The sequence below is a fragment of the Euleptes europaea genome, chromosome 2 (assembly GCF_029931775.1).
Source record: "Euleptes europaea isolate rEulEur1 chromosome 2, rEulEur1.hap1, whole genome shotgun sequence".
NCBI lineage: Eukaryota > Metazoa > Chordata > Lepidosauria > Squamata > Sphaerodactylidae > Euleptes > Euleptes europaea.
This window is the reverse complement of record NC_079313.1, coordinates 84,567,873-84,712,051: the sequence shown is the minus strand read 5'-3', so window position 1 is coordinate 84,712,051 and position 144,179 is coordinate 84,567,873.

Genomic DNA, 144,179 nt, shown 5'->3' with positions numbered 1-144,179 from the left:
GTACCTTAAGGCTTGGTACCTTTCAGCACTGGTTTGTGTGGAGGCAAAGATAAACAAGGCATGATGGAGATACTGACTGTGTTGAGAGCCTGATTGGGGTTGTCAGCTGGTAGCTATCAAAGGCAGCCCATCAAATATCCATACTAAAGGGGAGGGGAAGTAATTAAGCAGATTATCCAGTAATAAAACCTAGTTTAACCCATATATGCTGCTGTTTCATGTCGTCATTCCAGGCTATGTGAGCAAATAAGTGTGTACACGTGAATGCACTTCCAGCAAAACACTTCTGAGAGACCCTAGAAAGCTTTCACCTGTTTGGGGTGAATAACCCCTGTCAGTAACTTCTCAAAAGTCTTTGCAGAGTTGTCACAAATTTACTTTCATTCACTGGAAGTGCACTTGTTGGTGACAAAGAGAGCAAATGAAGACTGCTTTGAGTGGTCTTCTGTGCTGATTTAAATTAAACATACACTCCTTAGTTTTGGCAGTCAAGGATTTCAGTACGATTTACATTTCTAATAAGAAATTGTCTACAGGAAGCAAAAGTGTGAATATGCCCTCTCACCTTTGAGGCAACTTCTGGTGGGTCTTTTATATCAGCTAAGTTCTTAATAACAACTTTTCTTCATCTCCATTACTTCAACATTTTCCTTGCATGGCTCAAAATCAAATTTGTAATGAATTTATAAAAACAAATATGAGTTCCTATTATTAAATATGTGATTAGGCAATTAGAAAAGGCTTTAATTTTTGATCATTTTAGATGATAGGGTTTTTATATTATTTGAATGTACATCCTCATTAATTTAGGATGTTGGGTGTTTTTTTTCCTTAGCTTGTTCTGTTGAGCCTGTCAAATACGTGGTGAGACTTTCTGTCACAAGTGTAAAGTGTTGTGTTTTATTTTGTATTTACCAGTGGATTCAGCTTTGATTAGCAATTCTATCACTAATTCAAGAGGTAATTAGTACTGCATATATTAAACAATGTCATATCTAGCATTGCACAATATTTCCTAAGCCACAAATGATTCTTCTCTGTTTTCAGTTGATGGTCTTTGATGTCTTAGTGCCATTTAAATAAGAAAGATATAATCTAGGATGCCAATCATGAGATTTTTATCTGCTCCTTTATCTGTTCTGTAGTCTCTTGCCATGAAAACCCCAAAAAGGGGTCGTCATAAGTCGGCTGCGACTTTAAACACACACACCATGTATAACACCTCATAATATTGCCAGGCTTCTATGAACATACCTCAATAGCCACAATCACTCATGAGCCAAATTTCTTTGCCTCACTGCCATCTGACTTGAACAGTGTGCTGAACAAGCTGTGCCTTTGTGCAATAACCGCATTGGTGGAGTTTCATTTCCTCCTCCCTTGCAGACACAATTGCATCTACACAGTTCACAGTAGATGGAAGTGATTCTTCCCCATAATCATGGAGATTAGGTTAAGTATTTAATGATAAGCGGGGGGGGACTATGGCGACCATAAGGCTGAGAGAAAATGGGCATGCACCAACATGCACATAGATCAACATGAACACCAAATGGCAACTTTAAAAAATATTTATAAATGACTGACTGTTTTGCTCACTTTTTATTTAAATAATAGGCTGTGGAGTGGTATCCAGCAATGAGGCATCTGGTAGCAGTCTAAGGCTCTCACTGTGTTGCATTCCCCTGTTGAAGTGCATGGATCCTCAGTTTCTTTTTAGCCCACTACCCTCTCTGTCTGGCCTTTCTCATCCCCAACTTCCTTACACTCTAAATAATCCAGTTCCTAGGCCACGAAAAACGTTTTCTCCCAGCTCCTTCAATTCACAGCTCATTCCTGCCCCACTCATCTCTCCCTCCGTCCTTTGTCTCCTCCATTCATCCATTCCTCGTGTTCCTCTTTCTCATCTCATGAATACTGAACCCTTTATTTTAACTATGAAATGAAAACAATTCTGGGCAGGAACTTGAAACAGTTGAACAAAAATGTTGTTATTCAATAAGTGTGAATGGCCAAACAGACTCTTCGAGTAAACAGGAAACTTAGATTCATGAATCCCTTGCAAAATGCTAACTATTTATAGATTTTAGACCTTAATAACAATCTTCATTTGCTCTCATGCAAGTCATTTAGTTCTGGAGTTCCTTGAAAACTAAAGTGGTAATATTTATGACGGATGTCATGGAAACCAGCTTTTGTTTTCATAAAGAATAGTTTAGCTGCTGGGCCTTCAAAGGCAAACATGGAAGCATGGCAACAATGTGTCTTCCTCAAGAACAAATAAATTGGCAACTCCTTGCCATCCTTATTTCTCCAAACTCTTTCCTTCACATCACAATCTGTTCAAATATGAGAGTCGTAGAATTTGGCCATCTTTACTCCACTTGGTCTTAGTCAAAAGTCTGAGAAGCGATGGCCATCTTTCCAAAAATGGAAGCTATCATTTCAGGACAAATGCTCAACATCATTCCCCTTAGGAACTCCATGTACTCCAGAACTGAGCCATGAAACAGATCCTGTTAATAGGTGATCCTTTAGAAAGGCCTCAGAAGCGTTTAGAAACAAGGGGAGTGGGAGCAATTGACTTTAATCACACACAAAAAGCATATTCATTTTCACAGCAGGATGGCAAGCTGCCTGGTCCAAAAAGCAAAATACTACTGGGGATGCCTGCATTTTCACAGTTATGGTTATAGCATAGCCAAGTGAAAAGCAAAACCCACCCTTTCCCCTGCTTGTGATTTCTTAATTTCATTTGGAATATTTTATCACCCCTGACTCTCATCCACTTTTATTTGCCTCTCTCTTCCCATTCTTTTTTGCTTGCCAATTAAATTATGCACCCAACCCCGTTGTTTTCACTAGTATCAGGTCCACCTTCTGGTATGTGCAGTTTTCCACATGACTCCCTTGCTATTTCTAAAAACAATATAATGTAATACAGCAACATTCAGTGTACCTTGGATCACTGCGCACAGAACTTGCAGGGAGAACCAGATGCTTTTTTCTTATATCTACTGCTGCCTGGATAAAAGAACTAACCTGTTTTTGCAGGAAGAAGAAAACGTAGTTCTCCCATTTACTGATTGGCTTTAGTGTGTTGCTATGGAACTGCCTGTTTATCTTTACAATGAGCCTTTCACAATCACACAGTTCTTCATGATATTTTGACACATTCACATACCTCTGGTATGTGGACCCTAGATTTTAATATTTCTATAATTTTTGCCAGCCCAATACACTAACTTCGAAGCCTTACGGGCACCAATGCCAACAGAAAAATATCAGACTACCACAGAGTTTGCTAATCTCTTTCCCCAGATGTTTTAGCATCACTGGAGCAGGTAGCACAGACTGTAACAGAATAGCTCTGCTCCTTTCCAGAGGACATTGATGTGGGGTGCGCATGACTAGCTTATCACAGCTGTGTGGGCTCCTTCTGGCAAGGTGTATTCACCAACCAACCTCTATCAATGACTCCTTTCCATCAATGAAAATGAAGCTGAAAACAACTGACTTTGTTACAATCGAAGGTAGTTCAATCAGTCCAGAACTCAGAAATCTCTGCCATGTTCCAACCAAAATTAAGCCCTGTTCAGAGGCAGAATGCTGATTTTTATAACATGCTGGATACAGCATAATGTATAAGCAAATTTCAAATCTGACGTGAATTTATGATGAAGACATAGAGCCATGCAAGTCACGGTTACAGCATGAAAATCAGAACTTTTTTCTGCGCTATATCTTCTGGATGATTGCTAAGGGCTATATCTGCAGAAAGACAATATGAATTCAAACAGCTTTTACAGTAGTGAAAAAGGGATATTTGTCTACCAAAGATGCTATGCTGGGGTTCATGGGAGTTGCTTGGACAAAAAAAACCATGTGTAACAGGAGCCAGAGTAAGTTGGGGAACTAGATGAGACTGCATGAAAAAGTTAGCTGAAGCCAACCCTGTGTGATCTAGATAAGCATCAATCCATAGGAGAAAGGTAAGCACATGCACTGATTAAAGATCTAGATACTGATTGAATAAAAGTAAATGTGTATGTGTGTTAAATACCATCAAACTGTTTCTGATTTATGGTGAAGAAGAAGAGTTGGTTTTTATATGCCGACTTTCTCTACCACTTAAGGAAGAATAAATCAATCAAATGTATTCATGTTGTGGTCACAGACCTTAACAATCCAACTAAAGTAAAGGTCCCCTGTGCAAGCACCGCGTCATTCCTGACCCATGGGGTGACGTCACATCCCAACATTTACTAGGCAGGCGCAAGCTGGGTACTCATTTTACCAACCTCAGAAGGATGGAAGGCTGAGTCAACCTTGAGCCTGAAACCAACTTCCGTCGCGATCGAACTCAGGTTGTGAGCAGAGCTTTTGACTGCAGTACTGCAGCTTACCACTCTGGGCCATGGGGCTCGAGTTATTATTACTGTAAAAAAAAAAGTCCTAATATCCAGCTGGTATCTTTCTTCCCATAATTTATACACATTATACACTTTATTTATTCACATTATCCGCTCATCTGAACAGGACCTTCTGCAGGCACCTATCTGCAAATGGGCAAAATCAACAACTGCCCATATATGTGCCTTCTCTGTGGTGACCCCAACCTTGTGAAATGGTCTGCCTAAGGAGGCCAGGAAGGCTTCCACTCTCCTGGCTTTCCACATACTATGCAAAACTGAATAATTCAAGAGGGCTTTTCTATGTAGGCAATAGGGTAGCACTGTACTAAATGGTTCCAAAATTACTTGGAAAAATTATTAGGGACTGTGGTCTATACTATTGTGTATAGTTTACTGTAAATTGGATCCTACTATGTAACCTCGCATCATTTAATGTGTCATATTAACAATGATGCTTTGCTTCAATTCTGTTTTTTAGTTTTCTGGTTGCTTCTACAACCGAAATCCTATTTCATTTTTATTGAATGTTCTATCCTGTTGATTGTTTTGACTCACTCTGTGTGATCTGCCTTGAGTCTCAGTGAGAAAGGTGCACTATAAATAACGTAAATAAATAGATAAATAAACCCTGTTCACATTCTTTATAAGTGCTGCAGAACCATGCCCAGGAAAACTTACATTTCTTATAAATGAGCTGTGGGTGGGGAAATGGATATGCAAGCAGTGTTGACCATGACAGCAAGGAATGTTCACCAGTGGATCTATTTGGAATGCCATCTGCAAGCGTTTCATCTGACATAAATTAACCCATTTGTATTAAAGCCTGCGCCCTGGAAACCATTGGGTTCACGTTTTATTGGTCTGTCACCAGAATATATCGCATGTCCCATGTTAACTGGTACTATACACACAGGCAAAGACGGCTCTTGTTAACAATCACCTCCTGTTATTAATAAAAGTGTGCAGTAAATCTAGGATCATAGAGAACCATTATGTAGACTGAGGATTTGTTGCTGTTATAGGCTATACTAGGGCAACTCCCTTGCTGTTTAATGCCCCATTAGCAGCATCTTTCTGCTTTAACGTATATAATTGTAAACAAAATTAGTGCCATTTAAGTGAGCCAGGTAGCAACCTCATCTTGCTCCATGTTGTTTGTGTTCACACTTGTCATAAGAATTGTTTGGTGGTCTCCCATCCAAAAATTAACCATAGCCAACCCTGCTTAGCTTCTGAGATCTGTGCATCTGACAGATCGAGTATTTTTCCATTGAGATAGACTCTTGCAAAAAGACCTCTCCAAAGCTTTCTTGCCCGCACACTTTATTGATACCCCTGCTAAGCACAGTGCTTAACATGTGAGTCAAGTCATCAAGCCTTGTACGGATTTGCCTAAGGGCTGGCCTTCTCTGATCTTTATTCTCAAGGCCCCTTCTGACACTAGTCAAACTGTTTAGATGTATTTCCTGCCTCTGTAATTCTCTTTCCTTCTCTCTTTCTCTCTCTCTCTCTCTTTCCCTTGTGCATGCTTTTGTTTATTTGTGTGTTGATGTATCTATTGATTTATTGATTGCCACCAGCTGTGCTTCATTCCTGGTTCTGCTTGCTCGGCTCAGCTTTGACTGCAAAAAGCAAAGCCGATTCAACCAGCCGTGACCTCACCCGGTGTTTAAAGAGACCTGCTCAATAGCATGCAGCTCCTCATGGAACCGGCAAAGATGCATGGAGAGTTAGTCTGATCCAGCAGCTATTTGCAGAAGAAAATGGTGCAGAATGCCCAGAGCAGACTGAACCTTCCTATTAACTATTTGCACATTTTATTTGCATGTGGAATGCTACTGGGGAAAGGCTTAGCATGCCAGGTTCTGTCTGTAAGTGGTAGAGTTTTAAAAGGTAAAGGTCCCCTGTGCAAGCACCGGGTCATTCCTGACCCATGGGGTGACGTCACATCCCGACGTTTACTAAGCAGACTTTGTTTACGGGGTGGTTTGCCAGTGCCTTCCCCAGTCATCTTCCCTTTACCCCCAGCAAGCTGGGTACTCATTTTACCGACCTCGGAAGGATGGTGTGAGAGATCCCCCTCTCTGAGTTTGCTTCTCCAAATCAGTTGCTCAGACGTTGATACAGAAACAATAGATTTATTGAAGCCTTCAGGAGATGAGACAGGCACAGGTAGAAAGTTGCAAGTGAGGGGCTATACGGGTTTACAGAATATATTGACTCCAGGGCACTGGGGCACTGGGGTTCACACTTATTGTTATGGGAAGTTACAAGCTTGGCATAATACAAAACATCAGACGGATCCCAGGAAGTCTGGTGCGGCTATCACACTTCCAAGGCCGCACCGGCCTGAGGGAGTACTGGCAGGAAGAACAGCGGGGGGGAAGATACATGGGCCATCAGGCCTGGCGCCTGAGACCAGAAGGTGTGAACTGCTTTTACGAGTTCACTGATAACACCGCAGGTGATGGAAAGCAGAGACACAAAGACAGAGACCCTCACATTCTGCCCCCCTTAAGGCCCCCCTCCGAGAGGACGAGGCTTATCGGGATAAGCGAGGTGGAATTCTCGGACCAAGCGAGGAGCTGCCATGTGGGGTGCGGCCACCCATTCGTCATGAGCGGAGCCAAGGTTTTTCCAGCGAACAAAGTAAAACAGTTTCCCTTTCTTCCATTTGGAATCTAAAACCTTGGATATTTCCAAATGGGTATCCCCTCCTACTACGGTAGGAATCTCATGAGCGGGAGGGGGGTGGAACTGGGGAGCTGCTACATAAGGTTTGAGGAGGCTTATATGGAAGACTGGATGAACTCCCTTGAGAGTCTTAGGGAGACTCAGTTCCACGGTAACCTCGTTGATTACTCTGGTAATGGGGAAAGGTCCTACATAACGGTCGCTCAGTTTTTTGCAGGGGCGAAGAGAGCGGAGGTTTTTGGTGGACAGATAGACTTGCTCCCCCACCTTGAGTTCCCACCCCGGAGACCGGTGTTTGTCTGCTTGTTCCTTGTACTTGCTTTTTGCCCTTTCCAGATTTTTGAGCAACCATGGCCAGGTGGATTTAACCACCTGAATCCACTCCTGAAGATCAGGGGTAGACTGGAGCTCTGGCGAGACGGGGGCAGAACCGAAAGGGCCAAAATCCGTCCCGTATATAACTTGGAAGGGACTAAAGCCGGTAGAGGAATGAGGCGCATTGTTGTACGCATATTCGGCAAATGGCAGCAGGTCGACCCAGTCGTCCTGGTGGAAATTTACATAGCAACGCAAATAACATTCTACTACCGCATTTACTCGTTCCGTTTGACCATCCGTTTGGGGGTGATAGGCGGAAGAAAGGCCCTGTTCCTCCACTCCCATTAACTTTAGGAAAGCCCGCCAGAATTTGGCAACAAACTGGACCCCCCGGTCGGAGAGGACCTTCCTCGGGATCGAGTGTAGCCTGAGGACGTGCGTGATGAACAGTTTAGCTAAGCCCTGGGCTGAAGGAAGACCTGCACATGGAACGAAATGAACCTGTTTGGAAAAGAGGTCTGTGATAACCCAGAGAACCGTTTTCCCCCGACTTGGAGGTAGGTCGGTGATAAAATCCATGGCGATGACTTCCCAGGGACGGGAGGGGTTCTCAAGCGGTTTGAGAAGCCCCGGGGGTTTTCCCATCCGTTTCTTGGCTGTGGCGCAGGTGGGGCAGCTGCGCACATACAACTCTACATCAGATCTCATACCGGGCCACCAGAATTGCCTTCGAACCAGGTGAAGCGTTTTTATGAAACCAAAATGACCCGCTAGCCTGGCCCCATGTACAAGTCCCAATACTTCTTTGCGAAGGGAAGATGGGACATATAGTTTCCCCCCTTGCACCCACCAAGTGTTGGTTCGTTCCAAGCCAGTGGGGAGGAGATGGTGCTCCTCCTCCTGTAAGGAGGCGTCTCGGAGTCGCTGTTGGAATGCTTCCGGGATACCTTTGAGCGTAGGGGGGGTCTCCGGTTGGCGGGCTTGGGATCGGGTGGTGACGGCCAAGCCAGGGACTTCCCCTCGCTGTTCGGGAGTGAACAGGGAGTCGACGGGGCGATCGAAATCGTTGCGATACTGGGGAAGTCGTGACAAAGCATCAGCTAGGGCATTTTCTTTGCCAGGGACATGTTTGAGGGTGAACCGGAATTTTGCAAAAAATTGGGCCCACCGAATTTGTTTGGCATTGAGTTTTCTAGCTCCCTTGAGAGCCTCAAGATTCTTGTGATCTGTGCACACTTCGAACGGCAGCTCGGCCCCCTCTAAGAAGTGTCTCCATATGGTAAGGGCATGTTTGACCGCTGCTGCCTCCTTCTCCCAAATGGCCCAGTTGATTTCGGACTGGGAAAACTTCTTGGAGAAGTAGGCGCATGGCCTCAACCGTCCCCCCTCATCCCTCTGCAATAGGGCCCCGCCCATGGCTACATCCGAGGCATCCACCTGCACCACGAAGGGCTTGGTGCAATCCGGGTGAGCCAAAACGGGTTCGGATGAAAAAAGTAGCTTTAAACGTTCAAAAGCTTGCTGGCACTGGGGAGACCATTGCAGACGGGCTGAGGGGAGTGCGGCGCTAGCCCCCCTGTCCTTGGTACGCAACAGGGCAGTGAGGGGAAGCGCAACTTGGGCAAAGTTGGGAATGAAATTCCGGTAAAAGTTGGCAAACCCCAAAAACTGTTGAAGTTGGCGGCGGGTAGTGGGGGTTTCCCAGTCCCGCACCGCCTGGACCTTGGCGGGGTCCATTTCCAACCCTTGGTGGGAAATCACATACCCCAGAAATGTAATAGAAGGTTGGTGGAATTCACACTTGGACACCTTAGCATACAGTTTGTGCTCCCGCAGCCGCTGGAGCACTTCTCGCACTAGGCGCACATGTTCTTCCATGGTTTCAGAGTAAATAAGAATGTCATCGAGAAATACCACCACCCCCCGAAACAGTAAATCATGCAAAACTTCATTAATTAATTGCATAAAGACACTCGGAGCCCCCGAAAGTCCGAACGGCATGACCAGGTACTCAAACATCCCAAAACAACTGGAAAAGGCCGTTTTGGGTTCGTCTCCTTCTTTGATGCGAATGCGGTGGTAGGCTTCTACCAAGTCCAGTTTGGTGAAGATTCGGCCCTCCTTTAATTGTGCTAGAAGGTCAGGAATAAGAGGGAGGGGGTAAGCATTAGACTGGGTGACTGCGTTCAGTCTGCGAAAGTCAATACACAGTCTTAAATCTCCCGTCTTTTTCTTTACAAAGAAAGCTGGGGCTGAATAAGGAGCCTTGGAGGGGCGTATGAAACCCCTCGCCAGATTGACATCCAGATAGTCTCGCAATACAGTCTTTTCACTAGGGCTCATGGGGTAAACCTTTCCCTTAGACAGTTTGCCTTCCCCTACAATCTCGATGGCACAGTCCGTTTCTCTGTGGGGAGGCAGTTCGTCGCACTCTCTAACATCGAAAACATCAGTAAACTGCGAGTACTCAGAGGGTAATTGAGGAGAGACTGGGGCGGGGGACCCTACCAGTGCGGCGGCTGGAGTTCTGAGTACCCGTTCCTTGTCATGCAATCCACAGGGGTTTTCGGGGAAGGAAAGCACCCGTTTAACCCAATCAATGGAGGGATTGTGTCCCCTTAACCAGTTCATCCCTAACACCACAGGGGTTACAATAGGGGCGATGGTGAAATACAACCGTTCCCAATGTTCCCCCACGGACATAATCACGGCTGCAGTTCTGTGGGTCACAGGGCCCCGTTTAAAGTCACTCCCGTCCATTTGGGAAAAACGGAGGGGTCCCGGAAGCCGCTTGCGCCGGACACCCAACTTCTTGGCAGTTTCCTCATTTATCATGGTGCGGGCACACCCCGAGTCGACCAACGCGGGGACCTCTAACGGGGGACCCCCTTTGGGTAGGGACAGATGAACACGCACAAATACATTGTCCTCTTGGGCGCTTACAATCGGTGGAGCTCCTTGCACAACGATAGGGACGGTCTGCTGCGGAGCCCCCTCTACAGCAGACCGACGGCGTTTTTTGCCGGCTGTTCCCACTCTTCCTCCTCGCTGGAAGAGGGGGACGGGGTGGTGGCTTCCGGGGAGCCGTCCGAATCAAAGACGGTATTTGTAATCCGGGACCCCGATGGGACCGTAGAGTCGGATGCCCCATCCTGGGGGCGCGCGTGGAGAGCGGAGGGTGCGCCGGAGCGCCGGCTCAGTGGTCCACTTCTGCGGCGAGGCTGGCTGTCGGCGGCCGGTTTCGTCGGCTCGGCCTGGGTTTGGCGGGGGGGGGTCGGACGGCCTGAGCGAGAGGGGCATTGCGATGCAAAGTGACCCTTTCCCCCGCAGATCAGGCAGACGCCGGCCTCGAACCGCTTGCGGCGTTCCGCGGCCGAGAGACCCCCGCCACCCCCTTGCCGGAGTTCCCGGCCACGGTCACCTCGGGGCCTGGGGTCTCGCCCAAGCCGTTGCTTGGACAAGTTCAGGAGTTGTTTGCGATTCTCGATGTCAGCAGCATGGCGAACCCAACCTTCCACATCCGGGGGGTTCCCTTGCATGAAGACCCAATGTTGGAGGTCTGGGTCGAGACCCTCCCTGAAACATTGTACCAAGGTAGCTTCACTCCAGTCCAGAATTCGGCTAGCCAGTGACTGGAACTCACTTGCATACTGCGCCACCGACTTAGTCCCTTGGCGCAGTTGCATCAGGGAGGCTTTAGCCCGCTCACCCAGAGTCGGGTCCTCAAAACGGTTTCGGAGTGCTACCATGAACTCGTCCAGGGTTCGCAGCACCGGCGAGCGGAGTTCATACTGCAACACCATCCAGGCAGCCGCCTCCCCTTGCAGTAAGGAAGCCACGTACTGCACCCGGGACTCCTCAGAAACGAAGGTTCGGCCTTGTTCCCGCATAAAAATGTCTACTTGGACCATAAAAAAGGTCAACTGGTCTCCCGACCCGTCATACGTGACTTTCAGGTCCCGACGGGCCGGGGGGGCAGGGGTTGCGGGCGGAACTACCGGCGCCCCGTCCGGGGGAGCACCGGCTGGAGGTTGCAACTTCAGCGCATCTAGGGTCGTGGCCATCTCACCCATTACGCGTTGCATGATCTCCATCTGCTCCTGCATAGCCCGGCGGTCTTCCTGCCACTGCTTTCGTTCTTCCTCCATGAGGGCCTCTTTGCGGGCCGGGTCCCCTTCGAGTCCCGTGCTGGGGAAGGCCAACCGGCGATCCTTCGCCGCAGTCCGCGAGAGCGACCAGCCCTTGGGAGAGTCCAGCCAATAAGTAAGCCCCCGGGGACGTCCGTCCCGATCTTGGTCGGGGGCGCGATCCTTCGGTTTCTTTGGCTTGGCTCCCTCCTCCTTCGGGTCCGGCTTCTCCGGCTCGTCCGGTTCCTTGGGGGCATCGGGGTTAGGGGTGGTGTCCTCGTCGGCTGACATTCTGTCCAAAGCGGTACAGCTGCAGTCCGAGAGGCAAGGGACTTGCAACTTAATGTGAGAGATCCCCCTCTCTGAGTTTGCTTCTCCAAATCAGTTGCTCAGACGTTGATACAGAAACAATAGATTTATTGAAGCCTTCAGGAGATGAGACAGGCACAGGTAGAAAGTTGCAAGTGAGGGGCTATACGGGTTTACAGAATATATTGACTCCAGGGCACTGGGGCACTGGGGTTCACACTTATTGTTATGGGAAGTTACAAGCTTGGCATAATACAAAACATCAGACGGATCCCAGGAAGTCTGGTGCGGCTATCACACTTCCAAGGCCGCACCGGCCTGAGGGAGTACTGGCAGGAAGAACAGCGGGGGGGAAGATACATGGGCCATCAGGCCTGGCGCCTGAGACCAGAAGGTGTGAACTGCTTTTACGAGTTCACTGATAACACCGCAGGTGATGGAAAGCAGAGACACAAAGACAGAGACCCTCACAGATGGAAGGCTGAGTCAACCTTGAGCCAGCTACCTGAAACCAACTTCTGTCGGGTCATGAGCAGAGCTTGGGCGGCAGTACTGCAGCTTACCACTCTGCGTCACAGGGCGCCCTGCAAATGGGCCAAATCAACAACTGCCTGTACGCCTGCATTCTCTATTGTGGCCCCTGCCTTGTGAAATGACCTGCCTGAGGAGATTAGGAAGGCTCCCATACTTTTGTCGTTTCATTAATTATGTAAAACTGAATTGTTCGGGATTGCAGTTTTATAAAGATATTAAGGCTATATTATAATGAAATGGTTCAGCAAAGTGCTTTTATAAAGGGAACAAGAATGTAAACTACAGCCCTGAGCTTACTGTGTATTGTCTATTTGTTGCACGTATTATCCTGCTCTCATTGCATTATTTTATTCTTATGTAATGCCACTTTCTGCATTGTGTAACATATCATGTCTACTACTTTATGTTTTGTTTCAGATTTTTGTACTCCTATCCTTACTGTGTTGCTTATTAGATGTCTCATCCAGTTGACAGTTGATTGCATTGAGTCTCAGGGAGAAAGGCAGACTATAAATAAATATATAAATAAGGCTAAAGACAGGTGATAGCATTTTTTCTTTTTTCTCAGAGCACTGAAAGTGATGAGAATAAGGAATTCTACAGATGAAGTTTTTTTCCTGCCACTGTATGTGTGTGCTTCACCTGATGAATTCTTGCTCTCAAAGATACAGGGACCCTGCCAGAAAATAATCAGTAATACTAAGACTCTTCTGTTGAAATTGTGATTTGATTGTAAATTGCAAGCAGCATCCTTGAACACTCAAAAAAAACAAAGATCTTCTTTCTATCAAATGCTTGAAATGGTTCCAATTGGATAGGAAATATGCATGTGTATTCTTGCAGTGCTTTCCCATTTGTGTCCACCTCTCTCTTCGTCATCCACTCAATTTGACAGAAAACAAAGTATTAACTAACAATTATTAATGACTGAAAAATATCAACTAACTCTTTTTAATTGAGACAGCTGGGTGGGAGAGGAAGCTATATGACACACCTTTTATGTTCCAGCCTTGCACTTTTTGCTTGAAAAAACCAAGTCTGTTGATGCTACCTGGGTATGGTAAACTGGATCACAACTACTTCTGGCATTTTCACACGGCCACTTGGGAATGGTAGTTCAATCTGGTAAATTCTGACTATGTATCCATGTGATTAATACAGATGACTGGTCAATGCTGTCTGCTACAGATTCACTTGAAATATAGCTGATTTAAAATGTTTCACAGCCTGCCCACAATGACCCTAGGGTTATGTAATCCAAATAACCCATCAAATTATGAGTGGGCACAAATAGCAGGTACCTGGCTACTGCAGCAGTACCAAGTGTAAAGAAGGAACAGTACATACAGTACCACTCATTTTAAGCTGTAACCAAATTATCAACGCAATTGAATGTGATGCTTGCCTAAGGAGCAAATAGGCATTGCAAGCAAGGTAGGTCTTATTTTCAAATATTCAGTCTGCAAAAATGGAGTTATCTCTAAAAATAATGTTGCTGTCCTATCACATTTTTCTTCTTCGCACAATCAGGCTTATCCTATAATTTCACTGTGTCCAAGTCTCCTGCTTCCCTGCCTCATATGCTCAGAGCTCTACCAGCAACAGACTTCCCATGGCCCATGGCAGCGTGATTTAATAGAGATGAGCTTGCATTTGCATAAATGTTATTAAGAAGTTGCCAGGACCCATTCGTCTTTGTAAACTTCAGCCATCCGCATCGTGTTTGTCAACAGACAATTTCATAATTCTTGCAGTCTATTTCTAATTCCAGAAATAGATTTCAGGTATAATTCTGAGCGTCACTGAAATCTACCTAGTGACATTTAAATATCTGGTACTGTTACTGAGGCCTAAGATACAGAAGAAAACCTGTCTCACTTGCTGATGGAAAATGGTTTTGAGATGTTCAGGGAATGCAGGGGATAGGCAGAATTATAGAAAAAACAAACACTTCTCCTGTGTTGCTTTCATGTCCTTGATCCAGTAAAGACAGACAAGCAAGACAAGGCTACCTCTTCTTGCAGAAAATGTTTACTTTCTGACTTTTCAAGAAAAGCCTCTGTAACAGAGGATGAAGTTGATTAATATTGTTGGTGTGCTTCACAATTCATTTGGTATTCAAATTGCTCATTTGATTTTTCTGGGTTCATGGCAATCTCCCACTGGAGATATTCATTAGCTTCAGGTTAATCTTCAAGTCCAAGAGAATAGAATCTCTATTGATTGGACTAACGGACCTTACTTTTAAACTCTTTGATATTCACTTGGAAGTAAGCATTGATCCACATTTTTAGCAGTCGTAGGATACTGTCATTTCTGGACTGTACCACTTCAGGTGACAGGTGAGAGAGACACATTTTTTTCAGTCTGACTCCACATTAACTCTCTCATTATAGAGCTCTAACATGGCATGAAAAGTGGGGGAGGAGGTCTCTATGGTCTTTTATGCACGGCTGTTTCACTTGCGGTCACCCCTCCGACAACCTCGGTTCTTTGTGCTGATTATGCATGCTGTTTCCGACCATCAGAGGTTGCCTCACTCTCCCCCTGCATTTCCTCACGTTTTCAAATTTGAGATAAACAAGTTTCTGAAAATGCGAGAGAGCGAGGCGACCTCTGACGGTTGAAAACAGCATGCATAATCAACACAAAGGGGAGACCGTGAGTGAAACAGCCGTGCATAAAAGACATGTATCATTGCCACTCCCTTCAACAATATGCACAGCCTGGCATGGACATATTCACATTTATACTTACTAGTGTTGCACATGATGATCTTGGTGATACAGATAACTCACCACCACACTTAAATTATTTCATGGTACAGGCAGCAAGTAGACAAATTCTTACTTTTAAACAGCTCTGCTTTGCACTGACCTAATGAAGAAGTATCTTACAGAGCTTTCTGGAAGATAGGTTTCTACCTTCATGAAACAGTCTGCTTCCTTCCAAGCTAGAAAAAAATTAAAACAGTCAGTAAGGGGGCCATCACTGGACATTCCTCAGTCCCCACCTGTAATTCAAGAAGTGATGAAAGGGATCAGTTTAAGTGCTAAGGTGATCTTTGAGTGGCATTTGGTTGGTATTTGAGGACAGGAAATTACCTGGAGTTTGCTAGGGAGCAATAAAGATGATCTCTTCTCTTTTCCTCCCACACATTACAAGCAGAGTTTCAACGGGTAACTCAGCAACTGTTAACAAAGTACACTTTGCCACTGTTTCTTGAAATGCCTGCTTCAAGTGGGATGGAGGGGGGGTCAGAAAGGTCACATTGTTTGCTGCTGAGGCACACTAGCAGCTGTGCACAAACAGTTCTCATGAAACAGCTGGGTTACCATGAAAGAGCTAATATCCATGATGGTTAAAAAAAATCTTCTGTAGCATCCTAATTCATCAGCTGAACCCCAGAAGCAAGCCTTCACAACAGTTATTGGTGGTGGTGGGAAGTGCCATCAAGTCGCAACCAACTCATGGCGACCCTTCATGGGGATTTCAAGGCAAGAGGTGAGCGGAGGTAATTTTGCCATTCCCTGGACTTCCTTGTTGGTCTGCCATCCAAACACTAACCAGGGCTGACTCTGCTAAGCTTCTGGGATCTGACAAGATTGGGCTAGTCTGGGCCATCCAGGTCAGAGTACAATGCTTAACACTGGATATTAAATAATCACAAAAGTAAGCTAAGTAGATTTGAAGTTGTCCTCCCCCCACCCCAAATAAAATCATGCAGTTCCAAAGGACTTCCTTAATTACATTTCTAAATGGGCAAAGAACTTATAGTTTCTGCCTGACTTATGGTTGTTTGTTCTCTAATGCTTTGATCCTATGTGCCAATGCACAAGGACCTATGCGTTTGTGCAACACCGAAAATGATGGATGTTAGACATTACAATTTTGCCATACATCCGCACTTGATGCATGGTTATATTTTTTATTGTTTTATTTCAAAGAAATAAAATACTATAAGGACAACAACAACATAAGGAGAGATAAAAACACCTTACTTAACAAAATGACATTAGCTTTAGCATTACGAGCTTACAAATCGACTCGGTCTGCTGCAAATCTTTCCCATTCCTTAAATCAGACAATTTTATCGGTTGATAAATCTCCAGACATTTTTGTGTCCATTCTTAAATTGATGGGCCTTTTTCTCACTTCCAATGTCTTGCAAACACAATTCTAGCTTCTGTGATGAGGTGCAGAGCGTAGGGGTTTAGGAACCTTTGGCACATAATTAAGCAACAAGGCCTCAATTGACAGAGAGAAACTTACCCAAAACTAGCTTTCATTATATCAGTCCACCACATATGATGAAAATTTGCTCTCAATGATTTACAACACCAACATTTCTCCAGTAAATTACCATACATTTTAGCTAGTTTATGTGGCATAAGTTACCACAGGAATGGTTATTTCTATTGTATTGCCGCACTGGTTCCCCTAAGATATTGCATTAGTATAGCAGTGTTGGTTAACAAAACAACACCCCTCTGCCAGATGTGACATGAAATCCTAAGAAGGGAAAGGCAGATGATGATGAAGAAGAAGAAAAAGAAGGAGGAGGAAGGTTGGTTTTTATATACCAACTTTCTCTACCACTTAAGGAAGAATCAAAGTGGCTTACAATCACCTTCCCTTCCCCTCCCCACAACATATACCCTGTGAAGTGGGTGGGGCTGAGAGAGTGTGACTAACCCAAGATCACTCAGGTGGCTTCGTGTGTAGGAGTGGGGAAACCAACCCAGTTCGCCAGATTAGCGTCCGCTGCTCATGTGGAGGAGTAGGGAATCAAACTTGGTTCTCCAGATTAGAGTCCACCACTCCAAACTACCTCTCTTAATAGGGTTGCCAACCTCCAGGTCCTGGCTGGAGATCTCCTGCTATTACAACTGATCTCCAGCCAATAGAGATCAGTTTACCTGGAGAAAGAAAATGGCCACTTTGGCAATTGGTCTCCCTCCCCTCCCCAAACTCTTCCCTCTACAGGCTCCACCCCAAAATCTCCTGCCAGTGGCGAAGAGGATCCTGGCAACCCTAGCTCTTAACCACTACACCACGCTGGCTCTCATGTGTCAAACGACATGGAATAGCTCACTTCCACACTATGTGAACTACTTCTAAAAATATTATATAAGGCTATTACTGAATTTCATGAATTTACATGATTCAAGTTTGAAAATAAAATTTCTGCCATGGTTTCACACACCAACGCACACAGTATAAAACTGCACTCATCTTTATTCCTGACCACACCAATGAAATTCAGTAAGAGCACTGCTTGCATGGTCTAGCTTTCCAGTATCAGACTAGGATCCTGGAGACCCAGGATCAAATCCCCACTCTGCTATGGAAGCTCTCTGGGTGAACTTGGTCCAGGCACACACCCTCAGAGGAGAATGGTGTAAGCTACTTTGGAACTTCATTGGGGAGAAAGTAGGGGTAGAAATGAAGTAAATAAAGAAATCACATTGATGTCTGTTTTGGGTCTCAGAGTTAGCATGGTGTAGTGGTTAAAGTGTCGGATTAGGATCTGCCAAACCCAGGTTCAAATCACCAGTCTGCTGTGGAAGTTTGGTGGGTGACCTTAGGCCAATCTCAGCCTAATTTTTCTCATTTTTCTTAGGCTTTCTCTCAGCCTAATTTACCTCATAGAGCTGTTGTGAGGATAAAATGGAAGAGGGCAGAATGATGTAGCAAGCCACTTTGGGGCTCCACTGAGGAGAGAAAAGGAGTATAACTATCTAAATAAATAAATGGCGTAAAATGGTATATACATGTGATAAAAGAAACAGATTAATTGGGAACACCAGCACTGAAAAATGGGTGAAAATTAAGGATACACAATGACAACACACAAAAATGAACAAAAACTGAATGAGGGCACATTTATTAATGTAGGCTATTTCTATGCTGTCTCTTCAGAGTCCTGCTTGAAGGGGCTTACAAGTAAAATGTGTACTTTGTTGCTATTAAGAAAGCAGCCACAGCTCCACATGCCCGAGATAACCCCCCAGGGCCGAATTTTTTTGGGAAACCCGGAAATAAGCCGAATGCCCATATTTACCGGTATGGGTATTTGGCTTATATCAGGTTTCCCCCCAAAAAATCTGGCCCAATAAACCCGAACCCGAAATTTAACAAATTATATATTTTTTTGCATAGCCCTAGTGTGCACTGGAATTTAAACTGAGAGGGCAGCTCCACTTTCCTTGAGCTGTATGCCAGTATAGCAACTGCATCCAGACAAACTCTCCACTCTACCAGTAACAGCAACACAGATCTATAGGAAACATTACATGGTACCAGGGGTGCAGTTGCGGTACTTGGAAGTACTTAATATCATTACCTTCATTTAAAACAGAATGAAATTGATTAGTGCGGTTTGAGTAATCATGCTAACAATACCAGTAAAACAAAACGACCTAAAAATTCAACAGAATAAAACAAACCCCAAAGAGCCTTCATTACTCTCATTCTGGGGCTCCTACCTATTCTCTCTAGTATCAGAGGAGCATGCCTATTATCTTGGGTGCGGTGGAACACAGGCAGGATGGTGCTGCCGCAGTCATCTTGTTTGTGGCTTCCTAGAGGCACCTGGTTGGCCACTGTGAGAACAGACTGCTGGACTTGATGGGCCTTGGTCTGATCCAGCAGGGCCTTTCTTATGTTCTTATGAAAATGGTGAATCAGAGCAATGCCCTTCCTTAGTCAGCAAATCAATCCCGGGACAGCTTCCTCAGTTAATACTCTTGTATTTGATATAGGTAGGAATGGCTGGGGGGAGAAAGATCATAGAAGCAAATACCAGTATTTTGAACTCCTTTATTACAGTTCATATTATAATAATGTAAATGAGCGACAATTGGGGAGACTATTTATAGATCTCTCCTTCATTTATTTTACCCAAGAATGGCAACAATGTTAACGGAGTACTGAGAATCATTGTACACCCCAGTGAAATATAATAAATTCTTAGGGCTTTTTCGATGAGTTATTTTGATATATTGTTTTAATTTTGTCACCATCCATAAAAAGTAAGTTATGGGGTAGGACTGGAAGAACAAAGAACTTTGTTATAGGCAAATCTTGTAACGAAAGAGATGTCTGATGTTAATTCTGCGCTTGGAGGCACATATGTCTCCATCCACGGATTCCCAAGTCCTTGAGTTTATCTGGTAGATAAACCAGACACTCACACCCAGGCACAACGCAAATCATTCTGAGGGCCACTTCTATGCTTTTTCTAACTCAAGAGGGCTGCGTTGCTACATTCAATGTGCCAAAGCATTTTTTGTTACAATTTTAACTCTGGCTTTTCTTTTTAACTCCTTTTCTGTTATTGGTTTTCTCATGCATACTGAACACCATACTGTTCTGTTTTTTCTCTCTCACAGGTCACTCTGCAGCCCTACTTGGGTTACCCTCATTTATTTCTGTTTCACTGCCCACAGGTTTCTGCAGCCCATTTTTAGCTATCCTCTCTTTTTCTTTTTGCTCTGCTACAGTCCTTTATCTCTGTCCTCTCTCCCTTCCCCTTTTTTCTTTTCCCTCTATCTCTCAATTCTTTTTCCTACTTCAGTCTATTTCCCCCTCTGTTTTAGTTCTCCTTCTGTTTTCTGTACATGGAGGAAGACAATGGCAAACCTTTGCTGATCTCTTGCCTTGAACATCCCATGCTTGAGGTCGGCATGAGTTGGTTGTGCCTCAACAGCATCTTCTCCTTCTCCCTCTCCTTCTCCTCCTCCTTTCACCTTCTCCCTGGTCCCTATCACTATCACCATGTTCAGTAGCAACAGCACATAAAGCTTTCAGCCTCCCAGAAATTCATACCAGCGAAGGTGTTTCAAACACATCTGGGCCATGGAATATGGCTGGCTGGCTGCAACAGGCTAGGAAAATTGACACCAGCTCCACCATCAGCCTCTGGATGCTACTCCAGTGAAAATGGATTCATTTCAAATTATTTGCAAAAAGAACCAAACTTATCTTAGACAATCCATTCAGGCTATTCAACCTATAAAAAAATCTAGGAAAAAATTATTCAGGCTAACATTTCCAAAATGTTGACATAAAGATGGCAACCTCTTTAATGCTATTTAGCACTGAACTTTGACAAATACATCAAGAACTGTCACATGAACCAACGTAGCACATTTGTTACTTTTCACTTTCAGTAATCATAGCTTTCTAGTGACACAAAAATATGTAATTTGGCTAATAACTGCCAAAAATGTAACAAAAAACGTGCTCAGTGATGCTAGGAATAATGGGCCAGTTAAAAGAGTAATTGTTATTTATGGCCTTTGTCATAAAAATCTGTACATATTTGAAAATAGCTATGTTTCTAAAGATTTTTCATTAAGGAAATGTAAAAGTATGCGTTTCCTTCTTTTGGTTGAACTAAAATTAATATTATATGTCAGCATGAGAAACAGCTAGAAAATTAGAACAGCTGAAACAACAGCAATCTGCACATACCACTGAACACAGCTGCATTGCCTGGTTTTACAACTTTTCCTGTGAAATATGCTCCTATGTGTGTACAATCTCTGGAGATGTAGACACCAATCTATTGTTATAGGTTGTGGTCTATTTTCTGCTGGTATCTTCCATCATCTTCCGCATACAAACCATCTATATGTCTGATCCACAGTGCAATCCTAAGCATCCTTCTAAGCCTACTACAGGCAATGAGCTGTGCCACCTCCAGAGCGGCTTGGTGCCTGCACTGCAAGTTGAAAAAAGAATTAAAAAGCACTTTTCTGGGGGGGGGGGGAACCCATGGAACTCCCCGTAGAGTTCCACGGGGCTATGCCACAATTTTGCAGGCACATTCCTGGCCCAATGGGTGTAGGAAGCTGCCTAAAGGCAGTTCCACCCCCTGGAATACCCAGGGAGTGCCCCCCTGGACACCAGCATGGGGAGATACGCTGGAAATATGCCATCGGGAGGCAGTGCCCAAGCCCCACGCTGCTGGTGGTGTCCAGAGGGACCGACATAAGTTGCCCTATACCAGCATCTGTGCAAGTTTGCACAGCGCAAGTAGCACTGATGCTTGTGTAGGGCTCACGCTGGCTCCTATGCGGCTCAACCCCCCTTCAGGAATGGGCTGCCCATCACAGTAAATGTCACAATCAGGTCTGTCCCTTTGAATATGTACTAAAAAACTTTTTTTTCATTGACTTTAATATTTTCTTCCCAAAGCCCTTTACTATATCAGCATTGACACGTGGACCCAGGGTCACTTCATTTGCTATGTTTTAGAGAGATGCAACATTACTGAACATGTTCCTTTCCTCAAAAGAATCATAGATAATTTCAGTATCTTTCTCCTCTTTTTGTGCCCTGACGTTGAGCTTACCCCTTGTTTGATACTTTAATTCTGTTGATTCCTACAGAGCACTGTCTGGATCCACATAAGTCAGGAACTCCTCCTGCTCCTACTTATAAGACTTCCAGTACTTCCACATGCTTTATCAATACTTGTTCATATGCAAGATCTGAAACGGATCCTTTCTGCCCAATGCACATATGCCCTGAAAGCAATATGATATCCAAATAAAAATAAACCAGATACTTCTAAATACTTTCTTTTTCAGTATATTTGCAGATTGTATATGTTGCATAATTTTGTGTGCAAGATTATGACCTTCTGCTGCAAAGTAAGGGAGCATGTGTTGCATCTATTGTAAATGAAGACTCGAGTTTCTCGTTTCTTCCACTGTAAGAAATTAATGTAAAACAGCCACCATTACAGAAGCTAAAGTTACGTTGTGCGAGAATAATTCATGTAATGTCTGTACCATAGGGCTACTTTTTAAAAAGGTTTTAATATTTTAAAAGATGATTTCTCTGTTTCAGCACATTGCTGTAACACCTCCAGAAGTTATTAACTAAACTATGCACTCTTTATTCATTGGGAAACTAGATTATTGAAAACGAATATTAGCAAATGTGTCTTGTTGGGTTTGGTCCGGCCTCTAATGTTCCTACAAAGATGGGCCACGAACAATAGAATAGAAAGGGCCACAAACAATAGATATTTGTAATTCACCCAGGAGAATAGGACACAGAGAAGCTGCAACCAAATGCAAGCCTTAGGTGGTGCAGGCCTAGAATATGCACACAAATCTTTAAGATATCTGGCCCTTACAACTTCTATGGCACATAATCCAGGATAGACCCTAATGTGTATCAAACTACTATCAGTAGGGTTGCCAGCTGCGGATTGGGAAATACCAGGAGATTTTTGGGGTGGAGCTGGAGTTGCCAACCTTCAGGAACTAGCTGGAGATCTCCTGCTATTACAACTGATCTCCAGCCAATAGAGATCAATTCTACTGGAGAAAAGGGCCACTTTGGCAACTGGACTCTATGACATTGAAGTCCTGCCCCTCCCAAACCCCACCCTCTTCAGGCTCTGCCCCAAAAAACCCCCATCAGTGCCAAAGAGGAATCTAGCAACCCTAGGTGATGCCTGAGTAGGGTGGGCTTTGTGGAGGGGAGGGACTTCAATGCCATAGAATCCAATGGCCAAAGTGGCCATTTTCTCCAGGTGAATTGATCTCTATCAGCTGGAGATCAGTTGTAATAGCAGGAGATCTCCAGGTAGTACCTGGAGATTGGTAACCCTAATTTTCAGTGTTCTAGTCCCATACTTTCCAAAGAATAGGAATCTCAGACAAGGCTCTTAGCTGACTTAAACAGAGAGCTTGTTCCAAATTTTAGCTGCAGCTAGACCTGGATGGCCCAGGCTAGCCTGATCTCGTCAGATCTCAGAAGCTAAGCAGGGTCAGCCCTGGTTAGTATTTGGATGGGAGACCACCAAGGAAGTCCAGGGTTGCTGTGCAGAGGAAGGCACTGGCAAACCACCTCTGCTAGTCTCTTGCCATGAAAACCCCAAAAAGGGGTCGCCATAAGTCGGCTGCGACTTGACGGCACTTTACACACACACACACACACACACACAAAAAGCTAACCAATGGATGTGTTGTTCGGGGAATTAATTAGGTAAAGGCAGGTGAATTCTAGATTTCAATGGAGAGTAGTTTATCCATCCAACATGAAGGTACTAAAGGTTAATGGATCTTGCAGTTAGCACATTGATTGTCATTCAGGACAGCCTACATATAAGTGAGTTGCTTGTTAGAATGGGACAAATGATTAGGGTTGTTCTCTCAGTAACACAGTATTGAACACAGCATATTCCTCACCTTTTGTCACTGCAGTCTTATGAAACAATTTGAATGACAGCAGAAAAGGGAGGCTCTGTATGCAGCCTGCTAATGGCTTGATTTTGTTTCCTGATTCTGAAATATATGCAAGATTTTTCTAGTTTAGGCAATACAACATAATAAACATAAAAAGAATTCTTGTTGGACTTTGAACAGTAATAGACTGTTACTCTTTTTGAGGATGTTTGTGGTGTTTCTTCTAGTTGCTGAACATACAGAACTGAACTTGAATGTGAACCAAATGAGAGAGAGAGAGAGAGATGCTTCCTTAAAAACCCAGGATAGACGAAAGAGGGGGGAAAGCCTCTCTGATGAAAATACATTTCCTCCTCTCCTTCCCTCCCCGTCTCACTATGTCGCTGGCTTCTAAAAAAACGACGATTCCCTTCTTGTTTCTTTCAGCCAGCTGAGCTCAAAATGAGTTTCTGATGCTCAAATAACTGAAACAGTCTTTGGTGGGTTTTTTTGTTTTTTTGTTTTTTTTTGCTATCACAGCAATGCCATAAGTTCCCATGGCAATGAAGGAACACTTTCACTCCCCTACACACACCCTATATTTAAGCTGAAAAGACTTGGATCAGTTCCAAGTGAGAGAAAGCCAAAAAAGCGCGCAGGTTTTACAGCAACTTAGCACAACGTTAGCTAAAGCTGTTAAGAGTTTGTGGAGATTTTAGATAGGGGAGAATATGGCAAGTAGTTAATTTTAGAACCGTCTGTTGGGAAAGTGTGACTTCCTAGCCTAAAGAAAGCATTGTGAACTGGGAGAGGAGACAGTTTGAGTTGGTCAGTGGCTCTGTGCTGCAGGATAAAATTTTAGAAGGAGACAGGGAGATGCATCTCTTACTTTGCAGGCTGAGAGATACCATTAGCTTTACTTTCTCCCATACACCCCCCCACAAAAAAAAAACCCGTTCTGGGACCTAGAAACAGTGTCCAAAATCCAGGAATTGAATCCCAGAATCTTCTATTAAATGTCTAAGGATTTTAGAACTCATCTTTGGGACTGTAAAGTGCAGGAGCTCAGGTGGCAAAGTGCCTATGGCCAGCTCCAATGGCTTGCTACCAGCAGCATCCTCAGCTTTACTATGGCTGATGGTGGTCATCCACTAAACCCAAGGATTTGAAAATCAGTGGCTTGGCAAAAGTGCGCTAGTTTGCTGAGATTTGCTTCTGATTTCAGGAAAAAAAACATTGACCTTTAGAATAAAAGCAGGCCTCTTAACCAAGTTGTTATATGGGCTCTTATGTTGTTATGGGTCGATTCTAAGAGCATAGGCACTGAAATGCACTGACCCGTGACAAAGTAAATAAAATATAAGTGGGCACAATAAATATATCAGTATCTTTAAATCCACTCCTGTTTCCAGACTCAGCAGCAGCATTGGAGAAGTTATTAGATGTTCACAAGCACAGCAGAATTCTGCAACATGCAAAGATTTGACAAGTCACCCTAACCTTAATATTCAGTTCCAAGTCTTTACAGCACTTCAGTTTTCTACATACATAAAATAAAGTACCAATACAAAGCAACCTCAATATTTTCTCCACTTCTGGTTTCAAGAGCCAACATACTGCAAGAAACTGCAATAAAGAGCACAGTGCAGGAATGACAGTGGAGGGGGACAGTTAAGTGAGAGTTATTGAGTATAATCATACAGGCTGAGGATGTTCAGTCTATTTATTGATGCAACTCAGACATATGAACCTTCTGGCAAAGCATTGGTCCATCTACCTCAGCATTGTCTACTCAGACTGGCAACAGGTCACAAGTAGGGTTGCCAACCTCCAGGTAAAAGCTGGAGATCTCCTGCTCTTACAACTGATCTCCAGCCGATAGAGATCAGCTCCCCTGGAGAAAACGGCCGCTTTGGCAATTGGACTGTATGGCATTGAAGTCCCTCTCCTCCCCAGACCCCGCCCTCCTCGGGCTCTTCCCCCAAATCTCCCACCGGTGGCGAAGAGGGACCTGGCAACCCTAGTCTCAAGAGTGCCAGGAAAAGAAAGGTCTGCTATCTGGGATCCTTTAATGATGCCAGGAATTGAACCTGAGTCTTTCTGTATGCAAAGCAGTTGCTCTCCCACTGAGCCATAGCACCTTTCCCCAACAAATTGGCAGATTTAGCAAGGCCCAAACTTTCTTTTTGTGGCAATACAGAATAGTTTTGAAGCCATCCATCTATGCGAAATGGTCCAGGGACATTTAGAACAAATCTTCTTTGCATTTAAGACCAGATTTGTATCAGGTAAGCATTTTCATTGATTGTCACTGATGAGTATGCATACCTTTGAAGACAGATTTGCATGTTACTTCTTTCATATACCAGATGGCTCTTAAAATTTATTCCCATTCCTGAGAAATGAAGCAAACACTGGGGCTAGGAGCATGATGCTAAACACATGCTTTGCATGTCAATTTCAAGCTCAAACCATGGTATTCCAGAAATGACTGGAAGAAGCCACAGCCTGAAATTTAGGCAGTCATTGCCAAACAGAACGGACTGCACTGGAGATAATCAAGTCTAGATAAGGCTTAATCCTTGAGTAATATTTATCATTCATTTCATGACCCAAAATATTTCCATTCACAAACATATACATATTTAGCCAAACACACTGCATGCCAAGGGTGTGTTTCTGTCAAGGAAACGAAAAGAAAGAATCCAAAATATGCCTTGGTACCCATTATTTGTATCCAGACCTATTTGAGATGTTTTGAGCAAAGGTTTTCCTTCAGGGGAGAAGACATGAGAATAACCACTGAAAAGGGCTTGTAGTTGGAGAGAGCTGGTGTTTGTATGGTCCCTAAGGAAAAGTGTAACATGTTAATCAGCCCTAAGAGAGTTCTGAAAGGAAGAGTTTATATATCTCTGTGCTGTGAAAGGAACTGCTTGGACTTAGGGGTGGACAGTTGAAGTGGTGATGATAGGTTGAAGCAAATGACTTTTCAGTGTAAGATGCTGCCAGAGGAAGATCTCCCCCTTCTTCCCCTTCCCCCGCCAGTTCCTTCCACCTCCAGGAAAGTTGATTCGCTGGAGTGCAGGACCCACATCAACTAACAGACATGCAAACTGTAAGGATGCTCGGAGGAGAGGGCAAGGAGCAAAATTGCCCTCTCTTTCCTCTTTCATCAGTGCAGCTCTGATGATAGAAGATGTATGAGGGGCAATTTCCCCTCCTTCCCTCTCCTCAGTAAAATCCCTCAAGCTGCATATGTCCCATGACCCTGGGAATCAACTTTCCTGGGGTCAGAAAGGACTCCTCTAGGGAGGAGAACAAGGAAGATTTGCAATCCTTGCACTCCTAGATCACTGGATCCAAACCTGTAGGATACTGGCATGCTCTGCTAGATGGTGTTGCATTTTTATAATACCTGCTCAACCTGTACACTTGTAAACTAATATTACTACTAATCCACCATATGGTGAACTATATCTCTTCCCAAGAAACTGTAGAAAATCAGAATTTACCACTTCTTGGGGGACGAGGAATGCAAAGCTTCCTTTTCAATTTATAATTTTGGCTCCAAAGAGAAATAAATGGTCTTGACTTCTAATTTTCCTGTAGGACTCATTTCCTATCAAGGAAGCCAGGTTTGCAGAAAAACTCAGCCTCTGGCAGTTTCCATATGACACTGAATTTCTTGCCTGAAGAAGGGCTCAGCATTTGAAAAATCAGCCCCAGAGCTCTTTTGAAAATCTGTTTGAGAAGCTGCAAGTTCTAAAATTCACAACCACAGCCCAAGAATACAGCTGGAGGGAATAGTTGCCTCTAATTGTTACAGAAGTTTAGAAAACAAGAAACAACAAAGAAGTAAAAAACCGAAGATAATTAAGTACATCATTGTAAACACACAACTCCTTAATTAAGCTTTTCCTCTTTAAACCTGACAGAATCTGCTTACAAGGTGATAGCGCAAGGGGAGTTTAGCATATGGCAAGCCATCTGCAGAGTGAACACTCCTATGGCAGTGAAGGAAAACATGCACACGCGGGCATGCGCATACAACTTGCCAGTTCACTAAAGCACCCATTCCTTAAACTGGCACTGTGATTTGTCTTCATTTCCTAAATGGGACTGATTTGATGCAACGTCAGCCAGCTAAAAGGATGTTAGAAGGTGCACCGCTGCATTTTATGATCCTCTCACAGACTCAACTCCATTGAGGATTGTGTCTGCAATCTAATGTCATCCATCTATACTATGGGAGTAGCAGATGCTTTCCCTCACACCTTTTATGTCACAGCAAAGGGGACATACAGGTGGCAAGTTCAAAAGTTGTCACCACAATTCACTTCCCCTCCACATATTTTTAGACATGTTCATGACTTGACAGTGTAGAGGCAGCCAAAAATGAAGAAAAGTTTCTTTATTTTGACATTCCAAAAAAAAAAAAAGTGAAGGAAAGATGAGTCAACCTTGTGTGGGCAAATTATGTGCATATCATCTATGCCACATAGACCATTTTTTTCCATGTATCTTGTTTTATCTGGCCAAGGGCCGCAAATAAACAATCTATCTATCATCTATGCCACATCAATGTACATGTGGAATAAGATGCACAGACATTCCCATTTCCTCTCAATGTGTAGAACATCCCAGTGAACCAGCTCTTACAGTTGTCCAGATATTTATTTAGTATTCAGCTCAGATCTGTGTCAGTGAAGATAAGTCTTACTTCCCGCTGTCTGTTCTTTGGCCCTCACCTGTTGTAGGTATTTCTGAATAAGCCTGTTACAGGTAGAAGAAATGGGGCTTTGGAAGACTTGTTCCTGGGGTGGATGGAATAGCTTGCTACAGCTCACCTGATGAATGACAGGGTTATCATAAATGTGCAGCAATAATCTGTATACTTTCTTATTTAGAGCATGGTCTGTATCTATATAGTTATGCCATCCTATATCCCAGATACCCTTGTCTTGCAGACTTAGCTCACTTCCCCTGAGACTGAAGGTTTCTGTGAGACAAATAGTGCTTCAGATTTAAGGTGATGGATGCTCTGAATGTGAGTGAGAAGCGGGGGTGGAAGCGCTATTTATGACCCAGAAATGCTCCAAAGAGTTATAGAAACCCTATTTTTAGCTAAGGAATGTGACCTTTTCTGTATGTTCCATGCTCCAATTCAAGACTATCAAGACTCAGAAAGGGTACAAAAGGAAGAAGACGAACAAGGAAAAGAATAAGTAGTGATAGCCCTGCAGCGAGAAACTTCTAAAGGAAAAGTGAATGCAGACTTTTATCTTCAGCACCTCTGGAATTTGGGGCACAAAAAAATAGAAAGGCAAATTGCTTGGTCTTTGCAATACATTTCTGGGGGATAATCATATTTATAAGGATCACATAAAGTGATTCAACTAATTTTTCTTTGTAAGGTAACTCAAAAAGATGTGAAAAATGGCAAGGCTGAGAGCCACAGAGTGGCTTCATTGAAGGTTATAAAACAAGAAGCATAAAACGGCATTCAACCAAAGCCAAGTGCTTTTCAAGTCCCATTCATTTCAATGACAGTTAAGTATATGCATTGTAATGAAAGGGACTTTAAAGCTGCAGTCTGGCTCATCAAACGGACGTTTAGAACAGGGATGATCCAAAAAAATCTTAATCTGAAATGATATCCACTGATTTATTTACACAAGTGTTTTAGACCACTTGTTCTCCCTAGTGGAGACCCAAAGGGGCTCACAAAATACAGAAATAAAAAAAAAAAAAAACCCAAAAAAAAAATCAGTACATTATATTACATAGTACAGGGGTGGGGAACCTTTTTTCCACCAAGGGCCATTTGGATATTTATAACATCATTCACGGGCCATACAAAAGTATCAACTTAAAAATTAGTTGACCAAGCCCCAAGCAGGCAGCTGCCCCAGATGACACCCCCCTGCATGGGCAAGCAGGCAGGCATCCAACCGGTGGTGCACTCGCCCACCTGGTGGCTGTCTGCGGGAGGGGGGGATCACCAGTCTTAGATCCTTCTGAGCTAGAGATCTGCCAGGACCCACAAAGGGCCAGACCAAATGATTTTGCGGGCCTTAAACAGCCCCCAGGCCTGACGTTCCCCACAGCTGACATAGTATAATTGATTTTTGTATCCGATTACAGGAGCTTTGACTGTTAAAAGGTTATACCCCCAAAATCTCGTTGGTCTCCGAGGTGCTCCTGGACTCGAATCTAGACATTTTACTGAAGACAAACACAGCCACTCTCTGAAACTACCTCCTTGTGTGTTTCCAATAACACCAAAAACATCAACTCTGTTAGCATTCAGATACAAAAATTTTGCCCAGATCAATTTAAACCAGATTTTCAGAATCTGACTGGCATTGATTCTTTCCTTTTTGGGGAGGTCACATTAAATATCTGCAGTAAATAAAGACTTCATAAAGCTGATATATGTTTGTAACTACTCTGTATTGTTGTGACTTCAGGACCACAAAGATGATGAAGCACCATTCCTGAACTTTTCACCGAGGAAAAGAAAAGCTTCCCCCACAAGTGATCACAAATAGAATGCAAGGGGAATTCTTTTGCCATCTACTTATACTCCTGGTAAATCACAGAAAGCCTTCTTGGATTTGTTACAAATGATTGATGATACCTTTAACAGCAATAAAAAGAACCTCTTTCTACAAACACTGCCTTCCATTAACCAGGCAGGCTGGCATTTCTTATACAGATGCCTCTCTTTTCCCCTTAGCGGGGCTCAAAGCAGCCAAGGGAAAGGAAGCCAAGAGAAGCATTCTTGATCATGGAACTAATGCAGGGACATAGTTAGATGTGCTCTTCCCCAGAACCACAACATTAATCAACAACCTGTGAGTGTTTTTGCAAGCTAAACCATGCAATTGGGGGTTCATGGATCCCCAGCATCATGTGTAGTTTGGTCCTAAGAGCCTGTAATAATTATAACTCCGGCGACCATTTATAACCCCAGGCACTAGCATGGTAGGAAGTCATATAACATCATAGCCATATGGCAGGAAAAGGAGGAGCCAACGTTTCTGAACCTGCCTATGCTAAAAAAGTATCCTCTCTACCACTGAGTAATGTTGCCTCATTGTCCTGCTGCTCCTCTCAACATGGGTAAAGGTGCATGGCATCCTTGCTCTCCAAGCATGCCTACTAGAAGCAAATCCTTCCAAAATGCAGCAAAAAATGGCAGCTCTATAAGGGTTCATGATCCAGCAGATGAGGTTCTATGACCCACCTTATGAATGAATACCACTGATATCACCATTCTGGAGAATAAAAGAAGATTTACCAACTCCATCCAGGCAGAAGTGCATATCAGTTTTCAGGAGGGGTAACATTTTGCAAAGTCTAGAGGACAGTTAAATTCCAGCCTAAATTGTGAACAAACAAAATGCTATAAGCATTTCTGCAGACCCAAAAGGTATACAAAGATGTTATTCACTTAGGAAACTCTAAGTGTCCTACCATGAACTCTTCCGTTTGGACTGTCATTGATGCTTTCTTCTCTGTATGAATAATAAAAGCTCTTATTATCCTCTAAACCATATCTGAGAACTCAAACCTGGGACAGGGAAAAGGTGGTATTTTGGACAGATAGAACACAAAAGAGAGGAAGAAGGACTAGGGGCAGCTGTTGCCTCTAACTTTAGCATCAACTTAGGTGTGGGTCCCTGAGAAATGATTCCAAGAGTCAGCTCAGCAGCAGAGAAAAAGTTTGCCCACTCCAACACTGGATAAGAAGAAGAGTTGGTTTTTATATGCCGACTCTGGGTGAAAATGCGTGGTCGCTTTAGCCTCCTTTATTCCCTGTTTCAGCTAGGATCGAATGCATGTGTTTCGCCAAACGTGCGTTCGATCCTGGCTAAATCCTAGCTGAAACAGGGAATAAAGGGGGCTAAAGCAACCATGCGTTTTCACCCTTTTTCTACCTTTTAAGGAGAATCAAACCAGCTTACAATCTCTTTCCCTTCCTCTCCCCACAACAGACACCTTATGAGGTAGGTGGGTCTGAGAGAGTTCAGAGAACTGTGACCAGCCCACGGTCACCCAGCTGGCTTCATGTGTAGGAGTGGGGAAACCAACATGGTTCACCAGATCAGAGTCCGTCGCTCATGTGGAGGAGTGGAGAATCAAACCCAGGTCGGCAGATTAGAGTCCACTACTCTTAACCACTACACCATGCTGGTTCCCCAGAACGAGTACACAAAGAGAGGTTTAGACTTTGGCAGAAAGTTAGGAAGCTCCAGAAATTTTCCCCCCTAGTTAGTATCCCTTTGTTCTTTCCTTCCTATGCTGACCTCTTTCTAACTTTGGATCCCTAATCTGACTTCTAAATTGAATTTTCTGAATCGCTAGTGTTTGGGCAATGAAGGTGTGCATATGAGTTAACATCGAGAATGACTTTGAATTCCTCAGTTGGACCCAATGTGCTGAAGTAGAATGGATCCTCCAAAGTCACTTCATAGAAACAGAACAAAGGCTACTCTTGGAATAGTGGTAAGACACGTTGTTCTCTCAGATTCACTACTATTTATTTATCATCATATTAACAAAGAAAGAAACAAGAAAGAGAACTATCCAGCATAGTGAAAGGTAGCTTAATGCTGGGATAGATCCAAGACTGATGAATACCAGGGAAGTGCTCCACAAGAGAACTGGAACAACCAAGTTAAGCAGCTTATATGTTGAATGGACAGTTTTTAGGTAGCAAATGTTGAGTTTCATTGTAGTCCAGACAACTCCACTCTTTCTGGTGCATCAGTACAGGCCATAAACCTGGAAGTAATTATGTTAACAATTGTCTTTTGGAGCTGAACTTGGAAAACAGAGATGTCATACTCTTCCATCTAAGAATAGCCTCTGTCCAAGATCACAATTTCACTATTTGTGGGGTTCATAGAGGGCTTAAGGAGTGTCTGGTAGTATGGAAGGTGCCTAGGCATGAGTCAAAGGATTCACCTCACTGTTCTGGGGTTTCAGCAGGACAAAATGTCCTCCACAGTCACAGTTTTAGAATCCCCACTAGAAGATGTCATGTTGTCCTAGGCACAGGATGTACCAGAATCTGTAGTGGGCTCAGCTTCTTGAGGAGATTTCTTCAAGCTCAGGGAGCTGACTGATCTTAACAGATGGTGAGTTTAAGGCAATACTGTGATTGTCTGGTGTGCTGGTGCCTTCAGATGTCAACTGGAAGGCCATTATGTGTGTTTTTATGTAATGCTGAATGCAAATATCTTCCAAAACACTACCATGCTTTTGCAGCCTTGGTTCCATGGTTTGTCTCCCTGGCATTATTCCTCCTGATAATTTCTTGTGGAAGAAAAATGTTGTTAGTTGTAGACAGCACAAAAGATGATGGGATAGAAATGTTACCTAAATGAATGAGAACCAGAATGGAGATTTTGACTTGGCCTGGAGAAACTTGGATTCAAACTGCAGCTCATTGATGAAGTTTACTGGTGACTAGGGCTGTCGATTCGGTTTGTCCCGAACCAAAAAATCACCGAATTTCCCCCAATTCGGCGGTTTCCGGTTCAGGACGAACCAAATTTAAAAAGTGGGAAACGGGGGGAGCCGAATTCCCCGACTTTGGGGTGTTTGGCAAATAAATTCGGCAAATTCGGGGTTTGGTTCTCCCCCCCCCCAAACGCGCCTTCACTGGGCTTCGCTGAAGGCGCTCGGGAGACCCTTTAAACAGATCTGCGCCTCCCAGTTGGAAGGCGCAGATCTGTTTAAAGAGCCCCCCGCGCGCCTTCATGGAAGCCCCGTGAAGGCCCGCGGGGGGTGAATTTTCCCCCAAACTCCGGATCACGCCCGAATTTCGGGGATCTGAAGCGGGGGAGTTCGGACTTCGGCACCGCCCAAATTTAAAAGGGCCGAATTTTGCCAAAGCTGAACTGTACCGATTTTTTTTTTCAACAGCCCTACTGGTGACATTGACCCTATCATTACCTCTCAGGGCTTTCATCATGATAAAAAGCAATAACAGCCCTAATGGATGTCACTGTTAATTTTTATGAATACATATATTAATATGCAACACTGTATCTGAGAGAAAAATACCAGCCACAAGGTCATCAGAATGAGAGGAAGTGGGAGGCAGAAACTTCTACACCATGCCTGGATCCAGACCTTCCTGAGGGCTACCTTCCAAGGGCCACTGCTATCTCAGGGAGGGGAGGCAGTGATCAGGCACCCTTATATCACACATCTTGCCAAGAACACCTTCCTGGTCTGCATTTGGTAAGTGATTGTTATGCTAGATTCTTTTTTGTGAGCTACTTTGGGAGCCAGTGTTTTGCTGGAAAGGAAGATAAAGATACAATGAGTGATGCTCCCTAATCTATGTTTTGAGTGGAGCCCTCTTTCCATTTGTACCCTTTAACTCTGGAGAATCCATCCCACATAGGTAGTGCTGGGCCGTCTTCAAATGCAACAGAAGATTCCACAGCTAGTAATTTCCCTTCCACTGCTAACATCTTGCACTCCCACTATAGCTGCTAATAAAAATCAAATGGGACTGTGTTTGCTCTTTGCCGCTGACAGTTTTGTGCTCTTGGCTTATCGGGCTTATTTGCTTTATGTTTATTGACTTGATCAGGTGCTTCTCTTTCCTTCTTTAGGCTCAGGACTCCAAACAGCAGCTCTAATCTCTGAAGAGCCATCATCATTCTTGGTGCACCGACTCGTCCCTTGGTTCAAGATGCAGCTGTAAAAGGAACCTATCCTGAGAATCCCAATGGAGAGCTCTGCTGCTGAATTATAGTTTTTAGAACTTGCTATAGACAGCAGTTTGTCTCAGAAATAAAATGGTTATAATTATATCTTTTATTCATGGCCAGCTATGTGTATCCCCCCAATCTTATCATTCTGCATAAACACAGAGACTGGGGTGGGGTGTACAATTCAATGACTAGAGAATCTCGGTGTTGTTGTTTTTCCTAAATGAAACTTTTTTAAAAAATCTGCAAAATGAAAATTGACAAGATTAACAAAAAAAGCAACAGGAGGACAGAAAAAAGAATGCTACCGTTTGTATGAACACCTATCAAAATGTTTAGAAAACCAGACATCTTCAGGCATACAGCATGGTCATTTCCATGCACTGCAGAACTTATCACCAATGTAAATCCAACTCAGAAGATGGCAGAACTTTCCCTTGGTCCCCTCCCCCAGTCCTTTGTGACCCCCAGGAAAGTTGGTTCCCAGAGTCCTGGGAGTCAGGTATACAGACAGAGGGGATTCTTTTGTGGAAACTTTGGTTTCTTTTTTAAGCAAGCTTTTTAAAACTCTGAAATCTGTGAAGACAGACTTGACAAAGTGTGCCTATTACGGGGTGGGGGGGTCACATATTTATTTACTTCACAGTCTGCCTTTCTTACAGAGACTCAAGCCATGAATGGAGCATTAGCAAGATTTTTCATGGCCAGGAGGTACAACATCTCTGCCTACTCTTTGACCTGCCCATGATTAGCAAAGAAAAATAAACAAACATATGAAACTGTTTAATTTGTTTAACTCATACAAGTTGCAGAGTTCATCCCTTACTGGCACAGGATTATGATTTTTTAAAGTACCTAATACATTACCACTTTATTTAACCAGATTCTCTCATTTTTGCAAGTTCCAACACCAACAGAAGGTAGGCCAATTAAAATCTAATATTACCTTTCCGTAGTTTTTAGAGTGGAAAAATGCACCTAGTTCAGCCTCAGCCATGGTGCAAAGGAAGACTGTTAAGCTTGCCAAGACTCTTGAAATACACCTCTAAGCTCCTATTTCTCCTCATCTCTGCCTATATGGCTGTTCTTGACTGTTTACAATGCTTCAACCTACAGCCTATAGAGACTGATGGGGCCACAATTTTAGCAGCTCCTGCTGCTTCATGCTGCTGAGCCAATGTGGTGTAGTAGTTAAGAGCAGTGGTATGGAGCGGTGGATTCCGATCTGGAGAACCGGATTTGATTTCCCAGTCCTCCACTTGAGGAGGAGGCTAATCTGGTGAAGTGGATTTGTTTCCCCACTCCTACACACAAAGGCAGCTGGGTGACCTTGGGCCAGTCACACTCTCTCAGCCCCATCCACCTCACAGGGTGTCTGTTGTGGGGAAGGGAAGGTGATTGTAAGCCAGTTTGAGTCTCCCATAAGTAGTAGAGAAAGTCAGCATATAAAAACCAAATCTTCTTCTTCTACTGCTGCTAGAGCTAAGTCAATTCAATTTATTATGGCCATTGACCAGGAAAAAGATAAAGGTAAAGGTCCCCTGTGCAAGCACCGGGTCATTCCTGACCCAAGGGGGCGACGTCACATCCCGACGTTTTCTAGGCAGACTTTGTTTTGCGGGGTGATTTGCCAGTGCCTTCCCCAGTCATCTTCCCTTTACCCCCAGCGAGCTGGGTACTCATTTTACCGACCTCGGAAGGATGGAGTCAACCTTGAGCCGGCTACCTGAAACCAACTTCCGCTGGGATCGAACTCAGGTCGTGAGCAGAGCTTCGACTGCAGTACTGCAGCTTTACCACTCTGCGCCACGGGGCAGGAAAGCAGATATATAAAGGGATTAACATTGATTTAAAAGATTTTAAAAGTTAGGGTTGCCAGGTTCTTCTTCTCTACCAGTGGGAGGTTTTTTGGGTGGAGCCTGAGGAGGGCAGGGTTTGGGGAGGGACTTCAATGCCATAGAGTCCAGTTACCAAAGCGGACATTTTCTCCAGGTGAACTGATCTCTATCAGCTGGAGATCAGTTGTAAGAGCAGGAGATCTCCAGCTAGTAGGTTGGCAACCCTAAGTCAAATGAAGTAGGGATATTAAATCAAAAAATTTACTTAGTACAAAACCCTTCACCCAATATCAGTGATTATTTTGGGGATCAACAAAACAGCAAAAATGCTGTCACATGTAGAGTGAGAGCAGTAATTATAGGACTCACTCTGATTTGACTTTGTAGTGTTATCATAGCCAGTTCTGACTGACTACATGACACCTTGATGTGGTCACACTAAATATAGGGTCCTTTCACAAAATTATGGTGGCACAGAATATCCTATTACGTTCTTCAGGAGGAAGCTACACTCCATTGAGAAATTTTATCCTTCAATAGTGGAGAAGGAAGCTCTGAACATTGGGGCCCTTCATTACTATTCTCACAGTCTCTTTACACTGTTTATAGATCATCCTCTCAAGTTCCTAGGTGGCATATGTCACTCTTACTTTTTAGCTTGATGGAACAAACACCAGAGTGGTACAACCAATGGAAATAGATCATGATGGGTAGCCGTGTTTGTCTGTACCAGTAGAAAAGAGCAAGAGTCTAGTAGCACCTTAAAGACTAACAAAATTTCTGGCAGGGTATTAGCTTTTGTGAGTCACAGCTCACTTCTTCAGATCGTGGAAACCTAGGGTTGCCAACTGCCAGGTAGTAGGAGATCTCCTGCTAATTCAACTGATCTCCAGCAGACAGAGATCAGATCACCTGGAGAAAAATGGCCACTTCAGCAATTGAACTCTATGGCATTGAAGTCCCTCCTCTCCCCAAACCCTGCCCTCCTCAGGCTCCACCCCCAAAATCTCCCCCCGGTGGCAAAGAGGGACCTGGCAACCCTATGGAAGCCCATGAAACTTCAGACTACTTTTCCAGGTTATACAAAGACAAGGATCCTATCAAGGTTCAAAGAGAGTGTTCCTTTGCTACCCGCAAATGCTGATTTGCCCATATGGGTAGACACAGTGCAGGGAAGATTGGAAAATTAGCCATGCGTGAGGCAAGTCCTGATGTTCTTGGTGTTCTCATCACAACCCAAGTGGAATCTTTGTCCAGGGGCCCATAGGGGCTCTCAGCAGCCCGGGACAGCCCTTCAGATGCCCCTGCTATTATTTTTCCAAAAGTGCAGGGCACAGCAAAGTGGGGAGGGGGAAGTCAAAGGAGACAATTTTGAGATGCACCAAGCTGTCTCTTTGCTCCCTCTTAGGCCAATGAATGCCGGTGTGTGTGTTTTATTTTCTGTTTCCTTCTTTTCTCTCTTTTCCTTCTTCAGCCTCTTGACATTCTGGTAAGATGCTTCAAAAGGAGAAAATGGACAGCTGTTAGAGAACAGGAAACTGCCACAACTGCAACATCACTTCACACATTGCTCCCCTCATCAGACTAAGGTTTTTATTACTGTCTTGTTTGTGGGCTTCCTAGAGGCACCTGGTTGGCCACTGTGTGAACAGACTGCTGGACTTGATGGGCCTTGGTCTGATCCAGCATGGATTTTCTTCTGCTCTTAATGTTCTTAATAATTTCTCTAGCACTTCTGTATTTTACAAGATGTTTCATGGTAAGTATCTCCATTCGTATTCGCAATCCCTCAATTTCTTACATTCCCACAGGACAGATGAGGAACTGAGAAATAGTGACTTGATCAAGGCACTGTGAGTTCCTTGGTGAAGGATTCCAACCCAAGGCATCCATGCCCCAATCTACTAGAGTGCACTTTCAGTCAGACTAGCCCATTGTTTTTAATGTACAAAAAAAGTCATTTAGGCCGGCTGCCAACTAACATCATTGGTAACCCCCTGATTTATGCTGGGAGTCTGCCACCTGGGCGGACAGTTTTGCCAGATTGGAAACAGAAATCATTATTCTTCTCCATGCTGCTGAGGCAGTCGGTGAGACATGAGCCAATATTTGTCCACTGCCACTAAACGGGCTCTGTCAGTACTAGATGGTTATGTGGCTGCTGACTGCCCAGCTATATCCTGAGCAGCATACTGAGTGTCCTGGTCCTACCCAGGGCTCCACTGATAAGAAGGCTGCTACGTACCTGCCCAGTGCCAGCAGAGTCACATGGGTCCCAGCTGCTGCCTCCCAGTTCCCTCAGATAAAAAGGAGTCTCCTCTTAGCATAGGGTTGCCAGGTCCCTCTTCGCCACCGACGGGAGGTTTATGGGGCAGAGCCTGAGGAGGGTGGGGTTTGGGGAGGGGAGGGACTTCAATGCCATGGAGTCCGATTGCCAAAGTGGCCATTTTCTCTAGGTGAACTGATTTATATCGGCTGGAGATCAGTTGTAATAGCAGGAGATCTCCAGCTACTACCTGGAAGTTGGCAAACATATCTGAGCAGCATGAGGGGTAGAGTACTGCCTCACTAGATGCAACATTGGCTTAAAGGGGGAAACTAGTCTGCAGCAACCCTGTGAGAAGGCCTGTGAGAATTAATAAGAATTGTGCATATTAGCACTTCCTGGGTGAGCCGACTATAACAGAGAGTAGGCAAGATTTTCAAAGCCAGCTAGAGATGTAAAAGTGCCAGTTTGGATTTACAAGAGATTTTTGAAATTGCAAATGTACAGTATAGCATAGCAGCTTTCATCAAGATATGATTTAGAAAGTATGTTTGTCACTTTTAAGAGAAAGAAGCTCACATATACCAAAAGTGGGAGCTAGAAGAGGAAAGAACAGGCAATTGCAAGCTGGTTTTTAAGGCTGTGCAGCTTGTTGTTCAGTAAAGTTATGCTTGTTGTTCAGTAAAGTTATGCTCAACGTGCTAACAGCACCCTCTAAAAGCAATGGGAAATTGTTCTCAAAGCTATTCAATATAAACTTCCTTTCCCAAGAAGCAACACAAGACATTTACCACTGCTTCCCCCACTGACCCCTGCCTCTGTATTCTATATATGCTGGAACAGAGAGGCTGGGAGCTTTGTTTCCTAAATAGCTCCCTCTTCTTCAGAAAAAAATCTCTGGCTTTGACCTACAGTGTACCCACTTTGAGGGCTACTCTCTCTAAAATATTGTGCACCATAACTTTGCAGCACAGCTTAAAGTCATTTACCAATCATTCCACCCCCACCCCAGGTAGCCTTGAACACTGTAGTCCTACAAAGAGGGCTAAGGGACAGGCTTGGATCGTCATCATATGAAACCATGATTGTGGTTTGAGCAATAGGGTTGCCAAAGTCCAGGTGGTGGATGGAGATCTCCTGCTATTACAACTGATCCACAGCCTTTAGAGACCAGTTCACCTGGGGGAAAGGGCCGCTTTGGCAATTGGACTCTATGGCAATGAAGTCTCTTCCCTCTCCAAACCCTGACCTCCTCAGGCTCTGCCCCCAAAATCTCCAGTTATTTCCCAACCCGGAGCTGGCAACCCTATTGGGCAATCATCTGAACAGAGAATACTCCATTAACTATGGGCGGAAACGCATGGTCGCTTTAGCCTCCTTTATTCCCTGTTTCAGCTAGGATTCAGCCAGGATTGAACGCATGCTTCGCTGAACGTACGTTCGATCCTGGCTAAATCCTGGCTGAAACAGGGAATAAAGGAGGCTAAAGTGACCATGTGTTTTCGCCCTAAGATTAGTTAGGATCTAAAAAGTTCTGAAAGTTATTTATTATCGTTGGTAGCCTTAACAATGAATTTGCATGGTGTACTAATGCAGTCATCCTGGACTAATCCTGGCTGGTTCCCCAGCACTGCCCTCGCCACAATGCAGTGCAGGCAGAGGAAGGAGCAAATGCAAAGAAAACAACCTTTGTCAAGGCAAACCAGGAATTGCATGATTTCTACAAGCCAGATCCTGGTTTCATGAACACATAATAATTCAAATCAACCTTGGTTTCTAATTATATCTGAAACAATCCAATGATTAATGTCCTCATTGAACTACAATGCTCGGGATTTTTTAGAGTAAACTATGGCTAAGTGACATAAAACCAATATTTTTTTCAAGTGTAGATATGCTAGCACTGTGATAACAAATCATTGTCATGTGAGGGTTTTTGCACCTTTCAGAGTTGCACAGAATACAGAAATTCATCAGTTTGTTTCAAGCTTTCTTCTATCATGCTACAGTGATAGGAGAAACATTGTTCTCAAAGGTAAAGGTGCTCTCTCAGGACCTGGACAAGGGGAATGTGGGAGCATAGGAAGTGCCATCAGGCAACGGCGTGACTTCTAGGGCAAACCATAGAATTTCCAGCGATTCCTAGAGCAGACTGGCATCACTTCCAGATTTCCCCCAGGAGTGCAGTTAAGCCATTGCCCGATGTTGATTTCTCTTCTCCTGCCAGCAGGAAACAAGAGCCAGGGGATGGGCCTGATAACCCTGATCTGAACCTGCTACTGCTCTCAAAGAGCTACCATTAATTCCCTGTTCAGTCTTTCAAAAATGTGTGCATGAATGAATAAATCACTTCACCTCTCACTTCTTTGCTTTCTCTTCCCACTCAATACTCCACTCTGCTCCTCCAGCCCTCCCGAGGCAAGCAGGAATCCACCCCACCACCTGCATTTAAATTAGTAACAATTAGCACTTGTTTTCCTTCTCTTGCCCTGGCCTCTGCTGAAGCTTGTCAGGATTCCTGGGTTGCTCCATCTATAACAGAGCACCACCAGTCTCTATACTCGCCACTCCCTTCCCCAAGGTGTTGTGTGCATTTTCAGTAGTTGCATTGGGCCTGATTTTCAGCAGTTGCAACACGGTAAATCTGCAGAGGCAGACTGCTTTCTGTTTCCCCCAGCTTGCTACAACCCTCTGCATTAGTCAAAAAGTGTGCTACTCTCCAAAACAAGCTTAAAGATATTAGTTCTCTTTAGACATTCTAAGTTTTGCTTGAATCTTATGGATAGCTTTCTTCGATTAATAAATATTTTGCAGTTAAGTACAAATAATGTCTACTGCTATGCTGTTCTCACAACAAAATACCACCTACGCCTGCTGTAATTGTCTCTCTCCAGCCTCCTTTTCTTTACTCCTACAGAGTTTTTACTCATCCTGCCTCTCCTATAACTCCTCCATCATTCTCTTTTTCTTTTCTGCCTCTCTCCCATTTAACTTTAAAAAATATAATTTCTTGTGTATTAACACAACACATAACTTTTCTGGAACTCACTGCCACAAGATGTAGGGATGGTTATCACTTAAGATGGCTTTAAAAGAGGATTAGACAAATTCATGGAGGGGGTAGGTCCCTCAACGGCTATTTGTCATTATGGCTGAGGAGAATTTCCATGCTCAGAGGTGGTATTCCTCTGAATACGAGTTGCTGGAGGGCAGTAATGGGGGAGGGGGGTTCTTGGGTTTCAGTACACCTGCATTTGGGCTTTCTGAGCCTCTGGTTGGCCACTGTGTAAAATGGGGTTGAGGTACATTTATTGCAAATATTACAATAGAATAGTGTACTTTCCATCTGATATTTGACTGAGTTAGTTTAGTCTCATGGAGTGCAGTCCCTTAGAGTTGCCAACTCCTGGTTAGGAAATACCTGGAGATTTGGAGGTGGAACCTGAGAAGGGCAAGGTTTTGGGGAGGTGAGGGACCTCAGCAGGGTACAATGCCATAGAGTCCACCCTCCAAAACAGCTATTTGCTCCAGGAAAACTGACTTCTGTAGTCAGGAGATCAGTTGCAATTCACGGAGCTCTCCAGGCCCCAGGCTGGCAACTGTAGCTTAGTTAGTTTTGTTTGTTAACTAGAAGAATAGACTGCATGAGCTCCCTTGTTCTGAAACCAGTTGCTCACGTCCCTGTATCGCCTCGTTAATAAACAGGAGTTGTTTTGAGCTCACCCATCTTTACTGTATGAACCTGAGAGCAGGATCCTAAGTGAGTACCCTAATCCTGACCTACAGACAAAAGGGAACATTACAAGGATGCTCAGTAGATGAAAACTGGTCTGATCCATAAGGGCTCTTGTTAAGATCTTATGTTCCCTTTTATCATTCTTCTCCCCATCCTCAACCTGATGCCTCTCCACATCCACCAGACTTCCCCCACTGATCAATGTCTTATTTTTCCTCTTTTCCTCTGTCATACTATTCATAGCCATCTTTTCTCAGTCTAGCACCATACAGTAACATTCAGTAACATTCTTGGGTGTACGTGAAATTCCAAATCATTTGGCTTCTCCCTTAGCAACCCATAGAGCCCCCTGCACTCAACCAACATGTTATTTAGTGCATTGATGATATGGGGGGGGGTGCTGAAAGTAGGAGGAAAAATTCTGATTTTTATATTAAAATTATAGGCATAACCCTATTAAAAATATGATTCAGAGTTTATGAACACATTATTTATATTGATTTATCCCTGGAGCCATCAAGACTTCTCAAAAATAATTAGAGTTGACATACCCAATGCTGGAATTAAATGTTGATATCATATAATGAAAATTACATGCTTTGGATTTGCTGTGCTGTAGCAAAGCCTTAAAACAAATACCAACATCTGAATAGTGTGCCCTGCTTGGCCTATTAATTAGATAGTGCAACCAATCAAGCCTTTTATGACAGAACTAGGAAGGGCATGGCTGATCTGTGAGGAAGAGAATGGCTGAAGAAAGACTGATAATATACAGTGTCTTAAAAGACAGGTGAGATGGTTAGCACTTAAAACATGGGCAAGGTCTTCATATTACTTTTTCATAGGTATATAGCCCAAGAATTTTTGTGATCCACACTTTGCTTTCTAATCACATCTCCTGGAATATATTTTCAGGGTCTTGTTCATGCAGTCACTCTCATCCAAAAGAGAGATCCTTACATGCAGCTGATCTAGATACAATGGAATCATCTGTTAATTCAGAAAGGGATATGTAACCCTCTCTGGGGCTACTAGCTAAGTTTGGTAAGTAGAAGCAGATGTGAATGAGGGGCGATATGTTTTTATTGCAATCAGTTCAAACTGTTTGTATAGTTATCAAGAGATGAGTGTGATAAAAGAAGTCCAGAATAAGAGGCTTTTGCTCTCTTCTTATGATCTGTCACTATATAATGTGGGGCATTATCATAGGGTGGTACAGAGTTCATTTACAAGCATACATTGACTAGAATGCCAGGATGTATATGCAGAAGCTGTTGATTCATGATAGCATTTTCTAAAGTAGCAACATATGCTATAGCTACAACTAGTGCTCCAAGTAAACAATCAGTTCAAGCATAACACAAAAAGCATGATTAATTAAACTGTATTTAGGCTGTAAAACTAGTATTCACATATGTTCATTCAAATCCCAGGGCTTTTCTTAATTTCCTTGCTTTTAGATTCCTGATGCCATGGGTTTTTGTTTCAATTGTGCATGTGTTTTGCTCCCTCTAGTGGTCGATTCAACATAAAGCTGCTTTAAATGCAGCGTATAGCTAAGCAGGGTTGGCCCTGGTTAGAATTTGGATGGGCAACCTCCAAGGATTATCGGGGTTGTGATGCAGAGGCAGGCAATGGCAAACCACCTCTGAATGTCTCTTGTTTTGAAAACCCTATGGAGTCACCATAAGTCAGCTGTGACTTGATGGCGTGCACATACACACATACACACACACATCATCCAGCAGGTTTAAACTGCAGGGTTTTATGATGCATTTAAAACTGCTTTATTTAGAATCAGCCACTAGAGGGAGCAAAACATGTGCATGACTGGAAAAAACCTGTAGAAACAGGAATGAAGAAGCAAGGACATTGATAATGCAGAAAAGCTCCTAGTTTGCTTCATAAAATGCGGGTTTCCTTGCCTTGCATAGGACACCATTGCTGCAGAACAAACCAAGATTAAGCCAAGATATCTGTGTTCATAGCTCACATGAAGCGAGAGGTGGTAAGCAATCCTTCCCTGGAGGTTTTTAAGCAAAGACTAGATGGCAGCAATGCTGGTTTTATCTTAAATTACAGTTAGATATGCAGAGGTCTGCAAAGTTGGAGATGATGGGTTATATTAAGCAATGGCATTTTGAGCTAGGGAATAAGCCCTCCAATGTTTTAGCTGGATTAGTGAAAAGTAAACAAAAGAGGAATAGTATAACAAAAATATCAGTAAAGAATCAGCAATTTATTAGATCAGAAGATATTGCTCAATATTTTAAGATATATTACAATAATGTGTAAGCTTTATATGCTCCAAATGAGTTAGATATACAAGATTTTATGTCTAAAATTAATGTGCCTAAAATTTCTATAGATGAAGACGAAATTGGAAGCCACTTTTCAGGAGCTTTATTTATCAATAATCATTACATGCACCAGAATATAGAAAGAATGTTTAGCTTCCTACATTATACTAAATAATAATAATAACAACAACAACAACAACAGACAGAGAAAGCATTCGATAGAGTAGAATGGAAATTTATTAAGGCAGTATTGGATCAATGTAATTTAAGATCCTAATATCCTAAGATTCAGTTATTTAATGTCCAGTTATTGGATCTCTCTGATGTATAATAATCCTAGAGCTAGAATCAGTGTAAACAGAATTTTTCTGATGAGATAGATAGAGCGGAAGAAAAAAGGAGGGGAATAAAACCCAACCTAAAAACAAAAGCTGGGTACCCAAGGATGGGTGAAAGGAAAATATATATAAGTCCATGTATAAATACTGAAAGTATAATTTATTAGAAGCGCTATATAAAAGTTAAAATTATTTAAAAGCATTAAAATAGCACAATGGCATTTCCTGAGGTTGATAACTATAACCACATACCAAACGCGTTTCGGCCTATGGGGCCTTCATCAGTGGTTAATTAAAACCCTTTGTAAACCTGCACACATTTACAGAAATACATTAATGAATACAAATACAAATACAAACAGTTCAAACCCAACCAGGCATGTGTATATGTTGTAAATTCTATTCTCAATTACTCAAACACCTGGTATAATAGGTTCTTGTTGTAATACTGGTTAGTATAAGTCTCTCAAATACTATGTGTGCAGGTATCAACTGGTTGATACCTGCACACATAGTATTTGAGAGTCTTATACTAACCAGTATTACAACAAGAACCTATTATACCAGATGTTTGAGTAATTGAGAATAGAATTTACAACATATACACATGCCTGGTTGGGTTTGAACTATTTGTATTTGTATTTGTATTCATTAATGTATTTCTGTAAATGTGTGCAGGTTTACAAAGGGTTTTAATTAACCACTGATGAAGGCCCCATAGGCCGAAATGCGTTTGGTATGTGGTTATAGTTATCAACCTCAGGAAATGCCATTGTGCTATTTTAATGCTTTTAAATAATTTTAACTTTTATATAGCGCTTCTAATAAATTATACTTTCAGTATTTATACATAGACTTATATATATTTTCCTTTCACCCAACCTTGGGTACCCAGAGATAGATAGAGCTCCATAGAGGTACTAGGTAAGGTTGTCCCTTATCTCTTTTGTCATTTGTTTTAATGTTACAGACAATTGCAATTACAGAGACATACAAGGGATTCATGGAGTTCAGAAAGGACACGATAATTTTAAATTATCACTTTTTTCTGATGGTTGAGCTCTTATGGTTACACATACTTTTGAATTTCTACCTATTCTGTTAAGAATATTGTATTCCTTTGGTAAGATTTCAGGATACAAGATATTTTTTAAAAAAAAAATCAAACTGGATAACCACTAATATTTTTTAATCACAAAAAAGGATTTAGCTAATCATGGGAGTTTTGCCCCATTAGATACCTCATGCCTGGAGATATGTGTTCAAGAAAATCTGGGGAAGATAATGGAGTTCAATCATAGGAAACATTTCCAAGAAATAGAAACTCAATTATAGCACTGGAAAACACTCCCTATATCCTGGGTGGGGAAGACAGCCACTATTAAAAAGTTTGTATTGCCCAAATATGGTTCTTATTTATGAATATTCCTATGATAGTCAGTTCTTAGCTATAAAGAACTGGTGAAAGCAAATCCTACAGTTTGTATGGCAAGATAAATCCCTGAAAGTTTCTGCAGAAATCCTCTATCAGAAATCTTTTAATGTTGGACTGGGGGTCCCCAATATAAATTTTGACTACGAAGCTGTGAAGTTAAATACTATGCTAAAATGGTTTAAGCCAGACAAAAAATCTAAATGCTGTTGAAAACATGAATCTAAGTTGGTCTGGTTTTCAGAGCATAAGAAGAGGGATGTTACCCTGCGCCCTTCCTGTACTGAATAAGAGCCTAGTGCCCTGGCTTTCTTGCCCTGCTGCTAACTCACACCGATGCTTAACTCACTTGGTACTCCTGCAGGGCACACAGATCTACTCTGCCCTGATAACAGGACTCTTTCCCCACCGTATAGGGTCCCCAGGCCCAATCCCCAGGCTAAGAGCCACAGGGCAAGAGCCCTTGTTCCCTTGCGCCCTCGCCCTTCAGCTCGTGCCAAAGGCTTCCACCCTTGCAAGTAGGAGCATTTGCATTTTAAATGCTTACAGCCCCCACCTCTCACGCACAAGCTCCACCCAGCATCAATCAAAACCCTCTTTAGAAGGCTACAATCAGGCTACAAGCACCCACTCTCCCTCAAATATAGTCCTCTCACAGCAACCTCAGTTAATGCTCCCCAGCAGTTTTAGGAAAGGCAAAAATCAGCACTCTCACCTTGCCAGCAGTTCTCTCTCCATCTCCCAGGCCTGCCCAGCTGATTTACATTCAGCCCCCCATTTCCAGTGTTGTCCGCTTAGGGCTGCCCCTTCAGACATCTGAAGGGTGTCTCTGATTCAGGGATGGCTATGCTGAGATCACTGTCATTGATCTTTCAGTGCCGCTGAATTTGTTTTGTTCAGTTGCAAACAGTGCTGGTTGCTGCATGTATTTTGCACAGGAAATGGACTGATGGGTGGTCCAAGGTTTTTTTTGGCAGCTCTGGCATGTAGGGGGACTGCCGCTGGGTCCCAGACTCCCCCACAGCACATGGCACCCAGGGTGGATACAAGGGACCCAGGGTGCATACAAGGGAGCTGCTGCCATGAGTGCAGAATAGAAGTGTTGTGGGGACCCTGTCCAAATGGTTGATCCCTGGGGTGGATCAGTTGGGCCATGATCAGTTGGGCTGTCCTGTCCCCCCTTTTGTGGTTTGCAGTGGCAAAACACCCGCTCTGAGGCTTTTGTTTGCTTCTCACTTCTCCCCATGTGGGGAATGAACCAGAAACTCTGGCCATGCTATCCCAGTGCATTGCCACTGAGCCATTCTTTTCTGTGCCATGGTCTCTGCCTGGCTCCATTTGGCTGGTGGTGATGTCAGGGCTGCCGAGGAGAACGTAATGCCTGCTGGGATGCCTCCTTTTTTTAAAAAAAAAAATTTGTCCCAGTGAGTGGAATGCCGGTATCGTCTGTGGGAGCTGTGGATTCATGCCCAGCCTCTGCCTTTTCTTGTCTTTCTATTTTTACTTTTGCAGGAGAAGGGAGTGTGAGGATTGGAGCAAGGATGGCTGCATTTGGGCAGCACTTTTGCTGATAGTTGGGCCCTTGCCGGGGAAGGGGAACACTTCCCCTATGGGCTGGGGGGAGAATGCTTGGCCCACATGCCTCTGTTGGGATTGTGCTCTTTCTGAGTCTTTCCTCCCTGTCCACTGGCTGTCCTTGAGGGGGGCATCAAGGGGCAGTGGCCAGATCCACAGGTAGGGTTGCTTCACCACCGGTGGGAGATTTTTGGGCAGAGCCTGAGGATGGGAGGGTTTGGGGAGGGGAGGGACTTCAATGCCCTAGAGTCCAATTGCCAAAGCAGCCATTTTCTCCAGGTGAGCTGATCTCTATTGGCTGGAGATCAGTTGTAATAGAAGGAGATCTCCAGCTAGTACCTGGAGGTGTGTGCAGGGGTATCATCAGGGGCTCTTCTGATTGGTGGGTGTTGCCAGGGTTGCTAAGATTCCAGCATGCTTGCTGTGCTGTCCATGTCTTGCAGAGCCACCTCCACTATGGCACTCTCAGCCCATCTGGAAAGAAAATGCACCTGCTTCTGTTTACTTTATTCCTCCTGCCAGCTAATTGCACGGGTAGTTACCTGGTTCTTATAACAGCTAAGCAAATAAATTCACTTTTCCTCATTTACTCCCTACCACATATGGTAACCCATCATTTCTTACTCCAGTTTAAAGCGATGCATTCAAATCAATTTGATTCCTAGTATCCTTGTCCACTATCATCTTTAATCTGTAGAAGTATCCTCCTTATAAACAAATGGTTTCAGCCTCACCTGCTCCTTTATAAATCTTCAGTAGAGCAATAATATCTCCTTTTTAGTTTAATTGTTTTATTAAATTTTCCTTTATTACATGCAAAATGTATTACATGTGAAATGTATTAGAGAGTGGAAAGGTACCTTGTAGGATAGCCTGGAGGCAGGAATATGAAGCACAAGATACCGCAGCAGATTTATCCCATGTGCTCTCCCTATTAGGACTGTGTTGACTTGATTGAATGTTGGATGTTTCTCCTTGGGGAACATTAATCTTAGAGATCTATGGAGAGGAGCCATAATAATATTAACTGCCATGTAACACAGAGGATGTGTCATGCAGAGATGCTAAGTTGCTCATTGATAAAGCCCCAATCTGTTATTTTGGATACACAAGAAGATTGCTATCTCTGCAATATTAATGCCTTGCCTATCATCTTAGCTCCCAGTAACCATCTTCCATTAGCATAACTCAGCTATTCAATCTATGATGCATTTCTTAGTGGAGATTATACCACCACAAAGCTCTGTTTGCTGTTCAGTGCAGCAGGCTGTATCTGGATGGGGGTACTTTGAAATGATTTAACACATAGATGGTGTTATCTGTCCTCGATGCTTTATGTGTGCAGAGCTTCAAAGGTCTTTCAGTATCCTAGGATCTTAATTCTGTATCATTTTTAAAAAAATATATATATATTAAAAACCTATCCTACAAATGTTCAAGGGTGGTTAGGGCACATTAACATATCATATTTCTACATAAAATCATTTAGTACTGTGATGTTAATCTGACATCTACCAAAATGACAAGCAAGAGCCTTACAGCAAAAAAAAAAAATGTATATCTTTGAAACCAGAAATCCTATTGTGTGGTGTTTCACATGACCAGCATTCATACCAAGCTAATGCCCTTTGACAGACATAATCAATGAAGGGAAATGAGAGGAGAGGCTCTACTTAAAGTTGGAATGAGCTGAACTGAAGTCTTTTCTGTAAACAGCTGGGGTTTCCCTGTGTCCCATCTCCTACAGGGAAAGAAGGAGGCACATTCAAAGCCAAGCTTTACCTGGTCGAGCATGACACAGCCGCTTGATTTGGAGAGGAAGCCATGGTTGTATCATGGCTGGAGTGAATAGTTCAGATCAGGAAGGCTTCAGCAGGCCTGGAGATTACTGTGATCAATCTGCAGCCTAGGAAACAGATTATCCAGTGACTTCTGCTTCCAGTGTCCATTGACGGAGGTCTTCTGAAAATCTGACTGGAGAGAATATTCAGAATTCTAATGAAATCCTTCTCCCTTTCATGGCACTGGTGGCAGCCTAAAACAAAGCTTCTTGGAAACCTGCTCCTAGATTTAGATATGCAGAACTTGGAATAAACCTGTCTTGGGACCAGGGATCCTTGATCACTGGCTGTTTTCAGTCTCCATCCTCGCCTCAGGTAGCAATCCTTGGTGCTGAATGTTTGACCCCCTGGTGCTACTATTATCCAGAAATTCTGAGACATGGCCGATCCTGCAGTCTTGGGGTGAAAACTCATGGGGGTGAAAACGCATGGTCACTTTAGCCTCCTTTATTCCCTGTTTCAGCCAGGATTCAGCCAGGATCAAATGCACGGGGGTGAAAATGCATGCGTTCGATCCTGGCTGAAGCCTGGCTGAAACAGGGAATAAAGGAGGCTAAAGCGACCATGCGTTTTCACCCTTAATCTTCCATATGAGTACAGATCAGCCAAACACCTAAAAGACCTATGGGAAGATGAAGAGTAATACATTGAAAATTCCAGTTCAGATATTACAAGGATAATGACATAACAAGTAAGATATTCAGAAATTCAATTAGGCTGAATGTAGTGTTCAAGTCATACTGTATTGGGATTGATTTTGTAATGGGGGAAAGAAGCTTGATTAGACAGTGAAACATCAGATCAACTCATTCTGAAAGTATAAGAAGGCCTTTTCCCGCTCTGGGATGCACACCTTAATGTGGTAAGGGGGTTTGTGTGTGTAAGTGAAGCTGAGAGTGATATTGCAAGGGGACCCCACAGATATGGGAAGTCCATGGAAAACAGCCAGAACCTATATACAGGTAGTCTAATGTGCTTGAACCCTGACCTAGATGGCCCAAGCTAGCCCGATCTCATCAGATCTTGGAAGCTAAGTGGGGTCAGCTCTAGTTAGTGTTTGGATGGGAGACCACCAAGGAATACCAGGGTTGCTATGCAGAGGAAGGCAATGGCCAACTACCTCTGTTAGTCTCTTGCCTTGAAAATCCATAAAGGGTGGCCATAAGTTGGCTGCAACTTGATGGCACATTACACACACAATGTGCTTTAAAGGATATTTCTATTGTATTAAATATGAACAAGCAAACATATTCCAATGCATTCACTAGGCGGGAGAACATTGGAAAGTGGGTGGAGGTTTAATTCCTACTGTACTGGTGAGTAGAATACTACTATGGTGGTTTTCCATACTGCCTCCACAAATCAAAAAGGCTAAAGAATTTTTATTATAGTTAAAAATTCAGGGAAAGAACCTGGAATATTGGTGCCAGGCCCCACACAGACACCCTTTTGACTGTGGCCCTGGCCTCATTATTCTGGTTTAAGTAACAGAAACATTAAAGCAACCCAGGCCAGCTAATCTCTTTCAAACACCTGGTAGGCTGTGGGTACGCAAACCCATGCCAGGTTGCATGTCATACAAAAGGTATTTGAGGGACTTAGGATTTCACAGTTCAGGTTTGCAAGATAACTGCAGAGGAATGAAAGCTGCTCTTCTGGTCCCCTACCTCTGTGAAAAGATCCTTCAACACAATCCCCTTGATGGAGTGCACAGATAAACTATCTGAATTGTAAGGAGAGATAGGGAGAGAGGCTGTAAGGTAAAGGTAAAGCTTTCTTGATATATAAATAAATCAAGAGGCTACCTTTGATCTTCCCCATGTAAACCTGCAGTGGAAAAGATAGCAGCAGAGCAGGATCTGGCCAAGTTATTCTCAACTCATACAGCAAATGCTTAATAGGAAAGATATCCCTGTTCTCCGTGTGTAGCACTTTTATTTTCCCTTCTCTATCCTTCTGTATTTCTTCTGTCTCCCTTATCATCCTGCCCTCTGCAAAACTGGAAGAATAGTAATCCAGTTTGCATAACAATTATTGAAGCAAGCACAATCATGAGCATAGAACACACTGTAAATCTTAAAAAGCAATAATAGGACTGTGGGTACAAGAACCAACGACTGCAAATCAGAAGACATGTTTAATTATTACCTATCTAGACTAGTTACACACATATCCTGTCCTTCCTCTAAAAAGCTCAGGGTGCCAGACTTCGCTCTCACCTTCTCTATTTTATCTCACATCAGCTTGTGACATAAGTTTAGCTGAGAGTGTAACTGGCCTAAGTGAGCTTTGTATGGCTGAGGGGAGATCTGAATCCCAGTCTTCCAATTCCGAGTTCCAGGACTGGATCTACATTTTTTTGAAGGGGGGCAAAAGTACAAAACGATGCCCTCAACAAATATAAAATACATATATAATCCACAACTCTTTTAAATGATAGAATAAATTTTGTTGACCTCCATGAATTGTTAATGAATAATTACACTTTTACATTATCTTATCCATCTATTATGTATGAATAATTACACTTTTGACCCTGCCTTGTCAAAAGTGTAAACTGATAGGGCTCATAGAGGAGAAGGTTCATAGCCTCGGGGATCAGATTTCTACCACTAATGAAATCAAGGATGTAGAGAATTTCATTAGCGGCAGCCGTGAGGCCCTGTCCATTCAGTAGGAGCTCATGATGTGGTTGTCAAACTAATATCTGAGAGACTCAGATTCGAATCCCCAATCTGCCACAGAAGCTTACTGGTTGCCCTTGGGCAAGTCACACACTCTTAGCCTAACCTACCTCACAGGGTTGTTCTGAGGATAAAATGGAGGAGAGGAGACTGATATAAGCTGCCTTGGGTCCCCATGGGGAGAAAGATGGCATATAAATAAAGTAAATAAGTAAAGGGTGCTAAGTACGCAGCTAACCCAAATACGAGGGAGGTAGCCATGCTGGTAGAGTCTCAAATCACTGGTGCAGCCCCCTGGAAGCACTGTATTCTGCTGAGCATGCATGCATGGAGGATTTGTCTCAGCAGGGCAAATACTGGCTCTTGGGATTATTTCAGGTCAGGAAAACAACACAGCTAGGGAAGGCTGGAGCCTCTCCCTGTGTACCATAGCCCCAAGTGGGCCCTTGGGTGCCATTCAAGACAGAGATGCTAAAATCTGATCTTGTGTCCTAGGAGCTCAAAAAGAAACAACACAGATGCTTGCCAACCACGTGTGGTATTTGCTCATTTTCTAACATGGAACTGTCTTGTATTTGGATAAATTTTAGCTGCTCTAAAGCTGTAACGGAAGAGCATATTAGGGTTGCCAACTTCCTTGGGAGGAAAAACAATCCCATCTTTTTAATAGGCTAATCGGAAGAGTCAGTGTGGTGTAGTGGTTAAAGTTTCAGATTAGGACCTGGTTAACACAGGTTCAAATCCCCACTCATGCTGTAGAAGCTTGCTGTGTGACCTTGGGGCAGTCACATACTCTCAGCCCTGATCCTGGCTAGTATTTGGATGGGAGACCCCCAAGGAATACTAGGGTCTTTATGTGAAGGCAGGCAATGGCAAACCACCTCCAAACGTCTCTTGCCTTGAAAACCCTACAGGGTCGCCATCAAGTCATCTGTGACTTGATGGCAAAAATGGAGGTGGGTTATTTATCTCCATGCCATGAAAAGTTTCAGCTGCCCGTTTTCACACATGAAGCCTCTGTTAAAGAGACGGGGGGGGGGAGGTGGCATGGCATAACCTGATCTTGTCAGATCTCAGAAGCTAAGCAGGGTCAGTACTTGGAAGGGAGACGACCAAGGAAAACTCTGCAGAGGCAGGCAATGGTTGCCGTAAGTCCTCCAGCTCAAGCCTCTCCATCGATGTGGGAGGTGCCTGGAGTTGAGTTGGAGCCCTAGTGGCAGCTTGAGCCCTGGGTGGATGCAGAGCATGGCACCAAGCCTCTGCCTGCAGCTCTTGCCTCAAATCCCCTGGCAGACAAAGGCCCCTGGGGAGAACAGATCTACAGGCACCTCTCCTAGCTGGCCATGGGGAGGACGAGGAGGGAAGCAGCAGGCAGGAAAGGATGGAGGGTAGCCTGGCAGAAGCCAGAGTGCTTTCCTAGTGAAAGGCCTTCCAGTGAGCCTGAACCCACACCTCCAGGGTGCTTTTTTTTACAGGGTGGATTAACCCAGAGCCTCTTGCGAGCTCTCTGTTTTAAACTCTAGGGTGGAAAGTGGGGTGGGTGTGCAGTAGCCTGGCTGCCATCACCCCATCTCTGCCCAGCACCCGGGGCAACTGCCCCCCTCACTCCTCTAGATCCAACCCTGCCAAGTCCAACTCTCTCATCACTACACCTCAGTGACTTGCCTATTAAAGCTGGAAATTCCTTTCCTATTAAATTCCTAGAAAAGTGTCCTTAACAAACACTGGTGGGAGCAAATTGTTTCTCACTGGGTTTAGAATAAAGTTGGGGCAATGTGTTGTGGGGCTTGACCTGGATGGCCCAGGCTAGCCTGATTTCATCAGATTGAGACCAGGGCCTAAAAGACCCAGGCCCAAAATAGGAATAAGAGTTGGAAGTTTGAGCATAAGTGCAATTGCTTAGAGATGCAACAAGCTGTGTCTAGCGTTCATGGCTCTGGCAGGGCATGATAAGATAAGAACATCTGGGGTTTCACAGAAATTGTTGAAAATCACAGCATGGTCCAGTCAACCTTCTGAAGAAGTAAACTATAGTTTACCTTCTGAAGTCAACCTTCTGAAGAAGTAAACCAGTAAAACAACCTTCTTGAAGGAAGCTACCCATCTCCAGGGTTAATTACACAGGCGTAGTGAGAGTTTAGCTATATAACCAAGAAACTTTGTGCATGCTCAAGGACTTATTATCAAGTGTGCCGATTAGGAGGCTAGAAGCAGGACATTTCCAAATATGTATAACGAAGGAGGAAATGTGATGCCTTATATTGTGAGCATCTCAGAACGACAGTGTGCTTGGCTTTTGGATGCTTGGGCACCTATCTGTGATCACGAATAAAATCTTTTCCTCTCACCCCCGTGATGTGGTTACTGGCTCAGGTGGCACCAGGGCCCGATCCTGCGTTTTGCTTACAAGGTCTCAAAAGCCTAGTAGGGTCAGTCCTGGCTAGTGCTTGGATGGGAGACCACCAAGGAATACCAGGGTCGCTATGCAGAGGAAGGAAATGGCAAATCACCTCTGTTAGTCTCTTGCCGTGAAAACCCTACTGGGTTGCCATAAATCAGCTGTGACTTGATGGCACTTTACACACAATGTGGGGTAGTTATGTTAGGTAAGCTCCATCCTGGTGCCCTTATTGTGTGTCTCTGGGGAAAGGAAGGGAGGGGAGGAAGCCTCAGGAACGTTCATGTACAGGACATGATGTTGGATGGCATACATCAATTACATCTCCCTTGGGGTGATGGTGGCTAGTCTTATGAATTCTCATGATCTGAAATGATCTCAATACTGCAGGCAGTGATTTGATTTATGAATGAGCGCATGGCAACGTAGTGTAGGTACACATGGAAGACCATTGTATGGTAAGGAGGAGGCAATAGTGAATCTTCACTGATGCCACGTTCACCCGTTATTTGCCCTCGTTCACTCTGTACCAAATGTGTAGGTGCAAACTCATTCAAATATTGTTTTACAGTGCAAACTACACCTCAGTATTACAGAGTGCTCAACATGAGAGAAAACAGATAGCGTGAGAAAGGTATGTCCAATGTTTGATCAGCCTATTTGCAAAAATAAAAATAAAAATTGCACGTTTTCTCACGTGAGCAAAACTTGCCTAACCTTTCCTGCATGTTGATGCTGAGATGATTTAAATTTGGATTTCTGCTTTCAGCAAGATCGTGTTTATGTTGTACTTTTATGGGGATTTTATTGAATTGGTTAATTTTATTGCAGCGTTTAAATTTTTAATTGTTATCTGTGTTTTACGTTATTTGGCTCCTTTCAGTAGCAAAGTGGGCACTAAATACAATCAATAAATAATAAATAAAAGACAGAGTACAAATGTCTAACTAGAAAACATACCCATAAATAAGCAAAATGTGGAGACGACCGAGTTTGGCAAACAGTTGATATGAATAGTTCCCCATGCTATTTGAGTAATTTTCAGCCATTCCATTGCAAAACGTCTATTCAGGCAATAATGGGTGAAACAATCTACTTGCATGCATACAAACACACACTACATACCTTTATCATTGTGGATCTTTAGCTTGCTTTCATTGGTCATGTTGACTAACAGTGGTTTCAAATAGCAGAGGCACAGGAAGTTAAATTTTTTTGAGAAAGTTACAATGCCCAACCCAAACTCTCTTCCTCTCTGGAATTCTCCCTCTCATCCTTCATAATGCCTGCACAGGTAAAGGTTTTCTCAGCTCTTAATTGGAAAGAGCAGGTTCATGCACACTGCATTCCTTACCAGATTGCTCTGCTATCTTCTCTAGGGTTGAGTTGCTGAGGTCAGAACAGCATGACATAGACTTGTGTTTGCGTTGGTATGTTTGTCATTAATTTATCAAAGCGACACTGGGGCCCTGCTAATGAAGTGCAGAAGATGAATTGCCTCTTGGTCAGATTACAGGCGGCTGATGCTGCAGTTAATTACCCCAGGAAGCTTGAACTCAATGAATACTTCATAATGCAAAAGCCCACAGTAAAATTATTCATTGTTCATTTATCGAGGGCATCAGTAATAAAAATGGTTGCAGAATTTTTTTTCCCCAGGCTGGGCACAGCTGTCCTGCTACTCTCCACATGCTGGGGACACTTTCTCTTTGCCAGATGTGACCGCCACTCATGCTAATACTTGGGAATGACACCAAGCGAGGCCATAAATATAGTGTTATGCAGCTGGGGTGGGGGAAATAGATCTACTCATGATGGTTTGAACAATGGCCTAGAGTGGTAAGAACCAGACATGCCTCCCTTATTAGCTGAAATGCAGTCCCTCAGAAGATATAAGTCCCAAGTAGGGCTGTTGATTCGGTTCGTCCCGAACTGAAAATCAGCCGAATTTCCCCTGATTCGGTGGTTTCTAGTTCGGGAGGAACCGAACTTAAAACTGGCGGGCAACCGGGGGGGCCGAATTCAGCGAGTTCGGGAGTTCGCAAATAAATTCAGCAAATTCGGGGCCGTCAGTAAGCAGCATAACCGTCAGTAAGCAGCATTCTCCTCCCCCGGCCAATCGGTGGCCAAGCTGGGTCTTCTTCTGGCCAATCAGTCAGGATTGAGTACTGGAGGAATCAGCTGATGTGCGGCCCGGCCAGGGAGAGAGAGAGAGAGAGCAAAATCCTCGTGTGTGTGTGGGGGGGGTGCTTGTGCACATTCGCTCCTTTCTGTGGCTGCAGGGGGCGTATTTTTTGGGATACAGACACAAAACTTTCACTGGAGATTCAGATGAAGCTTCTTAAGATACCCCCCAAGTTTTGTAAACATTGGGTCAGGGGGTCCCGAGATATGGGCTCCCCCCTTTTTCTTTCCATGGCTGCAGGGGGCGCATTTTTGGGGGTACAGATCCCAAACTTTGAGTGGAGTTTCAGACCAGTGTTCTTAAGATACCCCCCAAGTTTTGTAAACATTGAGTCAGGGGGTCTCGAGATATGGGCTCTCCCCCTTTTCCCTCCCCCCTTTTTCCATTTATGTGGCTGCAGGGGGCGCTTTTTTGGGGATATAGCCCCCAAACTTTTAGCAAAGCTTCAGTGAATTATTCTTAAGATACTACCCAAGTTTTGTAAAGATGGGTTCAGTGGGGGCAGAAATATCGCCTCCCCCTTTTCTCTTTCCATGGCTGCAGGGGGCGCATTTTTGGGGGTGCAGATCCCAAACTTTGAGCGGAGTTTCAGACCAGTGTTCTTAAGATACCCTCCAAGTTTTGTGAACATTGGGTCAGGGGGTCCCGAGATATGGGCTTTCCCCTTTCCCCTTTCCCCTTTTCCCTATTGGGATGAATGGATCAGCCGATCCTGTGCATCTCCAGAGCAAAACGTCCCGTGCCTAATTGGAATCATCTTGGATTACAAGTCCTCTTCAGCCCCTCTTGATGGAACAGAAGACAGCCACAGTAAGACCCCTTTGGGGGCTTTAATCTATAATTTTTCTCCTGTGTATGTGTGTGTGAGGGGGGGGGAAGCAGAGTCTGTGTGTGTGTGGGGAGGGAGCAGTTTCTGTGAGTGGGGGGGAAGCCAAAGGGGGCTTTCGTCGGTTCTGCCTGGGGTGTGTGTTCCCCCTCGAGTCTCTCGCTCCCTGGTTTGAGGGGGGAGGTTTCAGTTGTGTGTTGCAAAGGTGTTGTTTAACAAGGTTGTGTTGTTTTGCAGTTGTTTTGCAGTTGCTTTGGAAATTTCTCAGCTGTTGTCAGGGCTGGGAGCTTTGTGCGTGGGCGGCAAGCTCTGCTGAGAGATGCACATTAAGGGTGGGGGGGACCCCTTTCAGGGCCCATATCTCAGCCCCCCCTGACCCAATCTTTACAAAACTTGGGGAGTCTTTCAATAAATGTCCTTTGAAGCTCTGCCGAAAGTTTGGGACCTCTAACCCCAAAAATGCCCCCCCAGAGCCGCGGAAAGGCGCGATTGTGTTTTTAATGGCTTTATTCGGCCAAATTTTTTTCCGAACTTTGAATTCCCGCCGAATTGAACGGATCCGAAGTGGGGGAGTTCGGACTTCGGCATATCCCGAATCTAAACGGGCTGAATTCGGCCGAATCCGAACTATACTGAATTTTTTTTAATTCAACAACCCTAGTCCCGAGCATTACAGGTTTTGTTTGAGAAGCAGAAGTTAAAACTTTCTAGCAAAAAGTCTGTTTTATGTATTATTTCATTTTCTCATGAGTCACATTCTCCACGGAACATGGGGGCTATATCATTATAAGGGAAGGATGGGCTTGGGAATGAGAATTCAATGTCTGTGGGGTTTCATAAAGAATGAAGTATGGAAGGGGTGGTTCAGAAACATGCAGTGGATTGTGCACTATGGCAAAGGTATTAAATTGGGCTGCTGGGGAAAGGGCCCCTAACTGAAGCAAAAAAGAGAGCGAGTAGGTGAAAGGATAAGATGTCCTCCTTTTGGTGGAAAGTTACCATTTCTTTTTAAACTGCTTTTTAAATTATCCTTATATTAAGGACAGTTTGGGGCTATGCTTTCCATGCCCAGATCCCCCAGACCTCTTTAAGTCCCTAGAATACATTTCACAGCAACTCTTAGAAACACCCAAGAGGTATCTTTTAAGGCAGCCAAAGTTTTAACCTTTCTCTGCACATAACTAAAACATTCATAGCAGTATTCTCCTGAGCTGCAGCTTCTTGGGTCCATGTGCTTCCCTAATTAGGTAACCTACTTTCCCACCTTGCTAGCCTAAACTCACTGTTCCAGTGTAAGGTTGTTTAATATACCTTTTTGAGCCTGTCCCACTTTAAATCTATAAAGCCAGCCAAATGAGTCATTTAGCAGTGGGGTGTATCTGGGTCCAGAGTTTGGCAATGGGTAGCTAAGGGCTTTCCTGAAGTGACCTGAACATGAGGATACAGGAGTCATATGAGGAGCCAAGCATTGGAATGGATGCCAGCTGAGCCTTCCACGTGTTATGACCCCACTAGCATTCTGCCTATGTCCTTGGTGAGGCCAAATATCATGAGCAGTGCTCATTATGAGCACTGCTCATCGTCTCTGTCCCAGGTGCAGTTGGGAGAGAGACCTCATACTTGCATACTTGCCTTTTTTCTGTGGACAAGACTATGTGGGACAAAATTATATAAAGAGGTTGGTGTTTGCTGGGTGTGTTCTATCGGTATACAGAGAAATACACAGAATTAAAGAAACCTAGCCGCACATTTCTGAAATGGCGCATCAGAGTTTTGTCCCACATCAGGAAAGTTACTGCTTATTGCAAGCATGAAAGGAGGAAAACTGGAAAGCCAAGGGTAGCAAATAGAATGCTGGTCTTAGACCAGGAGAACTTGAACTCAGATCCTTGATCAGCCATGAACACTGGCACCATTAGCTGATTTCAGACTGGACTTAATGGTCCAGGTGGACGCTTCAAATGTGAAGCACAGAATGAACATTCAGCAGTCTTCTCTCATTTCATCCATCCTCCCATCTCCACAGTGTAACCTGATTCTATGCATATCTACTCAGAGGTAAGTCCCACTGTACTTAACAGGTATTGACAGCTACAACCTGTATTTGAGGCCCCTGGTGAGCCGGTGAGCCAGGGCCCTGGACATCCATCCTGAAGTCCAGTCTTAATGGCACCAGTAATGGGTTAAGCCTGGTGCTGTCTTCAGGAGCAGCATTGGTATAAATGACAGCATAGTCTTTTAAGTGTTCTTCTCCCTCCCCCTCTCTCTTAAATGTTTAACTACCTGGGGTGCTGCCAAGGCTGGAGTCTGAGCCACACAGAACGCCTATAAAACTTACCCACTGTTTAATTGTTGTCCCCCTACATAATGGAATAGGCTTTATTTGTTCTGGTGTCTACCCAAACTAGTTAACAGTATGTTAAATTGATAAGGTCTTTCATACTGCTTGTCAAGAGAAGGAACAGGGATGTTTGTGTTGAGGAGAGGCAGAGGAAATTGCCCACAAAAAGGTCCTCCTTAAATCTAAGGCAACAGGATGGGCCATGTGTATGCTCCTTACTTACTGGGAGGGGCAATCCCCATTTCTTCAAAATATCTTCAGTGCAAAATTGAGTAACTGATCAGCTTCTTCACTTATTCTGCAGTGCTGAAACCAAAGTCTTTAGAATGCGTTCTGGTGTTCCTGAGCAAATGATTATGTCATCACCTCCCTCAAAGCACTGCTGCACCACTGCCACTCCAGGTTACTCAGAGAGGAGGAAGACGCATGTCTTATTGCACATGCCTTATTACTATTATTATACTTATTACTATTTTGCATATCTATATGTAGTATTTTACATATCTATATGTAATCCACCTTGAGTTCCTGTGACAAAGGCCGACTATAAATAATGTACATAAATAAAATAAACATCAAGAGAAAATGTTCCTACTAAACCTTATGGGAAGGGAGGGTCCAAGAATATTCTTGGAAAGGGCTTTGCCAGGACCAGAGTCTTGGTGCAAAAATAAATGAAGGGGTTGCAAGAGCAGACAAAATACATGGGTTAAACTAGGGCTTATTAATAACAATATGAATGGTGTAAATAATTAAACTCCCCCTCCCCCAGTTGCATGAGTTTCCAAAGAAGCTGCCCTTTAGGTTTGCTATTTGGGCAACCCACCCTTGCTTTAAGCTTGACATGGTCATAAGCCATACCCTTACTTTTCCTCACTTTTCCAGACTTGTGCAGAGGATGTTGCCCATTAACCCTATCCTGCCACACTGGACAGTGCAAAATGTTCAAGCATTGGTGCACAGCACCAAGACCCCCTCCCAGCCCAGTGCAAAAATCAATGGCTGGTTTAGGTGCCTCCCCTAATCCTTGAATGACTGCCAACCCCATTTACGGCCTCACTGACTGCTCAGGATCAGACTGATACGTATAATACTGCCCCACCTCAACAAATGCGAAACAGGCAAAATTAAGGTCCATGAACCCAGCCAGTCAGATGATGGAAAGTGCATTAAGTCACAGCTGAGTTATGGCAATCCTGTAGGGTTCTAAGGCAAGAGAAGAAAGAAGTGGTTTGCCACTGCCTGCCTCTGTGTAGCAACCCTGGACTTCCTTGGTGGATCCCATCTAAGTACTAACCAGGGCCAACCCTGCTTAGCAGCCAAGAGCTGATGAGGTCAGGCTAGCCTGGGCCATGCAGGCCAGGGGAGCCAGGCAGATAGGGACCCAAAAATTCCTACTTGGCCTGGAAATGACCATCTAATCCTGCATTGCTTCCACAAAAAGGGAAGGGCAGAAAGCTCCATAGCAAAAAAAAAAAAAAATGGAAAGAGCTTGTTAAAAGCCTTTCATTCTCAGCCCTCTTGTTGGTTTCACTGTATACAGCAGCCCTTCCTTTTTCCCCACCCCAAGAGCCTGGTATCCTTAGTCCTCTGAGAGGGGTGGGGGCAAAACTATCCCTGCTGCTCTTTGGGCAGAAACATACTTCTCCTCACCAGGGTTCAAGTCAAGCAGATGAAACTGGGAATTGCTTTTTTATTTCTAACTAGAATCCAGTACCTTGAATCTGCTGTTCTTGTGACCTGGCCCTCTATGACCATTTAAGTTCTCTTCTCAAAGAGGTTTGACATAGACACTCTGCTTCATGCAAACAAGCAGCTTATTGGCCTGCCTTACTGGAGGACAATTGCAAAAGATCTGTGTAGGAAAGTCTTTAAGAAGAAAATTTGAGGTGGAAACTAAGATACATATGCTCAGATAGCAGAGAATGCAGCAGTTTGAAGCGCTCTCTATTACTTTTCACACTTGTAATTTTGTTTGAACAAAACTAAGGGACACTTTTAATTTCAATCATAAGCAAAAATGTATAATTTTATACACTTTCAAGGTTTTAAATTGTCCTTCAAGCAGTAAAAGGGGCCCCGTGGTGCAGAGGGGTAAGCTGCAGTACTGCAGTCAAAAGCTCTGCTCACTACTTGAGTTTGATCCTGACAGAAGTCGGTTTAAGGTAGCCAGCTCAAGGCTGACTCAACCTTCCATCCTTCCAAGGTCAGTAAAATGAGTACCCACTTTGCTGGTGTAAAAGTGTAGATGACTGGGGAAGGCAATGGCAAAGCACCCTGTAAACATAGTCTGCCTAGTAAACGTTAGGATGTGACATCACCCCATGGGTCAGGAATGACCCGGTGCTTGCACAGGGGACTACCTTTACCTTTTCAAGCAGTAAAATAAGTTTTGGTTTGATAAGAAAGTAAGCATGAGATTGGATCCAACAAACTTTTTCACTCTATGTCACCTAATTCCCCTCTTATTATGCCCCCATCTTTGGTTGCCAACAACCTGGAGAAAACATGCCCTGCTCCTTTAACAGAGGCTTAATTGGAGGTTATGTTGTGCATGTCAAAGGGTGTTGGTGATCCTCTTACCTCTGTGCAATGAAAGGCTTCAGCTGCCCATTTCCATACATTAAGCCTCTATTAAAGGGTCAAGGCTTTTTTCTCCAGGTTTTTTAGCATCCCACATGATTTTTGTCCAAGCAGATCCCATTATTCACCTTTTTGTGATCAAAGGGAACCACTTCCCCTCTTACTTCCTAGAATCCCACAATATATACACATGCACCTGTCTCTGGGGGATTTGTTTTCAGCATTTAAAGACAGCTTACATCCATGACCCCCCCCCTCAGTTTTTCACAACCACCTGTCCCCCTCCTCACTCATCTCCTGAGTGTCTTCATTAAAATCCTGCAAGGTCTAGCACCCACAGCTGTATCTTCGGAGCAGCTCTGTCTTCTTTTGAAAAGGTTATTTGCTCGCCTTCCAATCCTGGGATTCACAAGTGTGTGCCTCAGCAATCTCAGCATGTCAAGAAGACACCATAATAAAAATCCTCCTGTCTTCCCACTAGGCAGGCTGGAAATGTCAGCTCCTTCAAATGTGCTTGGCAGATTACAGAGGAGGGGGTGATGGAACAGAATGCAACAGGCAGTGAAATGTGGTGGAGGGGTGGCTTTGTGTCTGATCGGAGGGCTGGTGCTTGAACAAGAGTAAAATGTAAGAGCTTTATCTCTTGGCAGCTGTGATGAGTTCCTGATCACATCTGTCAGGAAGCAGCCCCACCTTTCCCTTTGACTTCAAACCAAGGATTTTTCACCACCAGCCTTTCTTCTTTCTTTTCAATGCAGCACTTAAGTGTATCCCAGATTTTCAACTGCTTAGCCTGTCTTGCAAGGACTTGTAGGGCTTATTTCATTTCCCCCCTTCACTATTTCCTCTTTCGCTTCCCTGAAAACCCCCATAGCTTCTCCTCTTTTCCTTCTCTCCTTCCCATCCAACTTACATTTATCTGCTCCTCTACCTCCCCCCTCAGCACCCTCTACCTGGAAAAATATGACCCAGTTGTGTGGTGTTAGTCACTGGGCCAGGCCCACTTACATGGCAGGGAACACTCGAGGACTTGGGGCGGGGGGGCACATCACTTTCCAGTGTACCCCTCTCCTCATATTATTTCCCCTTTCCCTCCTATTGGCAACCCCCATATCCTCACCCCTTTTCCTGCCTCATTCTCTCCTCCTCAGCTGTTCACCAACTTATCTTTTATCTGCCTCCCATCTTCAGCTATATTTATTATCCCTTTACACTTTTCTCCACAGTGGGGACCAAAGCAGCCTATGACATTCTCCTCTGCTCCTTTTTATCCTCACAACAACCCTGTGAGATAGGTTAGGCTAAAATTATGTCACTGGCCCATCATCACCTAGTGAAATTCCAGAGTAGACAGGTGATTTGAATCTGGGTTTCCCAGATCCTATTCCAAAGCTCTAACTCAGGGGTGGGGAACCTTTTTTCCGCCAAGGGCCATTTGAATATTTATAACATCTTTCACAGGCTATATAAAATTATCAACTTAAAAATTAGCCTACCAAGCCCCAAGCAGGCAGCTGCCCCAGATGACCCCCCCAGTTGACTAGTTGGAGGCCTGCCTGCTTGCCCCAGATGACAGGCAAGCAGGCAGGCATCCAACTGGTGGCACATTCGCCCACCTGGTGGCACAGGATGGTCTGTTACACCAGCTGGGCATAGCTGTCAAGCCGCACGCCAGAGTTGCTCCTGCTCCACATGGTTGGGGCCGGATTCTACAGCCGGCTCCTGCTACCTCCACCTGCAGGGATGAAATGAGGACACACTGGCTAATAACTCCCCCCCCCCACGCGCGCATTCTGGCCCTGGCCCTTTAACCCCTCCATTGTCACCAATTCTGCCCCCAGCCCTCTTGTAGTACAGAGGGAATACGTTTCTCCACGGCCTGGGTGGGAAAGGGTTAACACAGTTTCTTGGGCAGTCCTAGCAGCTCCATAGCTAACGACTGTTCTGCAAGGGGGGAAAAGATTCCTTTTCTCAGAAAAAGAAACTCACATCCGCCTTGAATAGAGGCTATTCCTGTACGTGGGAGGGGGCAGATCGCCAGTCTTAGATCCTTCTGAGCTAGAGATCTGCCAGGACCCACGAAGGGCCAGACCAAATGATTAGGTGGGCCTTAAATGGCCTGCAGGCCTGATGTTCCCCATTGCTGCTCTAACTGCTCCACTACACTGGCTTTCATTGGGTGGCTGCTGTTGAACAGTAGCAAGCTGCCAAGCCTAGGTGAGTCATGCCAGTCGAGCAATATCAAGTCACCCAGTGGTTGCTGCCAGGCCTGGCCCCAATGACTCCTCCCTCAAAGGCCAAAACAACCCTGGAAAGGACCCTTCCCCCTTCCCCTACCTTTTACTGACAGAAACTAAGCCTAGAATGCTGTGGTTGCCTAGCAACAGTCACTGAGGGGTTCCATTTCTTAAAGCTACATGTGCTTCTTTAATCATTTTGTCTTTTTATTCCCCCCCTGTATTTTTTTATTTCATATTTTACTACAAACCTGGAGCATTTTTCACATTTGTTGAAAGATCTGTCTTGTCTGTTCACAGCTCCAGTCACTGGATATAAGTATCCTCAGGTTTAGCCAACTTGCCTATTAGAATATACAAACAGGACCTGCAAGAAACTGGCAAGGAGGGGGCAGCCCATCCCCCATGCCTTTGCTTTCCCCCCTCCTCTTCTTTTTCCCCTACTTTTCTCTGTCACTTTCCCCCTCTGTCTCTCTTTGCACAAGAAACCCATGAAACTCATGTTGGTAATCCCGTCCCATCCTTTTATCTTGATTCTCCCCTCAGGAGACCTCTCCCTCCCTTTTAGAACCCCTCTTGTCTTGATTCCCCTGCTCCATACCCATCCCTTTTTCAACTCCTCTCTCACTTTCTCTCTCCCCCCTCCACTCGGCAACTCACCACCGCCACCTCCATCAACAGCGGAAGAGCGCCGGAGCCCACGCCTCTCTCTCTCTACCATACTACCCACAAATCCCAAAAAAGCAGTAGTCCACACAGTGCTACAAATGGAGTAGCCCTCATTTTCCTTTCCCTAGGGTAGGGGGTCACTGTAAGTCAGCTGTGACTTGACAGCAAAAAAAAAGTAATGTCTGTCCTAATAAAGATACTATTAAAAACATAGCTGATTTCATCACTGCCGTGTACAAAAAGCCCTAAGAGCCAACACCCAGAGACATCTTACCTAAACAGCATGATAAATGGAAGAGTTGCCTTTATAGTTAACACACTTTTATGAGTTCTTCCTCAGACGCTGATTACTTCTCCTTCTATCAAAGCCTTCCAACTGACTAAGACTCAGTTATAAATGTCCCACACTGGGGAAGCCCCTACTTCTAGGCATTTTGCCTATGGCTGAGTCTTACAAGGCTTCTCTGGGTGCAGTTTTCTACTTAGGCCTGTGCAGTTTTCCTTTCACCTTCATCTCTTTTCTTGCAGTTAATTAAAATCTGCGCTTTTTTGGATTTTGATTTCTGTCATTTCACTTGTTTTGTGCCTGCTTTTACCTGGTCATCCCACTCATACAGCTGGTTTAAATGCCACCTTTGCCTTATTGTACAAATTAAACCAAGCCAGAGAGGGGGTGTTAATGTGAGACAGAGAGACAAAGCTAGGCTGGCATTATTTTGGTGTCAAATTGCCAGGACTGGAAAGTGATGTCAATGCTTTCTGTAGCTTCCCTCATCCATACCCTTTTTCTTGTGTTCAATTTGTAATTTCATCTTCACCCTAAAATCTGTGCCCCTGCTGGTGTTCTCTAGACCTTAAAGAATATTTAACCACCTGTTAAATTATTTATCCCTCTGAGGTTTCATGTGTTAAGGGCAACTGCAGGCCTCCTGGAGAATTAACTAGAGCTATAAATCAAAGAGACATTTTGAAAAAAAAATTCCTGCCGCTCATAGTGGCTATAGCTAAGTTGGTGAAATGTGTGTAGTCACTGTGTGGAGGAACCCGTGAACAGCCAGAGATATAGGTGCTCTGGAAGAATAAATCACATGTGGTCTGAAATCAATGAGGGGTTGCCCTTCCCACCTCCCCTAAATAGTACCCCTGACTGACAGAAGGCATGTAGGTGAGAATGAGAACAATGAACCAAGAGAATGAAAGCAGGTGAACCCTACACAAAGCCAAGTAGCTACATAAAAGTAAGGTTCACATTCTCTTTCTTGGAAGTCTTCTTTGCCTGAGTGGCAGAAATTTAGCAGCTTCAGCTGTTCTTATTTCAGAGGGACACAGCTCAACCTGTCGCATTTCTGCCTGTTGTCCAACTGTTAAAGCCATAAGAGTCCTATCAGACAAAGATGGAAATCCCTGAATTAGAAAGATGATGGGACTTTTAGGAGGTAAAAGTCACATTTCACAGGGTGTGGGTAGTGGAAAGAAGGATAAGAGGCATGGAGAAAGGTCAGTGGCATGGAAACATAGGAAAGGGGTCCTTATGACAAGAAGCAGTGCCTCACAGAGACTTCAGTTCCTGACCATAAACCCGGTAGCACAGACCTTCTTTAGGCTTTGAGCCATCACTGCTTATATTTCACCCATAATTCCTCTTTAGAGTATCTCTCCATATTTCCTCATTATAAGTTATCAGCAAATCCCCCCACACAACCTTGGACCTCTATCATATCTGATCTTTTGGTGTACCTAGCTGTTAACAGGCTGAGGAAGGGATGACAGGGTCAATGTGGGGAAATGCTTCTGATATAGGGGTGTGCATTCACATACACTAGAGCTGAAAAAATATTTTGGGGTCTATTTGGGATCTCCCAAATAGTTCCAGGATTTTTGGGGAAACAAAAAAAAGGTCAAAAAAATTCCAGAAATATCTGGGATTTACCAGCATTTTTAGACTCCCGGGGACTGTTTATTCCTCTCTTTTTTCCCCTTTTCTTCTCTTTGTTTTTGCATCTTGGAGGAGTTCTATGGGCTTGCCAGGCTGCTTCTGTCAGTTTCAGGATTCTTTGTCAATTTCAAGAGGGTTTTTTTTTCCTTTGCAAGAGTTGCTTTGTTGTCCTTGGTTTTTACAGTGTGGCTCACTGCTCAGTGCTTAGATTTGTTCTTCTTTGGTTTGACATTAGTCCTGTTGAGGTTGCCCTGCCACTATGGCACTGGGTTCTGCTGGGCATTCTGCACACTGCCTTTGCTTTGTTGGGCTTGCAAAAAAAAAAACACTGCAGAGATTCTCTGGGTGCACATTAGTCCCACTGAGCTTGCACTGCCAGACTGGCACTGGGTTCTGCTGGGCTTTCTGTGCATTCATTCTGTGCATTCATTATGCTGGACTTGCACTGCCAGAGTGGTTCTGGGTTCTGCTGGGTATCAGTACATTGCCATTGGTTCTGTTAGGCTTGCAAAAGTGCCACTACCCCTGGAGTTTCCACTTCAGAGATTCTCTGGTTTGATTCTGGTTCTATTTGGCTTGGCTCATTGGCTTGTTGTTCTACTGGGATTACTGGGTTCCAAAATGATTCTGTTGGGCTTGTTCTGTTGGTTCTTCCATGGGAAGCATGATTTGACCAGTGATTGCTGCTTGAAGTCATGGCTTTTGCCTGGAGGCAGCTTGGAGGGTTTTTTCTTTTCTTTTTTCCTCCATCAGAAATAATGGAGGACAAATGGGGGAACATGTTCAGGAGCCCACAGAACTGGATGACTTAGTCCAATCTACTTGAAATTTGTATGTTATTTGAAGGATAGACACCAGCAGCTCCATTACAATTTTGGTGCCTGTACCTTCAAAAACAACTCCCCAAGCCACCTGGAAAACTTCCCCATAGGAAATAATGGACCCAAAACAATTCTGATTCCTGAAAAAAACCCAAATCCCATTACCATATTAATATTGGAATTCAGGAATATTGGAAACACCAATATTTTTGAGTCCAACATACCCAAATCTGAAAAATATCTGTTATTTTTTGTTTGTTTGTTTTGCTGTTCTGATATTAGGGATGTGGAATGGTATAGTATAGCCCAATCTCGTAAAGCTAAGCTGGGTTGGTACTTGGAAGGGAGACCTCCAAGAAAGGCTCAGTTGCGACTTGACTGCACTTTACACACACATTCTGGTTCTATAATTTTTATTTTAAACTTATATTCAAACATACACATAATACAAAACATACATCTTAACATACAATGTAACTATATAACATATAACATAGCACAACATAGCAAATGTGCCTTACTTTCTCCTAAATTGATCAACTATTCCAACAATTCTTACTACTACCTTCCTTTCCAAAATATCATATTATAATATCTATATTTCTCTTTATGTACTATTTTATAATATGTACTATTATATATAAAAGGTCTGCTCACGACCTGAGTTCGATCCCAACGGAAGTTGGTTTCAAGTAGCCGGCTCAAGGTTGACTCAGCCTTCCATCCTACCGAGGTCAGTCAAATGAGTACCCAGCTTGCTGGGGGTAAAGGGAAGATGACTGGGGAAGGCACTGGCAAACCACCCTGCAAACGAAGTCTGCCTAGAAAACGTCGGGATGTGATGTCACTCCATCGGTCAGAAATGACCCGGTGTTCGCACAGGGGACATTTACCTTTTTACTATTATATATTGTTTAAAACTAACCATTGAGATTATGTTGAAAACTACTTTATGTGGTAATAATAAAACTTCCTCGTATACTTAACTTCTGTAGAGACTAGAACGTCTATATTAAAACTGCTAAACTATCCATGTTACTTCTCCCAGCTATCATGCCTATTTTTACCCTCTAGTATTTATTATTTGATGTAGATTATATATATTTATTCCGTGTGTCTCTTATCCTACTAGATAACTACTACATCTAATGCTCTTCAGCAATGATATTAAGAAAAACAAAACATTCCTGTTTTTACCCACACATTCTGATATTAACTAGGCAGAGTTAGGCTCTGCCTGTGGATGATTATTACACAGGATGAAAAAAGAACAAGAAAGAATTCTGCAATACAATTTGTAGACAGAGAAAATGCCAGTGTGAGTGTTTGTGTCTTGTGTAACATATACTTGGAAATTGTCTCTAAACAAACTGACTCTTGAGACTCCCCTAAACCCTGTGTCAAAAGCCCAAGGGACCCTTTGCTTCTTCCAGCTACACCCCAGACAGGTTGTATGAGGATGTAGCTCACCCTTTTGAGGCAAAAGCCTGGCTGTTTTCTCACTTTTTCAGCCCCACTGACTCATTTAGCACAGAGATCACATCACACTCCTGATCTCAAGGTTAGCAAGCTTCATCAAAGGAGGAAAATGTGGCCAAGAAATTGACAGGGAAAAGTAACACACACGCCCCTCAAGAAAGACAGGGGGGGGGTTGCCTTGAAGCATCACGGTCTTGAGAGAAAGGAAGGAAGGTTTCTCCTCCACTGAGCAGACCAGGATAAAAACAACTAACAGGTTTCTGTGGGAGAGAGAATTGGCATTACCTCTTAGCACTGTTCAGATAATTTAGGTACATTCTGGCAATGACACACAGCATCTTCGCAGCAAGGAAAAAACATATTGATCTTTGAGAGCTTATGGAGCCTAGAAGCTGTTAGAGCATTGCTCCCAATCTGCCCCAAGGAACCTTACAATAAAACCTCATTGCCTTCGTCCTAAGCCCTTGAGCTATCCAGCAATTTCCGGGCATTCCTCATGCATGAATGAGCAACATCTAAATGCTGGTGACTCTTGGGTATGCCCAGCTTTCCTCCACATAGTATCTAATTCTCTTTGTAAAAACGGTGTTTAGCCTCCTCAGTAAAGCACAGTAGCAGCAACATTCTGCTTTTGTAGGTGCAAGAACCAAAGAAATGTAAGGCATATAAGACAAAGGAACTCCTTAAAGCTGAAACCTCAAGAAAAAAATAGGCAGAGCAGGAGGGAATTGCCTTTCACTCTGGTGACTGGACTTTGTGGTGCACAGAGACACTGCTATGGTCTCCTTCCATGCAGCGGGGTGGGGGGTGACTTGTGGGAAATTGATCAGCTACTATAAGAACGCCTTCTGTGTAAGGCTGCAATCTTGAAGGGGAGGCGAAGCTCTTTAGGAGCTGGTGTAGGTGCCACCTTATCATGGAATAAAGTGGCACCTACACCAGTGGGGTGGGGGGAACACTCTGGTGCCAAGAAGCCATGCCACAGCATGGGGCTCCACCATTGGCAATGCTATGCTGGCAGTGAAATCCCAGAAGCAGGAGCCCACAATGGTGTGGGAGGGGTGTTCCTGGGGGCGGAGCTGCCTTTAGGCAACTTCTTAATCCCTTTGGACCCGCGAACACCCCCTCAAACTGTGGTGTGGCTAAGCCAATTTTTTGGGTGGTGTAGCTTCACTGTTTGCTATGGGGGCATTTTCCCTGTTTTCTTTTTTAAACTGCTTGAATTTTATTTTCAGTGGCCAAGAAGCCTTTGTGGAGGCAGCATGGCTGCACCACTCCTGGCCACCACAGATCTATCTCCCCACCCCCCTTAGGAATGGGCTGTAAGCTCTTTTCTAATAAATGTCTTTTGATTTAATATGTCTCAAAAATCTCCTAAAGTAACAGAGGTACACATCTTATGAGATGTTTAGTACATGGATACAGATAGCAACTGTAGATTTTCCCTTCAAAATGCATACAAGTAATTATCTGGAAAGGTTCTGGCTGCTGCTCATATGTAACACAAGCAGAGAACCTGTGTATTTAAATGCATGTGCAGCCTTTGTTGACTCTATGTGTTTTTTTAGAGGGATGGCCCTCTCTTCCCCGCCACTTAATTACCTCTCCCCAGACCTCCTGGCAAGCTGCTTCCACTTCCAGATAGCTGTCCCCTGGGTTGGTGGGTAGAAGCAAGAGCCATCATAAAAAGTAGAGGTATGTGCCCAACCTGGAATAGGGGAGGCAACCCAAATTCCCACACCCTAGCCACCATCAGGGAAACCAGCTGGGGTACAGCTTTAAAACTAAGAACCAGCACTTTACATTGAGATCAGAAACAAATTAGTAGACAATAGAATCCCTTTAGAATGAGTATATGTTCACACAGACTAGCACCAGATAAGAAGCAGGCTGCCATATTCAATATCAATTGAAAGTTTCCAAGTTGTCCCATGTAAAGTTTATTGCAATAGTCCAACCACAAAAAGCTTACTTCTGTATCAGCAAACTGTCCAGGTCTACTTGGGGGAGGGGTGGAAACAGATATAACTGAAAGAATATACTTCTGATCACAACACCAACCTATTTCTCAAAGAACCAAGTTTGGTCCATAAGTACCCAAAAACTCTTCGTATGATGAGCAAAATATGGTGGGTGGTTTTTTAACCATAATACTGACTTGGTTTAATCAAAAGTATTTCAAGAGTAACTAAAAATAAATAAATGGCAGTAGATCAAAGTTTTTGAATAATTCATGACAAACAAGGAAATACTGAGACAGAAGTAAGATGTGTTTTTACAAAAGCAAAGCATAAATTCTGGATATAGGAAGCCATTATAAGAGAGGGTTGACAACAACTTGGAGAAAAATGGCCTGCCCCTTGAACAGAGGCTTAATGGAGTTTTATTTACCAAGTTATGTTATTTTCCTCGGTGCCCTGAAAAGCTTCCATGTTCCATTTCTATGCATTAAGCTCCTGTTAAAGGGGAAAGGCATTTCCCCCCAGATTGTTGCATCCCTGTATACATTGTTGCATCCCTATATCCAAGCTCTGCTCATGACCTGAGTTCGATCCCGACAGGAGTCAGTTTCAGGTAGCCAGCTCAAGGTTGACCCAGCCTTCCAGCCTTCCAAGGTCGGTAAAATTAGTACCCAGCTTGCTGGGGGTAAAGGGAAGATGACTGGGGAAGGCAGTGGCAAACCACCCCGTAAACACAGTCTGCCTAGAAAACGTCGGGATGTGACGTCACCCCATGGGTCAGGAATGATCTGGTGCTTGCACAGGGGACCTTTACCTTTTTTACCTTTATATTCGTGGAAGTATGTCTTAAGAGCATCTTTTCTCTTGATTCTAAATAAAAGATTGTCTGGTGGTATCTATACATGAAAGCTGTTTAATGCTGAGTGATAAGGTATTATCAGCAACATCGGTGGTGGCAAAAATGAGATTCACAAAGTTCTCTGTGCTATTGTGATAGCCAATGAATCCATTGTGGATTGCCATGTTTGCATGGTGACAAACGGTGACAATCACCAGGGCTACAATATCTAGCTGATTAGATTATTTTTTCTAAATCTCTTGATTGACCATAAATGCCCCTGATAAACAAGCAACATGTTTTTTTGCAGATGGCCAGTGCTGACTTAGAAGAGTTGTTCCTTTTTCTCCCTCAATAATTATTCTAATTTGTTTTTGTTTTTTAAATTTTATTTAACGAACACAACAAACATGAACACATTAAAGCACATACACAATATGACAGTACATGTGAAGCTTGCCATTCAAAATTACAATTTGATGATCAACTTCTTTAAATTGCATTACTCTTTGTTCTCCACATATTCTTCTATGTCTGTTAACATATTTATTACTTGCTTATTAAAACATATTTAACCTAAATCTTTCTCCTTCTATCTTAATTTAATTCAGTTCTATTCCAAATTTCTAGCTATATAATTAAAAAAACATTCCATTTTTCTCAAAATTCTGAAATTGACCTATTATGTATAAAAGATATCAGTTTTGCCATAGTTGCATACTCTGTTAATTTATTAACCATTCTTCTAAATCTGGGTATTTCTTTGCTTTCCATTTTGCCGCATATATCACTCTCGCTGCCACCACCATGTACTTAAATACTTTGTTATATGTTCTTGATATGTTGCCTGGCAAAATATTTAATAACATGTTTTTCAGATCTAATGGAAACTTGACTTTTTAATATCTTTTGCATTTCATTAGGGCTGTCAATTCGGTTCGGTCCGAACTGAAAATCAACCGAATTTCCCCTGATTCGTTGCTTTTCTGTTCGGACGGATCCGAACTCAAAACTGGCGGGCAACCGGGGCGGCCGAATTCAGCGAGTTCGGGAGTTTGCGAATAAATTCGGCAAATTCGGCCGTCAGTAAGCAGCATAACCGTCAGTAAGCAGCATTCTCCTCCCCCGGCCAATCGGTGGCCAAGCTGGGTCTTCTTCTGGCCAATCAGTCAGGATTGAGTACTGGAGGAATCAGCTCATGTGCGGCCCGGCCAGGGAGAGAGAGAGAGAGAGCGAAATCCTCGTGTGTGTGGGGGGGGTGCTTGTGCACATTCGCTCCTTTCTGTGGCTGCAGGGGGCGCATTTTTTGGGGTGCACACACAAAACTTTCACTGGAACTTCAGATGAAGCTTCTTAAGGTACCCCCCAAGTTTTGTAAACATTGGGTCAGGGGGTCTCGAGATATGGGCTCTCCCCCTTTTCCCTCCCCCCCTTTTCCATTTATGTGGCTGCAGGGGGCGCTTTTTTGGGGATATAGCCCCCAAACTTTTAGCATAGCTTCAGTGAATTATTCTTAAGATACTACCCAAGTTTTGTAAAGATGGGTTCAGTGGGGGCAGAAATATCGCCGCCCCCCTTTTCTCTTTCCATGGCTGCAGGGGGTGCAGACACAAAACTTTCACTGGAACTTTAGATTAAGCTTCTTAAGGAACCCCCCAAGTTTTGTGAACATTGGGTCAGGGGGTCCCGAGATATGGGCTTTCCCCTTTCCCCTTTCCCCTATTGGGATGAATGGGGCAGCCGAGCCGATCCTGTGTGCATCTCTCCAGAGCAAAACGTTCCGTGCCTAATTGGAATCATCTTGGATTACAGCCCGTCCTGATGGAACAGAAGACAGCCACAGTAAGACCCCTTTGGGGGCTTTAATCTATAATTTTTCTCCTGTGTATGTGTGTGTGTGTGGGGGAAAGCAGTCTGTGTGTGTGTGGGGAGGGAGCAGTTTCTGTGGGTGGGGGGGAAGCCAAAGGGGGCTTTCGTCGGTTCTGCCTGGGGTGTGTGTTCCCCCTCGAGTCTCTCGCTCCCTGGTTTGAGGGGCGAGGTTTCAGTTGTGTGTTGCAAAGGTGTTGTTTAACAAGGTTGTGTTTGCAGTTGTTTTGCTAATTTCTCCGCTGTTGTCGGGCTGGGAGCTTTGTGCGTGGGCGGCAAGCTCTGCTGAGAGATGCACAACATTAAGGGTGGGGGGACCCCTTTCAGGGCCCATATCTCAGCCCCCCCTGACCCAATCTTTACAAAACTTGGGGAGTCTTTCAATAAACGTCCTTTGAAGCTCTGCCAAAAGTTTGGGACCTCTAAGCCCAAAAATGCCCCCCCAGAGCCACGGAAAGGCGCGGTTGTGTTTTTAATGGCTTTATTCGGCCGAATTTTTTTCCGAACTTTGAATTCCCGCCGAATTGAACGGATCCGAAGTGGGGGAGTTCGGACTTCGGCACGTACCGAACCCACAAGGGCCAAATTCGGCCGAATCCGAACTGTACCGAATTTTTTTTTTTGACAGCCCTACATTTCATCATGTATCATTATCCAATATTTTCTTGCTTTCTTACATATCCACCACATATGATAAAATGTTGCATCTGTATTATGACATTTTCAACATTTTCCATTAAAGTCTTTGTTGGCTTGTGCTATATCTTTAGATGTAATGTACCATCTAAAAACATTTTATACCATTTCTCACTTCATACTTGACATTCTGTAAACTTGATTTTTTGACCAAAGGTTCTCCTACTGACTCATATTTATACTTCTTTCAAAGTTTAATCATACAATCTTTGACTTGCTCTTTTTCAATATCATGTTGTAATCACAGTCTATAAATTTCCCCTAATAAAAGTCCTAAGTCTCCCGTAATTAATTGTTCAAAATCTATCTTCTAAGATGGTGCCTCCAGTGACCCATACATGTATCATCTGCACACACACAAAAAGAAAGCATTCTTTCTTTCTTCAAGTGATTGATGGCTTGATAAACTCAGAGTTGATTAATCAGATGACAGCCCTATTAATCAATGATGACTGTCAATACCAGTATTCAAAATATAAGCAAAGCCAAAAAGATGGTTGACATGGGATGTCACATCCCCAAGATGGTGGCTGAAACACACTCCTTCCCCATGGCAAACTGGTAGAGGTAGTTCAATGTATGTCTCAGGTGAAGTTGCCAACTACCTGAACAAATGTCTTAACTCAAATAGAAGCTTAATTGGATGTTATTTACCAGGTGGTGTTATTTACCTGCATGTCATGAAAAGCTTCAGCTACCCATTTCGACACATTAACCCTCTATTAAAGTGACAGGGTATTTTTCTGCAGGCCTGTTGGAAAAAAAGGGGGACCTGAATAAACAGGTCCCACCCTTGTGGACTTACCGGGCAGGATACAGGGGAAGGAGAGATGGTCCCTCAGGTTGGGCTGCCGCCGTCTCGCGAGGCCATGCTTGCCTCACGGTTTCTCCCAGTCCCTTCCCAAGGCGGGTGGGGTGTCCTGACGTCACCCCTCCCTGTGCCTACTTAAGCCGGCGCAGCCCAGCTACCATCCTCTTTGCAGCGGTACAGCGAGGTTAAAAGGTTGGGCAAGTAGCTGGCTTTCCAGCAGTTCCTCCTGTCCAGGTTTCCTTACTCTGAGGGGATTAGTTCCCCCCCTTTCTTTTTCTACAGCGGCGGCGGCGCAGGGGGCCTTACGCAACCCCCCCTCTCACCCACTCTTGTTTTTGGCCTGGAATTCGCCCCCCCCCTTTTCTCTTTTGCCCGGCTACTGCCGCCACGTGCGGCCGGCTCACCCCCCCTCCTTCTCTCCTCTTGGTGGGGATAATTTTGGCCGCTTGTTCCCTGCCTCTGGCAGGGAGTGGGGTCCTTCGGAGTTGTTGCCACGGTGCGGGTGAGCAGCTTCCAGGCACCCCCCTCCCATTTTGTTCCTTTTTGCACACCACACCCTTTTTTTTTTCCCTCTCTCTCTCTCCCTCTGTGGGGGCTCTCTCCAGCTTGTTGTCCACCTTCCGGCTGGGATTTCGTTCCTATCCCAGGCAGCTGCCGCGGGGTTGTGAACGGCCATATGCATACCCAGCCCCTAGCAAACCTCCCTCCCGGTCGCCTAGACTTCGCTGGGACCAGCCGGTCGCCTAGAAATCCGGGCATACGGGGCATTTACTTGGGATTTTGCTTGGGTGTTCTTGTGAATATTTAACAGTTCAGTGTGCCCTCTCCCCCAATTGTTGCTGCTAATTCCTTAATGTTTTTTTTTTTCATTTTCTGAGCGGGATTGCTCTCTGGGGGGTATAGATTTCATTGGCTTTGTTTTGTTCTCCGGGCAGGCTGTTAAAACCGCCCCCCTCCTTTTTCCCCTTTTTCCAGTGAGGTTCCAAATACATCAGGATATGAGACACTAATTGATAAGATTGAGGACTTGTGGAGCTCTTTCAGGGCTCTTGGCTACTATCCCCTTACGAAGAGGGGGCTGGACATAAACACTCCCCCCTCCCCTCTATATTTGTATCTCAGTGCAGTGGGTTGGAGGTTTGCATCAGCAGTAGTCTTCCCTTGGACTTAACATTGCTACAGTGGTTTATTCTCACTTGCCCTGAATTTTGGCTCAGATTTATACCAGAGGGGCTGTGGCTCAGTGGTAGAGCATCTGCTTGGCATGCAGAAGTTCCCAGGTTCAGTCCCCGGCATCTCCAGTTAAAGGGACCAGGCAAGTAGGTGACGTGAAATGAAATATATTTTTAAAAAATGGGAGTTTACAATATAGATAACAAATAGAGCAATATAGATTTATTCATGGCTCACATGCATCAAGTATTAATTTGGGCAACTCATCCAATCTGCTAATATAGTGCAATTGCTTGGGAGTTTAAAATATGAATGAATAAATATTGAGACTGATAGATATATAGATAGATAGATAGATAGATAGATAGATAGATAGATAGATAGATAGATAGATAGATAGATAGATAGATAGATAGTTTATTTACAGCCTTTGGCCAGATAAAATAATGAAAATACTGTACATATTTACTAGGGGCTCAGCCTGATGGCCAAGAGCGGATGGGTTATGCCTTTGGATTCAGGAGATGATGCAGAGGCGTGAGCCAATTTTTCCTTCTGGCCTATCCAGGAGGCCAGTCCTTAATTCGTTGCCCCAAAATTTGTATGGTGCCTGCACTTTCTTGGGTTACAGCTTGGCTTGTCCTCTGGTGCATTCAGCTTAATTTTGCTGGGCTGGCTTTCATACTTGAACAGCCCGATGTTTACGGAGCATTTATTGGCTCTGAGGTTTTGCCCACTAAGGAGAACATTTTAGGAGTGGCTTGTGTGGGTTTTGATTGCTTTGATTTTGAATCCTTTATTATTTGTAGTAGAAGTTGGGCTGTGCATACCATTGCTACCTTAGTAATTACTGAACTCTGAGAAATGGGGAACCTATTTAACTGATGTACCGGGATCGCTCATGGATGAATCGTCAGGAGGGGAGTTATGACTTTTTACAGTTCTTCTTTTCAGATACATGGTAGGAGACAGGCTAATACAGTCCTGTCTCCAGTTTTCTCTGCAAATTATTCATAATGGGAGCGTTAATAAGCTATGCTGCTGGCAGCGACCTCCCCCCCCCCCACTGTCAATCATAGGCAGTATTTTCTTGGTAGTAGAGTCTGCAGTTCTGAACACAACGGTGTGAGCTTTTAACTTTGCTATGCTGTCTTTTCTATGCATCATTCTTGGACCCCAGGGTGTGGTAAGCTCCCCTTCCCCGAAGGTTTTAAGCAGAGGTTAGATGGCCATCTGTCAGCGATGACTGTCGGCAATGACAAATTCGGTGAGCTTAAGTGGATGCTGTGAGGGAGGGCATATTGGCCATCTTCTAGGTATGGAATAGGGGATGCTGGGGGGGGAGTTGCGAAGTTCCTGCATTGGGCAGGGGTTGGACTAGATGACCTCGGTGGTCGCTTCCAACTATACTTTTCTATGATTCTCCACACAAGCAGCTGTTTGTGGTTCAGTTTGATTCTCCCTTAGGTGGGAGAGAAAGCCGACATTTAAACTAACTAACAAAAAAAAAAACAGAAAACAGAAGAAACCCTCTCCTTTGTTTCATCATTTCGCTCGTGTGCTTTCATCCATCGCAAGGGAATTGTAAGTGATTTACTTTGCTGTGAGCACTGGTTGTTTGATTTTGCTGCGATCTATTAACTGAACTGGGATTGATGGACCAAAAGGGGAAGAATGCTGGTTTATTTCATTTTGCTGTGCTGCATTTGCTGACCTGAGAACTGATACATTAGAAGGGGGCAGAGCCACTTTTCCGTAACCTGTTGGCCAGTCACATTCCCTTGACGGGATGATTTGGCTTGAGAAGAGCGGTTAATTGTTGCCTCGGGTCCTTTTCAATTTGGGCTAGGGGACATGCCTCCAAATCGGTCCAAAGGACTTCCTTAGATGAGCATCGCACAGCAGCCGTGTTTTGGGGGCTTATACCAAACTGGCATGCCTAGCCGCCACGTGAGAGACATTAGAGGCCTTGCTGGCCACACCCCCATCTACGACCAGGGAGTCAGGTAACGCCCCCTCATACATCGGGATGACATTGCGTAGCGGCGGCCTATGTGTCTGGTTTGCCAGCATTGGCAGCGAGAAGGGAGGGACATGTGGGGCTATGGTGATGGGGCAGCGTGGTTCCTAGTCAAGCTTCCACCTCAGAACATCAGCAGTGGCCTATATGGCTGCCGATCCACCTGGCATTCATTTTGCCCAGAGGGGACTAGGTAAATTTTTACTCCTATTGAAACCGATTCTTGCCCAAGTAAGAACAAGGATATGGTTAGACTGCAGACTGTACCTTAGTTAGTTGGTTGTCAGGCTACACTGTCTTTACGGGGAGGGTTTAGGCCACATGCCCGTAAAGGGCATTGCACCTCACTATTCACATGAGCAATGGCTACGGGCAAGTGAGCTGCAAGTGACTCGATACTATGATGAAACATTTAGTGCTAGGGTTTCACATGAGGAGTGCACTTGGTGGGACCTTTAATGGGATAAGCTATGGCTTTTGTGGGTTGGCTCATGGTTAGGGACAACACATATACTGGCAGGCCTGGCAGGGGTGACATGGGGGGGCTGAACAGGTGAGAGTTTTTTGTTGTTGTTTTTGCTGGACTATAACCAGTGCAGGTGTCACCGCACTTGGGGCAGATAAGGGCATGACTGTAATACTTGTTGCCGCATCCACCCTAGGCCATCCTGTTCCTGAGCCCATACCTATTGATGCCCTCTCCCTGTTGCTTTGGGGTTGTCCCACTGCAACTGGTATCACCAGTTTCACTTAATTCTGTTGTAGCTGCAGCTGGTTTTTTCCGTATTCCTCACCCCCGTGTGTCTTGGACCGACCCCCCCCCTTGTTTTTAAACTCAACGGGTTGCGGTATGTTCCTAAGACCGTGCCTGTGGGCATCTCCGTTTTACAGGCTGCCTTGAAGGCCTTTAACATGTTCTATGTGGGGTATGTAAAGCGTGGGTCACGAGCCTCAGTGCTAGTCAATATTGCTTGGCTTATTTACAGCCTATCTTCTATAGTTCGGCATACCTCAGGCATCTATGATACTGGTGGACGCATTACGGCTTTCAAGTCCTGAGTTTCCAAATGTTAGCAGCACCACTTATGGGGCGGTTTCGATGGTAGATGACATGGAAACTTAACTTATTGGGTTCTCCTCCCCCTGCATGGCCTAACTTTGGGTATCCCTCATGGGTGTGGTTCCCTAAGGCTCCCGTGGATTATAGACATATGCCCTACTGTTTTACCCCTGGGTTTCCTCAGTTATCCTACACCATTCCTGCTAATTTGGTTCAGGTGTTATGCATCCTTCCACCACACACTTAGCGACCTATGGGCCTGTGGGGGTGGGTGCCCTGTTTGGCACATGGGCATGAACCTGACCACCAGTTCTGTTGGGAACATGGGGGTCGTTGGCCTTGAGCTTCGGGCTCAACAGATTGTGGTGTTGATAAGGCGTTAAATATGGGCCTCGGTATCTTGTGCCACCTTAGGCCTTTGACGGTTTAACAGGATGGTCTTTTCAGGCAAGCACTCATACACCCTTTCCCGTCATGTAACCTTCTGATTTACTTCCTGGACTGTGGATGGTGCTCCATTCTGCCAGGGTGAATACTGCTGCCATGGTTGGATCCTCTGTGCTCACTGTTTATGGGACGCATCTCTTGCAGGAAGTATCCGCTAACATGTCCTCTCGTTTCAGCTCTAAGTTGGAGAAGGTTCTGGACCCCTTGTGTGCAGCCTCGGGCTCTGGAACTGTATGGTTGCAGCTTTACTGGTGGCTCCCAGTGACATGCTATCGCACAGTGCTCCTGTTTCATATGCCCAGGGTAACACCGACCGCCGTTTTGGGGTCAGGAAGGAATTTTTCCTACAGGCCAGATTGGCCATGGGCCCTGTGGGTTTTTGCCTTCCTCTGGGCAGTGGGCAGGTGTCACTTGGTGGAAAACCCAGGAATGGGTTTTGGAGCTAGAGCTGCTTCCTTGGTGGAAAACCCGGGAATGGATTTTGGAGCTGGAGCTGCTTCTCCAGGTGATATGTGTGGCAAGCTGTCGTTGTGTGGACTCCGTGGGAGACGTGTGGAGGCGTGGTGATCCGCCACACAGAAATTTCATTCAGGATTGCCGGTGCTGTATCGCCCTGATGGTGTGCACCTGTCCGACTGGGGTCAGGACCTGTGGCTGCACGATATTCGGGGCTCGCTACTTTGTTGGTCACAGCAGTAGGAGCGTTGGCGGGAGCAGGGCGGTAGTCCCTGCTCTTTGGCGAGTTTTTTCCATGGGGTCTGATCCAAGAAGGGAAGATGTGCTTTTCCTTCCCGTTTATGGGGACCCCCATAAGGGGTCTTGGGATGGAGTACAACAACAATGCCCAGCTAAGGGGCCTGCAGTGGGTGCTCCAATCCCAGGTGGCACTGGCTCCACACAGAGATGCCCGTCCTGGTGGGGCCTCATAAGTGCTACTCCGGTGCTGTGCCCACTGGTGGTTGGGCTGTTTATCGATGCTTTCGATACGTATATCGAGTTACAGGGTGGTGACTCGATATCTTGGATCTGCCCCCATGTTTTCCGCCAATGCTCCATTCTGTTGTGATCAATAAAAACTGTGGCCATTTACACCCAAAGAGCATGTGTATGTGTGTTTACTTAATGTTACTTCTCCTTCCCTTGGAGCCACTTGCCCGTGGGTCCACAAAAAAGGGGGACCTGAATAAACAGGTCCCACCCTTGTGGACTTACCGGGCAGGATACAGGGGAAGGAGAGATGGTCCCTCGGGTTGGGCTGCCGCCGTCTCGCGAGGCCATGCTTGCCTCACGGTTTCTCCCAGTCCCTTCCCAAGGCGGGTGGGGTGTCCTAACGTCACCCCTCCCTGTGCCTACTTAAGCCGGCGCAGCCCAGCTGCCATCCTCTTTGCAGCGGGACAGCGAGGTGACCCACCCACCCTCCCTGTGTTCTGGTTATGTGGTTTGTTTTCTTTGTCACAGTTTGTTCGGGCGGGTTTTTTCCATGGGGTCTGATCCAAGAAGGGAAGATGTGCTTTTCCTTCCCGTTTATGGGGACCCCCATAAGGGGTCTTGGGATGGAGTACAACAACAATGCCCAGCTAAGGGGCCTGCAGTGGGTGCTCCAATCCCAGGTGGCACTGGCTCCACACAGAGATGCCCGTCCTGGTGGGGCCTCATAAGTGCTACTCTGGTGCTGTGCCCACTGGTGGTTGGGCTGTTTATCGATGCTTTCGATACGTATATCGAGTTACAGGGTGGTGACTCGATATCTTGGATCTGCCCCCATGTTTTCCGCCAATGCTCCATTCTGTTGTGATCAATAAAAACTGTGGCCATTTACACCCAAAGAGCATGTGTATGTGTGTTTACTTAATGTTACTTCTCCTTCCCTTGGAGCCGCTTGCCCGTGGGTCCACAATGCTAGTCCCAGGTGCTGAAGATCCTTTCGGGGAAAGGCTCATCTTATCTTCATCCTCCATTGTCATGTCCCTTCTGTGAAACCCCAGTGGAGCACCTTGCCAACATAACAAATGAAATGGAAGGAGACAGACTTTGTGGCTATGTGTGTGTTAAGTGCCGTCAAGTCGCTTCCGACTCATGGCGACCCTATGAATGAAAGTCCTCCAAAATGTCCTATCTTTGACAGCCTTGCTCAGATCTTGCAAATTGAAGGCTGTGGCTTCCTTTATTGAGTCAATCCATCTCTTGTTGGGTCTTCCTCTTTTCCTGCTGCCCTCAACTTTTCCTATCATGACGGTCTTTTCCAGTGACTCTTGTCGTCTCATGACGTGACCAAAATACGACAGCCTCAGTTTAGTCATTTTAGCTTCTAGGGTCAGTTCAGGCTTGATTTGATCTATAACCCACTGATTTGTTTTTTTGGCAGCCCACGGAATCCGTAACACTCTCCTCCAACACCACACTTCAAAGGAATCTATTTTCTTCCTATCAGCTTTCTTCACTGTCCAGCTTTCACACCCATACATAGTAATAGGGAATATGATGGCATGAATTAATCTAGTCTTGGTGGCCAGAGTCACATCCTTACACTTCAAAATCTTTTCTAGCTCCTTCATGGCTGCCCTTCCCAGTCTCAATCTCCTTCTAATTTCTTTGTGGCTATACTTATCTGGATATAAATGTGTGTAAAATGCCATAAAGTCACAGCCAACTGATGGCAACCCAGTAGGGTTTTCAAGGCGAGAGACTAACACAGGTGGTTTGCCATTGCCTTCCTTTCCATAGCCACCTTAGTATTCCTTGGTGGTCTCCCATCCAAATACCAACTAGGGCTGACCCTGCTTAGCTTTTGAGATCTGACGAGATCAAGCTAGCCTGGGCCATCCAGGTCAGGCTGAAAATAAATAGCCTGCATTATTATTGCTTTTAAAATCATGGTTTGAGTATAATTGGAGAAACAGGGAATTTGAAGAAGCAAAATTGCTCCTTCATCAACTGTTTCCTCAAGACTGAGTTATACATTCATCTGGGCTTGACTAACGCCTTGGACTCCAATCAGCCATGCATTCTGAAGCTGCTGACTACAGTACATCAAGACCCACATTCAGTTCCTTGCATGCTTCTTTGCACCCTCGCATGCGGTGTAATGTGGGTGCCTCTAGGCAAAGTCGCTGTGTAAACAAGCTGTCATGCAGCGCTGCCATATCTTGGACAAATAGCTTTCAATAAACACAAATGCAAACTAGCTGGACTCTTCTTGGAGCCATGTATATTCAAAGTGACAGCGTCACACTTGAGCAGACTCCAGATTCAACATGCTCTTTTTTTGGAATTATTTTCTTATCATCTGAAAACCTGTCAAGTATTCCATTTGGGAAGTCCTTCCCCCACCCCCAACAAAGCTTCTTTATGTGCTTCCTCCTCAAAAAAGCCATATCCATAAATATTAGCATCTGATCCTCTTCTCAACATTCCCCAAACACATTATGTGGGACTATTTGGAGATACGATATAGGCACAAGCAATCTTGTACTTATTTTGTGTATATACTGATTTAGTATTATTTTGCTGCTGCTAAGATGCTGGAGTTGAGATTTACTTTTACAGTATAGGGCTGCAAGTCACCTCAATGGCTCATTACAAATCAAAGTGATGGGACAGGACATTTGAATAAAATAAATGAAAAGTATGCTAAACCTTTTTGCTCAAAACTGAGTAGGCTTTCGCTGAAAAGTAGGCTGCAATCCTAAATACCTTTTTTTGGCGTAAGCTCCATTTAGTATAATGGACCGTACTACTGAACAGACCAGCTGAGGGTCACTCCCTTAATGTCATAAGAACATATGAAAAGCCATGCTGGATCAGACCAAGGTTCATCAAGTCCAGCAGTCGGTTCACACCGTGGAAAATCAGATGCCTCCAGGAAGCCCACAAACGAGGCAACTGCAGCAGCACCATCCTGTCTGTGTTCCACAGCACCTAATATAATAGGCATGCTTCTCTGATCCTGGAGAGAATAGTTATGCATCATGACTACTATCCATTTTTACTATTAGCCATGAATACCCCTCTCCTCCATGAACATGTCCATTCCCCTCTTAAAGCCTTCCAGTTTGGCAGCCATCACCACATCCTGGAGCAGGGAGTTCCACAATTTAACTATGTGTTGTGAGAAGAAATACCTCCTTTTATTTGTTTTGAATCTCTCACCCTCCAGCTTCAGCAGATGACCCCGCGTTCTAGTATTATGAGAGAGGGAGAAAAGCTTCTCCCTGTCCACATTCTCCATACCATGCATAATTTTATAGACCTCCCCTTAACCGCCTTCTTTCCAAGCTAAACAGCCCTAAGCGTCCTAACCGCTCCCCATAGGGCAGTTGCTCTAGTCCTCTGAACATTTTGGTTGCTCTTTTCTGCACCTTCTCTAACTCTGCAATATCCTTTTTTAGGGTGGTGACCAGAACTGTACACAGTATTCCAAGTGTGGTCTCACCATAGATTTGTACAAGGGCAATATGATATCAGCAGTTTTATTCTCTATTCCTCGTCTAATTATGGCCAGCATGGAATTTGCCTTTTTCACAGCAACCTCACACTGGGTTGACATCTTCATCGAGCTATCCCCTACCACCCCAAGATCCCTGACTTGGTCTGTCACTGCCAGAACAGATCCCATCAGTGTATATGTGAAGTTGGGCTTTTTTGTCCCAATATGCATCATTTTACACTTGCTCACATTGAATCTCATTTGCCATTTTAATGCCCATTCCTCCAGTTTCAAGAGATCCTTTTAAAGCTCTTTACAGTCCATTTTTGTTATAACCACCCTAAATAATTTGGTGTCATCTGCAAACTTGGCCACCTCGCTGTTCACCCACAACTCCAGGTCACTGATGAACAGGTTGAAAAGCACTGGTCTCAACACAGATCTCTGAGGGACCCCACTGCTCACATCCCCCCCCCATTGTGAGAACTGAGTATCGATTCCTACTCTCTGTTTCCTATTTTTCAGCCAGCTCTCAATCCATAAGAGGACTTGTCCTCTTATCCTATGACTATGAAGTTTGCTTAACCAGTGATATTTTTAGTCCAATTATTTTTTTTTAGTTCTGCTCTTCCTCTTAGGAGTTCAGAACAACATTTATAGCTGTCCCTTCCTTCATTTTATCCTTCCAATAATCTTTAAGATACGTTAGGCTGAAAGTGTGTGACCACCCCAAGGTCACCCTGTATGCTTCATGGCAACATGGGGATTTGAACCCAAGTCTCCTAGAGCCGAGTTCAGCACTGTCACCCCTACTCTACACTTCAAATCAGGAAAATCACTCCCAAATAATCTAATAAACTGAAGTGAAAGAGGTTTAAACTTTTGTTTGCAAACTAAATAAATGAGGGGAGGAAGATCAAGAAATTGCTCAACAATCTCATCCAAGCAATACTGTAATAATAGATCAGAAGATAAACAAAATGTTGTCTCACAGCTTCTCCACTTACTCAAGCAGTAGGAAGTTTCAGGGGAGCCCTACTTGCATAGAGTAATATTGGAAGCTAATGGTGTTCTAGTAATATCTGTTTTGTTTAGAAATATAGAAGATGAGCATAGGGGAACAAGCAGCTAGTCTTTAGAGTTAACCCATAAGCAAGCAGCATGTACTTGGAGCATACACACAGTGTCTCCTTGTCAGCAAACTGGAGATACCCAGTTGTGTTTCCTCTGACTGCTGTAAAAGCCTAGAGAAAAAAATAATTTCATAGCTTCTAACTCTTCCCCACAAATAAGGAATAGGTATAGTCAACATATGAATTTGAAGGTAACACTGGATGATGCTTTGTATTTGAATTTTGTAGTCAAAAGGGGAAAGGTATTAATTATCAGCCTCTCACACAGCCTAGAAGAGTAACCTTGAGGATCAAGAGATACCATTTAAATGTTTGGCAGTAGTCTCCAAGGTCCTGTGAGCTTATTGCAATACTTCCGATGAAGATTTTTGACAAAACAAGTCTTGAACCTAGGTACTTGTTAAGAAGATTGTTGTTAGATACAGCTAATCGGAACACGGTCACAGCTGTTAAACTGTTTTGACATTTCGATGCAAGTATTATTGTTTTGTGCAATTGCAGTGTCTGTATTTAAAACATCTTTTGTAACCACTGTTTAATATTGTGATGCCTGAACATTATATGTGACTTTCCATTACTTTACATGCAGATGTGAATATATAAGCATTATGTAATATTATTTGATAATTTCAATATTTGGGGTATTTTTTCTTTTCTTTTCTACTTTGGATTGTTATCATTACTCCTCCCCCTCATATTTATATTGAGCTAGGATCTAGGACAGCCAGGTTCAGATCTTTACTCTGCCATAGAGGTTTGCTGGGTGACCTTGGCTAAGAACACATTCTCAGTTTAACTAACTTCACAGACTTGTTGTAAAGATGAAGTGGAGGAGAGGAGAACTACATGATCTACTTTGGGACCCCAGTGGCGAGAAAGGCAGAGTATAAATGAAGCAAATAGATAAATTAATCAATAAGATTGTGACTAGGGTTGCCAACCTCCAGGTACTAGTTGGCGAACTCCTGCTATTACAACTAATCTCCAACTGATTCAGGTCAGTTCCCCTAAAGAAAATGGCCACTTTGGCAATTGGACTCTATGGCATTGAAGTCCCTCCCCACCTCAAACCCCCACTCTCCTCAGGCTCTGCACCAAAAACTTCCCGCTGGCGGTGAAGAGGGACCTGGCAACCCTAGTTGTTACTCTGTTTAGGATCATGCTGTTTGGGACCCAGCAACATATTATGTAGGAGATCCATGACAGGATTCATCATTTTAAAAAACTGAAATCAAGGAAGGAGCGGGAAGACTGCAAATCTCCTCAGAGCAGTGGCAGGGAAAGTGGTATTTAATCTTTCTCCAAGACTGTTTACATTATCAAAATCCCCCCAACTGCTATTTTTTTTTCTCTCAAAGGGAAAGTAGGAGCTGGGCGGGGGGTCTACTACATCATATGTTGTTTAATCCTCGCAGATGACATATTCCCAGCAATAATTTACATGATTACAGAAGAAAACCAGGCATGAGCTTTCATGTTTGATGATCGCCCTAATATTTTGTTGTGTAGGTAAAATGTGTGTGAAGTCACCCTCTAAGTTAGTAGCTTATGGCGTCTTCTTCCATGGTGTCAGAGCAGACATAGTTCCTACAACATAAAGTGTCACAGACAATCTACCACCAGTGGCCTGAGATCTTAGGACTGATCACCTGCAATGGGCATTAGAGCAAAGAACCTTATTCATTTTCAAGTGTATGTTTAGGAAGGCTGTTTTATGATTATTGTAAACCTGATGGCTCAGTAAAAGTTTACAGGGGTCAAGATAATAGGAGGCCTCTTCCATCCCTCCTTATCTGAATCAGAATTGTAACAAGTAGCAGCACAGATCGGCAACCTGGTCATTGCTTCATGGTTGGCATGTTTGTATTAGACTTCGATCAATATCATCTGTGTCTTCATTCCACCAAGCTGTCCCTCAATAAAAATTAGACTTTGGTTTGATGGTAGGGTTGCCAACCTCCAGGTATTAGCTGGAGATCTCCTGCTATTACAACTGATCTCCAGCTGACAGAGATCAGTTCCCCTGGAGAAAGTGGCTGCTTTGGCAATTGGACTCTATGGCATTGAAGCCCCTCCCCTCCCCAAGCCCCGCCCTCCTCAGGCTCCACCCCAAAAACCTCCTGCCTGTGGCAAACAGGGACCTGGCAACCCTATTTGATGGGCCTTGGAAAAGCCTGGTACAGTCAAAAAGAGGGCTGATACATATTTATTGCACTGTACTCTAACTAGCCAAGTGTGAGATCTCAAATGTGGACAGTATAGAACTGGTATATTTTTTATATAGCTTGCCAACCTCCAGGTGGGGCTCAGAGATCTCCCAGGATTACAACTGATCTCTAGACCACAGAGATCAGTTCTCCTGGAGAAAATGGCTCCTTTGGCGGGTGGATTATATTGTATTTTTCCCCTCTGAGCTAGACAAGAAGTTTACACATGTAAATTAATATGGAGAGTGGATGTGTTTTCTGTGGAGCAATTCTGAGCATAAGGAGCATCAGTTTTATTGGACAGTGTGAAGATAGGGGAAGTGGTCACTGGGGAGCTGAGTATCATTTAAATAATAAGCAATAATTGAGAGTTAACAGCTGTACGTGCAGCAATGTCCACCAGAGAAAATGGATAATGCCAACACGACACTCTACAAGTGTCAGGAGAGAAATAAAAGATTTCACGAAATGGAAGGCAAGAAGTTAAGATCACAAGTTGCTCTGTCCTCTGACATAACCAGATGCCTCAGGGATATGAATCCCAGAATTTATGAAGTGGAACAAAATCAGTGAATTAGAGGAAGGAGCCAATTTGTTAAGTAAGGGCCTTCAGAAAAGATTCACTGCAGTGTGCTCAGTGTTAAATGATAAATGAGCCCCGGAGCTTCTGCCAGCCAAAGACTTTTGCATCTTGCTTAAATTTGCCCTGATTGCTTGGCACCCTGTATTCTGTGGTTGATTCTTTAATGTGACTGATGATTTTTATTGCACTCTTTGTATGATTTAAATTGCTAAAATCCAACTGGCTTGATTCCACAATGTGAAATGAGGTACCTGGCACCTAAGGCAGTTCGTGGAAGAAGACAGAAGTGAAATCCCTGTTATAAACTGTGGCTGATTAGCCTAAAAGGGGCAGAAAGAATTTGGTTTTTAAAAAGGAGCCATGTTTCATTTTCCTCTAGCTATATTATGTACCTTAAGCCTTATGGCCCTTACTTGGCCCACTTGAAAACAGCAGAGATGAGGTGCTTTTAGCTGAGGTGTTCTTCTTCATGTTCTGAGCTTCCAGGGTCATTTGGCATGAGAAAGAATTCTGATTCGGTAGGGCAATGTTTATGTTCATATTCTTAGCTTGAAAGCCTCCTGCTATTGTTGTCATAACCATGTGGATTGCTTAGTTCTGCTTAAACTATGGCTCAAGGCCCCCTCCTCCTATTCATGATGTGATCATTCTTGCTCCTTTTTTTCCCTTCTACTAAGTCATAGCTTCTCTTTCCTAAAGGTACTGGCAATTCTAATATACATGCTGGTTCACAGACCATTCAGCCCTTAATTTACTTGGCTCCTCAAAGTCCTTTTGCACAACATCTTTTTACATGTTGATGTTTTCAGGGGATTTCAACACAGTGACCAGTCTCGGAGATGGGTTTGTCTTGAAAAACTATCGCAATGCAAGTTGAGCCAGTTATAGTCTTCCTGGTGACAACCACGACAGTAGAGTGGGGAATTAATTCTAGAGTTACATCTGTCTGCAGACATTTATATCTATAAACATGGAGACCTGTGCCAGCGTGGTGTAGAGGTTAAGAGCAGTGGTTTGGAGCGGTGGACTCTAATCTGGAGAACCGAGTTTGATTCCCCACTCCTCCACATGAGCAGCGGATGCTAATCTGGTGAACCAGGTTGGTTTCCCCACTCCTACACATTAAGCCAGCTGGGTGACCTTGGCTAGTCACAGTTTTCTTAGAGCTCTCTCAGCCCCACCTACCTCACAGGGTGTCTGTTGTGGGGAGGGGAAGGGGATCATAAGCCAGTTTGATTCTTCCTTAAGTGGTAGAGGAAATGGACGTATAAAAGCCTACTCCTACTACTCTTCTTCTTCTTCTTTTAAAAAATGAGTCATTTGAATTTTGTGTGTTATGACATTGTTACAGCTGTTTACAGCAGGGTTCAGGGTAGATGCTTGCAAACCAACTTTAAGTAAGTATTGCTGTGACAAAAATAGACAGCTATACAATACGTATAAGTGATGATGCCCTGGATTTATGCCAGTGGTCACAATTCTATTGAACAGCAGAACAAATAGCAAGAACATCAGAAAACAGCCCGAAAGTTAAAAGCCTAAACTTTTGAGTGGTTAGTTCAGCTTAAACTCTGGCCCACATGCAACTCCTCCTTTACTTAAGTCAGACATCCTTACTTCCCTCTTCCCTCTTCTGTTGAGACATTTTGAGCATAAACACTATTACTGTGCATCCCTAGTGCAGAAGATTCCTTTCTTTTTCTGAATGGTAAAGTCAGTCTCCAACTGCTTCCTTTCCCCTTCTTGCTGTCTTACCATGCATTCCTGACTGGAATGCCTGCATTGGGATTAGGAGGTTTCAGCCTGGCGCAACCTCCGCCCGGTGCAAAAAACCCGTGCAACCCTCATAGGGTTACACGGGAGATACGCCACCTAAAACTCTTAGTTTGAGTGGTAAAGGGCCGCTTGCGATGCAGCACTTCTGGGTATAAATGCATTGCAAGGGGCCTTTTTACCGGAGACCGGCGTCCGGCCCTGTACGCTGGCGTTGGGGCCAAAGGCCTTTGGGTGCAGCCGCCGGCACATGTCCGGAATGCGCTGTTAGTGGGCATCTCATGCTTTCCTCTAAGATAACAGGAAACATTCTCAGCTGTGTCAAGGTACAGTGCTCCAAGGAGAGTTCTAGTCCCTTAAGCTAAGAACTGAGTCTTGGGCAGACATCAGGCCCAATCTACTACTAAAGAACTGCTAAGATCCTGTGCTCACATATGTAGAATTGCCTCCTGTAACTTGCCTGACACCTGCTCTTTCAGCATTGACCACAGTTCAAAATTCCATGTCCTTACCTAGTCCCCTGCAGGCCTCAGTCTGCATACCATAAAAATAATGAAGCACAGACTGAATCACCCTACCTCTGTAATAACAATAACAGAGCTGACCCTATAAGAGGCGCACAGGATCCCCTTGGGGCTTGCAACTAGTGCTTTGAACAGGGGAGTTGAGCTTGGGATCAGTGCAAGAAGTGAAGAGGACTAAGTGTGTGTCTGGTTCTTTGAAGTGGGATGGTTTCTGAGCTGTTCGGGGTGTTTCTTCGTGAAAATCTCCTAGCTTTTCGTGAGTGTATTAGAAGCACGTGGTTCTGCTGGGAGGGGCTTCTGCTTGAGTGAGGTGAGCCAGCTGCCTGCTATTGTCGGACTCCTGGGGGTGCAGCCACAGCTCTCAGCTGTAAAACAGGGCTTACTAGAGGGCGGAACCTGTAAGAGGCACACAGGATCCATGGGGGGCTTATGACCAGTGCTTTGAACAGGGAAGTTGAGCTGGGGAGTTCAGCACAGGAGGTCAAGGGGGGTAGGATAGAACCCCATCTAGTTGGAGTTTCCTGAGAAAGGACATACCAATTCCATATCAACAAGGAGGGCAGTGTCCTGCTGTATCCTTCCTGCTGCAGAAATCGGCACAACTTCAAGTAAGTATCCTATTTCACCCTAAAATACCTTTAAACTAACCAGTTACAAAGGTAAAAAGCCAGCAGAGGAACAGTGGCTGTCCAACTGTAATTAAAGATAGAATTATTAGGCACACAGAGGAACAAAGTTGGCTGAGGGGAAATCAGCATGGCTTCTGCAAAGGGAAGTCTTGCCTCACCAACCTTTTGAGATTCTTTGAGAAATAACTAAGCATGTAGATAACAGTGACCCAGTATAGATTATATACTTGGACTTTCAAAAGGCTTTTGACAAGGTACCGCACCAAAACCTCCTAAGTAAATTTAGCACCCATGGGATAAGAGGACAGGATATGGATTAAAAATTGGTTAAAGGACAGGTAGCAAAGAGTCAGAATAAATGGACAGTTTTCACAATGGTGGGAAGGAAGCAGTGGGGTCCCACAAAGATCAGTACTGGGGCCGGTATTATTTAATTTGATCACGAATGATCTGGAAGTAGTGGTGAATAGTGTAGTGGCCCAATTTGCAGATGACAATGAGGCCTATGAAGTTCAGTGTTGGTAAGTGTGTAAGGTGATGCACAGTGGGACAAAAAAAAAACCCAACTAAACGTATAGGCTAATGGGATCTTCTGAACTTTATGAGACTGAGAGGGGGGAAGATCTTGGGGTCAATGTAGATAGCTCAATGAAAGCATCAACCCAGTGTGCTGCAGCAGTGAAAAAGACAAACTCTATGTTATTGTAGGGATTATTAGGAAAGAGATTGAAAAGCAAACAGCTGATATTACAGTGCCCCTGTATAAATCTATGGTGTGGCTTCATTTGGAATACTGTGTGGTCACTTTATCTCAAAAAGGACATCACAGAGCTGGAAAATGTACAGAACAGGGCAACCAAGATGATTAGAGGTTTGGAGCCCCTTCCCTATGAGGAAAGGCTGAAGAGCCTGGGAATATTCAGTATAGAAAAGAGATGACTAAGGAGGACATGACAGAGGTTTGTAAAGTTATGCAAGGGGAGGAACGGGATGACAATGAGAACTCCCAAAATACTAGAAATCAAGGGCATCCAATGAAGCTGATGGGCAGTAGATTCCAGACAAACAACAAGAAATACTTGATTACACGGCGAGTGATTAAAATGGTGGATATGCTGCCAGAGGATGTAGTAATGGCCAGAGGCACAAACAGCTCTAAAAGGAGATTAGACAGATTTATGGAGAACAGGTCTACCAGTGGCTACTAGCCATGGTCACTAAAGGGAACCTCCATGTTCAGAGGCATTAAACCTCTGACTACCAATGGCAGGAGGCAACATCAGGCAAGGCCTTGGCTTCTATGTCCTATTGTTGGCCCTCCAGAAGAACAGGTTGGCCACTGTGCAAGATAGGATGCTGGACTAGATGGACCACTTGTCTCCTCCATCAGGACTCTTCTTATGTTCTTATGCTCTTAAGAACTGGATGCCATCTTCACAACAGGAGCTAGTTGCCAGTGTCTCAAGTTTCTGCAAGTACAACGAGTCTAAAAGGATCCTGGAACGGTTTAAGAAACTGATCTGATCTCAACAAAACACTATCAAAGGAAGAAGGCACCATGAAAAGATCCTAATGAAAATACAGTGGTTATGATGTAAAAGGTAAGGTACTGGGAAGGAAGCAGGCACAGACCAAGGAAATAGCCAGTATACTAGGGGTAATGCATAGATGGTGGAATGGTTACTTGAACAAAGCTATTTATTAGAAGCTAAGGATCAGGCAAGGAAGAGTTTTATATAAAAGAGACATCAAACGTCAGATAGCTAAGAAGCCCAAAGGCTGCCATGGTTGGGAAAGTTTATGATTGGTGGATAAAGTGATGGGAGAAAACGTATGCGTATTTTTAATACATGACAAATTGAGGCTATTTAAACAGAAACAGATGTTAAAAAAAACTATTACTTAAAAACCCTGAAAGTATATTGGTGAAAGAACCAGAACAAATCAGGATGATTAGGGAAAAATAAAGGCAAATGGACTTTAAAAAGCAGTGCTGTCTACCTCAATCCCAAAGAAACAGGCCCTACAATAGATTATCCCTGAGTTGCAGTAAGAAGAAAATTAAAAGCACAAAAGTAGATGAAAAATGGAAGGTGACTGACAGCTGAAATGGGAAAAGAGGCAGGGAAAGGTCTGGGCAATGCTTTGCATTGAGCTTGGGGGGGAGATATTTAAGCAGACAGAAAACCCATTGGAATGGAAGGCTGAAGTTGAGCGAACAGAGAGAACTCTTCATGTTTGCAAATGGATCCATGCCGGTATTACTGATGCAGCAACCACAGTTATTTATGCAGGCAACTGGGGTTGAGTTAGCTAGTTAGTACATTTGCATCCCATCCTTCCTCCAAGGAGCACAAGGTTGTGTGTACTGGGTTTCTCCATTCTAAGGGTTCAGCCAAACTCTGACTCTAAAAACAATGGCATTTTATGCCTGGGAGTTTTACCTGGGGTTCAATGCTTGCTCGACCCACAAAATCACAAAATCACACAAGGTTGGAAGAGACCACTAGGGCCATCCAGTCCAACCCCCTGCCATGCAGGATCCCACAATCAAAGCGCTCCCGACAGATGGCCATCCAACCGCTGCTTAAAGACCTCCAAAGACTGTCCAAAGACCCACATTTTCCTGTTGCGAATCCTAAAAATGCTATGCACCAGCAAAATCACCAGCTCAATTCCAGAAGCATCTGAGTCCCCGCCCCTTGAAAATGCTGCTTTGTAATTGGCTGTAGTGCTTACTGTGAGGAAAACATCCAGTTCCCCTCTTTTCCTGGCGGAAACTCAGGTGCCATGTTAAAAACTATTTCACAAAAAAGAGCTCTTTAAAAGGAATGGGGTGGGGTGGGGGAAACCCAAGTGTTGTTTTAAAGCCCATTTTTATGTGACAAATGTCTGCTCAGAAAGAACTCCATGTGGGAGACAAAAATCAGGAAGAATTTCAATCCCCTCCCCTTGAAGTGCTGCTTTGTAATTGGCTGTAGTGCTTACTGTGAGAAAAATGTCACACCCACACACCCAGCTCCCCTGTCCCATGTTTTGGCTTTTGCATGAAGATGAGGATGATTTGTCCTGGGCTGATCTCAGGGGAGATTGAAGAATCAGGTTTTAACAGCATCAGGAAGAACCAAACATTGTGAGGCAGACCCCCCGGAAATTCACCCCTCTGGCCGCCAACCAGCTGAGGGTCGGGGGGCAAACATGCACACCCGTGAGATCATCTCTAAGGGACAGAAAACTCATGCATAACTCCAAGGAACAACCTAGTCAGTCCAGGGGGCAAACATGAGTCAAAGTACCCATGCATAAAGGACCAATGTCTGTACTCCTGAGAGCTCTCCCTGGTCCTGCAGGTGTTGGCCTCTCATTGTCTGTTGCAGTAATGACCATATGCAGGTGGTCAATGAAAGAGAATAAATAAAGATATGGACCACAACTAGGGGAATGGATGCAGACATGCTGTCAAATAATTTGAGCACTGGAAGCGGCTCTTTGCTATCAGGTTCTGCTCTGCTCATTGGAGAAAGCTTGAGTCTGAGTATCATCCCTTTGGACAAGTATGCAGAAGCAGGGTATGTGGTAAAGGGCAGCAGCATCATTTTCTAACAATGGTCAAATGTGTTATTATTTGTAACTTTTAGCACCGGCCCTCTCTTTCTGAGGATAGGACCAATATAAATATCCATATAAAATGTGTGTGTGTTAAGTGCCGTCAAGTCGCTTCCGACTCATGGCGACCTTATGAATGAAAGTCCTCCAAAATATCCTGTCTTTGACATATAAATATATCAAATTAGAGTATAAAATACATATAAAATACATATATCAAATTAGAGTTGGATCCCATGAATTATTTCCATGCACGCAACTGTCCCAGTGCAAACAGGAAATGCTGGAATTTACTTATTTATTTACATCATTTATAACCCACCGCTCTCCCTCACTGTCTGCTTGTGCTAAATGAAAATGAATGAATTGCCATTATCTATGCTGCATATGAAAGACAGACCACAACACAGTTTCAAAGTCAAATTGAACCATCTGTGGTAATCTCCATTGCTCCCTATGTGTGTGTGTGGGTAAAGTGTTGTCAAGTCACAGCCAACTTATGGCAACCCCAAGAAAGGGCTTTCAAGGCAAGTGAGAAGCAGAGGCAGTTTGCCATTGCCTTCCTCTGCAGAGTCCTCCTTGGTGGTCTCCCTTCCAAGTACTGACCCTGCTTAGCTTCTGAGATCTGATGAGATCAGACTGCTCCCTGTACCTATTGTTATTTTTTAACTATTACATTTAAGCACTGTATGTTGCTGCAGTTGTCACACTATTGCTTGCACAAACAGACCAGTACTAAGTGCATTTTCCTTTCCTTTCACGCATCACTGGATCCAAGCCATAACCTGGCCAGAAGCTTCTCTGGTTAATCACTGTAAGAAATCAAAGTATGTGAACACATTGCCCTCATGGGGAAGAGTCCCTGGGATATGATTGAGGTATCTGGAAATGATAATTAGTCACTTAAAGAGCCAAGTCATTGAATGTAATGAGAAGATAAAGAAAAAAAACAAAAAAAATCTGTGTGCTCATCTATGTGTGAAATAAAATCAAGTACCTAAGCAGGGCAGTAAAGTGAATTGAAAAGCAACAAACACCAGATCAAACCAAAGTTGCTTTTTAGTATAAAAAACAAATGCACATTGAAAGACCTATGAGATTGTATAGGTAACATAAGGACTTTTGATGTCAGTGTTCGTATGGCTGAAATGGGGTGCCTAATTCCTCTCTGTGTGTATTAATGTACATGTTTCTTCCTGTCTTGAAACTCTGGGATTCCTGTCTCATTACCAATGCTGATTTCTCCACACCTACTATCCCTCTGCATATCACACCTAACCCAATCATGCCTGCTATTGTCATTGATCTGCTATTGCCATTTACCTGCTATTGCCACTGAGTGTCTGAATTCACTCTTCTCTACTTAAGGAAAGATTGGCTCACATTCTAGCTGCATCTGAAGAAGTGAGCTGTGAGTCACGAAAGCTCATACCTTGCCAGTAATTTTGTTAGTCTTATAGGTGCTACTGGAATCTTGCTCTTTTCTACTGCTACAGACAGACTAACAGCGCATTCCTGAGGGGGGCAAATCTCCTTAGGAGGCAGCGTGACCTCGCCGCCAGCGTAAGTGTGTCTTATCATGGGACAAGACACACTTACTCTGGTGGCGAGGGCAGTTCCATTGGCGGCCGAGCACCGTGGAGCTGCGCCTCACAAACACACCCCGCAGGCCCAGTCTCCCCATGGTGCAGACCACAACGGAGACTTGCGGCGCCGGTGTGGGGGGGTTCCCAGGGCATTCCCGGGGCGGGCCAGGGGGCGGAGGTGCCATTAGGCCCTGGCCCCCAGCATCCAGGGCGGCGTTGCTGTGGCTGTTTTTTAGCAGGTGCAGCCTCGCTGTTTTCAGTGGGGCTTTTAGCCTCAGTGAAAACAAAAAAAGCCTTTTAAAGGCTTTTTTCGTCCTGGTGGCGTGCGGGAAATGGATTAGGAGGAGGCATGGCTGCGCCTCTTCCCAGCCATCCCCGCACGCCGGCAGTTCAGGAATGGGCTGTAACACAGCTACCCCTCATGATCTATGTCCTGAAACCTTCAAGGTTCTCACTGGAGAAACACTACAGCTACTACAGCCACATTTATAAATATTATGGATTGAATGGGTACATCCTTCCCCATACATTCCCAGCTGCAGTTGTGGTTCCTGCAGAGGAACAAATGGCTGGACTGCACCAGACTGTCACCGTGGATGGCAGTGGTATTTGATTCACCACAGTGAGCACTTAAACCATTTGTAAAGAATGAGATTGATGTCCCCAAATTGGGGGGTGGTGCTGCTTTCCCAGGTGTGGAGATTCTTGCCAGAGTTGTGAGCACAACTTGTGCCTGCTCCCTCTGTGATTCCCTACTGGGTTTTATTAAAACAGCCAATTTCCGTTGTCCAGCCTGATAATTCCTTCTGTGTCTCTCTTGGTGTGTAAGGTTAAGTCCTCTGTTCCAACAAGCATAACATCTTCACAGTGGGAACTCTCACAGTGCTATTACTTTCAAGAAATTTAGAAAGAAAGAAGCCTGCTAAGCATCAGTCATTCCTAATGCTGCTTCTAGGAATAGGTTTGCTCCCTCCTCCAATGAGAGGGAAACCACTGCTACAATTGACAAAGCAGCCGAGAAGATACTGCAAATTCCTGCCTCTCCCCTGCATGGGCCAAAGGAAAAACTGAAGGGCTCTTATTCTTCCTTCTCCCTGGTTTGTTTGTCAGTCAGACCCAGAGGCCTTTTCCTCATTAGCAAGAAAAGCAAAAGGATCTACTGTTTTCTGTAAATGTCCAAGCCTGCACATTCTCCTGCCTTCCTCAGCCAGGGGCAAGGTAGAAACCAATGACCAAACTTCAGAAGATGTTGAGGAGAATTTGTTTTTTGATATCCTACAAATTTTATTAAGCAAGTATGGGAGGACCTGCATCAGTTAAACCCTCCACTTGCGCTATTTTCAAAATGTAAACCCTTCTTCTACTAGCTGCTAATTGCTCCATGAGGTAGCATGCAAGTACCTCTGTATTGTCCAAGTATGGATCTTTGGCCACCTTGCCTAGTTTGACCCTCACATTATATCAATATTATATCTGCCCATTAAATTCTCCAGTGAACTAAAAGATTCAACAACCATGGTTTCCCCTGCCCCATTCTCCCTCCTGATAGGCAGGACATCTGGAATCCTGTTCCCTACAGCAAGCAGGAAGAGGGGTAGATGGGAGAAGCCTGGAAGTAGATGAGAGAAACCACGGCTGGTGTGTAACCTGTTGCCCTCAGGCCTTCATATTTGTTGGCCTTTCTCTTCCCCCTGTATCTTTACTCTGAGACTAGTTTTTCTCTGCCAGTCACAAGGAGCCCAGAGATATCATTTTCAGGTCAACTCACAAAAATAGTATGAGCCAGCAGAAAATAAGTCAAGATTGGTCACACACCTTGATCTCATCACACTCATAGGAGAACAATGACAGACTCAGACAGATCCAGACTCTGCTGGGACCTGAGCTTTCTGATCATTCATTAGGTGTGTGTGGGTGTGTGGAATACTTGCATTTTAATGTGAGCATTCCAGTATTAAGGTCTATTCTGCATGTCAGAGAAGAGGAGGTTGAGAGGGATCAGGATACGTATTTAAAGGGCTGTCACTTGGAAGAGGGCGGGGAGCTGTTTCTGTTGGCAGCAGAGGAGAGGACTCGCAACAATGGGTTTAAATTACGGGTGGAAAGGTGCCGGCTGGCTATCAGTAAAAAAAATTACAGTAAGAGTTGTTCAACAGTGGAATTGGCTACCTAGGGAGGTGGTGAGGTCCCCCTCACTGGCAGTCTTTAAGCAACAGCTGCACAAACACTTGTCAGGGATGCTCTAGGCTGATTCTGCATTGAGCAGGGGGTTGGACTAGATGGCCTGTATGGCCCCTTCCAACTCTACAGTTATGTGATTCTATATTACCATGATGGCTTGAATATATTAGCTATTCCCCTCAAAGAAGCTATCTCTGATCTCACCAGCGCCTTTCTAAATCTGCCTTGTCACTTATCAAACAATCCCATCGTTACTATTTAGGGTTGACAGGTGCTTCTTTGCCACTGGCAGCAGGTTTTTGGGGCGGAGCCTGAGGAGAGGGGTTTGGAGAGGAGAGAGACTTCAGTGCCATAGAATCCAATTGCCAAAGTGGCCATTTTCTGCAGGTGTACTGATCTCTATCAGCTGTAACAGCAGGAGATCTCCAGCTAGTACCTGGAGGTTAGGAAAACAGTATAGGGGCAACAGTCATGTACAAAAGGTGCAATTTATATAAGCACTGAAGTGAAAACATGTACAATATTGTACTCAACAAGGTAACCACACAACAAACTAACAATCAATATGTACAATATATACAGCAAGGAGCCGCAATAATTTTCAGGAGTCTCAACAGATTAACAGTAGCAATCCAGTTTCTGTGTACAAAATTTCATAAGAAGCCACAATCTTCCATAGGAGTTTCTTTGTACAAAATTTCATAAGACACAATCTTCCATAGGATACGGCCATTTCAGATTCACAATAATATGGAATCCTTCTTCAGTCCTTCAAATATTGCTTCCAAAAAGTGTGCTGTCATACACAAACTTGATACCATCCCACGTAGGGTAAGCATAAATCAGGTTACAAAAAGATGTCAGCAACATAATGCTGCATTATGTAATGTACTTTGCTGACATCTCATTATGTGATGTACTTTGCTGACATCTTTTTGTAACCTGATTTATGCTTACCCTACGTGGGATGGTATCAAGTTTGTGTATGACAGCACACTTTTTGGAAGCAATATTTGAAGGACTGAAGAAGGATTCCATATTATTGTGAATCTGAAACGGCCATATCCTATGGAAGATTGTGACTTCTTATGAAATTTTGTACAAAGAAACTCCTATGGAAGATTGTGGCTTCTTATGAAATTTTGTACACAGAAACTGGATTGCTACTGTTACTCTGTTGAGACTCCTGAAAATTATTGCGGCTCCTTGCTGTATATATTGTACATATTGATTGTTAGTTTGTTGTGTGGTTACCTTGTTGAGTACAATATTGTACATGTTTTCACTTCAATAGCTTATATAAATTGCACCTTTTGTACATGACTGTTGCCCCTGTACTGTTTTCCTAACCTATTTGGTATTAGTATAGAGATGCCTTTTTCTTCAGTACCTGGAGGTTGGCAACCCTATTACTATTGTCTATGTCTTGCTTCTTGACTGGCTGTAAAATCTCAACAAGCTTTAGATTAAGAGCTAGCTGAAGAAAGATTTCTTGCTTATGCTAAGGCTTCCTGAGAGGGAATTTGGACCAGATTGCAGAGTGGGCCTCATTCACATGGGCACATGTCTAGTGTACAGCCACACATAGTTATACTCTGATGTATGGAATCAGTGGCAACAGTTCTTCCCTCCCTAAGCTTTAGGCCCCTTTCACATTACCATTCTAATCCATTGTTGGCCCAATTCCAAGTAAAGAGATACAGGGATGGGGGTTTCATACAGAGCATTTCAGTCCATTTATGAGCTATTTCTAAAGGACTCTAAAGCGCACTGGCCATTTCAAACAGTGCTGCCTTTTTTCCTGCTGTTTTTGTAGCACATTCTTTTTTTCTTTTCTTTTTTCTAAGTTTTGCGCTACAGTGCTAGACCAAAATAGCGATTCAGTGCTGTAATGGGACCATTGAGATGCCAGGGGCTGTCCTTACATAGAAACAAGAGGAGAAAAACAGTTCATTGAGTGGTGAGTGATCGGTGCTTCAGTTATTGGTCTCCCAGTAGTCGCTCACTAACCAAAAGTGTCTGTAGCAATACATGCTATACATGCAGTCCATGAATGGCCAGATGGGATTGGCTCATAAGTGACTTGTTGCTAAGGGAATCTCAGGTGTATTCCTCAGGGAGGCAAAACTTTATCTTTGTGGGTTGAAGGTTAGCATGTGTTTTGTGTGGATAACAGAGAGGCTGGCATTGTTTGAGCACTGACCTGGATGGCCCAGGCTAGCCTGATCTCGTCAGATCTCAGAAGCTAAGCAGGATCAGCCCTGGTTAGTGTTTGGATGGGAGACCACCGAGGAAGTCCAGGGTTGCTGTGCAGAGGAAGGCACTGGCAAACCACCTCTGTTAGTCTCTTGCCATGAAAACCCCCCGAAAGAAGTCGCCATAAGCCGGCTGTGACTTGACGGCACTTTACACACAGAGAGAGAGAGCATTGTTTGAATCATGTTCAGTATCACTGCTGTGGTTCGACTTCTGCTGGAGGTGGGGATGATGATGAACAGCACAGTTAACGTTTATGATGTGCTTCTGCACATACTTCATCGGTCTGTGCAGAGAGCTAAGGTGCATTTGGAAAGTGGAGTGTCCTCCAAGTACTGCAGGAGGGTATCTGTGAAGGCACAGTCGCCACTCTTCTCAGCTCATCTAGTCCCTCGTCGCTGGTGGGTCCAATCACACAGCACTGACTGGTGGGATAACTTTGTGATGGTCTGCTGGAATGATAAGCAGTGGCTGTCCGATTTCCACGTCTCAGAAAACTCTATTTGAAATTTCTGACACCTTGAGACATTGATTGCAGCAACAGGAAACCTACATGTGCACTCCTATTCCTGTTGAAAAAAGAGTGGCAACTGCTGTATGGTACCTCGACAATAAAGACTGCTTCCCAGAACATCTCACCCAAGGGGGGACTTAAAATAATTTTACTAAAGTCACTCTTATGTAATCTGGCTGCACAACAACAACCCTGTGATGTGTATTCTGCTTATTGGGAAGCCTTAGGTTTCTCCAACTTAGGGTTGCCAGGTCCCTCTTCACCACCAGTGGGAGGTTTTTGAAGTGGAGCCAGAGAAGAATGGGGTTTGGGGAGGGGAGGGATTTCAATGCCATAGAGTCCAATTGCCAAAGCAGACATTTTCTCCAGGTGATCTGATCTTTATCAGCTGGAGAGCAGTTGTAATACCAGGAGATCTCCAGCTAGTACCTGGAGGTTGGCAACCCTACTCCAACCCTAATCCAACCTAGATCTCCATCTAGTACCTGGAGGTTGGCAACCCTACTCCAACCTATTTCTATGACAGATGCCTACATTATTCTCTTATGGCATATGAGCTAGTATAATTTTATATTGATGCACATAAACTGTGGGTTTTGTTCCCTCCTCTTTTCCCCTTCCTCTAACTATACCACAGTTAATTTCTCAATTAACTATCAGCTGCAATTCCTTGTAAGAGATAGCAAATCTACAGTTGATTTTATTGCTGTTATTTTCCATGCAGATCATGCATAGCTTCATGGAACTTGATTTCCCCCATGGCATCGGAGCAATTGATGTCTGCCACATACCTGTGTCAGCTCCTGTTGTTCATTCAGAGGAATATCGGAATTGGGAACACAACCAGAGCACCCTTGACCACAAAGGGTGCGTCACAGATGCGGAGGTGGGATGGAGTGAGTAAAACAATGATGCCTTTGTTCTTTAGAGTTTCAGCATTATGCATTGCAATGGACGCTGACGTGTTTGTACCAGGAAACCCTAACCTAACAGTGAATGGCGTAACAATTCCCCAATTTATTGTTGCGGATGGGGATTATCCAATAAAGAAATGGCTAATGACCCCTTTCAGAAAACCAGTGGGCAGAATGCGGAAACAGTTTGACAGATTCCTCTCCAGAGCTAGGAGCATGGTAGAATGTGCATTCAGAAGGCTAAAAGCTCCTTAAAGATGCCCGTATAGAAAAATTCTCCCTGACAGAGGAGAACTTAATGCCAATTATTATTGCTACACAGGCAATAATAATTGGTGTTCTCTAACCTTTCTTATTACTAGCACCTAATTTCTCTTACCTTCCACACAGCTATGAGGACTATCTTGGAGTGATATCACTTTGAATGGGATCTGGTCTCTCTAACACAGCAGTTTCAAATACTGTCAGGGCAAAATGAATAAGAGGCATGCAAAGAAAATGGTGTGCTTCAAGAAGGCATCTGGAACAAATGACTTCTAATTTCACGAATCAAATTTGAGTAGCAGCTTTCTTCAAGAAGTACTTGAACCTTGTCTCGCTTTCACACTCTTGAATAAATAGCCTCTTCAGCATCACCATCAGTTAGTTCATTTTGCCATTTCCTACTAAACTGGAAGCTGGATCATACTCCACTCTCATGGGTGGGTCAGCCTCCCTGAAAGGTAATCAGCTAACCCCAAATAACATAATCCTGAAAACACAAACACTGAAGAGTGACCCATAGGCTTCCAAATGGCAGAGCAGCAACGACTTCTGCAAAAGTTTTCAAGGAAAAGTCTACACATCTGAAGAGCGCTCTGTATTTGAATTGCACCCCTTGTGTATTCATGACATTCATGGGATTTGCAGGTCACTGAGAATATTCTGCTTAGTTGTAAATGAGATTTTCCATTTTTTGCCATCATCCTGTCCTTATAGGATTGGAATATGGTCTTGGTTGACACTAGTGAGCTGCCCCCACCTCTCCCCCAGAATAATGGAATTAATAATTCAACATTGACTGGACTTGGATTACGGCAGGAGGCATATCCATTTCTTTCTACCTGTAACTTGTTTATAACCCTGCCCCTCCCTGTCCCAGTGGGTGGCCTCTGTATGACTCTACTGCAGTTAGATACTCAGGTTTGTGCTACATGCTGGGAGGATCTGAGTTAAATCCTCCCTTCAGCAGGAGAGCACAAAACTCATTATTACTAATGAGAACTACTCCCGGGAAGTCAGGTGAAGGCAGAACATACATCAGCAGGAGGGACATCGCTGCATGCCCACCGTGATGTGCCTGTCCTCTGCAATGCCGAACTGCCTCTCTAGCTGGCTCCAGCCAAAATCCAGGAAGAGACAAAGCTTCCATTCCAGCTGTAGTTTTGCTTGACACCTTTGTTGCACATCCTTGGGTGAGTAATTAAGCACTCCTGTTTCCATAGGAAAGAAGGGAATATGGACATTTATGGTCAGCATTCAATTTAACAAGTGCTTATCAACAGGACAAGTTACACAAATAGTGTCAAGTGTCAAGGAACAGTGGGCGCTCCTTTATCAGTCAAAGGCTGGGAAGTGGTTTGGGTTCCAGAACACAGAGAAGAAGGGTGAGGGCTGAGGGTATCACGGCCTCCTCTATAACTCTTTTTCAATTGGTATTTCTGCCTGGGGATAACATCTAATTGTTTAGGGTCTGTTTGTCTTTCTTCACAACCATATTGACACTCGCTTTCCTAATGGCTTTTTTTCCTCCAGGTGAATTTATACATTTAACGCCTTTTCAGTCATGCAGGCTATGAATAATGAGGCATCAGCCACAAATCTCTCTTAGAGCAGAGATGAGATATGCCTAGAACCTGATTGATGTGGCCAATTTGGGCATGAAAAAGCCATCAAAAGATGACATTTCCCCACCACTTTTCGCATGGCTACACACTCAGAGTAATATGGATATGAAGAAGAAGAAGAAGAAGAAGAATTGTTTTTTATATGCCAACTATCTCTACCACTTAAGGAAGAATCAAACCAGCTTACAATCACCTTCCCATCCCCTCCCGTGTGAGGTAGGTGGGGCTGAGAGAGTGTGACTAGCCCAAGGTCACCCAGCTGGCTTCATGTGTAGTAGTGGGAAACAAATCCAGTTCACCAGATTAGCCTCTGTCGCTCATGTGGAAGAGTGGGAAATCAAACCCAGTTCTCCACCCTCCAAACCACCACTCTTAACCACTACACCACACTGGCGACCACATCCTGGCAGATTTTCATAAACATCTGTGTTTCAGTGTGAATAGACATATTGTGGTGTGATTCACTTGCTATTGTTGCTAGTATGCACGGTTGTCTATTGAGTTAGCGTGTAAGATTTCCCCCTAGATCTTTACTGCTAGTTCTAGCATATCCCTGCCCACTAATTCTGTTCTTTGAAAACCTGTTAGGGTCATTGGCTTATGTGTTATTGTGATTATTTGTATACACACCAAAAAAAACTCATGTTGATGGATGCTGCCTACACAGTAATAGTCCATCGGTCCATTTACCAATTATTGCAAATTGAAGCACAAGCTTCAAGTGACTTTCACCAACTACTACTATTCCGGTGTTTCTTTTCCTTTAAGCACTCACACTCGCTGCCTGAAAAATACACACCTCAGTGCCCACTCTTGCTATGTAACTTTTCCTCCTTGTGCGAACTCTGCCATGCTGCCTGTCTTCCTTAGGGTGCCCAATACAAGGCGCCTTCTCTGTTTCTGCTTTCCTGCCTTAGGGTACCCAAATGCAAGCCTCTGTGCCCATTCAAACTTCCTCCCTGCCTTTATTGGGGTGCTCAGGCCTCCCTCTGCTTCCTCTGTAACTTTGCCTTATTTTCCAGATTGCCAAATGAAAGCTGTTGGGGCTGATGTACATTTCTTTGAGTACCATCCCTGTTAGCATGGACAGCTGTGGTGAAATTCAGATTTTTGTCTATTAAATCAGGATTGTATACCCAGTCTTTTAAAATGGACTGAGCTCAACCCTTTTGTGTCTTCTTGGACAACAGCAGTAGACAAAAGACTTTCAAGTTTACAGATTTCCTATCTAAGTTTTCCCTCAAACCTCCCTTTAGTAATGAATAAGATACTCATGGATTTAGAACAAAGGGACCATCTTGAACTATGTGGTGATGCCAAAAGGAAATATGCACCCTCCTTGTGGGGACAGAGCACCCCATCTTTTCCAGTGCTCCCAGATTATCTGGAATTTTTCAATTTCAATACTTTTATTGGCATACCATCAAGCAGTCGATCAAATAAAACCAACCCTCTAAACATCATTTAACCTCCACCTCTTAACAATTTCATCAAAAAAATTAGCCACAGATTCAATAGTCTCAGAATCTCGGGAGGATAACAACAATTTGATCTTACTATCATCAGCTTGATCTACATTAGAGAGAAAGGGATCTAAAAGGACCGCACGAATTTCACAATAAAATGGACAATACAAGGGCATATGGTCAATACTTTCAATCTCCCCCAGGGCACATTTACACACCCTGGCAGAGTATGGAATTTTCTTATATCTCCCATACAGAATAGCAGAAGTGATCTTGAATTTTTAATCATTCTAACCTTTTGAAGCCTTTTCTTCTTGGCCAGACATAACGCCTTACCCCTCAATGAATTATTTGGAAGATTCTTAAATACCCCAGTCAAACAGAGAGTCTGTCCATGTGGAAAGGCAAAGACAGATACACCCATTTTTTATTCAGTTATGATTTGTATTCATCTGTAAGATCTTCTCTTATTACTCCATTGATTGTACATTTTCCTGTATATTCTCATGACTGCCACTTAATCTATTTGCTGGATGGTAAAGATAAGGATGCAGTTTACTATTTAACGGCTGCTTTGAAGATATGCCAAAAGTTATAATCAAGTTACACTTAAATGCTAATTTGCATACAGGCTCTCTTTTTGCACTGGAACTGGAACTTTGGGTACCAAATGTCTCCCTGAACCCATTCTGTAATGCTGCCTGCTTTCTGGGGGTGCCAAAAGTGTACTTGTGCCTAGGGCTGTTGGGAAAAAAAATCCGGTAAAATTCAGATTTGGCAAAATTCGGCCTGTTTTTATTCAGGAAATGCCAAAGTCTGAACTGCCCTGATACGGATCCATGGAATTCGGCACTAAGTTTGGAGTTCAGGAAAAAATTTGGCCATTAAAAGCCATTAAAAACACATTTGAGCCTTTCTGTGGCTCTGGGGGGGGCATGTTTGAGGTAGAGATATCAAACTTTCAGTGTAGCTTGAGGGGACCCTTCTTGCAAGAACCCCCAATTTTTGTAAAGATTGGTTCAGGGGGCCTCGAGTTATGGGGCCCAGAAGGGGTCCCCCCCAATCTGCCCATTGGAATAAAGCCATTAAAAACACATTTGCGGCTTTCCACGGCTCCAGGGGGCACATTTTTGGAGGTAGTCCCAAACTTTCAGTGAAGCTTTAGGGGACCCTTCTTGCAATAACCCCCACGTTTTGTTAAGATTGGGTCAGGGGGGCTTGAGTTATGGGGCCCAGAAGTGGTCCCCCCCAATCTGCCCATTGCAATAAAGCAATTAAGAACACATTCGCGGCTTTCCATGGCTCCGGGAAGGGCATTTTTGGAGGTAGAGGTCCCAAAATGTCAGTGTAGCTTGAGGGGACCCTTCTTGGAAGAACCCCCACGTTTTGTTAAGATTGGGTCAGGGGGTCCCGACTTATGGGGCCCGGAAGGGGTCCCCCACATCTGCCCATTGGAATAAAGCATTTAAGAACACATTCACGGTTTTCCACGGCTCCGGGGGGAGCATTTTTGGAGGTAGAGGTCCCAAACTTTCAGTGTAGCTTGAGGGACCCTTCTTGCAAGAACCCCCAAGTTTTGTGAAGATTGGGTCAGGGGGTCCCAACTTATGGGCCCCCCTTCCGATGCAACTACGCCGAAAGTGCATCTAGCAATGCTCAAAGCGTAAGTAAACAGCGTAACTAGCATGGGTAACGTATCTTTTCATTACAACACAGCCAAAGTGCATCTCATAAGGCTACTAGCATAAGTGCGACCTGAGCCAATTGCGTAACTTCAGTACTGATAGATTTCAATGCTGCTGGATTCAAATCTTCCACAGCAACAACACACTCGCAAAGAATTCAACCCCCCCCCAGGACAGGTAACTCCCCCTAAAAAATCACACTCCACAGAGGCAATCAAGCCCACCTCCCAGCAGAACAAGTAAACCCACCCCCCTTTGGCTTACCCCCTCACAGAATCTCCCCCCCCCACATACACACACACAGGAAAAAAATTATAGAGAAAAGCCCCAAAATGGGTCTTACTGTGGATGTCTTCTCTTCCATCAGGAGCAGGGACTGGGAGTTGGGAGTCAGGAATAATCCAATACGATTCCATTTATGCACAGGAGGTTTTGCCTTGGATTTGCCACTCTCTAGATGCACAGGATCGCCTGCTCCCAATCATTCCAGTGGGTGGATGGGGGGGACCGCATAACTCGGGGGGCCCTGACCCAATCTTCACAAAACTTCGGGGTTCTTGCAAGAAGGGTCCCCTCAAGCTACACTGAAATTTTGGGACCTCTACCTCCAAAAATTCCCCCCCGGGAGTCATGGAAAGCCGTGAATGTGTTCTTAATCGCTTTATTCCAAAGGGCAGATTGGGGGGCCCCTTCCGGGCCCCATAAGTCGGGACCCCCTGACCCAATCTTCACAAAACTTGGGGGTTCTTGCAAGAAGGGTCCTCTCAAGCTACACTGAGATTTTGGGACCTCTACCGCCAAAAAGCCCCCCCCCCGAGCCGTGGAAAACCGTGACTGTGCTGTAAATGGAATAAAGACACACATTAAGGTTGGGGGGACCCCTTCCGGGCACCATAATTTCAGACCTCCTGACCCAATCTTCACAAAACGTGGGGGTTCTTGCAAGAAGGGTCCCCTCAAGCTACACTGAAAGTTTGGGACCTCTACCTCCAAACATGCCCCCCAGAGCAGTGGAAAATGCACCCCCACAAGGATCTCTCTCACACACAAACAGACACTCTCTCTTTCTCTCCCCAGGCTGCACAGCAGCTGGGCTCACGCACTCAACCGTGACTGATTGGCCAGAAGAAGACCCAGCTTGGCCACCGATTGGCCGTGGGAGAATGCTGCTTTGGGGGCACCGAATTTATTCAGCGTCTGCCCGAACTCACCGAATTCGGCTTGTCGTTTTCCTGCCTTTTTTTTAAATTTGGTTCCATCCAAACTAGAAACCGACGAATCGGGGGAAATTCGGCTGGTTTTCAGTTCGAGGCGAACCGAATCGACAGCCCTACTTGTGCCTGCTCTGAAAGCAAGAATTTAAATGCTGGTCAAATGGGGAGCTTTTCTTCTACGTGCATGAAATTTAACAGAGAGGGTTCCCTCAATGAGTTGTAGGAATTCTCAAACTTTTGTCCCAGTTGGATGGAAAACAAAAAATTTACAGCCAGAAGTGTATTTGCCGCTGAAAGAAAAGAGAATAAAAACAAACAACAGCTGCAGGAAGATAGATATGGGACCCAATGCTGTAAAAAATATCATGGCTAGTTTGTCCCTTAATGACCTGGATTTAACATTCATAACTGCTGCTCTCCATAATGGATGTTATGGAACTAACATTACCAATGCATTAGATTTACAACATGGTGCTCTTCTTCTTGGGGTTAAATCCACTACCAAGATTTAAATTCACAATACCATCATCCCCTTGAATGAGCAGTATCTCTCAGTCCAAGATCTACGGAAGCCCCACCCTAGAGATGCTGTCTAGCCATGAATAAATCTGACTAGCCCAGGAGTGCAAGAAGTATCCAGTAGCAATCCTACAGCCATCTCTTGTCTAATTAAGGCTAGTTTTTTTTTTATTTCCCCCAGAAATGAAGACTTCAGATTATCAAGCCTACCTGTGAGGCAAAAAGCTGTCAGTCAAGAACGAGAGATGGCACCAGTCAGACAGAGAGAGTAAGGAGAGTTGTGGTGGCAAAATATTCATTGAAGGAGAGAAGAAATTTATCTTATTCCTAATGTTTCAGCTATCCTATGACAGGGACAGACCATATCGATAATAGCCAAAGGATTTTATACAAGTCATTTTCCTATCATGGGAGGGAAATGTTAAAGAACACATGAATCCTATTGCTAAAGAATAAAGAATTTTTGAAGAGCTGTGCGTTTGCTTCCATGTAAGTATGAATGCAGTGAGCAGGCCCAAACCATGGAAAGAGCAGTTCTGAGATCTGGGCTTAGAATAATTCACAAGAACAATACAAAAGTACAAACATCCCTACATTGACTGATGTCACATATAAATCCAGGCATGGTTCTAACATTTATGTGTATTGCAATCTCATCCTTTGCTTGAGGCATGGTTCAGAGCTGGAGAAAGGATGTGTCTCTTTCAGATAGGAAATAATCAGGAAGTTCAGCCATGTTCGTGTATGTACCTGAAAAGCTCTAGAGGGCTCAAAGAGCTGTTCTATAGTCCCCATTCTTGACACAACCTCAAAAATCATGGGGTCAACCTTTTATACTGTCCTCTTGTGCTTATCTCTCCTGCCCTTGTCCATACCACAATCTGTTATGCTGCCCACGTATGGTAAATAATTGTTAAATAAAATGTTGGAAGCACATGGTTCTTCCAAATACTTTGTATGTTAATAATACAATCCATGTTTCATGCCTATGACTGGGGCTAATGTCTAGTAAACATAGGGTTGCCAACTCCAGGTGAGGAAATTCCTGGAGGCTTGAGTATGGAGCCTGGGGGCAGTGGGGTTTGGGGAGCAAACTTCAGTAGGATATGGCACCATAGAATCCACCCTCCAGAGTTGCCATTTTATCCAGGGGAACTACTATTTGTATCCTGGAGATCAGCTGTAATTCCAGGAGATTTCCAGGCCCCACCTGGAGGTGGGAAGCCTAAAATAAATAAATGAAATAAATGAAAACAACAACCATAACAACAATCACTAAATATAGCAATTTTGAAAATACCAGCAAAAATTAGGGTTGAGGTCTTAGGAAATTTAATGTGTGTGGCAGTGAGAACTGCAATGCAGATATTGCTCCATTAGTAAATGAGCATCCTTATTAAATTTCAGCACTGGTTTGTGGCTTTTCCATTCATTTGAATCTACCATGTAGCTCTAGATGACAATGGTATATTCCTGGACTCAATTTCTTGTCACTGTACAACCATTTAGGATGAAAGCAGAAGCTCTGTCAAATAAGACTAGCTTCTGTACACACCATTAGCACAATGCAGCAAAAATGAACCAGTCCCTCTGAATATGGTTGCATTTCCTTTATTGGTTAGAAGAGCAGTTATTACAAAGTGTTTAATATTGGCATTCCAAAACCCTGTCATAGTAAACCACTTCAACAACTGGTTCTAAAATATTTTGTGTTCACAGATTTGCATTTGAAAAATATTCTCTAAACAACTACCTACGGAAAAGGTACAGAAGAAATTTATTTTTTCCTCAAACACATCCATGATGAGGATCTTTGTCTCCTATCAAAGTCTGTTACTGGATATGACTCCAGAATATTATATGGACAGACAGGTATCATATAACATTTGTATACATGGGCAGTCATTTGATCTAAATAAGGGCCATTCACAAATATCAGAAAACCTCTGAACCTGAACTATTCGGAACATTTAGGAATGGACAGAAATTTTCCAGTCCAATGGCTATTCAGGCACTTTGGTGTCAATTTCTTGTGGAAGGAAGAGGGTGACGACATGAGGAGAGATAACGATTTGGAACCAGTGGTTATGGGCATGACAGGGACACATTGAGAACAAGATAACCCCAGTTGGCATTTTTGTGCTCAGCTTTTCTACTTTTCATTGATTGTTGCCTTAACTCATTAGCCCTGAAATATTTTCTGATTTTATGTAAAAAAAAAAATGTCTTATTTGAGCTTTTCCATTATCTGGAGTTTTGAGTTTGCTAGGAAGATGAGGAGAGGCCATGTTAACACTCACTGTAAATCAGGGCAGCCAACCAGCCCATATGACAGGCATGGGAAAATGTGAGTCTTTGCAGGGCAGATGTGCTGAGATTGCAACTTCCCCGAACATAAAATATGTAAGCAGTACCAGACTGCCTGCATTACTTGCAGAAGAAAACACTGTGCTTGTATTAGTTGAAAGGCAAGCAGGGACAAGGGACAGCAGAGGCAGGTGCCTAACCTCCACTCCTCGTGACATTTAGTGTGTGTATGTGCCATTAAGTCGCAGAGGACTTATGGAGACCCCAAAGAGTTTTCCAGGCAAGTGATTAAGCAGAGATGGTTTGCCATTGCCTTCCTCTGCAAAGTCTTCCTTGGTAGTCTGTGGCTCAGTGGTAGAGCATTTGCTTGGCATGCAGAAGGTCCCAGGTTCAATCCCCAGCATCTCCAGTTAAAGGCCCTAGGTAAGTAGGTGTTGTGAATAAACCTCTGCCTGAGATCCCAGAGAGCCACTGCCAGTCTGAGTAGACAATACTGACTTTGATGGACCAAGGGTCTGATTCAGTATAAGGCAGCTTCATGTGATCATGTGTTCATCCAAGTGCCGATCCTGCTTAGCTTCTGAGATCCAACAAGATCAGACTATGCTATACCATTCCACATCCTGATATTCAGTATACCTGCCCAAAAATGGATTGGGAAAGCAGAAACAAGAGACTAAAACTGTATCCACTGCCAAAAGAAGGCATATGCACACAGCAAACCTCAGAAGATGTGAGAAACCACCGCTGATGAAGGATCAGATCATCTTTCTGTTTACGAAAGAGCTGCTGTTTCAGTATCTGAGATCTTTCAATGCCTATAGTTTCATAGTAGAGCACTAAAGCCTCTGTATCTCTTCCCCAGTGCAAATAATATTTGCCTCACTTCTGCTGCTATGAGACCCTGTAAGGAAAAAAAAGTCAGTCAGAACTTCCCTTTTTATGTAAACGGAACAGCAGCAAGGTGGAGTCTTTTTCAAAAGAAACCAGAACACATTCTATCTTTCTCCACTGCTTGAAGGTTTTTGTTTTTTAAGCTCAACTTGAAAGAATCAGGCTGGGAGGAAAAGTGATGAAAACATATGAGCACAGAAGATAGGAATAGTATCAGGTTTGACTCCACTCAGCTATATTTAAAAAACACTCCCCACCTCCTGCTTGAGTATTCTAGAGGAGAGGGAGGCTTGTTAACACACCAGTTCATACCTCTACATTAGGGTTGCCAACTTCCAGGTACTAGCTGGAGATCTCCCGCTATTACAACTGATCTCCAGCCGATCAGTTTATCTGCAGAAAATGGCCGCTTAGGCAATTGGAGTCTATGATATTGAAGTTCCTCCCCTCCCCAAACTCCGCCCTCCTCAGGCTCCACCCTAAAAACCTCCCACCAGTGATGAAGAGGGACCTGGCAACCCTGCTCTACATGCCTGCTCTATAAGTAAAATCTTGAATGGGGATGTTTCTCCTATCTGCCTGGAATTTGGCTGGGAGACTTTCTTAGGTGAGGGGTACAATCTCTAAAAACTTCATCCCAGTTTGCGGGGGGGAGTAAAACAAGCAATGTGTTTCCAATTGAAATCAATGAAAGCCATCAGACTAATCTCTTAATCTGAATGAGGATTCTCAATCGTCCCTCTGTTCAGATCACAATTTGTCCACAAATTGCAAGCAGGACCTTCCAGCATCAAAAATTGTTTGATTTTTTTTTTGATTTTTTTTCAGAGTAGATGGAAAATGTTCTGCACACATACATTTTCACACTACTTTTTCCTTCCCCATTCCTCATCCATCATCTTTATTGTATGTGATAAAAGGAGGCTGTTTCACTTGTCTCTCAATTTTAGCCTTGCCTGATTTGCCTGGTGAACTCAATATTGAGGTCCAGACTGCAAATACTTTGCTATAGAGAGATTTTGTGAATGACCAAAAGTGCAAAACATACAGTCCTGACTTTTTATGCCCAAGAGTTAAACATGCATATTCCTTTTCACCAAATAGATTTGAAATTGCATTGTTGGCCTGGAGATTGTTGAGGTTTTAATTTGACCTTCTCCAGCAATAAAACACATTTAATACATTCTTGATATGAATGTGTTTAGTCAATGAAAGCAATTTTCCTGAGGCTAGCAAAAGAGCAAACAGAAATAGTACATGCAATCTGATCTCATGGCAGACCTAAGGAGTTTTCATTGCTAGAGATTTCAGCAGAAGGCCATGTGGGATCCATATCTCTGGTAATGGCAATGTCACTTGAGAGTAATTTCCAATGACAAATTATCAGTCTAGGTTAGCTAAACGCAGAAACTCAAGGTGGTTTTAAGCAAGCATATATTGATAAATATATTGCACCGACCCTGGGCAATTCGTTTTAAAAAATACATGCCCCTGCTTCATTGATTAGTCTCTCTGTGTTTATCAAGAAACAAGTGCTCTCACAAAATTGACCCAAAGCAGATCAGTGCCGACAAGGCAGCTAACTTGGGACAACCTGGCATAAACAAAAGTATTTCAAAAAGTTATTGAGCCATGAACAAGAAGCCATCTAGCCAAGCAGTCCTTACCTGGAGAGGGTGAATCTTTGCTGCCCTCTAGTGGCACCTTTACATAAGGTAAGTGTCTTCTTCTACTACCACCTATTATAGCGTCTACTGGAAGCTCATGAGACCACTGGCAGACGTCTACGGACTTCTAGGAATTACTGAGTGTGACAGACTGTTTCAAGTTCCACCCTCCAGGAACCTCAGCCAACCACTTTCAAACAGTGGGCTGGAATGCTGAAAAGTTAAAAAAAAAAAAGGAGGAATTTAGCGATTTAAGTGCTGGCCAACTGATGGGAGTTGTTGGGCTTTGGTGGGAGAAGGGTTAGGAGGTCTGCTGGATAGGCAGGAAAACAGTTAACAAGGGGGAAGCCTATCTGATTTAAGTTATAAAGGTTTGGGTGCTGTTCCTGTTGAAAACAGATATCAGTTGATTCTTTCTGTTTTATGTTATAAGTCTGAATTAGTCAAAGAAAGCCACTTTGTAACTGTTATGCTTTCTCAGGCCCCAGCTCTCCAGTAACTTTGTTACTGTAATATGGAGAGGGCTGGAGAAAAGGAAAACAAAGAAACAACCAAGCCACACATACCACTGAAATAAGTTGTTTTCATAAATAGGGTTGCCAACCTCCAGGTACTAGCTGGAGATCTCCTGCTATTACAACTGACCTCCAGCCGATAGAGATCAGTTCACCTGGAGAAAATGGCCTCTTTGGCAATTGGACTCTATGGCATTGAAGTCCCTCCCCTCCCCAAACTCCGCCCTCCTCAGGCTCCACCTCAAAAACCTCCCGCTGGTGGCAAAGAGGGACCTGGCAACCCTATTCATGAAGCCTACTGTGTTGTTTCTTCAAGCCTATAATCCCCTCATAATAGGCCACATGAATGCAGGGTGGCACCCTGAGTCCAAGCATTGCCCTCACTGAGGACTAGGAAGGCCTTGTTTATAAAATTTAAGGTAAGGGGGACAAAAGAAGTTTTTTGGGTGTGAAATTTAAGTCCCTAGTTTCTAGCCCTGGAAATTGAATGTCATCACACTGAGGGTGTTATGTTAAAACTGTATGTATGGGATGCATACTAGGAAATACCATTTTTTTTGTGTGCTGCTCATTAGGGGTATGCATTCAGCAAAGCCAAACCCAAAAAAAAGCTGAAAAATACTTTATCTGTATTTTCCAGCTTTTTTTCCAGCCAAGAATACTGGCACCTTTAAACAGTAGCTGACAACTCCTGAACCCAGAAAAATCCAGGGAAAAAATCAGCTTTTTTCAGGATCATGTGCTACAACCCCCTTTAAAAGGAAAGAAAACACTTTGGCACATTTGCACAGAGTGCTTAACCCCACCTCCCTTCTTCTCCATTATAGTGTATAGGAAACCTTTCGAAGGCTCTGGCAGGTTGTTCTTAAAGGTAGAGGCAACCACATTTTTAGCACAGCTGCTGGAGACTCCACTTATAAGAACCCCCAAGTTTGGTAAAGATTGGGTAAGAAGGCAGAAAGTAAACAACATCCCATTGAGCCTCTACTAAATAGACAGGACATTTTTTTTCTTTATGTAGTGGGCAATCCTAGTTACAAGAAAACGGACTACCATCAGCTTCCATAATAAATGCTGGCAGGTGCTTTGGCAAAAACATATGTATCTATAAACCTGCACAAGATTTGGAGGTGCTTTCTGCCATATTGGAACTCTCAACATTTGAACTAAGCCGGGAAATAATATTGTGCAACATCTAAAACACACACTAGTGCAGCACATTCTTTTTCAAGGACAAAACCAGGAGATCACCATCTCTAAGCTGTTTTCTTGCCATTTTCCCAGGACTTAATATGTGAGAAGTGCCAAGGGTTAGGCTAAGGGCTGTGAAACCAAGTGGCTGAAGGACTGGGTAATTGATGCAGTAAGGCAGAACTATCAAAGGTTGGAGGCCAAAGGCTGCATGGGAGAGGCCTACTGAGCAGTTCTCTGCAGCCACTGGGTTGCATCAAGTAAGCATTGTTTTTCATGAATATAATAAATGAGAAGAAAGTTGTTGTCCTAAAGAAGCACACATAAATAGCAACATTTTATATTTCAGAATCAATAAGCCTCAAGTGTAAACAGGGAACTGGCAGCAGAATAGGGTTGCCAGGTCCCTCTTCGCCACTGGCGGGAGGTTTTTGGGGTGGAGCCTGAGGAGGGCGGGGTTTGGGGAGGGGTGGCGTTCAATGCCCTAGAGTCCAATTTCCAACATGGACATTTTCTCCAGGTGAACTGATCTCTATCAGCTGAAGATCAGTTGTAATAGCAGGAGCTCTCCAGCTAGTACCTGGAGGTTGGCAACCCTACAGTGGAAAGAGGATAGAGAATTAGGAGGGGGAACTGAAAGAGGAAAGGAGAGATGGGAGAAAAGTAAAGAGGGAAAGGAAAAAATCTGAGAAAAGAAAAACTAATCAGAGAAAAGCAAGAAGCTGGCTAGTCTGGAATATGAATTTCTGGACTTCTTGCAAGCGCATGATATGACCTTAGGCAAGTCACTCAGGCTCTGAGCTTTGCCTGGATCCACACGTTGATGGATATTGTGTTATCATAATCATTTGCCTCCTGGATGGTCCTGTCCAGACCCTCGTGTGCCTCTTGGGAAAGCAGCTTAGCAAGGAAGGCAATTACGAAAGAGAAATCAATTTGACGGTGCTCTGCTTGGTCTGTGGAGGAAGTGAGCGCTGCGGAATGAGAGAAAGAACACCAATAGAAAGGGGAGTGGTTGAGCAGCCGAGAGTCGCTCTTTGATGCTGGCACCTGATTCAATTCCACGGTAAGCTAATGGAACTGCTCAGCATTTACAAGGATTTTAAAAGCCAAAGACCTTTTTGTATTGTGAAATTACAAGGCAGCAATGCAAAGCGATCAATGCAAGCAGAATAGGTACCCAGAGAGTTACAGGCCATCGCCCGCACACTGTCAGGCTGAAGGCCTATCTTAATACAAATGAACTTTTCATAGATTCATCGGAGTGTAGGGCTGGAAGGCACCCCAAAGTCATGTAGTGCCTATTTTATATGGAAAGACCGATCCTGCCAGGACCTCAGCCAAAATAACCTGAGAAAGAAAATTCTCTCTTGACACTAAAAATGCTGGTTTGAGCACAAAAGACTTGCCAATAGGGTTGTGCAAAAAAAAAAAAAAGGTAAATTTTGGGTTCGACTTTATTGGGCCCAATTTTTTTTCTGTAAACCTGAAATAAGCCAAATACCCATACTGGTAAATTTTGGTATTCAGCTTATTTTCAGGTTTCTCGAAAAAACCAGGCCTGTTATAGTCTATGGGGACTTTTTTTGAAGCTCCTGGGGAGCATTTTTGGAGGTAGAGTCCCCAAATTTGCAGCATAGCTGCAAGGGACTCTCCTTAGATGGTCACCCAAGTTTCGTGAACCTTGGAACAGGGGGTCCAATTTTATGGGCCAGCAAAAGGGTCACCCCCATCCTCCAGGCATTTGCAAGCCGAGCTGTCCATCGGTTTTCAGGTTCAAAAGTTCAGCATTGCTGAGGACTGGGGTGGGGTGTAAGGACGGTTTTCACCATTTCTCTACTCTTGTCTGCACAAGAATTGCTGTGTATAACTATACTTATCAAGCCTCCAACCAAGATGCAGGATCACGACCTGCCTCATCCTTTCGCCACTTACACTGTGCATGCTCCTCATTGCTATTGCAAGACTTTTTTTCAACCCCGCTCTTGGAAGCTTTCCAGCTTGGCTTTTGGATACTGTTTTCCTGTTTTGTTATATTGTTGTAGAGAATTTGTGTACTGCTTGGTGCATACATATTGTTACTTTAGCATCATTACCTTGAATATACTCAGTTTTGAATCACAGAATTTTGTGGCTTGTGTGCTTGTTACAATTACTCTTCCTTGCTCACCCTCCAGGTACTAGCTGGAAATCTGCCATTACAACGGATCTCCAGCCGATAGAGATCAGTTCATCTGGAGAAAATGGCCACTTTGGCAATTAGACTCTATGGCATTGAAGTCCCTCCTCAGGCTCTGCCCCAAAAATCTCCCGCCGATGGTTAAGAGGGACCTGGCAACTCTACAAACAGGGCAGTAAGGGCAGAGCTCTGCATTGAAGTGAATGGCCCAGTAAATGCAGCTTGGGGAAAATGCTGTTTTTCGCATCCCAGCTCCTCCTATTGCTGTGTGTGTGTATATGTATATGCACACATGTGCAAGTATGTTTAGCTTCCTGGGGAACTATAAATAGAATGGGAAGACAAGGAAAGAGCCACATTATCTAATGACTTGATTCTTTATTTAAAACGATCCCTTAATTCCCCTGTTACCTTTGGTGCCCACTCCCCATACAGCAACTACTTCCAGTTTAAAGGGTTTTGACCCATCTCTGTTCTCTTAGCCATCACACCCTATTGCCAGTTATCACTTAGGGACCATGCGTCAAATCAAAAAGCAACAGGCCTAACACTTGACTCACAAGCGTGGATGAAGGATGAAGCTGCCCCTTGATGCATTTTCGAGGCTCCCTGCAGAGCAACAGGGGGTGGGAGAGTATTAAGCAGCCAATCAGCCTTTGCTTTTATTTTCACTTATCCAGGCAGATGAAAGAGAAGGGGGGGGCTGCTGACACTCTGCTGCAGGGAGTCAGACACTACTCCAATCATCTGTTCAGGGTGTTTAGTTAATAAAAGCGCAGAAGTGCTTCTTTAATCTTGCAGCTGGCACAGATGCAGTATAAAGAACAAAGATGGACACATCTGAGGATGGCCAGCAGTATCTGTGTATCATATTCATTCAAATGTTTAATATGGTACAGGGCCAGACACAGGCAGGATAGCCTTGCAACAGAAGCCTTGAAGGATCAACTGATGGCATTTGCTCAATCAAAATCTGGGCCTCTTATGTTAAGGGTAGTACAAAGATCCAGACTTACAAAGCAACTGGAGGGGGAGACAGAAAGAAAGACCTTGTAGTGAGGATTTGGTAACAGAAATAGAGCCACAGATCTGGGGAAGGAAAATAGAGATATAATTAAGAATGGGGAAAGACCATTAATTTAACAATCGTGATTGGTGTTGCTAAGACAGTGGTGGTGGTGGAAAGTGCCATCAAGTCACAGCTGACTCATGGCAACCCCGTAGGGCAGGGGTGTCAAACATAAGGCCCATGGGCCGGATCCAGTCCCTTGAGAGATGTTATCCGGCCCGCGAGCCAGCTAGGGTTGCCAATCTCCAAGTACTAGCTAGAGATCTCCTGCTATTACAACTGATCTCAGACTGATAGAGATCAGTTCACCTGGAGAAAATGGCCACTTTGGCAACTGTATGGCATTGAAATCCCTCCCCTCTCCAAAGCCCGTCCTTCCTCAGGCTCCGCCCCAAAAACCTCCAGGTATTTCCCAACCCGGAGCTGGCAACACTAGAGCCAGCCGAGGCAGCTGCCGCCACCACCCCAAATACACACACACACTAAATCTGAGCTGGCGAGGCATGGCCTGGCCCGACCAAGTTACATTTATGTCATATCCAGCCCTTGTAACAATTGAGTTCGACACCACTGCCATAGGGTTTTCAAGGCAAGAGACGTTCAGAGGTGGTTTGCCATTGCCTACCTCTTCGTGGACTGAGAGAGTTCTGAGAGAATGGTGACTGGCCCAAGGTCACCAATCAGGCTTCATGTGGAGGAGTGGGGAATCGAACCCGGTTCTCCAGATTAGAGTCCACTGCTCTCAACCACTACACCATGCTGGCTAAGACAGTAAGTTTCCAGAATGAGCCATAAATCCAACCTCCTAGGCCACATAGTGAGAAGGTGTGAGGCTTACTAATAAATTCTGTTTTATTTATTCCTTCAATTTATTCCTTCAATTTTGATTTTGGTGGGATCACATTGCAGTTTAATGTTGTGATGCTTTTGTTGTAGATGCGGCCTTCCATTCAGTATCATAGTGACCAGGGAGATTAAAAAGTTCTTTCACGGGCTTCTATGTACTGCAGTTTTTAAGTCAGATTTGTGTCTATGTATTCTTTTGCATAGGGATAGACCTGTTGGTCCAGCGCAGAGAGCAGAAGGGGATTGTTGGCACATGGTGCCATATATAACACTGGAAAATGAGTATGAGAAGGAGAAACAGGAACTGGTCTGGAAGGCAATTACAAAGCATTAAAGCCCACAATTCTACTTACTTGTTCTGTTGATATAAGTGCAGCATTTGATTCCAGAACAAGTTTTAGAGGTTATACATGTTATCACACAATTGCAGACTCACAGTTCTTCATCCCATACTCTAACCTGATTCAAAATATAGCAGATCCCGAGAAATGATCAAGGTGATTTTGAAACACCACTCATTCTATAGGTCTCTGCATAACAAGTCCAACTTTGCAAGGTAAATATTTAATTTGTACTCCGTCAACGCTCAAGTGTTAACCGAAAACCACTTTCACAACTAGACAAAAGGTTGTAAATCAAGTTTTGCCAGCTAGCCTCCAATCTGCCTTCCTTATGGTAAGAATGGAAGGTGGGGTTGTGCATATTGATAAACCCGAACCGAAAATAAACCTGAAATTAGCAGTTTCGGCAATATTTGGGGTTTGGTTTTACCAGATACCAAAACCTGGGATTAAAGCCGAAGCTGAATAACCAATCGCCGAATCAGGGAACCCCTTCTGGGCCCCATAAAATTGGACCCCTGACCCAATCTTCACCAAACTTTGGGGTTCATGCAAGGAGAGTCCCTTGAAGCTACCCTTTGAAAATTTGGGAACTCTGCCTCCAAAAACGCCCCCACAGGAGCTTCAGAAAAAATCCCCATAGACTACAATGGGCCTGAATTTTTCAGCAAACCCAGAAATAAGCCAAATACTAAAATTTACTGGTGTGGGTATTTGGCTCATCCCTGGTTTACCAGAAAAAAATCAGGCCCAATAAACCCAAACCTAAAATTTACTGGGTTGTTGTTTTTTGCGCAACCCTAATGGCAGGTAACAGATCATAGAAGTTGCTTCCTTTGGGCAATGCCTATTGATAAGTGTGTTGGTTAAGAATTACCTAGCTTTCTTACTCAACTAGCCATTTGTTATGAGCAGCCCATCCTTTCTGTCTCTAACGTCTGGGGCAGATGTGCTGGCATAATACAACCATGTTCCTCCTGATCAGTTAGAACCCCAGTGTTGCTACATTGCTGCTACACTCCATCAGTGCTTGACTTTGAGTTTTGATAGATAATGGCAAGGAGCATAACATGTGGGATGATGTTAAAAAATCCATTTTTCCCAGATGGAAGCACATATATCACCAAGCCCTGTGCAGGGAATCTGATTAAAAGGAATGGTGCTGCTCAGCCTGATTTGCTGTGTTGTGATTATTGTGTAATCACTCAGACCATGCAATGCCGTGATTGATGGATAGGTCCCTGTGACCATTTCTGTCACCACCAGCATGATCTATCTGTGTGTTCCACGTTCATTCTGAGGCTTAACCATATATATTCCACATCCAATAATCCGTGACCTTGTTGCTGTTGATTTTTATTATTATAAGCCTCCTAGGAAGAGTTTTATAGTTAGGTTTTATTTGACGCATGTCAGAGTACCAGCGCCAGTGTACTGGTGCCATTTCTAAGAGCCACAACTGCAGGGCACATTAGTGATGAACTTTACTGGTTCCCTGCCTCCCCGTATATGTTTGGGAATCCTGTGCTACCTTTCACACAAAAAGAGAAAGAGAGGTTGCCTTGCCAAACAAGATTTGCTTGTTCCTGTCTTTTTTAGGATTGATTGATCTTTGCATTAAGAAGAGCATCCTGGCTTGGAAAGACAAGCAGCTTAAGAGGGTTGCATGGATTCTCCTGCTAGAGTTTTCGAGAAAATGTTAAGCAAACATTTGTTAGAGAGTCTTGTTCTTGTTTATCCATTGAGTTCCTTCCATGACTATGATTTGGTACCATATCTGGTTGATGATGGTATGCACACCTTGTATGGAAGGCTAACACACCCCATAAAAGAACAAGCAGAAAGTATTCCACCACAGTGTGCTCTTTACTTTTATAAATTTTATAGAATATGTTGGGCACAGAGTCAGATTGAAATACATCCCACCTGGGTTTTTATTATTCTGCTATCATACTATTATACATGCTGCATTATGTATTGGTGTGCATTATAAGTGATGTTATAAGACCACTGATGAAGGCCAGGGAGCCTAGAATCATAGAATCATAGAGTTGGAAGGGACCACCAGGGTCATCTAGTCTAGCCCCCTGCACAATGCAGGAAATTTTGAACTACCTCCCCCCCACCCCCCCAGTGACCCATACTTCATGACCAGAAGATGGCCAAGGTGCCCTCCCTCTAATGATCTGCCTAAGATGATAGAATCAACATTGTTAATGCATAAACGCGTTTGGATTGTGGTTTTAGTTTATCAACCTGTATTAGTTGTCATTTGTGCTTTCTTTTAATGTAATTTTTAATATAGATATCAGCGCCTTAAAATAAATATATTTCTATACATAATTGAGTATTTTTCCACCCAACCTATGAGTCTGTGGGTACTTAGCCTCCATGTTGTTCCCCATCCCACTCTTGGAACTGTGAGATGGGATACAGATGTATGAACCTATAAATTTTAGGTCACGATGGGTAGCCGTGTTAGTTTGTCTGCAGCAGTAGAAAAGACTAACAACATTTCTGGCAGGGTATGAGCTTTCGTGAGTTACAGCTCACTTCTTCAGAACATTTTAGGTTCTTTTAGGGTTCCCCCGTGTTCAAGAAATCCAAATCTTTTCTAGCTAAATTCTTTTGTTTTAAATTAAGTTTGGCCATTTCACTGAATTTTAGTTTCTTTGATTGTTTATTTTAAACATTTTAATGCCACTTTTCCTGATCAGGCTCCTCAAGGTGGCGCACATGAAAACATTTGAAACAATCAAAGCCAACCTTTAAAATGATAAAATAATTAAATAAAAAGCATATAAACTAACAACACCAGTACCAGGGAGGAGGGCCAATAACCATCATAAGAGGTACACCAAACCAAGCCAAAAGTCTTCACCTGCTGGCGGATGACACTGAGAGAGGGAGACAGATGAATTTCCCAGGGGAGGGAGTTCCAAAGTTTTGGCACCACGAATAAGAAAGCCCCTTCCAGGATCACCACCCGTCTAGTCTCAGATGGCAGGGGCAACTGAAGCAGGCCCTCCAAAGATGACTGGAGTGAACAAGGAGAAGGCATATGGGAGAAGGCAGTCCTTGAAGTATGTTGGTTGCAGACCAAACAGAGCTGTCAAGGTCAATACCAGCACCCTGAATTGAGCCTGCCAGTGTAGATGGCACAAGACTGGAGTGATATCAACCCTTAAGTCACACTCAGATCATAGCATCCTGTACCAACTGCAGTGTCAACAGTCTTCAAGGGCAGCCCCAAATAGAGCGCACTGCAGTTATCTAATCTAGAGGTTACCAGGCTATACACCACAGTGGCAAGTTGGGGAAAGGCATTCCTAGCCACCACTGCAACCTGTTTATCCAACAGGAGGCCCAGGTCCAGGAGCAAGCTGTGAACCTGCCCCTTTAGGGGGAGTGCCAGGGCACCAAGAACAGGGGATGGCCCATTTTCTGGGCCAGACCTTCCCCCCACCAGTAGCACCTCTGTTTTGTCAGGATTAAGTTTCAGATTGTTAGCCTTCATCCATTCCAAAACTGCCTCTAGGCACCTGTTCACAGTTTGCACAGCCTTCCTGGGATCTGCTGGTAGCATGAGATAACTCTGAATGTCATCTGCCTATTGGTGGCAACTCAGCCCACATCTCCAAATGACCTCTCCCAGCAGCTTTACATAGATGTTGAAAAGCATGGGGGACAAGATGGAACCTTGGGGAATCCCGTAGGCCAGAGGCCAAGGGGCAGAACAGCAGTCCCCCAGCACCGCAATCTGAAAACTACCTTCAAGATAGGCCCGGAACCACCACAGAACAGTGCTCCTAGTCTCAGTCCCAAAGGCTATCCAGAAGGATACCATGATCAATGGTATCTAAAGCCACTGAGAGGTCCACGAGAATTAACAGTGTCGCACTCCCCCTGTCCATCTCCTGGTGCATGTCATCCACCAGGGCAACCAAGGCCTTTTCAGTCCTACAACCAGGCCTGAAACCAGATTGGAATGGATCCAAACAATCAGCTTCATTAAAGAATCCCTGAAATTGTCTATCCACCACTAAAATATGACTAAAATATGCCCATCATTGTTACCATCAACCACTGTGCCAATTGATTGTAATGTCTTCTCGTTTATTAGCTGCATCATCAAAGCTGGCAAATGACAACTAATTTTCTATGTTTGTGTGTAAAATGCCGTCAAGTCATAGCTGACTTATGGTGACCCCAGCAAGGGGCTTTCAAGGCAAGTAAGAAACAGAGGTGGTTTGCCATTGCTTTCCTCTGCAGAGTCTTCCTTGGCAGATCCCTTCCAAGTACTGACCATGCTTAGCTTCCGAGATCTGAGAAGCTCAGGCTACATGCCATGCCACCTTCCTTCCCACAACTTTTCTAGAAGATAGAAAATCTCAAGCTGAGTGCAAAGTACTTTCCTTTAAATCAAACATTTCCAAACTGCCGAATCCCTGTAACCTTGAACTCCTATCTCGTAATTTATATCCATTCAGTAAACACGGGCAAGTCATCAGCACAACAAAAAGAATGATCAGTAAGCAGAGATCAGGTTACAAAAGCATACTTTTAATCGGCATGGTTGCTGGCCAGTTCAAAGAATCTGAAAAAGCACAGTAGACAGTGACACCAGACTTCCTCTAATTACAGGCACTTTTTAAAAATTAGCAGTTTGGGGATGAATCAGCTGACACAACAGGGTAGCTAAGCTTGTAGATGACAGTGAATTATTTAGAGAACAGAAAATCCCAAACTGACCTCAAAACATTTTTCTTTAAAACCAACATTTTCAAACTGTTGAATGAATCCCGTTCTTTCTCCAGCTATTTCCTAATTTACAGCCATTCTGTAAACATTGGCCGGTTACCAGCATAATAAAAGAATGATGGTACAGAGGTGCACATTAGGGGGAAAAGGAGCTATTTAATCCTCAGACCTTGAACAACAGACATCAATATTAAGGTTGCTTTTTTCATCATGAAACTGAACGTGTTAATCTGTCACAGTTTTGTCCCTCCATTTAACACCCACTTCATCATCATCAATCATTTATTATGGTCATGGCCAGCCGAATAAAATATACATGAACAGAGTGGCTACAAGAACATACAATCTTCCATTAAAATATATATACTTAACACTCACTTGAACTATCAACATTTGAGTTGAATCACTAAACATGAGAAATCCTTTTCATTCCTGGAACTGTCAGAGATCCCTAGCCTCCCCGCAAAACGACCGTTTCCAGAGTTCCCATTCACGCTAATGGTTTAAAACAAGATGGCATTTGCAATCAAAGCAGTTTCTATGCCTGTACGTGAACCACGCAACCCAATTAGCTCACTCTCTTTAATCACTGCAGCACCACTGAATTCAATGGAGAGGGGGCATTCCTGAGCGCTCCTGTGTAGGAAGGAAAACATAACACAAGAACTTGGCACCTGTAAATTCTGCTCTTTTCACCCTTTGTTACATTAACAGCCCATTCCTGAGATTCGGCACGGATCTCTTTAGGAGGAGGCATGACCTCCCCACCAGCGTAAGTGCGTGTAATCACGAAATTACATGCACTTACGCTGTCGGGGAGGGCAGTTCCGCTGGCGGCCAAGCGCCGTGGAGCTGCACCGCACCGCTCCGCCAGTGCGGCCTCTCCGTGGCGGAGGCCATGGCATACAATGGCCGCGCCGGCACGGGGGGGTGTTCCTGGGGCGGGCTGGGGGGAGGAGCCGCCGGTTAGGCGGCTTCCTGTCCCCATTCATGCCAATACGCTGGCACCAGGAACAGCATTGCTGCGCCTGCTTTTTAGCAGGCGCAGCCTCGCTGTTCTCTATGGGGCGAAAGGCTCCACTTAAACAAAAGCCGCGAGAGGGCTTTTTGTTTGTTTGTTTCGCGGCATACGCGAAACGGCTTAGGAGGAGGCGCAACTGCACCTCTTTCCCGCCATCCACGTACGCCGTCAGCTCAGGAATGGGCTGTTAATGTCAAATATTTGTTTCTTCTGGTGGATGAACCATATGAGACACTTGTAGCAACCACCAAGAAAGTAGGCAAGTAATTAACATAGAGGAGAATCCAGACTTTGCTAGAAAGGGTAAAGTGGGGTGCATTCTGGGGAAGGGGTTATTGCCTCTTCTCAATCTTTCTTCTGTGACAGGTAGAAGGTAGGCTAAGGTCCAATGAATATATTGGATTCCTTGCAGCTCCAAGCTGTTGATATACAAACTGTCATCCCGCGAGGATTTCATCATTGTCTCCCAGCTGCCTTGAAGGCGCTGCCAGATTGGCCTTCTGAGGGGTGACTTGCCAAGCACGAAAAGATAAATAGGGCTCCACCAGACACATTGCTAACCTTCCAGCCTTGCAGAGGTGATACCTCTTCTGCCTTCAAACAAGATAAATATTGGGACATTGTGGGCAATTTGAGAAAATAACATCCCAATCCAGAATTATCCATCATCTGGCCAGGGACAGAGAGGGGTGTACATCACCAGCATCTATATTCCACTATGGGTAAACAGCAGTATGAAAGGAGGCAAGAAGATGCAGAATAAAAGGTAACTGATAAAAGGAAGAGGTGAGCAAAACTGTCAGAGAGATGTAGTAAGTATAAGCAAAGAATAATTGTCAGTGCTTGTGCCTTGCTCTCTCCATTGGCTCTTAGTTGAGATCTACCAGGGCAGACATGAATGCTGTTCATAACTGGTCCTTCATATGTTTTCCATTCACAGGAATTGGTGAGGAGGTCAAACAGTCCTTGCCAATATGGACCGAGCAAGTGCCCTAAATATATCTCTACATTGTACATAGAGTTGGATCCTGCTAACATTTCCACTGATGGAAGGAGGTTTGGTTTTCACCTCTTCTTCCTTCCCACAAGAGAACTTCCACCTCTCTTATGCTGTCCTGGAGCTTCCCCTCTGTAAAAGCAGAATTGTGGGGGGAGGACTTTGTGCTGAGGGGGAGTGAAAAAAGCCATGCTTCTCTGACAGAAATCTTTTGATTAGTGGCAATTTTCATTTGGATCCAAGTCCTGCTTCTGCAGGAGTTCCTCAGTAGACAAATAAATGCAGAAATGTGCAAAGGCTTCCCTGAAGTTGAAAGCTTTGACAACCACTGACTTGGGGTATCTGCACTTCCTTAAAGATAGCTGAATGGTTAGCCATAACTTGAGAAAAGAAAGAAGCTATGTTGTTTGCTTATTTTAGATGCCAAAGACTTAAAGCCTTAAGAACTCATAACAAAGCAGCAGTAGTACTATAAAAGAGACAACGTTAACATCTTATATTAATCCCTGGGCCTTCAGTGGCTACTAAATTTTTAAATATAGAGGAAGTGACATTATTTTGTAAAATAAGAGGTCCTACAGATCAGACCTTCCTGGAAATGGAAATATCGATATCACTCGGATGTGGTTTCTCAGTGATCAGGAATGGCAGGTCATTTTGATATACTCACAACCAAAGGTGGTTGTTGTTTTTTTAAAGGGTTGCTTTCATTGATGCTGCAAATGCAGAGGCGTGCATGTTGGTAACAGAACTTTCACATGGGAAGTTTTCACATGGGGGGGGGGGGTTCTGTGTGTCTTCCTCCATCTTTTTTCAACTTTTTCCTTCCACATATGCTCCACAGTGACTTTGCATTGCCATTCAGGGTGTGGCCATTACAGCCGCTGTGACGACTTGTCACCTTTTTGGTTTTTCTTCATGCATACACAATAGCACAATATCAACATAAAAATAATATCCCTCCTGTCATTTTGCAGCTTCCCTTCCCCATCCTTTTCTATGTGATCAGGTCAAAAAATGCCCACCCCTTTCCTCTTATAGCTCCACAATGAAAAGTGATCAGGTCAAAAAATGCCCACCCCTTTCCTCTTATAGCTCCACAATGAAAAGTGCTGGAGATGTCATATTTTTAGAAAATGAAAACTGGGAATTCAGAGGAACGAAAATTGAAATGGAAATAGGTAAATGGTGAAGGATTATTATAGTACCTCAGTAATTACCAGTTGAACAATAAAAATCTACCCAAAAGTTCTGCAGTGGCAAATACAATAGCATCTTCAACAGAAAGACAGTGGGAAAATGGCCCAAATTTGCAGCAGGTAAATATGCACCATTTCTTCTACAGTATGTGCTAACACACTTGGACTCTGTTCTTTCACAAAAGATCAGAGTAAAACAGGTTTGGTAAAGGATGAGGAAAACCTACAAAAAGGACATTTAGTGCATGATGCCATATAAACAGTCAAGAAAGCTGCATTCCAATTTAGAAGCCAAGGTGGAGAAAAACCATGTGGAAGCAGCTTTACTGTTTCTTATAGTCTATGCCTGAGCTCTTGCACTCAAAATAGGTTTGGGGAGCTAAACCATGGCTCAGATTCAATAGGGGGCATAATCCAAGTATAAGGGGAGGTACGAATATCTCTACATAACCTTGCATTCACACACAGTACCTAGAGGATACTATCAAGAGGCTGCCAGAGTACACACTACAAATTGTGATAGAACAAGAAGAGGAGATGAAATCAAAGCCAGTGTCTGGAATTACAATTGGTAGGAAACAAAGTGCAGCTCTCTAGAGACACCAGCATCACATTGTTTGGGTTACTCAGATGACGGGCTATGAAATTTTGCTCCACTTGCTGCATCAGAGTAGTCTTCAAGGCAACCCTATGAAGGCAATATTATGGTGGTCAAATACCAAGGTTATCAAAGGTTCATTAAATCCAGAATAGTTATCTCACAGTCTTCTCACCTGATGAAGTTAGTAAAAAAAAGTTCACTGATGCTGTAGTTACCCGTAGACTTCATCGAAGTAATTGCACCAAGAGCAAGAGAGAGCCATGCTGAGTGAGCAGGAATTAGCATTGACTCCATCAATGAGACGTGAATGTTCCCATTCCTTACAGTTATTTCTAGTCTGTCAGGACTCAGATTCACTCAGCCTATGTAAAGTTTCTGTCTATAAGCAGACCCAAAGTATATGGACTGACCCTAGAAGCTAAAATGACTAAACTGAGGCTGTCGTATTTTGGTCACGTCATGAGACGACAAGAGTCACTGGAAAAGACCGTCATGCTAGGAAAAGTTGAGGGCAGCAGGAAAAGAGGAAGACCCAACAAGAGATGGATTGACTCAATAAAGGAAGCCACAGCCTTCAATTTGCAAGATCTGAGCAAGGCTGTCAAAGATAGGACATTTTGGAGGACTTTCATTCATAGGGTCGCCATGAGTCGGAAGCGACTTGATGGCACTTAACACACACACACACAAAGTATATGGAGCCAGGATAAAGAGCTGAGGATAAATCATTCAGCTAATTGCAGATTTTAGGCTCGACATCCAGAATATCTCCTGCAGTAAGTAGATTCATGTATGTATTGCTGGAACAGCGCCCTGAAGGATCTCCGGTTCTTAGCTTCCAAAACAGCAGCATGCCTGGTCCCCTTTCCTTTGCCTGTGGTTGCCTACAGCTCTGGAGAACAATATACCGAAAACAATGTGGAAGATACACCTCAACTGTTCCCTGTGCCAGATTTGTGCTTGCATGTCAAAAAAAAAAAAAAACACTAATGGACCAGTGTCAATTCAGCATCTTGTCAAATTGAGTGTCAAGTCGAATAAGGACCATGATGGCTTGATTGCTCCTTTATTAATCTTACAAGTCCTGCTGTGTTCACTTGGCAGCCTCTACTTACGGCACCATAAAAACCATCATGTCCTATATTCTGCCGAAACCCTTCATGTCAAAAAAACCTGGACAGATCTAGTTAATTTCATTCTATCTATTGATGTAGTGCATTTTACTTCCTTGCATATGTCCATTTTTCATCTCAGGCCTTAGGGGGAGGGGGATTGCATCATGTTGAAAACAAAAGATAAAATAACTTCTACTACCCACGTGGCCTTTTGAGAGCTCTTCCACCCGCACCCATCCTTGCTTATCACGGGACAGCTAATGAGCAATCAGAAGTGCTGGCAATGGCATTAGTATTTAGTATAGAGGCGTTTCTTTATAATTACATTTAAAAATGGGAAGCATGTGGATGGCAAAGCATTCAGACATCTGCTGCCCATATACCCATTCCATCTGGGCTGGTCCGAATATCAGGGTGGAATAAAAATGAGGCCAAGAAGTGGTCGTGTGAATCAGATGTCGGTGCTTTTTCCCATTGCGTGCCTGCACTAAATAGGCTGGCTGAGTCATACTATGTTAGTGTGGGTGCTGGGCTCGAGTCACACTGGATTTGTGTGGGTGATGACTCTCGGCACTCTTGTGAATTAGCTGCTGCAGACTCTCCTGAGTGATTTGTGGCCCTGACAGTTTGAATTGTGGGTGAACTGCGCTCCAAATGGGCAGCAAATTGGAAAACTCTGGCTCCCTGTGGAACAGCTATTCATCACACTAGTGTTAAGCTTCTGCCACTGCCACCCTCACTCCCCTGCTAGGATTACAGAAGAAGAGACAGAGAGTCTCATAATTTATCTCACATCAGCCTGCTACTCCAGCAAACTTCCTCAACCACCCCTTGTTCAGATCTAACTCCCGGCTCTCCCACTCTCCTCTCCCACTTGAGAACCAGTGCCGTTGGTAGTGCACCGTGTTCATGCCTGAGAGTGATAGACAGAGCAAAAAAGGAGGAAAAGTCACCATGGGGCTCGATGACCCATCCATACCAAGAAGGAACAAGAAAGGGTCAGGAGGACTGCAGGCAGTCAGCACAACATTCTACAAATGAATCAGAGCACACCCACAGGCCAATAGTTTACTCATCAATGCATAGAAATGCTATTGAGACCACTGATGTACATAAGCCATTAATACACAGCTGGAAGGTGCCGCTGGGTAGTGTGTCAGAGTGTGTCCTCTCCAGAAGCTCACAAGTGCATTATTGATCCAAAGTAATTGCCTCCAGTATTTATTTCTGAAGCAGGACTAGCTGGGAACTCCCAAAGAAAGAAGTGTTCTTCCTTTATTCTCAGCAGGGAAAGGGTTAGATTGCCTAAGGGCCCCCCAGAGCTTTTGTCCCTCAGGGCAGGCAGGCATCAAGGCATCACTGGCAGCTGCAGCGGTCCTGGGAGCATCGGACCCTCACACCACCCACCCACATTGTTGTCTGTTATTGTTCTCTGAGTGGCAGCAGTGGTGGATGGGATATCTCATCCCCAAAGGAATTTGGTCCTGAAACTCCTCATCCTTGGGACCCTGCTCAATTGGGGCATGCATCCCACTGCCATCTTTGGTAGTAGCATGTGGCTTCTCTTCTCCCAGAGCAAGATAAATGAATGACGCTGTTGTCACCATTTGCCTGTCTGCCTGCAAGCAGCTAGGAGTCACTGCTTGCTGGTTTCAGTCTCTCTCTCACAATCTGGGCAGCAGCAGTGGTTAGAGAAGCCCCCCCCTAAAGAGGGGTCACTGCTGCCCCAATGGAAAAGAGCATGTGACGGGGTGGTGTGGGTGAGTAGCAGCAGCAAGACACCATGTCAGTCACAAAACCAAGCCAACAAGCATGTCACAATGGAGCCATGTAGATGCTCACTCCTTCGCTTGCCAGCATGGTGTAGTGGTTAAGAGCAGTGGACTCTAATCTGGAGAACCGGGTTTGATTCTCCACTCCTCCACATGAGCAGCAGACTCTAATCCGGTGAACCGGATTGGTTTCCCCACTCCCCCACATGAAGCCTGCTGGGTGACCTTGGGCTAGTCACAGTTCTTCCAGAATTCTCTCAGCCTCACCTACCTCACAAGGTGTCTGCTGTGGCGAGGGAAAGGGAAGGTGATTGTAAGCTGGTTTGAGACTCCTTAAAAGATAGAGAAAAGCAGGATATAAAAGCCAACTCTTCTCCTTCTTCTGGTGCTGGCAGCTATCAGTCCCCTTTACAGTCAATGAATGCAAAACAAGGTGAGAATCCTGTACATAACATTTCTGTTACAGCATTTGGGGAAATGGGTTTACCCCAGAAGTGATGTTATTGTGCCAATCACACCCCACCCCACAAACTGCAACTTCACCCCCAAGCAAGGAGAAGTTGTGTCAGATACCAGGATTTTCAAATGGAAATGCTGTGTTAAGTGGAAAACGAGCACAGACATAACTGAATGCTTGGCTTATGCTACCTGAAGTAAATGCTTAGTATCCGATCCCTCCTGTTCTGCCTTCAGTGGAATGTCTTTACAGCCTGCATGAACAATATTCCTCTACATGTTGAATTCTCATAAAACTTGCAACACCTGGATTTCAGAACCCTGAGATCTCTAGGAAGAGAAGGCAGCAGCTTCCCTCTCCTATCCCCAGATCCCTGCCAAGTTCAGAAACTCTCATATTAATAATTCTGAGAAAGACAAGCCAGGAAGTCTGCAGCAAAATCAATTAATGATAAAAATCCTTCAGCAAACACACACACACACACACACACACACACACACACACGCATACGAAATCTCTCTATGATGACAGGCCAGGAATTTGGACTCTTGCAGCCTGCTTTTCAAACCCCCATTAAACTATATATCTTCTGATTGCTTTTGTCAGTGCTCTAAATTTAATAACCGAACTAACAATCTTCTCTCATTGTTCGCATATAAATAAGTGTCCAATCGATAAAGAGCATCTTTAAAAGCTCCGAGACATGAAAAATGAGGTATGCAGAGCTTGCTGGTGGGTGCAAGAAAATTATGGCTTCAGGTCTCCAGTGCTGTATTTAAAAACAAGACAAATCTTATAGTAAATGTTCTCCGGCACTAAAGGATCGTCCGTGGAAGTCATGGGCATTTCAGAATTCTTAATTGGAATTCTGTTTTGAGATTTGAGGTGCGGGGTCTGTGCAGGGCAGGCACAAATTCAATAGGTACAGTGTTTTATGGGATGGAAGTGCAGTGATGATTGATACTGGGAGATTTAACCACAGGGAAGCTCTGCCCAGCAAGTTGCATGAATTTTCCTGTGATAACACCGTAGGGGAAGAGCTTTTCTTCTATGAACAAATCGTTAGTGTTGAGAAGACTTTAAGGGGAAAAAATCCAAATGTTATTGCCTTAGCCATTCCTTCTGGGTGAGGTTGCCATTCTTGTGTTGGTTTAGCAGCAGGAGTCCTGTGATTATAACCATGGGGTCTGAAAAATGCTACACAAACATGATCGCCAACTGAACTTCATCAAACTCCTTGTTTGCACACAAGTCAAGCCCTCTTACCAGATCTCTTCAATGTTGCATTGCAGCTGGTTTCATCTCGATATAAGAAGTTGCCCAAGGAATGAAAGCCCCCCAATAAGCTCCCATCAGGCAGTTTGAAAACACTAGTGTGTGAATTTATCCCCAGTCATTCAGCTGCTTTTAAAAAATGTTTTCAGTGTAGACAATAATTGCTTGGAATATTTCATAGCTACGAGCCCCAAGAAACATCTCTTTTGGCAGTGTAAAAGTTTAAAAAGCACATTTTATGCAAACTAAGAGGGAAAGAAACTACAGTTCCCATGAGAAAACGAGAGAACTCACAATAGTTATAGATCTTCACGGTTTGGCACCCATTGATAGACACCAAATAATGCTGCCACAAAAGCCACACTGAGACACATAAGCAGTAAGCCTCAACTCAAAAATGTCAAAACTTTTCCCCTTCTAACAATTGGAGGTGGGGGCAATGGCAGATGTGGTGGAGGCTGACAGCCTGGAAAAATTTTCCTAGAGGTTTAATGTATGGAAATGGGCAGCTAAGCTTTTCATTGCATGAAGGTAGATAACATTATCTAGTAAATAACATCCTATTAAGCCTCTGTTAAAGGGACAGGACATTTTTTCTCTAGGCAGTTGGCAGCCCTAGGTGGTGGGGGAGGTGGCAGTGGCAAAGCCATTTGTAATTATGCAAGCACAGTGATCTTTTTCTGCTATCAAACACATTCTAGCTGTTCAAACACGATTTCAAGCATGCAGCTCCAGTTATCACTATCCACAAGCAAGACATGAGCTGTATTGATAGGTGATAAAGTATCCCTGCTTTTACCAAGGATCTTAACCAGGGCCATCTTAACACATGGGCCCGATGGGCACTTGCCCGGGGCCCCCATGAGCATAGCGGCCCTATGCTAATCTGTGTATGTTAAGTGGCTTGCCATAAATAAATACTACTACACTGTAGTCTAGACTATACTAAACTTTTTAATCCTGTGAGTGGTTGTCATAGGGGCCCCAGCACACTGGTTTGCCCAGGGGCCCATAATGCTGTTAAGACGGACCTGATCTTAACAATGCAATACTATATTGGTGTGTTAAGTGCCGTCAAGTCGCTTCTGACTCACGGCGACCCAATATTGGTAGAAACATATTTTTCAAGTATGTATTTTGCTTAATCACTCCTTGTCTTTTAAACCAGTGAGTGACAGGGCTATAGCAGAATAAATGAACACAGCCTACAGTCAGGAGGCGAAGACTCTTCAACAATATGTAATAGTGGAAGGGGTGGAGCGTATGAAGTGGTGCTTGGTAAGAGAATAGGAATGTTACAGCACATCACTGTGAAGCTGGAGGACATCGAGCAAGTCAAGCTTTTCCCATCATTGTAACCCCATGAAGGGGAAAGTTTCACCTGCTGGATTTCTGCATACCCTATATGCATGCGTATGTAAAATGCTACCAAGTCCAAGTCGCAGCCAACGTCTGGAGATCCCATAGGGTTTTCAAAGCAAAAGACTAGCAGAAGACTAACAGAGGCAGCCTTTGCCTGCCTCTGTGTAGTGAACCTGGAATTCCTTGGTGGTCTCCCATCCAAATACTAACCAGGGCCAATCTTGCTTAGTTTCCAAGATCTGGCAAGATCGGGCTAGCCTGGGCCATCCAGGTCAGGGCATACCATATATACCCTTACCCTAATCCAGGAGGAGCACCACATATCTAGTCAACCTGGAAAACTGTTTAGTTTTAAATTTCTCCATAGATTTCATGATAGGAGTCTTGTGGGGTTGCCAGCTTTTCACCAACAGACACAGTCTGCCTCACAACAGCATAATAAGCATTCGATGAGTATAGCATTTCCTCCTCTCTGTGTCCCTTTAGTATGCACAAATATGGATCCAATTCCACACTGATGCTTGGTGATTGGGATCATTCTCCTGCTACTGTTCTATCTCCTACCTCCTGATGAATGAGTTCAGCCAGAGCTGCCTAAGACATTTCGGTGCCTGAGGGCCAAACTAAGTGTTACATGAGAGTGTCATGATCCGATCTCCCACCTTTTATTTAAAACTTCAAAGCAGATGTAATAAGTCCCAGATTGACAGGGTCTTGATATTAGGAAACTTAACCCTTTCTAGAAGACATTTTCTGTCTGAAATTGTGCACCTCAAACTATTATTAGCCAAGGGGCAGGAGAGAGACATACAAATGTCAGCACTATCTGTTTCCCCAACAACCACCAATAGCTGCTTCTGGAATTATATTTTGATCTGGAAAACTGTGCAAGTGAAAAGGAATTGGAAAACCAACCCAATCCAGTCCAGCTCCCCTCATCATAGCTTAGAATCATAGAATCATACAGCTGGAAGGGGCCATAAAGGCCATCTGGCCCACCCCCTGCTCAATGCAGGATCAGCCTAGAGCATCTCTGACAAGTTATTGTCCAGCCTCTGCTTAAAGACTACAAGTGAGGGGGAGCTCAGCTCACCACCTCTCTAGGCAACCAATTCCACTGCTGAACTACTCTTACTGTAAAAAAATGTTTCCTAATACTCAGACGGTATATTTTCACCCATAATTTAAACATATTATTGAGAGTCCTATCCTCTGCTGCCAACAGCAACAGCTCCCTGCACTCCTCTAAGTGACAGCCTTTCAAATACTTAAAGAGGGAAAGCATGTCCCCCCCTCAACCTCCTCTTCTACAGACAGAACATTCCCAACTCCCTCAGCCTCTCCTCATAGGACTTGGTCTCGTACAGAAATTGCTGTTTTGTATATGAGCAAATTTAAGAAGAAATTTGTATATTCGGAGGGGAATCCTTTTCAAAGGGTCATATCTATATGGTGGGGATATATTGATGATATGTTTTAATATGGAAAGGCAGTTGTACTCAGTTGCAAGAATTTTATAGGTGGCTTGGCGTCCTTCTTTGCCTTAAGAAAACACTGGGAGATCCAATTATCAATCTCTTGTGTAACCTTTACTTTAGCTCTGAGGCAGAAAACCTATATGGTGCCACACAGCCTTCCTGTTGATGAAATATAACAATACACTTTAAAATGACAACTGGTTGTTTGGAACAGGCGGCTTCAGCCCATATAATGATAGGGGCTGGCCCAGTGCTCCACGTGATCTTTGCCTCATGGGTTAAGGTTTTTGAGGCTGAATCTGTTTGTGCTTATGAAGTGCCTCAATAGAAGGGCAGCATTTTAATATTCTCGGCAGAGTCATACCAATTCAGAGTGTTTATTGGTGGGGAGGATGTAGCCCCCAGGAGATCTGTACATCTGTGTTGAATACAGAAGAAGGAGGTGGAGAGATGTCTGTTGGCCTGTCAGATCAAAGTGAGTAAATATGGCTCCTCGGGGGAATACCCTCAAGAGTGGTCTCTTTGGCCCAACATGAATCATTCCACTTCAATCAGATGAATTTAGAACCGTTTCCACTGCGCTGATGGAAATGGACAGGATAATTGTGACCTCTGCCTGCTTGGCAAACGCTTAATTGATTTATCCCAGACTTTCCACCGGCGTTCTCCTTGTGCTCTGCTGCATTGAAACAGATCACAATAGCAGCTGTTCCATTTGTCAGTGATGGGGATAATGCTGCTGTGCAGTTGGCAGGCAGGTGATGGTGTAACTCAGGGATGCGGGGCAGCCTGTAAAGCAGAAAGATTATTGCAGAATGGCAAATAAGAAAGGGAGGGGAACAATACAGCCTACATGTGTGGTATTTCAACACAAAGCTGCAGCTTAAAATTAATGTCTTAAAGGACAGCTTGCTACAGTTTGAAGTGCTGGTTGTAGTTCCCCTCCATTTCAGTAGACTCTGCCTGTGACTGCTGGAGAGGCTTGAAAATGGACCTCACTAAAGCCATCTCTGTCCCAAAGCCATCAGAGGAACAGAAGGAAGATGCAATAGCATTCCCAGAATTACAGAAACAGTCTCATCCAAGGCCTCAGTGTGTGGTTGGGTGGGTGTATATACATCTCAGAATACCCAAGGGTCAGTGTGGTGTACTGGTTAAAGTATTGGACTGGGATCTGAGAGCCCTAGGTTCAAATCCCCACTCACCTTGGAAGCTTTCTGTATGACAGTGAGCCAGTCACTGTCTCTCAGCCTAGCCTACCTCATAGGGCTGTTGTAAGGATAAAATGAAGGGAAGGAGAATTGCATAAGCTACTTTAGGTTCTCCTCTTAGATGCACACCTTAACAAGGTAAGGGGGTTGTGTGTGTCAGAGCAATATCGTAAGGGGCCTAAACTCTGTCAGGAAATTAAACTTCTAGCAGAGTCACTCCAGGTAGAATTGTCACAGCTGAGACACCAAAATAAGATGCATCCACCCACTTCAGGGATCAACGGCCACATCAGCAGAAGAGAACGGACAGTTCCAGCGGTGATGGAGGTGGAGGAATTCTTAAAGGGTAGCTACTGGGCAGCAGCAGTAGTGGAAGGTTACACTGGTGGAGGATTTATCGTACACAATGTCAGTGCCACTTCAGCTAATCCTGGCCCGTGAACGCACTAGCAACTTACCTCGCAATTTAAACGTGTCCAGTACTCAAGCATCCAACACGACTTAAAATTTCTGTTCCCACCGCGACGCCTTCCTCCGCTGTATTAGATAAAATCCGTATGTTTTCCCCTCGCAGCAGCATTCACGCGCCAGCTCGAAGGAGCATTGTGATTGGCTGAGGTGGTAGCCTGGCGCGCATGCCCACTTGGTGCTTGAAACAAGGACGGCAATTGGTCCAGCATGGGCAGTGAGGCGGGGGAAGTGGATGGTGGGCTGGCAGCAGGAAGTGGATTGAAGACAGATTTTATGTTCTCACTTCAGGCTCCGGGTGAAGAAAATGTTTAATTTCTATTAATTCGCCATATAAGCGAATGTTCTTAACACGGAGAAATTGTGCTCTGGAGACTTCTCCGGAATCCTTTGGAAGAGATGAAGTGCAAACATGCAAGGAAACCCTGTAGAAATCAGAGCTGTAAACACAAAGTGCGGACATGGCCCTGGTTAGTACTTCACAGAAGAAAGCAGTGGTAACCACTTCTGACCAACTCTTACCTCAAAAACCCTATGATGAGACAATCCAAAATGAAAAAAAGATATAGTGCTGGAAGATGGAATCCCCAGGTCAGATGGCACTCAATCAGCTACTAGGGAAGAGCTTCAGTCTACATGCAGAACATATCATAAGGAAAGCTGAATTAGATTCAAATGAAGGTGGAGTGAAAATTGGTAGAAGCAGCATTCACAATTTGAAATATGCAAATAATACCACATTACTGGTAGAAAATAGTAAAGACTTGAAATGACTGCTGCTTAAGGTTAAAGCAGAAAGTGCCACAGCAGGATTACAGCTGAAAATCAAGAAGACAAAAGTAATTGTTGGAATAGGCAAAGTCTGGTGTACAAAGAAGAAGATAAGAAGACTCTTTGGGGGGCAGCAAGAGGGTAGGTTGATAAGGTAGTTAAGTCAGAATCTTCTCTCCTGTTGTCATTCCTTGTCTGTCTCCAGATTGCTGCTCTAGTACAATGTCCTGTTTCTTTTTGGAAGTTCCACACTTTGTCTTTGTTAGGACACTGTCTCTCCAAGTATGTTAGTGCCTGAATAAGGCTTGATGTACCCTTTAATCTGTTGTGTTAATTACTCTGCCAACAGTAATGACTACTGAAGAATTACAAAACTTCAAGGTAGAAGATGAAGCAATTGAAATTGAAGGTTTTCTGTTCCTAGGCTCCATCATCAACCAAAAGGGAAACTGCAATCAAGAAATCAGAAAGAAATTGAGATTGGGAAGGGCAGCCATGAAGGATCTAGAAAAGATTATTAAGTGTAAGGATGTGTGGCTGGCAACCAAGATGTGTGGGTGTGAAAGTTGGACAAAGCAGAAAGCTGATTCATTTGAAATATGGTGTTGGAGGAGAGTTTTACGGATACCATGGACCGCCAAAAAGACAAATAAGTGAGTTCTAGATGAAATCAAGCCTGAACTGCCTAGAAGCTAAAATGACTACACTGAGGCTATCGTACTTTGGTCACATTATGAGAAGACAATAGTAACTGGAAAAGACAATAATGCTAGGAAAAGTTAAAGGCAGGTGGAAAAGAGGACGCCCCCACATGAGATGGTTTGACTCTATACAGGAAGCCATGGTCCTCTGTCTGCAAAACCTGAGCAAGACTGTTAATGATAGGATGTTTTGGAGGACATTTAATCATAGAGTTGCCATAAGTCGGAAGCAATTTGACGGCACTTAACACATGCACACATTTTGAGTATCTACTGGGGAGAAAGGTTGCATATAAATGAAGAACATAAGTAAATCAATAATTTACCCAGCAAATATTCAGCCCCTGGTATTATCTTCCTGTGTGCTTTCCCTGTTAGGAATTCCCACAGAATCGATAGTTCAGCAGGAGACTGGAGCGCTCATCTGTATCAACAGCAGTGTTTAAAGAAAGAAAATAGAAACCATTCTCTCAGTTAGCAATGGAGGGAGAGACTTGAAGGTTGGCAGGGATCTAAATTCCGATAGCGTATTACCCTGAAAAGTCTATAGGGCAAGATAAACAATACCAACAAGATCTCCTTTGGATGCTGCATTTTTAGTCATGAGACATAAAATAGTCTGGTGAGGTCTTCATCGTTTTGTTTGTCCCAGACTTCAAAGAATAGAAGATGATAGTGTTTCCCCCCTTTAGAGGGAGAGTTGCAAGTTTCTTTTTAGACAAGAGAAGTGGGGAGACGAGGGATGGGTGTGTTCAAACAACAGTTCCAAAAGAGAGCCAGGAAAGAATATTGCCCTTCTAACCCATTGCCCTCTATTGACTCAAGCTGCATATTTGCAAGGGTAAATATGCATCAAAAAACCTACCGGGGATAAAACAGCATGGGGAGTGATTTTGTTCAGAAAAATGGCTGGTGGGGAAAGGGCTAAGCACCCACTCCTCTTGCCTCAAATTGTCTCTTGGGAATGCTTTTCAAAATAACTTGGGAATGCTTTTCAAAATAACTCCTCTGAAGATGCCTGCCACAGCTGCTGGCAAAACGTCAGGAAAGAAAATACCAAGACCACGGTTACACAGCCCGGATAACCTACAAGAACCAACTTGTTGAACCTTCATTACACCCTGAGCCTGACTGTAGTGAGGAAAGGGCAGGATATAAAACTAATAAAAATGCATACATACATAAAAATAAGCTGCAGTCTCTTGGGGCTGCTCCTCCTTTTAAAAACTGTTAGGGCTTTGTTTGCAATGGCTATTTAATCCTTAAAAGAAACCCAGTACAAGAGAAGCTGAGATATATATGTAAGGAAGCAATAAATAATAAACCCAATATTTCAAACTAGATACACAAGAAAGACTCTGCAGAGGAAGGCAATGGCAAACCACCTCTGCTTCTCACTTGCCTGGAAACCCCTTGCGAGAGTTTTACCATAGGTCAGCTACAACTTGACGGCACTTTACACGCACATGTATTTCATTTAGAATTTATTGGATGTATAATTTAGCACATACAGACATACATTCCTCAATTTCTCTTATTTTGGTTTAGGGGGATTGGTTTCAGGTTTTTCCTTCCCCTTTTGTTGGTAGTTAGCCCTAAATAGCATCTTATGCTCTAACCCTGCACCGGAGTTCCCAATTTCCCCCCCCCCCCAAGAGTACTCACCACAATGCGATCATTGAAAAATATCCCCACAGAGAGGGAACTAGGAGGTAAATAAGCCTGCTGTGAAAATCAAGCCTTGGAAATACCTGTGTGTTGTGAACTGAATAGTTCCCAATCCTGCCACCAAACTGTGCAGCAACGATAGAATACACGTGGTCTCACCAATCCCGCGTTCAAACCTGAGAGTCAGTTTGGGCTTACTAGTATGCCGAACCTGCCAGGCAACACGCTCAAATAATTTCACACTAATGAGTCCAGCTACAGTGTCTTTCAAGACACCTATGGCTTTCCCCCCTTTTTGTTTAATGGCATGCAGAATCAAATCAATTAATTAAGGCTGCCTTGCTACAAGGAACCAAGGACCCAACAATTTGCTTCACCTTGATAATCAATTTGAAGCCCTGTGAATGTAAGAACATCCCAAAGATTGCAGCAGCCACATTTCTCCGAAAATTACATTGGTCTCTTAATGAGGCTCCAGACGTTAGGAGGAAACGCCAAGAGAGGGGGCACAGGTGACTGGCGTTTTCATTGTAGCAGCTGAAACACTGACACAGGAACCGCCCCTAAAATGAGATGTGTGAATCAGAAGTGCATCTGTGACTCACAAGGATAATTTGTATAATTAGCTGAACTCAGTGGCTAATGTCTTCCCTCAGACTATGTCTACCCAAGCTATAGGGGGAGGTTTGCAAGCCTGAATGCTCTTCTGTGGGAAAGAAACCCTTCCTTGGTCGTAGATAAGCTACTCTGATGGGATTCTCTGGGTGAAAACAAACACAACATCACAGATTTCCGTGTGTGTGTAAAAAGCAAGTTGCAAGGGCACATGGCCCTGATTCAGATCAGGACTGTGCAAGAAAGAGATAGGGGTTTACCTCTTCAACTCCTAATCAGAGTCATCATTTCCACAACACCATGCCATTATTTTTAGTTTAAAGAGAGAAAGGTGGGTATTTGAAAAGAATTCTCTTTTCTCCATTAAAATGCTAGTAACAGGGCGCAGTGGGTGATCCTGAGCTGGGATCGAAGGGTTCAATATCCTCTCCAAATAGCCATGATCCAAAGTGGGCCTGTGTGTACTTCCCATTTGCCTTTTACAGACAATGAAGACCTTCACCACACTAGCAACCAACCAAGTCTTTCTTCCTCTTGAAATCCTCATTATTTCATATATATTGTTTTATATATATGTTTCTTCCACAATGTTTTTCCTGGACTCCTTTAGTTGTTCCTTCTCTATATATTTCCTCATCTCACTGTTGTACCCTTTCCCTAATTCCAGTCTTCTTTCATCTTTCTCACCTATCTGCTGTAAAGTTAAACCTGGCTTCCCCTCAGCCAGTACCCCAACTACTAAAGTAGACCAGGGGGCGGGGTGTTCTAGCCAAAAAAAGCACTGCCTACTTTTCAACCACTTGCTGTAGCAGGACCAACTCCATGAGCAGACATTTGCTGGTGGTACTACTCTGTGGAGACTAAATGCATGGGCCGGGGATAGGGTTGCTAGCTCTGGGTTGGGAAATACCTGGAGATTTTGGGGGTGGAGCCAGAGGAGGGCAGAGTCTGGAGAGGGGAGGGACTTCAATGCCTTGGAGTTCAATTACCAAAGTGGCCATTTTCTCCAGGTGAACTGATCTCTGTCACCTGTCGACCAGTTGTAATAGCAAGAGATCTCAAGCTGCCACCTGGAGGCTGGCAACCCTAACCAGGGAGGAAGCAGCATCATGGCAGCAAGCTCTAGCCCCACTGTATGTGCATTCTGCTGGAAATGTACAAAGGCCCAACATGTACACACGTGGGCACACATGACTGAACACCCCCCCCCCAATTCACACTCTGTTACCACAGTATATTGAGTGAAAAGGTCTACTGCTTATCTCTGTGCTGGGGGGGGGGGAAGCTTTGCCTGCGCATCATGCTGTTGTAAAAGGCACAAGAGTATGGCAGAATGGATCTTTTTTTCCTGGTCAATGGGTAACCCTTGTTAAGGAGGTACAAGTCAATGATGAGGTTTAGCACTCCAGTGCCACCCAAACTGATTATGTTGTAGATCCAGCCACAAGCGTCATCATGCTCCATTTAGCAGCAATCAGAATGGGCTTTGGTACATTGAATGGGGAGGCCAAATATGTACAAAAACCTGGTTTTTTTTTTTTTTTTAAGGTTTCAAGACATGGCCACTTGCCTTCTGTGCAGCCCCTAGCACATAGTTTGTGCAAAACAAATGTTAACTGGTAGTAATAGGAAAAGAATCAGCAATCGTTCAACCCTTGAGAGAATTTCAGCAAGTGCAACGTTCCAGATCCCTGCAGCACCATGACATGACTTGCTGCTATCATTAAAGGTAGAGAAACTGTAATGCTGAAAAAATTGTTATTCCTGTAGAATAGCAGAGAGAAATCATTCCTGATCTCCCTAACGTTTTGATATTACCTATCTTTGAACTGATCAGTGTCTCCATGAAGACTCGCAAAACCATGGTTTTAGTTTGGTATAGCAGTACATGTGTTCATAGCTCACACACGTTTACTG